This window comes from Triplophysa rosa, linkage group LG4 (assembly GCF_024868665.1).
Source record: "Triplophysa rosa linkage group LG4, Trosa_1v2, whole genome shotgun sequence".
NCBI classification, from domain to species: Eukaryota; Metazoa; Chordata; class Actinopteri; order Cypriniformes; family Nemacheilidae; genus Triplophysa; species Triplophysa rosa.
Window position 1 is genome coordinate 9,161,108 of NC_079893.1, and position 121,896 is coordinate 9,283,003.

At 40.5% G+C, this 121,896-nt stretch overlaps 4 protein-coding genes across 17 annotated transcripts; 3 read left to right on the forward strand and 1 right to left on the reverse strand.

Annotated features, from left to right (window-relative positions):
* The first annotated feature begins 4,478 nt into the window (after positions 1-4,478).
* On the forward strand, positions 4,479-92,655 carry fat1a (FAT atypical cadherin 1a). Of its 11 annotated transcripts, XR_008962885.1 has the most exons (31): positions 5,550-5,701; positions 7,426-10,709; positions 29,503-29,817; positions 43,889-43,950; positions 51,297-51,623; positions 53,269-53,479; positions 53,830-53,898; positions 54,779-54,918; positions 68,376-68,651; positions 68,795-69,005; positions 69,634-73,704; positions 75,402-75,598; positions 76,017-76,170; positions 77,832-78,065; positions 79,021-79,410; positions 80,093-80,307; positions 80,639-80,776; positions 80,869-81,012; positions 81,166-81,363; positions 82,183-83,005; positions 83,146-83,277; positions 83,554-83,711; positions 84,196-84,652; positions 84,743-84,896; positions 85,898-86,008; positions 86,154-86,797; positions 86,933-87,070; positions 88,176-88,236; positions 89,796-89,855; positions 90,296-90,331; positions 91,041-91,060. XR_008962885.1 is itself a non-coding variant. In XM_057332848.1 (30 exons), the coding sequence occupies exons 2-30, from the start codon at positions 7,451-7,453 to the stop codon at positions 91,715-91,717; spliced, it is 14,001 nt and encodes a 4,666-aa protein (XP_057188831.1). In that variant the 5' UTR covers positions 4,479-4,727; positions 7,426-7,450; the 3' UTR covers positions 91,718-92,655. The 11 variants fall into 11 exon arrangements, 8 of the variants coding, with proteins under 8 accessions (XP_057188831.1, XP_057188837.1, XP_057188836.1 ...); XM_057332848.1 differs by lacking the exons at positions 5,550-5,701; positions 88,176-88,236 and adding an exon at positions 4,479-4,727 and having other exon boundaries at positions 91,041-92,655; XR_008962887.1 differs by lacking the exon at positions 89,796-89,855 and having other exon boundaries at positions 91,041-91,107.
* Positions 92,656-93,713: 1,058 nt separating this feature from the next.
* On the forward strand, positions 93,714-97,481 carry casp3a (caspase 3, apoptosis-related cysteine peptidase a). Of its 2 annotated transcripts, none has more exons than XM_057331423.1 (7): positions 93,714-93,825; positions 94,486-94,716; positions 95,081-95,223; positions 95,450-95,578; positions 95,730-95,905; positions 95,983-96,097; positions 96,265-97,481. In XM_057331423.1, exons 3-7 carry the CDS (start codon positions 95,115-95,117, stop codon positions 96,492-96,494), a joined length of 759 nt encoding a protein of 252 aa, XP_057187406.1. In that variant the 5' UTR covers positions 93,714-93,825; positions 94,486-94,716; positions 95,081-95,114; the 3' UTR covers positions 96,495-97,481. The 2 variants fall into 2 exon arrangements, with proteins under 2 accessions (XP_057187406.1, XP_057187405.1); XM_057331422.1 differs by having other exon boundaries at positions 94,486-94,675.
* Positions 97,482-97,847: 366 nt separating this feature from the next.
* Positions 97,848-115,958, reverse strand: acsl1a (acyl-CoA synthetase long chain family member 1a). 3 transcript variants are annotated; one of them, XM_057331420.1, is made up of 21 exons: positions 115,853-115,958; positions 108,603-108,840; positions 105,857-105,971; positions 105,629-105,693; positions 105,431-105,532; positions 105,190-105,289; positions 104,427-104,602; positions 104,302-104,334; positions 104,133-104,184; positions 103,910-103,983; positions 103,098-103,175; positions 101,302-101,436; positions 101,066-101,200; positions 100,519-100,614; positions 100,358-100,430; positions 100,165-100,253; positions 99,725-99,841; positions 99,411-99,554; positions 99,179-99,280; positions 98,909-98,980; positions 97,848-98,804 (listed from the first exon to the last, which is right to left on the reverse strand). In XM_057331420.1, the coding sequence occupies exons 2-21, from the start codon at positions 108,795-108,797 to the stop codon at positions 98,664-98,666; spliced, it is 2,094 nt and encodes a 697-aa protein (XP_057187403.1). In that variant the 5' UTR covers positions 108,798-108,840; positions 115,853-115,958; the 3' UTR covers positions 97,848-98,663. The 3 variants fall into 3 exon arrangements, with proteins under 3 accessions (XP_057187403.1, XP_057187404.1, XP_057187402.1); XM_057331421.1 differs by lacking the exon at positions 115,853-115,958 and adding an exon at positions 111,519-111,606; XM_057331419.1 differs by lacking the exons at positions 103,098-103,175; positions 115,853-115,958 and adding exons at positions 103,228-103,305; positions 109,432-109,451.
* A 4,012-nt stretch (positions 115,959-119,970) lies between these two features.
* helt (helt bHLH transcription factor) lies at positions 119,971-121,541 on the forward strand. Its single transcript, XM_057332755.1, has 4 exons — positions 119,971-120,071; positions 120,675-120,779; positions 120,915-121,011; positions 121,094-121,541. The coding sequence occupies exons 1-4, from the start codon at positions 120,042-120,044 to the stop codon at positions 121,537-121,539; spliced, it is 678 nt and encodes a 225-aa protein (XP_057188738.1). The 5' UTR covers positions 119,971-120,041; the 3' UTR covers positions 121,540-121,541.
* The last annotated feature ends 355 nt before the right edge of the window (positions 121,542-121,896 follow it).

A 121,896-nucleotide genomic window follows, 5' to 3' on the forward strand; every position in this document is an offset into this window, starting at 1 on the left:
ATTAGAAACATGTAGCCCAGGGCATTCTGTAAACCTGATAAATCTCATAGAACATATGATCTTCTTACAAAGGGGAAGGTGCAAACTTGTGTTTTTATTGTGTGTGTGTGTGTGTGTGGTGCGTCGTGCGTGCGTGGTGTGTTGTGTGTGTGTGTGTGTGGTAGTGTGTGGTGTGCGGTGTGTGTCTGTGTGGTGTGTGTGTGCGTGTGGTGTGGGTGTGTTGTCGGTGTGGCGTGCGTGCGTATGTAGGTGTGTGTGTGCACCTGGACAATTTTCTGGACAAAATGTATTGGGAAAAAGTGCACTCTTAAAAAATATATTAATACAAATGAGGAAATATAAAGTACACAAATATACCAATTTTCATATATGCTTCGAATATGCCTTGTACAGTACAAACTTTTCTTGTTATGATTTGTTTATAAAATTGTTGCTATATCATTTAGGCTCATACATTACCCAAAGAGCCAACACATCACCTCCAGAGCACAATACTGAAATGAAACGCAAATGGTACAACAGTAATTTGCAATATTTATGCCACAGTGCATGCTGGGAATCGAATATCCCATGTGCATGTACACAAAAAGTATTTCGAGCACAAATTGATTTTTTTTTATAAAAATTCAGCTGTGACAATATGTTTAAAATGGCTGTTTTAGCTTATTTTAATGAATTAAAGGGATAGTTCACCCAAAAATTTAAATTCTGTCATCATTTACTTAACTTTGTGTTGTTAGAAATCTGCATAAATTTCTTTGTTCTGATGAACGCAGAGAAAGATATTTGGAAGAATGCTTATAACCAAACAGTTCTTTGACCCCATTGACTATAGTAGGAAAAAAACTTTTTTTGTTCTGTTGAACACAAAAGAAGATATTTTGAAGAATGTAGGACAGCAAACAGTTCTGGGGCACTTTTGACTACCACTGTCATTTTTCCTACAATTGTAGTCATTCGGGTCCAAATATCTTTCTCTGTGTTCAACCAAACAAATACATTTATACAGGTTTGGAACAACTAGATAGCGAGTAATTCATGACAGAATTCATTTTTGGGTGAACTATCCCTAAGACCACCAAGCAGCAGTTTTTTGCGAAAGTAGCTTACATTGCTCCGGGTCTTATAAATCAGCACATTTTTATTATAAAAACAATAACCGTAGCTCAAATTTACTACAACGACTTTGAGAAACACCTTGAATGATTACCATGTGTTTTATACATGTGGTGTTCGTATAGAAATGCTTTGGTGAAACTCGACTCAGATGGGTATGCACAAAAATCCAGAAGGGTCACAACGACCAAACGATCAATCATCAGGTCAATCCCACAAAGGTCTCAGACTGGGCTCAGACTGTTTTTCTCTGATGCTGATCCATTTCCTGTTTGCAATAAAGGCTTCGAGATCCTTTCATGAAAGGAACACATGGGAAAATCGCCTGTTGGAGAATGCATCAGAGAAAACAACAGCTACAATTCCAGATAATTCACAGCATAGCTGAGGCAGAACGACACCGGTGGTTTACAAAGAATCTCCACATGGTTTTAATGTGAGTGTGCGGAAGTGCCTCAAGACTGTACTAATCCAAGCATACCGATACATGTAGAAAATGTGCTTTTTGTGTGTAAACCAACACAATTTCCATGAGATTATGACTAAGGGGCAGTGATGGGGAATTGAGAAACTCAAGTCTGTCAAAATAAGACTGTGACTCAGACACCCTTCAGAGAATTTTCTCTTCAAATATTCACATCTCTAAATGTTAATGTATAATACTGTAGATGATTTTTTTGGTTAGCATCTTTGCATGAATTTGATGCCGCCACATTTCGCTCTGGTGTAAGATTGTGTTTTTTATTTTCAGTAATCCATTTTAAACTGTATAATAATTGCAATATGACAAGTTGATGCTATGTAAAATTTAATTGCAGATCATTGTGACCGTAGGCTATGTTTATACACAGTTGCCTGGAAAATATATGACATAGATTTTTGTACAACAAACCAGGCTTTTGAGATCCTATTTGTCATTCGTGATGTAAATGTCAGCAATAACAATATCTCTAAAACTAGCAATGGAATATATAATGTGGCATAATTCCAGTCATAATTACAATGTGTCAGCAAATGAGAGAAATAAGAACCATGCAATGAAAATCATTTTATGATGAAATTCCTGACTTGATTTTGCTCTTAGATGAAGTTTATGTTACAGGGTTGACATCAGTCTTGGACAGAACAAGACTCTCTCAAGATGTTTTGAATCAAGTAACAAAGATTAGAGTAACAAGCTCTGTTTGTCTGTCGCTTAACTGCTAGGATCATCCTTGTTTTATAAACCTAATCGCAAACTTTGGTCATCTGGGATCTGACCGACAATACAATGCTGGATTAGACATTCGCTTACTGTACATTCAAGGACAGTGTTTTCTGTACCTCTTTAACATTTGTGTGTTGCTATTTTATATGTGTAGTCTTTTTCAACAAGGCGCTTGTGCCCAATACGACCCCCAACTACACAGAAGAAAATTATGTTCTGGACCAGAAAAATTGGCTCCAGTGGAGTCTTACACCTGAACCTGGAGGCACTAACATGAGTGGCTGGAGGAAGAAATAACGTTATAGCCGTGTCAATTTCCACAACAACTCAGTCTGGCTAGATGTAATACAACTGTTGTCCTTATTGTAATTAACACTTTCAGGTGATAGACACTGCGCTTCTATTTTTGTTGAATTTTATTAGTTATACAGTATATTTAAATAACTTGGCAGACACTGAATTAAAGGACTTTGGATGTTAAATTGTTTCTGGATGTTCTAAAAACTTGCAGTTACCAAAGCCGAGCAGTCTTACACTACTTTTCTTATTTTTTTTCTCATTTTCTCTTTTCTAGTCAGGGGAAATGCTGCTCATGTGTGATGACCTGCAAACTGTTGATCAAACAGCTGTACATAAAACAAGTTAAACAAGCATACCATAAATATACACTCAAAAAGAAAATGGTGGGTTATTTTTAACCCAGCGTTGGACAAACCAAGCTTTAATTTGACCCAACAATGGGTTAAAACAACCCAGTATTTTGGGTTGAAAAAACTCAGCATAGGTTAATTTATAACCTAACGTTTGGGTTCATTCCTTTTTGACACAACAATGGGTTAAAAATAACCCAGAAGAATATCCTGAGTGTAGATATAGCAATAATAATTTGTTTAAAAACATACTAAAGAAAAGGGAGGAAAAGTACTGTACTGACAACGGCTATGTAGCTGCATGGTACATAACAAAAATATTATGTTTTAGTACTGTATATAAAAGCTAACTGTCTATTAAGAACATAACATTTTTTAAATGATTATGTACAGTTTGATGGCAATACGGCAAATAAAAATTTACTGCAAATCATCATCATCATAAAAGAAGATAACATGTTAATTTTGAGTATGCAATTATTGGCATGTATTAGCGGGGTGTTTCTCCTCTCTGATAAGTGGTAATTATGCCAAGACTTTCAGCTTGAAGGATTTATGGAGATAATCTAACTGAGAGAGGAAAAAAGTGTGTTGTTATAGCCAAGTTCCTCGCAAACTGCCACATTTTCTAAAGATTACACGACCACGGTCATGCCTCTTATTTTCTATTTGTTATTTGTTTTATGTGTTCATGTTTTTGTTAAGGACATGCTTGTTCATTACCATATGATCTGCAAAGTTTGCCACTATCTTTTATACACTATGCACGTATTACCACTCAATGAGGGTAACTGTTCTTGTCTTTGATATTTTTATGGGTCATACTAAATTTTCAGGAGAGCAACGGTAATCTATGCCTGCAGACGTGCTGCTCTCTGTTAAGCCAGCACTCCTCAAACTCCAGACTAGCATTGGAATGTTTTGGCTCTGGCAGGATCAAAAGCACCGGCCGGCTCCCTCACGTCACATGACCGGAATCCAATTAAACCTTTATGGGGGGATCAGAGTGAACCAGTGCGTCTTTGTGAGTGTTCAGAGAGTTGCGGTGGTAGTGGCAGGGGTGACTGAATGACCTGCCTCTCGGTAAACTGACAAGAGAAGAGGAAGGCACACAAGCACACACACAAGGGACAAAGGTTTTGAGTCTAAACTCTATGAACATCAGGTGGTCTTATTGAAGCAGTATGCCACAGTCCAAGGCATCTTAAGCAAACTTTCACAACTACTAAACTAAATAAATGTTTTATATAATAGGCAGGATGTTCTATTTTATTGATTCTAATGTGATGGATCGACACAGACAGCTGGGATCTTGAGTTACAAAGTTCCATTACGCTGATAATTCAATAAACGTTCAATGTCAGTGCGAAACGTCGAAGTGTGCGATAGAGGTGAGCCGAGATCAATGAATCAAATGATCAACTCCCCCGAGAGAGCGAGCAGTGACGTCACAACGGCGGATAGCCAGCCAGGCATCCCGGAGGATCCGCGCACCTCCTCCACAGCCTGAGCGCACGAGCTTCGAGCGAGTACTGTGTGTGGATAGTCTCTGCGCGCGTGGCCGCACGGAATGCAGCTCACGAGGATCTCACATCTGTAAAGAAATGTAGGAGTTACCGCAACGCGAGCCGGATTTATTAGCCGTTTTTATTGAATCTTCATGCTAAGATATGCTCACATACTCTTTTTGCCAAAGCGTCCTGGAGATCATTTAGACGCAACTTTGGAGCGGCGGCTTTCGCCCGCTGAATCTGGTGAGCTACTTTTACATTACCTTTCCAACTTTGACAAATGTAACCAATAGGTTTTAATACAAAATGTAACAAAGTAACAGTCAAAACACGTCCTATTATAACCATAAATACTGCGTTTAGTTCAACCACGACTCGCATCATTTTGTAACTTAAACAACAGTAAATATCATAGTGGTCATTATTGGTGTTATTTGTATATATTTTGTCTGTAGTAATAATAATGAATGGTCATTCAGATGCAACGGGTACACGCAACTCGATGTAAGGTTTATAAAGTGAGTTGCACAGATACAGAGCGCACAGCCTCGTGCATCGCTCACGCACAGCAGTGAGACAGCGCCATCATTCGCGAGCAACAGCGTGCATGTGAGGCGCTCAAGATCTGCGCTTTTTAGTTTTTCGTAAAGGGTTTTCTTTCTAAAACTCCCCAGTTTCCACGTGTTGTTGCATATGACAAGTTTTGTTACTTAAATAAACCTCAACATCGTAGGTAATAGGTAAGGTACCTTTACCTCTGTGCTTTTATAGCGTCTAAGAATCCAAATGCTTGACTGCGATGATCAGGATGTGATTTCTCCAGTCTGTTCCAAAAACGCATGATGCAGCATATTTCTCATCAAAGACAGAAGATTGGCACATAAAATGAAACATCAAAGACTCCGTCTGTCCCACAGCGAGGGTCGAGCGACGGCTGTTTCATCTTCATGCCAATAGGAAGTAGATCCGTGCGCAGCGCAGGGAACGCGGAGCGATACGGAAGTGATTTTTGTTATGTGTGTGAGAGAGATCTGGAGAGTTGTGTGAGTTGGAGTGAGCGGAGCGATACTGAAGTGATTTTTGTTATGTGTGTGAGAGAGATCTGGAGAGTTGTGTGAGTTGGAGTGAGCGGCTGAGACTGTCGGTACCATGCAGATATTCGGAACTTATAAACTTCATGAAAAGCCACCAAATAAAGGACGTTAGTGTTGTAACAGGTAAATATGATTGAAGAATGCTTACAATTTCTCGAGGTATTTTTGATAATTATTGCATAGTGCTCTAGTTTTGTGCTTTTGTCTGAAATGCCTAAAAGTTTCGCTCGGGTCTCTTCGCCAACTTGACGTTGGCTCTCCTTAGTCGAAATAGAGCTGTTTTGTTTACTGTATATAGACACGAAGCAGTTAGGATACACTGTGTGTGTAGTTGCGTTTGAATTATTTAAGAGTCCAGAGTGGTCAGCTAATTGTTTTCAAACGGAACTTCATACATCTGGCTGGCTCATAAATGCACCAGTGTGGCGACGTGAAATGAATAGGGACTGGGGGATGGGGATGCACTTTAACAACAGAGCAGAAGCTCTTTTGTTTCTTTACATTTCTTGCGTTTCAAAAGCTAATTTGACGCATTTTGAAGATAGGGTCTTGAGTTATGTAATACACCTGCGTAATATTATTTAGTCCGCCGACAATAAAGGTCTTCGTGTTGCTGATAAACTTCAGTCAGATTTCTTTCATTTTTTGAGCTGAATTTAACTGTAACGGTTATGAGGCTTTGTACACCCGCGGGCACGAATAGTTGCGAGGACACGTTAGAAAAGCTTTGCGATTATTTTTATTCGCGGAGTGTGAAGTCATCTGTCCGCTATAGATTTCTGTTCACATAAGATACATTATGTGTAAATTTTAGATACTGCTGCATAGCTATGCTTTCATCGGATCGGGTTTGATTTAAACATGCTGGCCGAATTTATATTATCTTTCAGCAAATCGCTTTATGCGAACACATGATAGATACGGACGCTGAAAGTTTTCCACAGATTTGTTTAATATGGTTAGACATGCAAATGTTATTTTAACAGAGTTGATCAGAAATAAGACTAAACAATCGTACTGTACTTTTACTGCTAACTTTTGTTTTCAAATTCTTTAACAATAATAACGAATAATTGTGCGTGTTTAATATTATACAAATTATGACTATACTGTTAAAAAGCTGATCTTGTGTCAATGGTGATGGTTCTGTTCTGAGATACTGTGCAGATCAATGTTGTGGGCATGATCTGTAAAACAAAACTAGTAGGCTAGTTTTTAAATTGAAGTATTACATCTATAATAATAACATTTGCATTTAACAGTTTTTCAGATGCATTAACAAAATGTTTGTATTATATTTTGTGTTTTTATTGACATAACGTTGAATACATCTTTCTACACGATGTGCTGTTTATAGTTAAGTAAGATATAACGAAAGAGCATTTTGAGAATAATATAATTTATTCAGGGAATTTATAACAGTGGAATGTGGCTGTGTATATAATCCAGAGGCACTTCCATCCTCACAACCATTCATCATTTGGCCTATTTGCTGTCATGGTGTCTATGGTGAAAGGGGAAATATAGACAAAAAGGCAGAGCCTGCTGCATTGGACAGAGATGCCCTAATCATCTGGTCATGGTGTCATGATGTGCCATAAACAAATTAATTAAAACAATTAAAATAAATTAATGTGTCAGTTGCTTATGTATTCTTTGTAAACTACATTTGCTGCAACCCATTATTAACCTATTAACAATAAGGAAATAGTTGTTTAGCTTTATTTTTTAAGATCACTCTCGTAAATGTTAAAAATAAATGAATTGATCAGAAAATGCAGGCAACTTTTTGTGTCTATGTAAAGGAGCTGTATTATCACTTAACTTTATTTCTCTGTTCCCCACAGTTTCAGTGAAGAGTGCTCTGCAAACATGCAGAACCACGTGACTTCACTGCTGGTGGCTCTGCTGCTCCTGTGCAGCTGCACCAGGAACCAAAGCCTCGACACCGCTCCCATCCCCCAGTTTACCCAGTCTGTTTACAACGCTACCATTTATGAGAACTCTGCTGCTAAGACCTATGTGGAAAATCTTGTGAAAATGGGAATCTACATCACAGACCCCACTTGGGAGATACGGTACAAAATTGTGTCAGGAGACAACGAGAACCTGTTCAAAGCTGAAGAGTACCTGTTGGGAGACTTTAGCTTTTTGCGAATAAGGACCAAAGGAGGTAGCAGTGCCATTCTTAATCGGGAGGTTAAAGACCACTACATTCTCACAGTCAAAGCCATGGAAAAGAACTCAAACGCTGAGGCTCGGACAAGAGTCAGGATTCAGGTACTTGACACAAATGACCTTAGGCCACTGTTCTCCCCAACCTCTTACAGTATATCATTACCTGAAAACACAGCTATTCGCGCAAGTGTAGCCAAGGTAATGGCAACGGATGCAGACATTGGTACAAACGGAGAGTACTACTACAGCTTTAGAGAGTGGACAGACATGTTTTCGGTCCACCCCACAAGTGGTGTGGTTACACTCACTGGGAAGCTGGACTTCTCTGAGACAAAGCAGTATGAATTAGAGATTTTAGCTGTGGATCGTGGCATGAAGCTTTATGGCAGTAGTGGGTTTAGCAGCATGGCTAAGTTAACGGTACGGGTAGAGCAGGCCAACGAGCACGCACCGGCCATCACTGCTGTAACACTAGCACCATCAGACACTGACAAAGACCCTACTTATGCTATTGTCACTGTTGAAGACAACGACCAAGGAGCTAATGGTGAGATAGCGTCCCTCAGCGTTGTCGCGGGTGACCCTCTTCAGCAATTTAAAGCCATGAGAACGAGTCCAGGCAGCAAGGAATACAAAATCAAAGCGGTCAAGCAAGTAGACTGGGATAGTCAGCCCTTTGGATACAACTTAACATTGCAAGCCAAAGACAAAGGAAGCCCTCCCCAGTTTTCATCAGCGAAGGTCATCCATGTCACATCCCCACACTTTAAAGTAGGGCCTCCTAAATTCACCGAAGCTGTATACAGAGTCAACGTGAGCGAATTTGCTCCGCTGCACACACCTGTTGTAATGGTAACAGCTGTGCCAAAGTATCCTCAACTTAAGTATGCATTTAAACACAAATTGGCTAAAAATCATTTTGCCATTAATGCTGATTCAGGCTTGATTACAACAGCTGGGCCCCTTCATGCGGACTCCGTGGCCAGATACGAATTAGAAGTTGTGACCAGTGACAGAAAGGCAGCCGCTAAAGTCATCATTGATGTGATTGATGTGAACAACAATGCCCCAGAATTTAAACAAACGTCTCACAGATCCAGCGTTGATGAAAATATGCCAATAGGTACTAGCGTGCTAACAGTGAAAGCCACTGATCTAGACAGTGGGGAGAACGGATATGTCACGTACAGCATTGCCAATGCGAATTCCCAGCCGTTTGTGATAGACTACTTCTCCGGCATCGTCAGTACTTCAGAGGTTTTGGATTATGAACTGATGCCAAGAATTTATACCTTGAAAGTTCGGGCATCCGACTGGGGTACTCCTTTTCGCCGGGAAGTTGAAACTGAGGTTACAGTCACACTTAACAACCTAAATGACAACAAGCCGCTTTTTGAGAATGTGGACTGTGATGTAACGGTGCCAAGAGACCATGGCGTTAGCGAACAGATCACAACCGTATCTGCTATCGATGCAGATGAGTTGCAGCTGGTGCGGTACACAATAAAAGCTGGCAATGAATTTAATGTTTTCGATCTGAATCCAAACTCAGGCGTACTGTCTTTGAAGCAGCCTTTGAGTGAAGGTGAGGCATCAAAAGTGTCCCTTCACAGCTTGCAGATAATAGCCAGTGATGGAGAACACGAAACCCAACCCATGTTTTTAAACGTTACGGTTGTCACAGCACGTAAACCGGTCCAAGTAAAATGTGTCGACACTGGAGTCGCCAGCATGTTGGCTGAAAAGCTCCTTCAGGGTAGCAAGCTCCACAGTCAAACTGAACCCGAAGACAACTTCCAAGACATTCACTCGGTGAACCGTTTTGCTCCCCAGTTTGCCGACACTTTTCCCAGTGTGATTGAGGTCAAGGAAGACTTGCCGGTTGGAGCCAGGATTGTCCATCTTAGCGCCTCAGATTCTGACAGCGGTTTTAACGGGAAACTGGTTTACGTTATATCTGGGGGCGATGATGGTAGTCGATTTGTTATTGACATGGACAGTGGGTGGCTCAAAGTGTTTGCTCCCCTTGATAGAGAAACAACTGACCACTATACATTGAACATCACTGCATATGACCTTGGGATACCTCAGAAGTCCTCTTCACGCTTACTGGATGTAAAGATTTTGGATGCTAATGACAACAGCCCACGGTTTTTACAAGATGCGTATTCAGTGGAAATAAGCGAGAGCACGGCTGTTGGCACAGAGATCATTCAGGTTGAAGCAAAAGATAAAGATCTCGGGGATAATGGTGTGGTTAGGTACTCCATATTAGCAGACACTGATCAATTTGCTATTGATGCGGAGACCGGTGTTGTTACGGTGAAGAAACCTTTAGATCGTGAGGTACAACCCAGTTTTGTGCTGAAGATAGCAGCTCGTGATCAGGCCGCTGCTGAGCCGCAGCTTATTTCAACTGTGTTACTTAAATTCACACTGGAGGATGTAAATGACAACCCTCCGAAATTCATTCCCCCAAACTATCAAGTTAAAGTACGTGAGGATCTACCCATCGGTACGGTCATCTTGTGGCTGGAGGCTCACGACCCAGATGTTGGACCTTCTAGCCAGGTCCGATACAGCCTCGTAGACAACGGGGATGGGAAATTCGAAGTGGACAAATTAAGCGGTGCTGTACGAATTGTGCAGAGTTTGGATTACGAGAAAAAGCAGGTGTACAGTCTCACCGCACGAGCAAAGGACAAAGGGAAACCGATATCTTTGTCTTCAAGCTGCCATATTGAAGTGCAAGTTGTGGATGTGAATGAGAATCTCTACAGACCATTGTTCCCATCATTCGTGGATAAGGGATTTATTAAAGAAGATGTGCCCGTTGGAACATCGGTGATGAAAATCATGGCTCAGGATGAGGATAAAGGTAGAGATGGAGAAATCCGCTATTCCATTCGGGATGGGTCCGGTCTGGGGATCTTCACTATCGACGAAGAAACTGGTAAGTTATTTTCCTTTTTCTTTTATCTGGTAAGGGCAGGGGCGTGTGCGGGGGATGTTTTGTCGGGTCATGAATTATTCAACTAACAAATCTCCCGTGCATGAAAATGGCCAGTGATAGGGGTGCAAAAGTGCTGCAAGGGGTGCTTGCTGTATCAGTGGCATTTTTGCGTACAGAAGGGGGATTTTATTTTGTGTGGCATCAGTTGGATACTTGCGCAGGTTGGTGGTAGCAGTTGGATGGCTTTGAGAGAGCTAATGAAGAACATCCTGATTCTTTTCATTTTTCTGCCGGAGGAGAGAAAATTGATGGCAGGAACAGATGGAGCAGCTGTCTCTTAGACCTGCTATAGACATTCCAAACTAGTTGCCGTGGTATTAAGAGGATTGCCCGCCCCCCACCCCCAATTTCCATGCACACATATTTTTCCACTCGATTTTCACTGTCTATTTTTCTGTTTAAATAAGAAAATCAAACACTGACTATTTATCATTTTATAGATTATTTTCCTATGTAGGCCATTAGATACTTAACACATATTAATGCGTTCTTCAAACCGTTAAGAGTTAGAGCGCATTGCTTTTTGAACCAAAACATTTCTGTGGCAAAAGTCAACATCTGGCCCCATTATCTTTATACAAAGAATGTATTAATATCTCACTCAGCTGCCCGTTCAGAGCACCTGTGCCTAGAGTTAAAATAAGCAGTCTGGAATTCCAACGGTCTTTTCACACAAACCGGTATAGGCCACCCAGTAAAGCAAATGACTAATATACACATATATTGCAGCACTGAATTTGAATCTGAAGTTGTGTTTTTCTCAGATTTATGTATTTTATGCTGAGCTGAATGGTTAACGTACAGTTAGGCAGGTGAAAGCGCATACATAAAATATGTTTTTCTGCATACATGCAATTAAAGTCTGCTAAAAAGGATCCCTGAAATTAAATCGAGAAAGAAACGGTATTACTAGTTTGATTGTAAAATTTCCAGCCAAATATATCAAATGAAGTAAATTAGCAATGTCTCCAATTGATTACTTTTGGGAAATCTAGCTTTCTTTGGTTGTAAATGTAGGATGACAGGATGTACTGGCATAGGGTTGTCCCGCAAAAAGACCATCTGTCAGCCATTGTGACAGCCCAGTTTTATACTTACAGCGGAGTACAGAGTTTATTTTAATGCTTGTAAGTTGATTTTGAAAAAGATATCGTATATAAACTGTTAAAAAGTTTTAAAAAGGGAAGTTATCAAGACTTTTGAACTTCTTTGTTACTTGGTGCAGAATACATGCTTCATGTATTCATGTTAGTTTTAATGTAATTTATATTATTTACCACAACTTACTTTTACTCGCTAGTGGTAATAAGTAGTGTCTATGACAGTCCTCAAACTTACATGTATTGCTCAACATAAGAGATGCAGGTCACCAGGACTCTTATGACCTGCTCCCTGGCTTTCTGACCCTCAAATTGATCTATCTACACTGTTAGTCATGCCATTGTCTTTTTCTGAGTCCCATTGTTAAGGATCATAGGCAGGACTGGTAGTCCTGGTAGCAGGACAGGCTAATATGCCTGAGGTAAGAGCAGCTCTCCTGGGAATGGAAAGATTAGAACAGGGTCTGATCTGGAGGGCTGGGTAGGAGGTGTAGAGGTTGAAGGTCACTACATGTGGGTTGAAGATCACATTTCATGTAGGAATCAATCTTAAATCCAAGGCTGAATCTATGAGTAGTAGAGTCATTTTCTGTTGTGCACTAAATGTTTTTTTTTTTTTTTTTAAAGAGGGGGTCACCACTGCCAAAGGCTATGGGGACACCTTTAGTCATGTTTTACAAGAATGACTGAGGCACATATGGACTAATCTGGCTAACTGTGTGTTGGACTATGTTTTCCATGTGTTTGTGTTTACCCGTTTTATTCTCTCATTGGAGACCCTTAGGGGTCGGGGTTGTGGAATGTGCAATTAAATTCTCTCCCTTCTTCATACCCACTCTTATGTTGTATGACTGAATCCTACATGTTTGACTCCAGTAGTTTTGCCCTGTAGGAATGTGAAGCTTTTGTGATGCATGTCATGTCCTCCCATAGATGTATTTTTAGTTGAGTGAAGCCAAAGCTGCCCTCTAAACCCTCAGTTTTGAGAAACAATGTTGATTTGACATGTTTTGGGTTTCACTTTGTCAGTAATAGTTTCATTCATTCTCTTACCATTCAGTTAGATTAGTTTTGCTTTAAACCTAAATTGGGTTTGTCATTTTTATGGCCTGCCGTTCTGCTTTGCTTTAGTAACCAATAGCTAGCGGGATGTGTGTGTAGAGTTGAACCTTTAGCAGCAATGTTTACATCCGTAGCTCTCACAAACATGGCAAGAGCTTGGAGCTATGTTGAGCCCTGGTGAGATGTTAGTGTTTAAAGCAGGCTAATTCTATGACTGGTGTGTGTATGTTTGTTTGAAGACAACACACACACACACACACACACACACACACACACACACACACACACACACACACACACACACACACACACACACACGCACGGCTTTGGTTGACTATCCCCGTGGGGACAGTCCATAGGCGTAATGTTTTTATACTGTAGAAACTGTATATTCTATCCCCTATCCCTATCCCTAAACCTAAAGATCATAGAACACTTTTTGCATTTTTAGATTTGTAAAAAATATTGTTCTGTACAATTTATTAGCTTTTTTGCCCCTGGGGACCTCAATTTTGGTCCCCACGGTGACACGAGTCCCCATGTGTTGGTGTGTATTCAGGTTTAGGTCCCCACCGGGATATACAAACATGAACACACACACACACAAGCACACACAAGCACAGACGCACAAGGCATTGAGGTATGCTGCTAAACTGATTGATGTCATCAGAGCTACGCAAAGAATCTTATGCCTTTATTTAATAAGTCTCCGATGGTAAAAATGGAACGAGTGGAAAGCAAAACTTAGACTACAGGTCAAATATGAAGCTAACAGCATTTTATATTTATAAAATGAAAAGCTAAATACAAAGTGTGAGAAATAGATGCTGGCCAAAGTTGTAAGGTTACTTATTTTGATTTAGATGCAGTTTCTAAATAACTAATTAGAAGTGATTTAGTAACATTTGTTTGTAATATGAAAAAATCCAATGAGGCTAATGACATTAACTTTTCATTTTAGTCCTAACACCTCCTCCTCTTTGTCCTCCTCCTGTCAGAGCAAGAATCATGTGTACAAGGCACTTTACTCTGTCTTCTGAGAATAGTACATTTCTGTACTACTATATTCCATTTGCCCTGTAATAAAGTCAGCTTTGATTTCTTGACCAATGGAATACACAGAGGTGGGTAGAGTAGCCAAAATCTTTACTCAAGTAAAAGTACAAGTAACTAGAGAAATTGTTACTCAAGTAAAAGTAAAAGTCACTAGTTTAAAAATTACTTGAGTAAAAGTAAAAAAGTATGCAATGAAAAAACTACTCAAGTAGCTAGTTACTTAGTTACTTTGTATCTGATTATATAGGCCTACTACATAAAATTAATATTAACGCCAATATTTTAATATTACATTTTAATCAATATTTTTAATTATCATAATTAATTTTTTTTATTTTAATTATCACAAAATCATAAGCAGATATCTTTGCAATATACTAGAGAGACTAAAGAATAGACAAACACAGAAGAGACAAACATTTCTGTAAATTTCATCTAGTCCTGATGTCAATGTAGTTTACACAACTTATTTAGAATAATAGACCGTGTCGAACTAAAGCATTAACTAAACTCAGAGCATTTCCTAAGATGATCTAGAACATCTGCAGTGCTCTCTTAAATGAAATACACATTTTTGAACAAAGCTCATGTTTTCTCGTGTTGTGTCACGTGTGTGTTGTGAAACGCTCTTACTTGTAAACAAACAGTAAACAGTGAGCCACACGCTCATCAACAAGTTTTCTTCCTTCTGTTCTTCAAATGTATATTTCTGCAAGCCCACGTCTCTGTGTCTGACAGGAAACGCGCATGTTGCTGTGTCTGACGAACAGGTCGCGCGGGTGCGCGCATATGGCGGGCATTTATCATTGCTGGCAAACAATATGACACATTTGCAGTTTTGATTGTATAGATATAGATTAATATCCACTTCATCCAACGCTCTTTGTGTTCTGCATGTTATTAAGTTTCGCGCTACGAGGAGTGAGTAATCCTGCTTCAGATGATTCGGATCGTGCTGCGAACTGAACAAATCATTTGAACTGATTCATTAGCCTATTCAAGTGGCTTTGCCCATTGTTCAATTAATGCTTTCAAAAGAATCGACTCAAAAGAATCGATCACTTGGGAATGCCCGTAAGAAGAGACGACGACCTTGAAATAAACAACGCGTTTTAAAAAGCATATTTTAAATGAAGGAACGAAGGAACGTCACGCAATGTAAGTTATGTAACGAAGTAAAAGTACAGATTTTCCATTAGAAATTTACTCAAGTAAGAGTAAAAGTACACACTTTTAATTTTACTTAAAAAGTACATATTTTCCAAAATGTTACTCAAGTAAATGTAACAAAGTAAATGTAGCGCGTTACTACCCACCTCTGGGAATACACGAGATGTGATAAAGCAATTTGCTCCTCTTGTAAAAGCTTGGAGTGTTCACTTAAAATTTGAAAAGTTTATTAAAGGTGAAACTAAGTTTGAGCTTAAGTCAGGGTTTTTCCTTGCTCAAAATAAGGCGGAGGTGGTGCCATCCTGATCTTGTACCTACGCGCATGTGTAGGCCTACCGTCCCTTTAAGTGGTTTAACCAAACACTTAACAAACAACATATAAACATTCAAAAAATTGGATTAAAAAGACTATTATTAAGTTATAAAAAACATAAAATATATCCAACCAACAGAAAAGTTATTTAAAATGAAATATAAGCTTTTTTTCATTTCAACTAACTTTTGAGCCCGCAATAGCCAGCTGAATTCTCCAGTTTTACTATATGAGCAAAGCTCATTCACATCCTGCGTTCTCTTGTGGTTCACTGAGCTTTAAATGATTCACTGTTTTCTTATATTCGCTAGTGACTGAATAGTTTCAACTGTTCAAACAAATTGGTTCAAATGAGTAATTCAATTGCGATTACAATGTGCGTTCATACTGGCGAACTCGCTGTGTACAGTATAACGCCGATTCAATGAGCCAACTGCACAGCTTAAAACATTACAATGATGTACAGCAGGTTAATTTAAGGAACCTTTTCAAGAAATTGAACATACTTGGATGCAGAAGAAACAATATTCACCTGAACAGCCGTGAAACACAGCTAATATAGCTCCTAATAGCTCTTGTACTAAGACTAACAACAGCGCCTCCATTGTGGCATAATGCCGCAACTGCAGTTAAAATCACAGTCTGTTGAGTGCACGCTGTTTTTTTATTTAAGACACCCGACATAATTTTGGCCAGAGACTGAGGCAGCACGAAATTTGACTGAGGTGGCCGCCTCCAATTTTTCTATGCAGGAAATTTAGTGCTCGACAATTTTAGGACTGGCATACGTTTGATAATTGTGATGTGTAGTGTCAGTATGTACTGTAAAGATTAGGGGTGTGCACGAATGTTCGAAAATTCGATCCGCAATAACTATTCGAATATTTAAATGCTATTCGAATTTTCATATTTTTCAAAAGAATAAAACTGCGTCACCACAAGGTTAAGTTACCACTACAGAAGACCTTAAAGTTGTCACGTATTATTTAACACTTCTTCACTTCATCTGTAATGATTTTATAATATACAGAAAATATAAAAAATCATTTGTATGTGTTCCTAAATCTTGTTCACTCAGATTGCAATCTTGTTTAAAAAATTTAAGTTTACACACCGGATGCCCGGATCGCATTTTATGCTCGGCTCACATCACCATATTAAAATGTTTAAAAACTGGTGAGCCACAGAATTCGTTAACATTACTTACATTAGGTATAAAAACACCAACGTAATATTAAATGATTAACAATAATTAATTTATTACCATAACTTGTTCGGAGCGGTTGTTCTTAGTAAATTCATATTTTTTCGTTAAAAATATATTAAGTAATGCTAATTTCAACAACTTGAAACATGAAAATTTACATTTCACTGCAATTAATGTTAATAAATTTGGCCTTAACATAAGACTGGCACCTTTTTCCATACCTAATAGCCTGAATTTTCCTTCTAGAAGTTCAAACAGGGTCATCTCCTTCAAGTGACAGACTGTAAATAAATTTGCACGGATGCTTTTTTTTGTTTGTTTTAAAACGCGCTGTGATTCCTTACCTTAGTTGAAATAAATAGGCATACCTTATTTATTGATGCAAATGCAATGCAAAACTAAACAAGACAGACACTGACCGTGAAAGACAAAGAAAACAATATTTATTTACTGGGCTGATCAGCAGGAAATATCTTCCTTGTATGACGGTCACTTATAAGGGAAACAAGCTCTATGGCTCCGTCTTTGTTGCGGGGTCCGTTTACTTAATTTATTATCAACATTTTAAACAATAAAGCCAGTTAGAGAAGAGCAGCGCGTTTTCTCTGCTGTCGGCTTGTTAACCGTCGGCTTGTTGAACAGACTTTCAACAGAGTAAAATAGACCTATATGCTTGTTTTTCTTATCAAGAACATGTAAAATAAAATAAACAAGATAACCATATATCACAGACTGTCAATATACGTTGGGTTTTGTTTTGTCTGTTTTCTTTTTGTATTATACCGTTCCGCGCAGGTTTAAATGCAGTTTTTATGTATTTTTCTATTTTTTCTTTTTTTCAACATTAAAAAACCAATATACAGGATATAATATTAATGCGTTATGAATATTTAATGATAATTATAAGCTTGGTGTGAAATTGTGACTAAATAAAAACGTAACAAATTACGTCATTATTAACTTAATTTAAATAAACGAATATTCGTTTTTTATGAGCTCAAATATTCGAATATGGAATTATTGAAAAATGTCGTCCCTAGTAAAGATTATTCAGTACATTACATGATATATTAATTGAATTGCTTTAAAAACTACAGCTCATAATTCAACAAATGTGTAGAATGTGTAGATTTGAAATGTAAAATCCAGATGTGTAGAACTTCTAAATGTGCATGCACATGAATAAATAAAAAGATTTATACAAGGCTTTAGAGTATTAATGCAATACTGTGAAATACTAATTGCATTTTCTCAAAAATATCATGTTTATGGGTTGAGCATTTGTTTGTCTGCTCCACATTTTAGCCTTCTTTACTTATTTTGGAACTCCTGTCAACATCACCCTATAAATTTGTGTAATTTGCATCAACATTGCAATTGAATTTTCCGCGAGTGTGTGCACACGATGACTAATTCACGTTTCAGTACAACCACATATATAGCAATTTGTAATTTCTCATAAACAGTGGTTCCAAGTTTTGTGGCCATAAAATAGTTATGCGTCCCAAAGCATCTTTCAATTATGGGAAAACCAGAAAGTTGGATTAAGTGGTCAAGAAATACTGATTCTACGGCCCCTTAAGCTTTCATCAAAATACAGAAGTATCTGCTCGAGCCAGACACTGTTAGGTTAGCGGGTGCCCCATAGCACTGAGCGCGCAACCATGTCTGATCCCTCTCCCTGACATCCACAGCTCAAAAATATCTTGTTTGTTTCACGAGCCAGCGTAAAAGGCAAGCTGCCTTTTAGCGCTATTCCCTGTTTGATGAGTATAGAATGCAGACTGACTTGTGATATAAGAACACTTTTGGGAAAACATTTACAACTTCTGGTTGGGATGTTTCACAGATAGATTACTCATCGGGTGAGGCCAAAAATATCTTTCCTTCATTCAAGCCTATGCTCTAAAAGCATTTAATTTATGTACTTAGTCCTTCAGTTCTGTTAACATCTTTCACTCATTTAAGCCAGTGTACTCTGCCAGGCCATGTTAGAATTTGGTTGAAGGCTCACAACCGCTCTGTCATTTCAATGTGTTACATAAAGCATTTTGGGCAATTTTATGGTACCCAATGTAGCATTCCGGAAAATGAAAACGCTCTGTCCGCTCAGTAGCAGCTGACACAATGAATGAAATGTACTTTTTGTGAAAAGCTATCCGAGGACCTCTCTTTTGGAAATGAATTAGTTTGATGTACAAAGTGTCTAGAAGTAGAGTGTGCATGTACTGTTCTCTGTGAACTCTAAATGTATCCCCCGTATGCCCTTCCTGTGGAGAGAGAGGTTGGTTGATTCTTTCTGATGCCAGATAACAGAGGAATGTGCTGGCGGCTTTGTCTTCTCATGTTTGGCTACCTCTCGGTTGGCCCGGGAGAAGGGAAAGGGAGTCATTAGAAAGAAAACGGGCAAGGAAAGAGTTTCATATCGAGGTGAGGTGCCAGACGGATTTCGCAGTGGCCTTCTCTTTTTCTCTCGTACATTTTTCACCATGTGTCAAAATATTGAGCCTCTCCGTTGCCCATCTTGCCGTCTCTCGCTATTGGTGCTGTTAGTTTGGTTCTCTCAAGAGTGTGACCGCTTATTTTCCAATATTTTTGCAGAGGGTGCATGACTGACTGACTGACTCGGTGTAGTCTTTGCTTGAGTCTTGTTGCTGGGGAAACAGGGTTTTGGAATGCAGAGGGATCAGGAGTTGATTGTAGGGTGCTAAATGAAAAGCACACTTTCAAGTCCCATTTTTGGGAACTCGTGCTGATGTTAATGCTTGTTGTTTTAGTTTTGCCTAAATAGAAATCAGCGAGGTTGAGGAAAAGACCAACTATGACTAAACAAATCAGAAACTGAATGTTTCTGCTTTTAGAAATGCACACTGAAACAAATGACTTGCGAATTAACTCCAACATGTGGCTCAGTATTTCACATTTCATCAGATTTCGTGTGCCACGAACCACCTTCCAGCAATGCCAGTTCGCATTACAGTAGCCAAAATCACCATGCTCACTGTTCCCCTGTGATGTCACACACTGTTATAACAGAATTGAAGGCAAATGACAGCAGATGTAAACACGGGGCTGGTGAAAGCGGAGCGCGAAAGCATAGATGCTAACCACCGACGCGAGACAAACAGCGTGATGCATCTGCTCTCAAACTGTATCTGACTGTGCGTCAAAGTTAACTGGCATTTTAGCATAGCACATCTTGGGACTGAATGTCACACCCACGCGCCTTTTCCACTCAGAGGTTAGGGATGAGAAATGAAAATGGATGCTTTTTATTTCACTGTTGGTCTCCTGCGTTGGGCAGATAATCACGAGCTTGCAACGAAGACAAAATAAATCATTGCATCTTGGAGATCTGCAGTGTTATCATTAGAAACCTGCACCTGCACCTAGTTGGAACGTATACCTTATAGACTAGTCTGTTTGATTTGATAGCTTTTTTGGCAACACAAACTACCGTAGTAGTTTGCCAACAATTGCCAACAAATCATTGCATCACGGAACGTTAGGAAATTCTTTCGCTATGATACTATAATGTTGTTATTTGTTTTGGACTATCGGTGTGCAACGTTTTCTGTAAGTATAAATTCACATTTGTAATAGTATATAAAGTTGTAATTAGGAGCCTAGTTAAGAGTCAAACATCTGGGGTTTGAACCAAATGACTTCTATTTTTTTTTACTGCCTCGCCAGCCTCCTCCCTGCCACATTTAAACGCCTTTGATCCTCGCCACATAGAAACACTCCAAGGAGCGTGAGTTTATAAATAGAAAAGTGAGAGGAAAAAAGAAGTGAGGCTTTCAAAATGTCAAGGCGCCACTCCATATGAAACACACTTCATAGCCTTATCAACCTTCCCAAAAGAGGAGAGAAAAGCTCTCTGGCATGAACCGGGACGCTAATGCTCCATCCCGGTGATAATGCCAGCACCGACAATGTCATTGGGCAGCTATTTCATGCTTCAGAAAAATGTTGTTCTATCGACGGCAGGCGGCCCTTATCAGGAGGGGCTCGTGATCCGAGTCAATTCGGGGGAAAAGAATGACCTCAAATACTAAATGTGATATTTAAGCAAACAGACCCGCTGACCGCCAGACTACAAGGCCTCTGCGATAACATGAGGTGTTTGGAAGAGTAAGGTCTGTTTGGACAAGTGAAAATAGAAGCTCTCATCTGGAATTAATAGGGTAAAGCAGGCAGGAAAAAACTGCTTCCCGTCAGCTGTGTTCCAATTGTATGACTCCCTTTCATTCATTGATCAATTTTCTCATGCGCCTCACAAATACAGACTTCCAAATTGTCTGTTTTAGGCTCCGTGATCTAAGGCAGCATGTTATGTCAAATTTGCTCACTTGATTCATTTGTTAAAAGTTCTTTCCTCAAGCTTTCCTGTTGGAGCATGGACGTGCTTTATATCTTAATGGTTGTGTTTAGGGCTGTCACGATTATGAAATTTGGCTGACGATTAATTGTCTAATAAATCATTGCGATTATGACGATTAATTGTCTGTTTTAGAGCTTTGACTTTTAATTATCATACCTTTTTTATTCAGCTTTGAAACGACCATATTGTTCTGAATACAAGACTATGTTCTTTTTCTTGGAAATACATCGGAAAAAATTGGGTCATCATACTTAAGGTTTAGCCTTTTACCTGTCAATAATACAACCGCCAAATACTTGTAAATTAAGTAAATTGATCAGGGGTGAATTGAAGCCACCATTAAAATGCTATCAGTCATAGAAAAGCTTCTAGTCTGTTTTTTTCTCACTTGCAAGACTACAATAAAAGTTTACTTCTATGTTAATGAGATTTTGGTAGACTGGTTTTCACACTGAAATAATATTAAATTGTACTGCAGGTTATTTTTATGGTATATGCATTAGTTTTTTTTTTTTAAGTGATTGTGTTGTGGTGGTACATTTTACAAGTATTACCATGCTTTAGTTACAATATATACAATAAAATATGCAATATGCAGATGCAGTACAGCTCCCCCTAGTGTCTTCTATAGAGATGTGCAATAATTGCGATGATCTGAAACCATCGCGATGAGCTCAAACAATAGCGATGAGACGATTATTTAATAATCGTGACAGCCCTAGTTGTGTTTTATAAAACGCATTTCCGCTTAGTATTTGCTTTTAGGATGAGATTAGAGGGATATGTCATGCGAGACAGTGTGCCTATATTAAGTCGGTCAAATCATTCTGTTCCTCTTGAGTATGGTTTTTCCCTCCAGCCAAATGGTACTTGAAGTTTCTTTAGCGCTAGTTGCTTTGTTTGCCCGGACGATATAGTGAAAACGCAATGATGCGTAACACGGAAATAGAGCGTTGACTCAAGAGGCTCTGCAAACCCGTAATCTCTTGTCCAGGATGCCCAGTAGATAAGATGGCTTTTGTGTATCGCAGTGTTTGTTAAAGTCATCAAGCAATCGTTGTTTAATTGCTTCCTTGATTCAGTGGCAGAAGTTGTTTCACCAGGTTTTTGCTTGGAATTGACTCAAGAAAACAACTTTTACCAAAACGTACAATTAGAGCTTTACTGAAGTTATTAAATTCATACAGTACTCTCATACAAACAGTCAGCGTTTGCTTTCTGAAGTCCAGTACAATATCCCCATTTAAACAAATAATATACATGTTTTTTTCAAAGTAATAAAAGGTTCGTTTGAAGTTGCAACCCCCAAACGGGTTCGAGGATTCCTCAAGGCTTGTGCTGTACCATCTATGCACTCCTGCATCACTAAAGCGAAAGTGAAGTGGGGTAGATCCCTTTATAGCCCCTCTAAAAAAACTCTGGGAACTGAGAGCATGATATGATTGAAGTCGGGAAGGGGGGGCCGTGGGAGCTTTGCCGAGGGTTCCCTTCTTATACTCTTGCTTCTGACATAGGAATCTAAAGTATACCTCCTGCTTTTCTGAGAGTCTTGAGGAAGAGAAAAAAATTGCTGAGAAAGTTTATGTAAGCATGTGCACAGGAAGCCTAAGAAGGCTAAAGAATGCAGGAGCACGGTGAGCAGAATTAGCAAAGTCTTTACAAAGCGAATAGGCCAAACCAGGGGAATGCACATTCTAAACTGTCCTAACTCATCCTTCCATTTCTCCCACCTCCGGTACATATGTGAAGTCTTGTAGAGTCACTCGCTGAAGGTCAAAGAATTGCTCAGAGTTAGTCAAGCTTCGCTTTGATGATACGTGCAGAAGTTCTGTGGTTGTCGAGTGAGCTTACAGGGGCTAAAGTTGCGTGGTTCATTACACATCCTCCGCCAGAATATTGACAGTTTCTGAAGGCAACTCGTCTCTTTATGAAAATGAGCGCCGGGGCTAAACAGGATTTTACATTTCATAATCCTCTTTTTGACAACCTCCATAATCTTTCTTGGCTTTCTAATTTGGCAGTTTCCAGCTTTTTGCAGTCTCAAATTGACGCTGTGCCATGCGTTTGTATGTGTAAATAGGAGAGAGAGTGAAAAGAAGGTTTATTTGCATATATTACATTTGTCTCTTGTTCTGTAAGTAAGTATGCGCCGTAGTGCTTAGAGTGGTCAGGACTTTTCTTTCATATTTTTACTGAAATAGACCGTTATTAAGGAGGCAGTGAATGATAGAAAGTAGATGGGGTGGGATTGGGAAATGATCCGAGCCAAGAACTCGGTCGCCACTGCACAATATGTTGGAGCACATGCCCTACCCACCAGGCCATGACTCTGACAAGATCCTCTTTCTGACCCTCATTATGGCCAAGCCGAGAAACAGAAGAGGAAAGGGAGAATGGAGACTAGGCTATTCCCCAATCCACTTAACATTCTCGTCATTATAGTCCTTGATAGTCTTTGCCAGGACAAGCTTTAAAGGAATAGCTATACAGAAATAAAAAATCAGCTGTCATTTACTTACCTTTCATGTCTTCCATAACTTTTTTCTTTCTTCCGTTGAACAAAAAAGAGGTATTCATAGCAGAATGTTCATGGTGGTTTTTGCTTTACAATTAAAGTGAATGATGGCCGCTTTTTAAAGGGATAGTTTACCCAAAAATAGAAATCCTGTCATCATTTATTCATCCTCATGTCATTCAAAACCATATATGATCCTTTCTTCTGTGGAAGATATTTTGAGAAATGTCTCAGTGGTTTTGTGACAATACAATTGAAGTCAAAGGGGACCAGTGTTGTTCGGTTACCAGCATTCCTCAAATTGTCTTTTTTGTTTTATATAAGGTTTTATGTTTTTTGTCCCTTTGAGATCTTGACAACCCCTGGCCCCCATCTACTTTCATTGTATGAATGAAAACAAAAACAAAAATTCTGTCATCATTTATTCACCATCTTGTCATTTCAAATCTGAATGACTTTCTTCCGCAGAACACAAAAGAAGATATTTTGAAGAAAGTTGGTAACCAACAGCACTGGTCCCCATTTACTTCTAATATATGGACACAAAACCAATGCAAGTGAAGTGAATGGGGTCCAGTTAACAACATTCTTCAAAATATCTTCTTTTGTGTTCTTCAGAACACAAACAAGTACTGCTAACAAGTAGCCTTTCCATGCCATTCGTACCATTGATTTTAATTAATATTCCTGATTAAAACATGATTCATTATGAAATGCTCTTAACATGCAGATTTTTAATCCTTTTAATATCATTAATGCTAAATGTAGATACAAGACGTTATGGTTTATAATCTGTCACAAACAGTAAACTGACTGACAAGTAAAAACATTTTTGTTTACTTAAGCGTTACAGTAAAAGTGTCCATTTATTAACCTGCTCTTGGTGTCTGCAGGTCTTTATATGCGACGCATCTTTGGCGGTAGAAGCAGCGCTCACAGAGCGGAAAGGGTTCAAATGAAGCACGTTTGGCACTAAATAAAGATATTAGTTTAAAAATGCCAATATTTTTATCTAAATTTCAGGTGGTTGACGCAACATAAGTTCCCACACAAGCTCTCTGTCCGCTGGTGGGTACGTGTTTACAATGTTGATGTGCTCGCACGCATCTCTAGGTGCAAGAGCATGGGCGGAACTCGTTACGGAGAGCAGAGGGGAACTGTAAAGGCGCGACCATGTAGAAACAGAGATGACATGCCTATGCCGCCATGTAAATAAGATAAATAACATAATGCTATTTAGCTTGTTTAATACAAGAACAAGGTATAGACATGTTATATAGGAAAGGTAACCTTAAATGACTTCTCTTGTGATCTGGCGCTATTAGTGTTGGGCGATATTCTCTATAGTCAGTATTGTCTATATAACTATTGCTACAAGTCAATATCATTCACCCAAATGCGTCATTGATGCCCGCGTGCGCTGTTATTACTTGATTGCCAAACGGGAACAACTCATGCGCTGGTTTTAAACCCTCACACGCATAGCAATTCCTGCGAGGTAAAGCCCGAGCCGCGCACATCACAAGCTCTCTTGCATGAAGAAATGCGCAATGCGCGTTTGTAATATTGATTTGCAACATATATCGGCAAACAGCCAACTATCGTATAGATAGTGTATCGACGTCTGAGGATCGTCGATACACAATATTATCTTCAAACGGAACAACCCTAGGGAGGGGCGGGGCGCCCCCCTAAAGCAATGGTAGGGGAAACACTGCAGGTTTTTGAAATGAAAAGTGAGAGTAAATGTGGGTAAATGGTAACAGAGTTTTTAATTTTGGTTGAACTATCACTTTAAGATTAGAAGCAAGTATTGATTAAGTTATTTTATGGTTGTTTATTATGTTGACCTGCATTTCAACAATCACACACAGATACATGCAAGGTCAGCCATGTTGAGTCAGTGCGAGCCGTTCTCATTGTTAGGGGAGGCGGTCAGATAGCTGTGAAAGGTCTCGCTTTATGGTAAAAAAACAACAGACAAAGCAGAGAGAAAGAAAGACCTGCTGACTGTATTTCTGTTATCATATTCTGTAGCCTTAAGGCAGGTTTCACAACTTCCTGAACCACGGTTTATTCGAAGGTGTGGCACAATACCTTTGAAACACCTCAGTGTAATGAGTGAATCACAGCAATAACAGATGGTTTGCAATTGTTTTTTTTATTTCCTAAACATTGCTGTGACTCAGTTGTAGATAAAGGAATAAAACAGTGAGAGAGATTTTTCCAAAGTTCTTTGAACGAGCTTTCTGTGCAATTTATTTGTTGAAGATTATACGAACAATTAGGTCAGAGATTTAGCTCTGTAGAATTCCTGAAGCTTCTTGTCTTGAATGAACAAAACCTCTTCTCAGTGAGGGTTGGCTGTTAGTGCAAAGGGCTTGTGTTAGCGAATCAAAATCCCGTTGAGAATGTTTATTGTTAGGTAAATGTTCCTGCATGTGAATGTGGTTCTAATCCACTCAACAGGGGGTTTAGAACGAATTGCTTATGAGCAGGTCAGTTGGTAAATTTATGATGTTGGGTTAAAGATCTTTTTACACAACGCATAGTTTTGGCATGAAAACAAGCATGGCATGATGGTTAAACTAAACAACGGACTTTAGTTCTGTGAAAAGTGTACATTTTTTAAGAATTAGAAACATTTTAAATTCAGCTCATTGTGTAATAATATATGCGTACATTTTTGGTGAATATTCAGTGCAAATGTTACAGTTAACAGTGTCTGTGTTTGTGTGAATTAGCTCTGAGCCTTTTGGCACCTTCAAATAAAGTAAACCTGTCGTGGGCCAGCAGTTTATGCGTTCATGTGGTTGGTGCGAGTTTGAATCTTGCTCGCAACTTTATCTGTTCCCCACTTTAGTCCTCACCATTGTCATCGCTATATTGTTTTTATATTTTAAGGGATACAACGGACAAAAAAACCCGCAAGAAATATGAAGCCTTCTGTGTCTTGCTATGCCCATGAAGTGTTTGTTGGCATGTTGATGAAGTCATCACCCTGGTGATTGCCTTAGGAGGTTGGCAGAGCTCATTAAAGCTCTTTTGACTTTGACGGGGAGCTTTCTTTTGTTCCTATCCCCCAGTCATCCAAATGCGCACTCAAGTTTGAAGACCCCGTACATGGCGGACAGAACGTATATCATACACCGTGTCTACACCGGACGCGACAATAGAACGCATTAGAACCCATTATAATAAAAAAATTTGTCCACCCTGGATTCGGCGCAGACACAGTATTAGCCTTTCTCTTTCTCCTACCATCTCACCTTCTTCTCTCCTCCACGTCTGTCTTGAAGCTTCTCTGACTCCGGTTGACACATTCTCACACTCTGCTAGCCTCTATCACACAGACTCGTTTGTCTTAGTCATTCTGCTTTCTTAGCCCTCTCCTCCCTCACATCATAACGTTTGTTCATCCTGGGCCACAATCTTCATGCTCAGCATCCAACCATGCGTTGTTCTTCTCTTACTCTGTGATGTTTGAAAAAGCATTTTTTAATTGTTCATGGGAACTGATGTTAATATGCAGAACTTTATTTTGTAAAGTGTTAGAATTAAAAAAAGATAAAAATGGCATTTAAATTATTATAATTATTATTTTTTAGAGATGCACCAGTATATCGGCCAATAATCGGTATTGGTCGATAAAAGCACATTTTCACACTATCGACTATCGGCACTATCACCAAATTAATGTTAAAAATGAGCCTAATAGTCATTTTATGAATTATTAACATTAAGAAATATTAATTTAATCTTGAGAATCGGTATTGGCATCGGCAGGTATCACTCTGAATAATCGCAATCAGTCTCAGTAGAGACATTTAGCACCAGTGCATCTCTAGTATCTATAGACCGATTAGTGCAACCCAACAGAATGACTTGGACTCATGATCTAAGTGTTAGAGATTTAACTCGGAAGTATTACCCTTAGGCATGTAACTCATACTGCGTGTAACCACCGTATTCTCGTCGTTTTGTTGGCAAGTTTTGCATGGGCACCAATGCTGAACATTGAAAGTTTGCAGTAGTCAGCCATTTTGTGTTCTTTTAACAACGTTTACTTCATTTCTCATGCACATTTCTTAATCACCCTGTTGAAAAAACCAGCATATGCTGGGTTAGGTATGTTTTGATACGGGTTTGACCAGCTTAAACCAGCTATGGACCAGCACATGACCAGCTTAAACCAGCACAAACCAGCATCAAAACATACCAAACCAGACTATATGCTGTTTTTTTCAACAGGGCAGGCATCTACAGTGTCGAGTATATAACAACCCTGATGTATGGGCCGACCTACACCTCGATAGCCACAGGCAAGATGAAGTGAGCTATCCGTTTCTTTCTACCCACCTCCTATATTAGAGCCTTAAGCTAGCCAGCTAACGTCAGGTGTTCTGGATCAATGATGAATGGAAAAACAGGGCAAAGAAAGTAAAAAACACCTTGAGCCTGTGAAAAGGAGCTGTTTTCCCTTGTCTATTTTAAAGGTGTACAGCTCTTCTTTCTCATTTTAACCCCCTCGAGATTGCGTCAAAAGTTTGCTGAAGCCAGTTAACAAAACAACGAGCCCGTAGGACACTTGAACTGGAGCTGTGCACTGTGGAAAAGATCATTCTGAAACAAACATGATATTGTTCTCGCTCCCTTACGTCCTCGTGTGACGTGAAACACGATGCGCGTTCTCATATACAGCCGTTATCTGCTTGTACTTTGTAACTGAACAAAAAAGTGCTGAGTTGGCCTACATGAGGTTTAAGAATCAGTGAATGAGACCATATGAGTTTGAAACCTGAACAAGACCAGGTCTTAGGATTTCCTCGCCAGCTGGATGTAATCTCAAAGTTTTACGGCTCAAGTTTAATGAGCTCGAGTTTTCAATGACAGGGTCACTGTAAACTTTGGTCAGGGAGTGTCTCTTTACCTCTCTCTCACCATTCATGCACGCCCACCGAGGCCCGCTTCAGAAACGATGAGATCACCCGGATACAGATAACCTTACGACAGGGTTTTTTCAGACAAGCCGAACCTTTATTACCCTCAGATGGCCCTGCTCTTTATTTGGCAAGACGATACAATAAAGTCTAATGAATCATTGTGCTACATAAATTATGCCACACCTTCATACACCAGTGCGCATGCAGATGTATAGATCAAAGTCCCAACACTCCTTTGCATTCCTGTTGTCTCGCTTTCTTCCCTTCATCTCTACTGAACATCATATGTGACAGATTTGGTTGCTCTTTGTAGGCAGAGCTGATGTTTGCGCTTCGGCGGCCTCCACCTCCACTTCCACCCCCCTCTCATTCTTTTATGGCCGTGAAACAGAGAGTTTTGCCCGTCTGAATAGGCGGATTGTTGACACAGCTGAATGCAATGCAGCACACATGGCCCGTGCTCCAAACGGCTGTAATGTTTTTAGATTGCAAGGTGGAGAGCGGAACAGGTGACTTACGCTCAGAGCAAGCTGAGTTTAATAAAGGCATTTTACACTAAGAGGTTCAGAAGACGATCTATAAGAGGTATTAAGTTCCCTTCAAACCTCTCAGAGCCACTTATCTGCTTCTTAAGCTTCCATTATCATAGGCATAGAATGACGGACATTGGATGTTAAGGATGTAAAATGTTAGAGATGCTATTTACAGGTTTGCTTACAGCGTCACACCTAGAGAAATAAATAGGACGTCTAAACAATACGTGTAAAATGATGTACAGTCATATTGCTGGCCTAGAAAAAAAAGAGTTATTTCTTACCTCTTGTTGACACTTTGTTATATCACATGACCTGACAAACATTTATCTCTTTTTTCAATTTCAATTGGAATTATGGGTGGGAAATGTGAGTCGTATTATCCCAAAAAGATGATGTATATTCTGTACAGTATGTTGATGCATCCAATGTATCTTTTGTTCTCCTCAGGTGTGATTCGGACACAAGAGTTGCTGGATCACGAGACCGCACCGCACTACTGGCTGACAGTCTACGCCACTGACCGCGGCGTGGTCCCGCTCTCTTCCTTCGTTGAGGTGTACATCGAGGTCCAGGATGTCAACGACAACGCTCCTCAGACTTCCGAACCCGTCTATTACCCATCCGTCATGGAGAACTCGCCCAAAGATGTCTCCATCATCGAGATCGAAGCGTTCGACCCGGACACCAGGTCCAGCGAAAAGCTCTCCTACAAGATCACCAGCGGGAACCCTCAGGGCTTCTTCAGCATCAACCCTAAGACAGGTGAGCACGTCCAAACTCTCTATTTTCATCTTACGGATCTGTGTAAAGATGCCTGGAAGGGAGACAGGAGTGGAAGCAGAGAGAGACATTCGCTCAGAACAGTGATCGATAGGTTTTTTTGAATGACAGATTCAAAAAATGTAAATTCAGTCTTGTATAAGACTGCTGCTGCTGTATAAGACAAATAGAATAAACTTCAGAAAGTCAACTGACTGAACAAACATGCATATGCAATATTAGAACAAACCTCAGTTTTTAATACTGCATTTACACAAGATTACTTACATTAAGGTAACTGTATATTAAAATAATAAATGCAACAGATAAATTTTTCTTTAGTTTAAATGTGGATTTTTAAACCTAATAAAGTTATCCATCCAAGACATACACATTGCTAGTCATGCAGTTAGTATGATAGGCCTAAATAAAATAGGTACTGTAAACCCCATCCTGTCCTCCCATTTATTTTACTCCATTACAGTTATAAAAGCATTAAATGGTTAATAAGGACACTTGACTGGATTAGCATTGGCGCTAACAAATTAACACGCAAACAGGGACGTTTGTTTTAACGTAACCTTTAACTTAACATATGCTACAACATTCATAATGCAAACGCGAACAGAATTTGAAACTTACCGCTTGAACTTGTTAACTTAAATCCGGATGCTTCCTCGTTTCACCACAAAACTCTGTTCGTTTTCTTCGTGATATGACTTTAATCTGAAGTATTTCTGTGCACATCTCTTGTGGATCGGAGCCGCGCTTATCCGCTCATCACGTCTTATTGCGTCTATGAAAAGTTTCCGACTGACAACCTGTCAGACAGAGCATCAGTACCCGGTTGACCCGGTACGTCGGTACTACCGGGTCTTGTGAAAATTAGGTACCGACAACTTTTTTATTTTTAGGTACCGACTTGGACCCGAAGTACCGGTACTTTTGACAACACTATACCAGAGTGAATTTTGCTTTCGTTCAGGTGCAATGTTTTTCAGAGAATGGCAAAGATTGGGCTCTGGGAGCGAAATTGAATTGTTTGTGAATATTTTGTACTTTCACATGGTAATTTATTTCAGACTTTGTGTGAGTATTTCTCTAATCTTTAGCATAGTCTAGTATTTGTCCTTTTACAGAATATGATGTGCGCGATGGCACTTAAAGAATGGGACTTTAGAATTATGCTGCAGTCATACTAGACTTTTCGTTCCATTGACTTCCATTTATACGCATGCGAATGCGTCAGACCGGAAACGCGAGCCCGTCTAAAGATATTTCTCATTTCACTGCATAGCAAAGTTCAGGTTTGGTGAACTCTGACCTGTGAATGCGTGACACCAATAGAAGATCAAAACATCACAACGTGACTTAGAAGATCAAAACATCACAACGGGACTTCTCCGTACAGATATTTAAAAGATGGAGGAATCGCTCTCGCCCATTTTTGCTGCACCGTCCGAAAATGTTTTGCATGCTCAATGTCTAGTGTGGCCACGGGATTACACAACCGGTCAAAAGTTTAGGATCACTTGACAAAAATGTTTCTCATGATCTTAAAAATCTTTTAAACTATAGGTGTGTGTTTCAATGTTTAAACTTACTTTTGTTGAGAAAATTATATTTGTATCTTTTATTAGAAAATCATTTTTTTATTAAAAAATATTTTTGAAATTGACCAAATGTTGAATAAAAAGCAGCCAATAAGTGTCCAGCATAGATGGAAATTCCTTGAATACTGTTTCCCAGGTTGAGACATCAAGGATCTGGATGATAAAATGTTGAGTGTAATGGTTTTGCATTTTGAATTCTAGGCACGGTGACAACTTTGAAGATGCTTAAAGTTCATTTATTTGGGATGCTTTTAGTCACGTAATTCCCATAGTTACAATTGTGTTATTTTATGGTTTTTAGGGGTTTACTTTTATTCTAAAATGTGGAAAAAATAAATAATGAGTAAGTGATGCTAAACTTTTGACCCGTAGTGTCACCAAATCACGATGAATGCTGCGCTTGCATGTTAACAAACAACATTTCTGTTAATTATTTCTTTCACTCACACGCTACTCTGTGATTCATTTACCAAAGAAATAGCTGCTTTGTAGAGCATAATATGTCCCAGAACTCACATGACACTCATAACGTAAAAGCATTTTGTCCATCAGAGTAGATATCCATTTGGAGAATGGAGATACGTATGCTGTGTTTGAATGGTCTTCTGAGATTCGTGCTGAGGTCTCAGACCTGTATTTTTATGTAAATCTGCCAAAGCATAAGGTTCATTACAATACGCAGTGAATAAGCCTATGCCTCATGTCAGTACTACTGCTTGTTCTTGTTTTCTCACTCCGTCTCACTCACCCACTGTCACCCTGCTCTATTTCTCTCTCTTCATGGATCACTGTGTACGCATATGGGGTTTGCTAAATGGACCCACACTGAATATTTTATACTGCATTGGTTCCCCCCTTGTTCTTCACTCCCCCGTAGAGCAGAACACAGTTTTTCTGCATACCGAAGAAGAACAGGCATAAAAAACGGCAGATCGAGAGGTGGGCAGCTGTGGGGAAGTATGAAATGATTCACGTCGGAAGTTTAGGGCTTTTTTGAAACATGTTAGGTCAGATAACCTTGCGCCTGAGATATTGTTGTCTGAACTTGTTTTAGTGCGTTGAACACATTTTCAAAGAGATTTAGCTAGTGTCTGTACATTCCATCATGAGAATTGTATTGCCTTGGGAGATATTAAAATAGACAAATGTCAGTTGTTGACAAAAGAATAGCATATCCCATATAATTTGGATTGGAAGAATTGAATGAAAAATGTCTGCATTTATTTTTATTAAAGAGAAGGTATCTTGGCAAATCTGAGCACAATGCCTGAGATTTCTTAAAAAAATTCCAGAGGACGCACGTGTGATATTACCACTCTCTTTTTTTCCAGAAGAAAAAACAGACCGAATGGAGACGTTCGCCTATGTCTCATTCTTCTCGAGCACGTTGCTGTCTGCAAGGAACAACAAAGATATAAAAAATATCTCATTATTGATTTACCGTTGGGTACACTCCGCTCAAATTCTCAAGATTTTAATGGATGTAATAAGGACACGCTATGTGAAAGTCCTACTCAGGCTTTGTTACACTTGAAAGGAACTGGTCTGAGAAACTCGCCCCGAAGTTCCATTTCAGATGAAGGTCTCGGCCAGTCTGTGAAAGGTGGTGGCCAGCCTCTCTCACAGCATTTTACAGACTTGTGTGGTCTTTTTCCCCCGTGCAGTCACATACACAAACGTGAAGGTTATTTTTGCTAGCGGTGGCCAGTGAGACTTTTCAGACCAAATAAGGGTTTGTCCTCCAGCAGTCTGTGTTCTCTCACTAACTGTTCCACACTTGGATCTGTTCCAGGGAAAGAACGAAAGACAAAAAAGAGAGGAAAATTGAGGCAGTCTGACTCTGCTTAGTCGTTGAACATTAACCGTTCTGCGATGGTTGTGTGTGTTATTATGCCGTGTTTGTATGTGTAACCATGAGAAACAGATAAGAAGTCATTGCAACACTTGTAGTTTTAAGTTCCGAGGTTTAACATTCATAGTAATCGACGGTTCAAGAGACGTTCGTATTTTGTCATCTTTAAGTTGCCTATCAGATCTCCAGAGGCGTAACCGATATCGCTGTAATGTGGATGGCACATAGGGCGGGGAAAGCACCCAAACACTTTTTTACTCAGACATAACAACTGAGAATAATCAGGAATGGATCCAGCTCGCTAGATAACATACAGCCGCGTAGCGTATACAAGTCTGCCAAATTAATTCAGTATCTGCAAGACATTTGCTCCACTCAGACCTATTTACGTCGTGTACCTCATCCACTTCGATTTGCAACATTTACTTAAACAGTGTTTCTAAAAATAAAGATGGGTGGTTATTGTCGATCAGTGGAATGATTCAGATTCAGCCTCAAGGTTGATTGGTTTGGACCACATTGATTTTCATTTAGAGCAGGTTTACACAGGCTTATCATGGACGATGAATGACAAAGATGATGCGCTCACTCTCTGCTTTTAAAGAAAATAAAGGTGCCACCTCATAAAAAAGATGATAAAAGATTTGACATTTTACGAAAGATTTTAGGACTACAGTTTTTTTATTAACCTCAAAAAAAGAAGGCGAGTGAGTCTTTATCTTTTACAAGAGGTTAATATAGCCTGTTTCTGGGTTAAAGGTATTTAGGAAAGCTGCTGCAGAGATTTATTGAGAGCGAGGGCATGTTTGAGAGAGAGAGGTGTTGGGTGTGTACCTGCATATCAAAGCCTGTTAAACTTTCATCACAAGACACCTCAGAAGTCTAAGAAGCAGGGCTGAGGAAAGAACCGAATCTCTACACATGGGTAAAAGCAGCCATTTTGTGTGCAAGACAGTTTCGTAGCCCTTGGTATTGTTAGATTCAAAGGAAGCCGTCATTCACGATTTTCCTCACAGCTGCTTTATGTGATATGGCTCAAAGCCATAAAGCAATTAACTCATACCACTCACCCTTAAGTCGCAAAAACACCACGGCTACCTGTTTCTGTAGGCGCCCGGCCAACAAGTGTACCACAGAGTCCCATTCGTCTCCAATCAAATATCGAGTTTAATTGTAATCATCGCTGACCTCTATATTAGTATTTTGTTTCTTTTCCAAAACGTCACGCCTGGTGATAAAGCAGTTAAATATACAGCAGGCTAAACCTCGTAATTACATGCCTGGAAACAGCGAAGCGCTGCGTTGGCGCGTCTACAAAGCTGCTTCGGAAAAAATAGGACCTGTGGGAAGAATCCGAATAAACTTGTTTGTTGGTTCGTTGGTGGCTCTGGGACGCACACATCTGCAGCGTCTGAGTTTGATTATTTGTTTGTCGGCGGACATTTTTGTGCGCTCGATCACAAAACCTCCTCGGACGATATTGACTGGTGGATTTAGTTGTGAGCGTGTGTGTGTGTGTGTAAGGGCTTGGATGAAAGGTGTTGTTTGTCTTTTGGCAATAGTGATCAGGTTGTTATGCCGCTTTTGAGTTTCATTGAAGGGGACATGTCATGAAAACAGGATTTTCCTTGATCTTTTGAAATAAGAGTTCATTGTATTCACATTGCAAAGCTACTTGCCCAGTCTTTCCAGGCCATTCATAGAAAGCAAGCGGCAAATGTGGCTCGTTCAGAAGAAGGTAGGGATGTATGAATGACCGTGTGAACTTTATGCAGAGGTTGTACTAGAGATTATTTACAGTGGTGGCCGAAAGTGATGTTGAGTGGGGCATATTTCTCATATTTACGCGTTTCTGAATACCACATGGAAACAAATAGCTGAACCGAAGCGCCAAAATTGCATGGATTATATTGCCATTTGCATTCCTGACAGTCGAAGAGTTAGCTTGGTCCGCTAGCTACCCTTAAGTTTGCATCTCTTAATCTAACAAATAAAATACAGTAATCGGCTAATCGTAGTTATGTACAAAGTCGAAGATGAAACGCAACACAATCGTATCTTTCCACAGAGTGCTGCTTTTAAATGTCTATTAAGCTATATAAGCTATCCCACTACTTGCTATCCAGAAAAAAAAAAATGAATTAGCACTATTGTTGTACTGACACTGACAGGTAATTATTTATAACGAACTGATGTGTCAGTAAAAATGACCATTTAAATATTAAGCCATGAATATTATGTTACATATCGTCGCTGTCGGGCGGAAACCTCCTATGTCCAAATTTGGTCAATTTCATATTTTTTCACAGATCGATGCTATTGGTCAGTCCCCATGTGGGTCTGTTATTTTTACAAATTATTAACCAATCTAAAGTGTTGAAAATAGCTTGAGAGCAAATCTCTTAACTCCATTGGACACTTCAACAGTCTGAGAAGTCTCGTAACTCCACCTCTTCTTCACTCCGCAGGAGCTTCTCGGCATTACGTCTCCTGATTGAAAGTTTTTTAGACAATAACGAGTGAAAATAGTTAGGTTGGATACATTTGAGTAGGTCTGTTTTGTTAAAAATCGATAGCTGTAATGCTTCGGTGCAGAAGGAAGCCCGTGAGCCACGAAGGTAAGTCTGCGAGCAGATTCGGCGAATTTCCGCCTATTAGACAACCTAGTCAGCTCATCGTTTTTTGTATTATATCACTTATAGTTCTTAAACCTTTAAAATAGAGTTTAGGAAGATGTATGTAACCACAGTCGTTAGCTTTGCTTAACGATTGAAGCCTTTTCTCTTGTCAAGAGGCTCAACGCGACCGCCGACTTTATTTGCGTGCAGATTAATTTCCGCCTATGTTAGACAGCCTGTTTAACGTTTTATTTTGGTATTGCATCACTCATAGCTCTAACGTTTAAAATAGAGTTTAGTAAGATGTATGTAACCACAATCATTAGCTTTCATTAGCTCTTAAAGCCTCGTCTCTTGTCAAAAGGCTCAACGCGACCGCAGACTTTGATGAACACTGCTGGCAGCAGCGACGTCTGTGTCCGTACCATTCTTATCAATGACAGCGTAATCTCGTATCTCCCTGCTCCCAAGTCATAAACCTTGTATCTCCGATTAAACATGGTTTTGGGGAAATGTTGTGTTAATGTTGGTACACAACAGTATATGATAGCAATATAAGGTATAATACCAACTTTAACGATACAATGTTTAATAACTCAAAAAATATGCAGTTTTTTTAATTTCCTGAAAAATAATGATTTTGGAGATACGAGGATTCCGCCCGACAGCGACGATATGTATTTAACTATGTATGTTAAATACACTATTGTACAGCAAATAAAGTGGGCATCTTCATCACCGTGATACTACCGTCTACCGTAATAAAACTTCATCAATTACCGCCACATAAAACTGTACTACCGGCACAAGCCTATTTCCAATGAAGGGGAAAAGAATGCTTCCCCCATGCCGACTCCGCCCCAGGCCCCACTCCCAGCTATGACACGACACTGACCAAGTCTATATGTACTACACAGCCCCTGTTGAGCGTAGCTCTCGTTGAAACCTGTGCCACAGCTAGACTCAGAATGTTACAGGGAGAGAAATGTGATTCCGTGTAGAGCCGCATTCATTGTCATTGTGAGTACAGATTTGTTCAGCGAGTGTGGCTGAGGATAATGAGCCCATGCTGCAGGTGAACGGATTGTTCCTTTGTGTCAGGTCATGCAAAAGAGTCTCTTCCAACTGACCTCAATCTTTTCCTTACAGGGCAGTTAAAGTGATGAAGAGAGAGCATGGTTGTGTTCTTGCATAAATAACTGTGTGTGTGTGTGTATAACAGTACACCAGTGTGTGTTCCCGCATAAATGTGAATGCATTTGTTACGTACTGCGTATGCTTTGCTTGTGCGTATTTTTTACTCTGCTTCTCGTTTGCACCTTCTTTTTTTCACTCCCCCTGTATCTTCGTGGTCTATCCCAGAGGCCTTTGCTCTGCGCGAGCTGTGTGGGCAGACCGCTAGCCTCTCCATCTACTCCTTTGCCCTCGTGAAACGCACCCTCTGAATGACTACACCATGCATTTTTGCTCGACCGTGTGTAAAAAAGATCTTTCCTCGCTCTACCTGTCAGTGTAGAGAAATTAACCCACCTGCCAGAAAGCCGCTTTCAGACTGGTTTTTCGAAAGCACCCTGCTGAGTCGGACTTTGAGTGGTGCGATAAAGAAAAAAAGCCTCTGCCAGTGAGCTTGTGTATATGCACACTTGAACGGTAAGACTGGTTTAATATATAGAGCAGACACAGACGTGCAGAAAGTGAGAAAGAGAGAAGACAAGGGAGATCAAATGTCAGTATTCTTTACAACCTACATTGGCGTTTTGTATTTAAAGGAATAGTTCACCCAAACATGCCACCGTTGACTACCATAGTAAGAAAAAATGATGTATACATTTCTTTGTTCTGTTTAACACAAAAGAAGATATTTTGAAGAATGTAGGAAAGAAAACAGTTTTGGGCTTGACCACCATTGTAATTTTTCCTACTATGCTAGTCAATGGTGGCCAAGAACTGTTTGGTTACAAGCATTATTTTTCTGTGTTTATCGGAACAAAGAAATTTATACAGATTTGGAACAACTCTTTTTTTTTTGTGAACTGTCCCTTTAAGTGAGATTAAAAGATGCATTCAGGCTCTCATGTACAAAAGCATAAAAGTAGCTTTTTGCTTTTGTCAGTAGCTATAGAATCTAGAAAATGTATTTGCTGTAATTATAATTCCTATGATGCATTTTGCATCGTTTTTTATTCAAAAGCATCTTGTCTGTCTGACAAAGACAGCATTGAGCTGTTTTTCCATTGCATATTTGCGGCAAAGAGTGCAGTCTGTAAGTCTGTGAAACACCTCTCACAAAAACATGACACATCGTGTTTGTTCCTCATTTTTATAAGGCATAATGCAGTACCCCTTGTGTCGCCACATGAAGTTTCTAAACATCTGCCAGTCAAGATGATTTGATTTACTCACATCACTAAAAAACAACAAACTGTATTGTTCTTGCAGATTACACAATGCATGTGTTTCTAGTAAAGTTAGCAGCCACATGCTTCAGTTTTACCCACCAAAGCCCTTTTTAACGCATTTGGCGTTCACACAGTGTTCATTTTGCACCTCGGGTATGCAGATAGTCTCCGTGGTGTGTATGGGAATGATTCCTCTCGCTGGCGGGCAAATGCGAAAGAATTGTGCTAGGCACAATGCAGGCAGCTCTTGTTCTGTAGGACAAACCACACACGCACACACACAATCACGTTCTCAAAATCTCAAATCTCCGGTGTAATACCTGATATCTGCATTAGCTCTCTCTTTGTCCCTTTCCCACTGTAGTTTTTAGCTTGCGGTGCCGATAATATCAGGAACACAGGCTGCTGGGATAGAAATCAACTCAGATAATTAGAAGTCTACAAGCCACCTCTGCGCCTTTGAGCTCCGCTCGGCTTGTTTAATTGGAGTGAAAGGAGGATATCACGGCGAGACCTGCTTTCCTCTCCTCTTTCCTCCTTGCCACTTTCATAGCATTTTTCAGCGTTTTGATAGCAGGAAAACGGGGGGTTTGGCAACAATGCTAGGCACCCTTTTCAAAGGGTTCGACCTTGAAAAGAAATGGATACAGCATCTAACAACTTCCTGTCGTTTCCTGCCTTTTAGAATCCCACAGTTGGCACGAGTCGCAAAAGGTTATTAAGGATGTAAAAGTAAAACGAGGCGCCGAGGTAAAAAAAACACGACTTGCACCCCCCCTCCATGTCATTCCTGTGGATAAAGTTGCAGGGTTTTAGAGGCTCGTGAAGCGTAGCCACCAGCACACCTGTCCTGCTTGTTTACTTCTAACTTACGGATTTCACACGCCGGAAATCTTCGCTGATATTCAATCCGTCAGCAGAAGTCCACAAAAGAAAATGACCTCTGATCTCAGATTGTACTATGTGCAGCGTTCACAGAAGCTCTCTGTAGGGTATTTTATTGTTTGTCTGTGTAATATATGCAATGTAATCCACCACAGCGAAAGAAGCTTTTTTAATATATATTCCCTTAAAGGGGAAGTGTACCCATTTTTTAATGCTAACTTAGTTTTTCTAATCCAGTTTGATGTGCGAAGCCATTCTAAGGCTCTCAAAGAATGTGTTGCTATTTTAAATCAAACAGCAGGTTTGTTTAAGCAGACATGTCTTCTGGTTCAACAAATGCTTCATGTTCACGAGGGGAATATCTGTGTGTCAAAACAAAAACCATGGTTTTGCATTTATTACTTTCGCTTGGTGGCGTGGAAACACGTTTCACTTTTAAAAGACAGGGCGAGTGCTTTTATGGCTCTTGCGATCTCAAAAACAAAATTGAACGTACAGTCGTGACCTTGCATGCACATGCTCGTACACAGGCAGGAATGCAGCGATTTATCGCTGTAAATCCAGGTCGTCCTCATGGATGAGTGAGCCATGAGCCCTGGAATACTCTAATCAGAAAGAATGTTTTGAAAGAGACATTATCTGGCAGGGATTTGTCTCTTTATTCTTGTTCACCGTCTCTTTCTCTCTCTGTTCCTCACCCACACACTAAATGGAGTTAGTAAACCGAATAAAGCGGAGGTCTAAAAGCTCCCTGTTCGTAATCTCAGTCACTCTCTGATAGGAATTTCCTTCCATCAGCTGCGCCTTGGTTGCTAAATGCGGCGACTGAGCCGAAACCGCTGGACAGGGCTGATGGGATTTATACAGATGATGTCAGCTTTATCCACCAATGAGTGTAAGAGGTCCTAGTGAAAAAATGCCTGGAGATTTTGGCATTTAACTTTGTCCCTAAAAATGGCTTGCATACTTCTTTCTCTGGAATACGCACAGTGAGTTAAATCAAATTCACAAAGTTATTCATTGTGATTATGAGTAGAAATATAATCGAAATGGTAATTCAGCCTTTAAAGTTAGTCTTTTTAGATATAATGTTTGTATTAGGAGCGTTTACTCGTGCAGTAAACAAACAAGGCATTTAAAGGGACACCCAAAAATAAAAATTCTTTCCTTCAAATTGTTCTAAATCTGTATTCATTTATTTGTTCTAATGAACGCAGAGAAATATATTTGGAAGAATGCTTGTAACCAAACAGTTCTTGGCCACCATTGACTACCCTAGTAGGAAAAATTACAATGGTAGTCAAAAGTGCCCCAAAACTGTTTACTTTCCTACAGACTTTTTTTGTTCTACAGAAGAAAGAAATGTATAAAGCAAATTTTCCTACTATGGTAGTCAATGGTGGCCAAGAACTGTTTGGTTACAAGCATTCTTCCAAATATCTCTCTGTGTTCATCAGAACAAAGAAATTCATACAGATTTAGAACAACTTGAGGGTGAGTAAATGAAGACAGAAATTTTGGGTCAACTGTTCCTTTAAATAGTTGAAAGTTGCTTAGTCGCGGTACCCATTTGTCATGATAGCTTCACTATCTGTATTCCCATTGGTAGTTGCTGTTTTTACGTTTCTGTGAGAATTTGCATAACGTTAGCAAAAAATTTATTACTTAGTTAGTTTTTTTGTCTTGTTTTGCAGTACAAATATCTGAAAATTTGCTTGAGAAACAAAGTGAACGAAGATATCAAGGCTCGTGTTCTGAAAAAGTTGGGTTTGTTTTTAAAACCTGCAAAAATAAGCTTACCTCTTAATGACGTGCTTAATTCAAGTTGATTTTTCATACCCCATTGGAAGATATTATTTTCTTGTTTTAAGCATAAACTTGTTCATTTTTGTTTTTTTATTTCAGGAATTCAAGAGTCGTAGGGTCTTAACATCTTAGGTCACTTTTCTTTTTAAATAAATGTATCTTAATTTAATAATTTTTTAATATCTGTACTGCAAAACAAGACAAAAATACCAAGAAAGAAATTTATTTTTGCACCGCTCATGTCGTCTCAAATTACCCCCTGTCATCAAAATATACGACTTCCTCTCGCTTTACCACTGCAAACCTGTTTAAAGCCTCTTAACTATTTTACACACTAGTCGTAAAAAATATATTTTAGCATTTGAGTTTTTTTAGTTATTTTGTGCATGTTTGTGTCTGTCTGTGTGCGTATCTCAGATGGGTGTTTGATAAGCTCCATTGAATGTTCCGCAGAAGGTTAATGGCGTAAGGCTAATGTGAGGCTTCTTGGAAGAGACAACCCCAGCAAAGACCTGATCTTTTCCTCTCTCTCTCTTAGCTCTGAAATGGCTTCCATTCACAACACACACACAGTACGTGTGAGTGTGTTAGAATGGGGAGGAGGGTAAGGGTGCATTCGGGAACGCTGCCCGGCTCTACCCACTATAGTGCGCGTCTTTGTATGCATGCTCATTTGTCTATGTAGCCGTGGCACAGGCTGTTTTGTGCTTGTTAGTGGGCCGCGAGAGCTTTTCGCATATACATTTATCTGTGACTGAGAGCAGTCCAAGCGCGTTCAACGTGTTGGAGATCTTTAATGAGGAATGTGGCACCTCGGCCTCACATACGAGGTGTTGCATTCCTGCCTGTTAAATGATACCGCTTCTAAAGTCCATCAATGGTCTTCCGTCTGAGCGGGGGAAAGTTCAAGAGAGGCTGAAAGAGAAAATAGCCCTTCTTTTTTCGACAGAGCAGAAGTGTTTTTTACCAAAGAACTCCATTGCTCTTTTTTTGCCTCTTTTCTTCTCATTTTATCTCTTTCTTTTCTCCAGAGGGAGCTTGGGCAGTGTGGTGGCACTGTCATCATATGAGAGATTTCACAATGTGTTTACTGTAGGAGTTACAGTGGTTAGCATGGAGGATTTTAGCCGAGGGTCACCAGCGCCAACTCTAAATACCTCAGAATACAGAGTCACGGATCAAATAATGAAATCTTTGGGCAGAATTCATTTGCTTTCTCAGAAACAATGAGGGTAAACATCATCTGAGGGCTCTATTACTAATGAAATGAGGAGGCTGCAAACAGAGCGTGATTCATATCCAGCTGCCAACCTTCAACCCAACGCTGAGTATCCATCATAAATTCTGTCTGTCTGTCTCTCTCTATCTACTCTGAGTTTCTTGTTTTTCCTCTTTCCCAAAATGGCAGAACTATAATTTTCTCTGGCCACAATGTAGGAGACCGCTGCTTCTGGGCAGGGAAAAATGGATTGTGGGTATGAACCATAGGCGTCTTTTCTGCAGCTTGTTCTTGTGTGTCTGTTCAACAGCCGTACACCTCTGCCCTGAAATGAAATATACACACGCGCTCTTGTGGAACAATAGCCAGGTGAAGAATGGGTTCATATCTTGGTTTTTGTACAAATACACTGGTATTTGTTGCATCGCTACCACTGCAGACGTCATTCCACCACACCCTGCCTCGCATCCCTTATTCTTATTATACGCGCGATAAACTGATAAAATTGTATTTAGCCAAAGTCACTTCCTGAGAGACGGTTAAGAATAGGCATCTTCCACTATTATTACTTTGGATTGTCTAGCACTGAACATAAAAAAGACCAGTTTTTCATTTGAATGATTAAATGTTAATGATAAATGTATAAATATGCTAAAAGAGCATACATTTGAATGTCTACCCTCACGTACGCTTTATTTCAGTTGTCATGCGCGATTGAAAGGAAGAGGCGGTTAGTGGTCCAACACAGATTTGAACAGGAGCGAGAGGCGTGTTGTGGCCAAGCTATTTCTGCCTCCTGCATGTGTGCCATTGATGGCTTCTGGTTTCGGAAATCCTTTTTTCGGCGCTAATCAGACGCGGTGCGGTCGGCAGGCGGCTCTCGTGTGGCCGGAGCTGGCAACGTCCGCCACGCTCTCTGCCACGTCTAATGTACCATTATAGTGACGGAGAAACACAAGTATGCTTATTATCTGCAATCGAGATACTCGGCACAGAAAGTGTACTCGTTTACATTGTTGTTCGATGGTTTTCTACCGTCTTATTCCCGTTTTTTAGCGTTCAATGCTTGAATTCAGTTTCAATTGGATTTCCGTTAACCACAGATCCTATTTTTAATGTAATGTAAAGCCTTTGAGAGAAATCTTCTAACGCTCACACACAAATACACATTCACACATATAGTAAACAGAGTGATGGTTTCCACTGAAAGCTTTCAGTGGAGTTGAAGTTGTTTGCAGTGATTGTTGTGTGGATGGTTAAGCATGAGGTTTGTGCTTTCAGGCGGTGTGAGTGTGTGTGTGTTTTATGCACAAGTATTTATTCAGCTTTGAAAGAGTCAAGAGACAATAGGAAGGCCTGTTTCTGCTGTTCTGTGTTGCTGAATATGTGGTATTTATTTAGCGCTTATGCTTGTGGGTATAGTTAACTATGCTTTGTCCCCAGAAGTTGGCTAAATCTTTCAAAAAACCCTTTGGGAAGTAAAAATGATTAATAAGTAAAGAAAACAAGGTTTATTTTAAGAATGCAAGTCTGTTGTTTGTCTGTTGTTATTATTATTAGCTTTAAATAAATGTACCCTTTGGATGACTAGATACTGTAAATGTGTTTCTGTTTCAGTATGTGAATTCGATTTTACTTTGATATTAGGATTTGATTTTTAAGTTGTGCTTTTTTATTTACAGGTCTGGTCACCACCACATCTCGAAAGCTGGACCGAGAACAACAGGATGAACATATTTTGGAGGTAAAACGACAGAATGCTTTGACCAGTCACACTCATTTAATGCTCACGCACACTTCCTAATGACAGCCAATAATAAAAACACAAACTCTATCAACAAGATTTTAAAATGCAGCCATGAACAACCTCAGGAAGGATATAAAGTCAGCAATGTGAAAGAGAGAATGCAAAGATTCAGGCCTATACCATCATATATTCATTTTTTAGCTGATCCTTAAAAACATGAGTATTGTGCTGTTTAAACATGGAAATTAATTTGTTTTTATATTTTTCAACCACATTCTTGCCCTATAGACATCAAAGTGCATAAATCGAAATTTAACTTGTGGAGCATGACACTAGCAATCCCAAGGTCATGGCTTTGATGACGCACACACAAAAGTTTGAATGCATTGTAAATCATTTTGGATAAATACATCAAAATTAGTATGCAATAAACTTTCAACCTTGACTATTACTAGGGAATTTCCTAAGTCTTAAAAGGGAGAAAAGACTTTTATCAACTCACTAAAAGCCACAAGTTTGAGTTTGCCACCAAACTTAACTGCAGGCATGAGGGGGGATTTAGATATCCGGTGTGTGTGCATGTGTGGAGGGTAGGTATGTAGGCGTGAGTGTATGGGGGGATGGTTTGCCTTTGTTCTCACTCAGTGTACCGTCTCGGGATTAGGCAGGCCAGAACAGGAAGCGTCACCTTGCCCTGCCAAAGTTTATACTTGCGGATTTTAATTGAGCTGCAAGCCTGTCTCGCTCTCTCTCTCAATAACTCTTTTCTGCCCACCCCTATACTTCTGCCTCCCAAAAACCGCAGATTGCTGATATCGCTGCAAGTTATGTGCCCGAGACTTGAGAGACCGACGCTCCTTTAATTATCATTATGGATTGTGCAATTCATGGCCCGTGGCACGTTGTTTAATTTGGCAAATTTGCGCCAACCCCTTCCAGCGCTTTCATGCCATTTCTGCAAAATGGAGCAAATGACAGGAGGGATGCGGACAGGAAATAAAAGCGGGGAGGTTGATACACCCCGAAGCATACGCTCACCCAGTGTCCGTCCTCCCGTCTCCTCTGCACGCCTCTGTGATGTGAGGAGCTCCACTTGACTTCAAAGCGTAGCTCGCTGACCGACAGACTGTAGGCTTGTAATTACCTAATGCCAACAATTCAGCTAAATATTAGTAGTGCCAAGATCCCCTCAAGGTTAAATCTGTTCTTCTGGTTTTTAATTAAAGAAGTTTCTCTTGAACTCTCGGAATTGGAGTTTGGTGGTGCGTGTAGATTTATTTATTTAGGTTGGATGCAGTTTATCTTAAACGTTAAAGAGCTGTAAGGAATGATTTCGCAACTGACATTGCCTACTTAACTTTTATATTGCACTTTTAAATAGAAAAGCAAAATTGCATACATTTGTGGCCGGGCCTGATTTTGAAATTCATTATAATTAGCACACATGGGTCTCTATGGGTTTAATAAAAAGAAATATAAACACACAATTAAGGGCATATTTATAAACAGAGGAACGAAATGCATCTGTAGAGAACTGTCTGGAGACTACTAGTCGTGGGTTGGCAGAAAAAGCTGGTGTTAATTAAACCCTGTATAATTAGACTGGTTTAGGGTCATGACCTCCAGACACAAATCAGATGTATTATTTTTGCGGCGTTCACAGGACGTGTGGTTGAATTTAAAAACAGCAGAATGTGGAGTTCTCACAATACACTGGTATTGACAATAACGTGATATTTGATGTTATTATTGATATTGTGATCTACTACACATATTGTTGGTGTCCTTCCGAAACCGTTGACGTCCAAATTCGCTGTATTTTAGGAAATGGAAAAAACACTTAAGGATTAAGTTGAAAGTTGCCAAGCACTTTAATACTTTTTATGGGTTAGATATTTGCTAAACCCAGTGACAAACATAAAGGGTGACAAAAAATAAAAAGTCACAAAATATGGAGATACAAGGTTTCAGAAGGACAGCAGCGATATAATATCATAGATAATCCAGCATCAGTATCTGGTTGACATTCCAACATAGTAGGTGGTGATATTACACCGGTTTAAAATCTCCCCCCAAAAAACACAAAATACAAGTTTTTTTAATTAAATTGCAACACCAATATCTTTTGACCACTATAATAGTGTCATGAAAATCTGATTTTGTGACAGTCCTAGTCTCAGAACATACTTTTTAATGTGACGCCGCGTTTTAAAAATGCAACGTTAATGGAACAAAATGCAGTGCAGACGCCCGTCTGACACATGCGTACGTAGACTGAAAGCACATGGTGTGTGAATACACCCTCAGGGATACATGTACACTTTGCGTAGCTCTTGATAATTGATTTGAATGGAAGCTGAATGGAAGAAATAGGGCTAAATAAGTACAATCTTTTTGGCCCAGACACCAACAGATTAATGAAGGGAACAGTGTTCACAGCTGATGATTTTAGATCATTTTCTTCAAATGATAACTGAAGCACTTAATTTGTACTGAAGGGGCACTTTGATGGCTGCAACTGTGGAGCTTTAAAGTGACCCTCAGAAAGGGTTAATTGAGGGACTGTCAGCGTGCTAGAACCCTCTTCTGAGAGGTTATGACACTAATTTCGTCCTCTTAAAGCTTTGCTATTAAAGATTAAAAAGTTAAAAAAGGCTCAAGCTTACTAACTGACTTGGACAACTAGGACACATCCACACGAAGCCAGACCTTTCCCTATCCAATCTTTTTTTACCTTAACACAGCGTCGTTCTTAAGAAATATCTGCGTACACACGAAACCGCTAACCCACTCAAAACGATGTAGTGTACATGCCAAAACAGTATGTGGCGCAGTAATTCTGCCACAGGGATGCACTAAAAACGGAGAAGAAGATTTGGAGCACGCGCAGAAACTTTGCGCGCTGGGGTGATGACAATCGTTTTAGAAAATATACGGATCGGCTGTACATACGAAAACGCAAGGTTGGCGTTTTCAGATTGTTCCCCCCGGGACCCGGTTTAAAAAATAGCGGTTTCAGGCTCCCAAAATGCCTGATCTGTGTGGACGAAGCACTGATACGATACAAAAATTTACATATACAGCTAAATGCGTCTCCGTGTGGATGGCCTCCTAGTCTTATGGATGAAAGAAGGCAAAAATAGTTAGTAGCGAGTAGATGGTAGTACATTATCTTTTATACCGTACTGTCTATACACCTTCAGGGACTGTAATGATTGCGTGTTTAATGAAATTACCCCTCAGCTTTAGACTGGCGCAGGGAAAAGTAAATAAACAAATGACTGTAACTCCAGTTGCTTTTCACATGCATTCTTCTAGATCCCGTTTCTCTTGTGCTTTCCTGGCTCCGGTGGCCCACTGCGGTAGTCATGACAACCACAGCAATTTAGTTTTTAGCTGCTGTTTAGTCAGGGGTCCAGCAACAGGAAGTTCTTTATTGACACGTCCCCCCAGGGGTCTCGTGTCACCAAGCCTCCCGCCCGGGAGTCTGGATGTCCCAGGGGCTGTTCTCTCCTGCTGCGTACAACGCCCCAGGAGACTGTGGAATGAGCTGGTGGTCAGGGGTCCCATTAGGTTAGTTGGGGCAGTGGATGCCTGGGGGAGGGTAGAGGCAGTTTTATGGGGGCAGGGTGAGGTCGTTTATGTGTGTGTGTTAAAGTTTGCAGTTTGCAGGAAGAGATCTGGGACATGTTGAGGCATGCACTGCACGTCAGAGCATCAAAGTCCTAACGGTCTTTGAACTTTAGAAAGCAAACAGCAAAATATTACCAGGATTCACTTAAGTTGATTTGCAGAGTGAAGTTTGTGCATGGGAATACACCTTGAGCATCTGAGAATGTGAATGTTGCTTTGACTGTTTGCCAGGCATGTTTATGCAGATACTACAGTTCCTCCTAGAATTCCTCTTACTGTGCGTTCAGACCGCCACCGTCGAGAGCGTCAAAGTGGCCGAAAGTCATTCATTTTCAATGTGAGCCGGCAGCGAGCAGTGGCGCGGCATGTCTTGGCCGTTGACGGCGTCAAGGAGAAATCAGGTCAACTTTATGGTAATGAGCTATGACGCGGTTCGGCGGCGACCAATCGGAACGTGGAAGTCCACCGCTTGAGAGGATTCCAGAGAACGCAGCCCTGTAAACTTTGGTCTGCGTCAGAGCGTCCACGAATCTTTCTACAGCGTTGTTGGCAGGGCGGCCAGAACGATTTTTGACGCTCTCGACGGCAGCGGTCTGAACGCGGCATTAGAGTGTTGACTTACTCTTCCTGTAGCTCAATTGGTAGAGCATTTGGTCAGCAGCACAGAGATCTTGGGTTTGAATCCCAAGGAACACCTTAAATCCACTGTAAGTTTCTTGGGATAAAAACGCCTGCCATGTTCAAGGTTGGGGGTTTAAACTAAAACCCTTACCTTAGAGAACATACTTCGGTACATAACCAAGATTTAGCCAATTTCATGCAAATGTCTTCCTTGAGATGAAAAAAGCACTGATAGGTCAAATGTCAACATTTAGAGGTTTAAATAGCTGTGTGAAGTCTCTCTTAAAGTTTTCAAAGCATAGTTTTCCAATCTCAGGTAACTCAGTCCATATTCCTCATAAATGGGCACATGAAAATAAAAAATATTTTGTGTTCTATAAAGAGCCATCCCTTTTTCATTTGTTGTGTATTATTGCTTCTGGTTTGCACATTTTAATTCACAGAAATCCTACAAGTATGGTGTCTCACGAAAACGTGCATCCAATTTTTGTCAGATCCATAACCCATGAATTTTTCTCTCTTTTAAAATAGATAACTTGTGCATAGACAGACAATTTTCTGATGTCTTGACTCTATCATCAGGATTCAAATAAAAACGATGATTGGTATATTGGTAATAAATGCATTCTCTAAGAATTTATGTTTCAAGTTTTGACTGAAAATGTCACATCCGTAACACTGGAATTTCCCATTTGCAAGTATATCCTGAGCACAAGAATGCGAATTCCTCAAATTGTTCAGGCATGTTTACTTGATTTTTCTTTAGATAATGAAAAAAATGTACTTATGTAATTGATGTTGAACTGGAAATTTTCCCCTCTGAATTCCCTCCTGACAGTTCTGCCAGGAAGCGCTTAAAAAAAGCAATGCATCGCAAGCATACATTACAAACAAACAGTCAGCTCAGGAGAATCGCTTGTTGGAGCTGACCAAGTCCCTCTTATTTAATTAAATCTGTTTGGCCGGAGCGCTTGGACAGCTTTAAAAACAAATACACATAATGGATTTACTAACTGTTAACACCAAACGCTATGTGTGCGTAACTACTGGAAAGTTTTTACAGAGTGTTGAACAGATGCTTTTAAATGACTGCGCCGGCCTGTTATCCGTCTGCTCCCACTGTAAGCTGCAGTAATTTCACATCGAGCGGTGCGCGAGTCTGCCGAGTTCATTAGCAGGAAAGAGTGTGTATGTCTGCGTCTCCCCGTGTGTTTGCATTCATCAGCGTATGCACCAGCGTACCATTAAGCCGCCTCAAATGGGCATTTTTCGAGATTAACTGAAGATATCCAGCGGAAATTAATGAGCTGGTTAACGGGTACCAGCTGAGATTGGACACGGCGTTCTGAGCTTGAGTATATGCTCAACAAACCACCAGCGTCTGCTTAATGCCCACGTCTTCCCTCGTTTGGAACAGCTCTCATCCCTATTACCGTTCACGGTGTTGACAAAAGTGCTTCGCTGTTAGAACCGGCGCGGATCTGCAAACTTTTCATCTCCATTTGTCACCGGAATGCTCTCTGAAGGCAATTTAACTAAATCAGTCCGCCCCGTTTGTTAGATTAATGCTCAAGACATTCATTTGTTCTTCAAACGAGATGGTCTGTCTTGAAGAACAATGAAATTCATGTTAGTTTGTTAGACGGTTTTAAAGTTAATTTGGTAGTTCTTGACAACATTTTCATTGACCCAAGAAAAATTATGATGTGTCAAAAGCAAATTTTTTTTTAAAGGGATAGTTCACCCAAAAATAAAGATTCTGTCATCATTTACTCACCCTCTTGTTTTTTTTTGGTTCAATGAAAATGTTGTCAAGGCACCTAAAAATCAGAACGGTGAACAGAAGTTGCGATCGTTTTTACTCCCGTATTCTGACGCATTTCCGAGTGAAACGGAGTTTGGAATGAGAAAAATAGTGGGCGTGGCTTTCGTTTTTCTCTGCGATTTGATTGGATGTATAAAAATAACCATTATACATTTTGAAATGGAACTGGGAGCAGACTGAGAGTTGAAGGGGAGGAGTTAACAGATGCTCCGCCCAAGCAGTCTAACCTACGCCATTTGAGATGGATAGTCACTAGGGGGCGGAAGTGCATTTTAACTGAAGATTATGAGGGCACATGAATTTAAAAAAGAGAACGACCCACATTGGTAAGCCATTTACAATAAACGCAGCAATATATATACTGTAATATTTCATGGAAAAAAACAGGAATTGTAATTTTTTATTTTACTGGGACTTTAATGTTTCTTAAAGCTACAACAAAAAACTTTAACAATAGTGCGCAATGTGTTGTGTTAAGTATTAGGATGTTAAGAAGTAGGATGTTGTGTTAAGTAAAAAAAAGAAAGCTCACGAGGTTGTCTGGGTAGCGTAGCCGTGATACATGCCGACGGTGCTCTTCATCAAATTATATAAAAAAGAAATTATCTATGAAAAATGTCACAGAGAAACGCATAACAACCAGTTTTCACCCATAAAAGCCTCTTCTCGCCCTCCGTACATCTCTGAAAAGATTGCTTGACAGCTAAGCGCATGGGGAATTACTTCAATTTTGTCAGCCAATTGACTTAGATAGGAACACTTGCCCCAGTGTTCAGAGCAGGAGATTTTTCTTTACCTCTGAACGGCGATTGATTGAAGCGCTCTCTATAATGAAGGTTTTCAATCACTTGTGTCAGATATTCGTGAGTTTGTACTTTTATTGTCCTTTGCACCTCACTCGGTTCCGCTCGTTTTGTGACTCTAATTGAAAATGTTCATTATGACACGAGTTCTCCCAGGTTTCGCGGTTATTCGACATGAAAGGAAACGAGAACTGAGCGAAGGAAGCTTTCCGCCCCCTCAATTACAGGCTTTTTTTCGCCTCCCGTCTGAAACTTTCTTTCCAAACAGATCAAACTCTGAAGCTGTCGGAGGATATCTGTGTGATGGATGGAAATGTCATCAACAGAACTTTTTTATGTGAAAAAGAGACTATGAAAGTAGACGGAATTAGTCATAATAATTGATTCAGGGTTTGTTAGAATTTTAACCATCTGTTCTTTTTCCCTCTCCCTCGGTTTCTGGCTACGTCCGTTCTTCACAGATCACGGTGTCTGATCAAGGCGTTCCTAACAAGTCCACTACGGCTCGAGTCATCGTCAAAGTCTTGGATGAAAATGACAACAAGCCGGAGTTCATGGAGAAAGTCTACAAGATTAAACTCTCTAAGCGAGAAAAAACTGAGGAGCGTACGCTGAAGAGAGATCCTGTGTACCGCGTCATCGCCTCGGATCGAGATGAAGGACCGAACGCCGAGATCTCCTACAGCATCGAGGACGGAGATGAAGAGGGCAAGTTTTTCATCGAACCCAAAACTGGCTTGGTTTCTGCGAAGATGCCGTCCAATCCTGAAGTGTATGATATCCTAACGGTAAGGACGTGTTCGTTTATTTACATAATACACTTTCATCCAAATTTCTTTATTCGAATCATTTTCACATTTCTGCCTTAAAGGGGTCATATGGCGCGAATACGTATTTTTCTGTGTCTTTGGTGTGTTATCAGTTGCCCATGCATGTATTAGACACGTAAAATTGCAAAAATGAAAGTGTCGGAACAAAAGATGCATTCTATCGAAAAGCGAATGCGAACCCAGACCTGCCCAAAACGCCTCGTGTAACCACACCCCCACAAATTTACGTTAGTTCGTGGTATGATTTGACTAAGACTGCCCAAATGTATACTCAAGAAAGGTGGGCGTACCTGTCAGTACAATTGCTTTGGAACATGATGTTCCAAAAATGGTAAGTGACGTTACATTTCCATCACGCGCTTGCAGTATTCGACCAATCACTGCGCACTGGTTAACTGACCAATCATAGCACACCTCGCTTTTCAGAGCGATGAGCTTTGTAAAAAATCGCCGCGTTTCAGAGAGGCGGGGCAAAGAGGAGATACAAACATGCACGGTATGTGGAAAATACATAAAAAAGAGTTTTTGAATGTGTATACACATTGCATTACATCTAAAACAAACTATAATATTCGTTATAGCCGTGTCATATGACCCCTTTAATAAAACATGATTTTTATTACAAATATATTCGCTTTCTAGCTTCACTTGCAATGAAAACAGGGCTTGAGTGTAGATTTGGTTTAGAATTGCAAACCTAAGCTTGCAGACCTGACAGACTCTACAATCCTGCTGGAAGTCCATCTGATTGTTAAGTTTTACAAGTGAACTTTCTGCCTACCCATGTGGCCCGAGACATTCCTGCCAGACCCCCCTTTGTGTCATTACCTGGCATCTGTCACGTTGTAAACGTCACAGTGACAGGTGTTTTGACACCGCGCTGACTTTCCCGTGTTTAGTGGTGTTCAGCAAGTTCTATTCTACTTTGGAAAGGACATCTGATAGGAAAGATCTCAGTAGATCTTTTAAAGGTGCAGTGTGTAATTTTGACACCACCGGCAGTGCCAGCACAATCGCAAAAATAAGGTGTCCTTTCATACGGATTCCTTATAAGTGTGCATTATTTTCATTTTTGTTTTCTCAAAAAAAAATTTAGCCTCTGTGGTAGGACTTTAAAACGATTAGTCGTGATTAATTGCATCCAGAATAAAAGTTTGTGTTTAAATAATATATGTCTGTGTACTATGCATATTAATTTTGTATTTATAAACACATACTAATACACATACATGTGTACATATTTAGGAAATATTTACATGTATTTATTTTAATTTACCAGTTATTTAATTTATATATAATTGTTTATTCATTTTTATATTTTATATTTTCTTAAATATAAACGTTTATGTTTTTATAAATACAAAATTGATATATACCATACACAGACATATGTTATGTAAACACAAACTTTTTTTGGATGTAAATAATCGTGAAAAAAAACAATATTTTTACAATTTTGTGCTGTCGCAGTAATGGCCTAAAAATGAATCCCTTTACTTTTAATAAAGCTTTGGTAATGCTTCTTTCCTGCAGATAATAATTACAGTAGAAATGCATTTGTATTTTAATGTTTTTTCTATTTAACAAATACTGTATGCACCAGATTAAAGCAGTGGATAATGGCCGACCCCAGAAATCAGCCACCTGCCGTCTACACATCGAATGGATCCCCAAGCCGGAGCCGAGCGCTGCCCCTCTGGCATTCGATGAGCCGTTTTACTCTTTCTCTGTCATGGAGAGCGACCCTGTGACACACATGGTCGGGTTCATCACCATGGAGACCGTGGAAACTCCAGTCTGGTTCGAGATAACAGGTACGGTGCTCTTTATAGAGATATTGGTTCACTGCGTGAATTATTTTATAGTCTTGAAGTGCCTAAGCTTGTATCCTAACAACGAAAATGTGATTACATCTGCTAACTAGTCTCTGTAGAGGATGTATCTGTGCATGGTATAACTTCCTTTGCGTTTATCTTCTCAATAGAACTGTCATAATACGACTTAACAATTTGCATCCTGTTCCTGTCCCTTTATCTTTTAACCAATCACTGACGGCTTTTACTTTCTCTCTCTTTTTCTACTTGCTTTCTCTCTTTTTTGGAATGTGTCTGCTTCTCTCTTCCCCACTTATTTGTCTCCTTGCTGCTCTTTTTGGCTTTGGAAGAGGACGTAGCGTCTAAAGATCTGTTTTACATCGTTCAGATGGCTTGCGACCTGAACTGCACTGCAGAAGGTATCTGCTGCAGATCTCCTAATACTTCTGCAAGTGGCCATTACGAGATCTGTCAAGTGCTTTTGTGCAAGATGCCCTTTGTCTTGCACCTTTGTGGTGTTGTGACCATTCCTTTATAACATTGGCCGCACTACATTATCCCAAATCATTGATTTTCTTTCACTAAGCGCTTATGAGCTGGCAATGAAAGAGTTACATCACGATTGGTTTATTGAATCAAAGAGATTTGACTGTACATCCTTGAAAATTTGCCAGCATTTGCACTTAGTGTTTTTTGGAAACTTGTGAAGTACTTTCATGTATGGTGATTTTATTGCTGTTATATGTTGGTCATACAGTGTTTTTCCTCATTGAAAACTCATTGAACTTTTTTTTAAGTGGTTGGCCGATATGGGCTTTATTACTGGCTATAGTGCTGAGATACATATTTGAATGTAAAATGAAATGTAATAGATTTGAAAGACTTTTACATTTATTTTTCTACAGAATCTACAAAATGGAAAAACAGCCAATAATCTCAAAATCTTGAATATATATATCAGTTGTTGGAAGTGTTAACTTTACCATGTGTCACTTCCAAAATCTACCGAAAGCTTTATCTCAGTCTACCACTTTGACGTAATATTTTTCACATTTACATGTTTTGCTGTTTAATGATGTAATCCAGTAACATTTGAGAATACAGAATGTATGTTAGTCAGCCATTATCGTGGCAAACACCAAGTGTGAATCTTTCGCCTCTAAACAACAAATGTGTCACTTTACGCCACCTGTGCCATTCTCTCTCTCTCTCTCTGCCTGTCCTCAACTGCCTAACTTGTGATGATGGCTGTCTAATTTCCTGTCCATTTTGGTCCTGGTGAAAACCTCCTCTCAACAGGTGGTAATTCTGACAGTCGATTTGAGGTGGGGAAGGCAAGCGGGACGGTGATCGTGGCCCGAGCGCTGGACGCAGAGCAGAAATCCCATTACAACTTGACGGTGGACGCAACAGATGGCACCAGATCTGTCAGCACGCAGGTAATTGAATTGCTAATGAAGTGTTTATGGAAGCGAAGCATTGTGCGCTCACCGTAGAGTCCTGGGCTCCTTTTTTGCGATCGTTGTGAGTGGCAGGAAAAGCTCAAAGATGTTTTTTGGGCTTGCTTGTGTCTTTACATGTATGATGTATGCTGCTGTACATCTCAAGCATTGCTGGGTTTCTTGTCTGTACTGACACTAATGTGTATGTTGATAATATTATATAAAACACAAAATACATTTTTTTTAAACACAGCTGAGGTTTTAGCCAAATATCTTCTATATAAACTTCTAAATGAGTGTTTATGAGGACTTGAACGCTTCAAACAAAGGCCGTCCGGATGACTACACATGATTCGAAGCGACTGTTTTAATTTTAATTGCTGTTGGGTTAAAAACACTGAACCATTATTTAAATACTAATAAAACAGGTCAGACTCGAGGGACAAACAAAAAGATGTGTCTTTGTTGTGACAGACATTCAGATCATGCAGATATTTGAAGGGCCTGGTCATAAACTCTTCCAGGATTCATGGCTCTGATTCGATTTGCAGATATTCTTTAATGCGGTATGAAAGTTCCACAGAGGTTCTTCAAATACCTCACGTCACAACATACTGGCAGACATTCCTTGGCCTTGGGTATGGAGAGTTTTTGGCCGGGGTTCCTGGAATCTTCCATTGTCTCATTCCTGGAACGTGCGAGGAGGATGAAGCCGTCTGGCCTTCTGCTCTTTCATTTCGCTCTCTTGACAGTCTTGTTCTCTCTCTCTTTAATTGAATTACGGATTTATTTGTTTGTGCATTTACCGCACCCTTTTACACATGTATTGTGAATTTGATTCTTTTTAAGCAAATCCATTTACTTTGACCTTTGTGTTTTTCACACCTCATCATTTACGTTGCTTGTAAACTGGTCACGCAGTTTAAACGTGAGTAAATCTTTGCATATGCTCCTAAAGAGGTCACTGAAGAGTGGAGCTGTCTGGTTAAGGGCCATGATTGTGCCCTCACTTGCTAAAACAGAGCCTGCATTGTGACCGAGTGCAGAAAACCCTCAAGCCCCCTCCCGGGATATGTTTAGCCAACACTGTCAGAACTCTCTTGTGATCAAGCAAACCGTTGCGGTCAGCGTTACCGCCACGCATATACGTGTACATTCTTGCATGCAAAAATAACTGCCACGAACACGCCCCCTAAACTCGAGCCCCCCAATCCATCTTTCTCCCTCTTTCTTTTTGAATACATTTGCAAACACAAAGGCGGTGACATAACTCCGGGTCCCCGCACTTCAGCGCTTCAAAGCGTCTCTCGATCTCCCCTGCTTAATCTGAAACCATTGTTGAGCCCCTCAGACCTTTCAGCTCGAATCGGTTACAGTCTCCACATTCCACAAAGCAGTGTCCAGACGGCGCAGCGTTTTGCTTCGGGTCCTTGCACGTATTTTCCTGGGCTTTGGCTCCTTTGTGTTGGGTTTATCAGGTTCTGTATTTATTAGCCTCTGGAGGTTTTGATGGGAAACACTAAAGCTGGCTCTAGGTCAGTGGTTGGATTGCTAAAGTGGACCTTCTCTTTTTATTCCTGATATAAAAATCAACACAAACTGTGTGAATTTTACATAAATATCTAAACATTTCTGGGTAATGTTTCTTCCCAAATGTATTTTATATATTTTATTTGTACTGTAAGGAGAGTAACAAGAATTTTGGGAAATTGACTAATTGTCATGGATAGGGCTGTCACGATTATTAAATAATCGTCTCATCGCGATTGTTTGACCTCATCGCGATGATTTCGGATCATCGCAATTATCGCACATCTCTATAGAAGACACTAGGGGGAGCTGTAGTGCATCTGCATATTGCATATTTTAGTGTATATATTGTTACTAAAGCATGGTAATACTTGTAAAATGTACCACCACAACACAATCACTTAAAAAAAAAACTAAAACATATACAAATTACCTGTGGTACAATTTAATATTATTTAAGCAAATCTCAGTGTGAAAACCAGTCTACCAAAATTTCATTAACACACAAGTAAAATTTTACTGTAGTCTTGCAAGTGAGAAAAAAACAGACTAGAAGCTTTTCTATGACTGATAGTATTTTAATGGTGGCTTCAATTCCTCCTGATCAATTTACTTAATTTACAAGTATTTGGCGGTTGTATTATTGACAGGTAAAAACCTAAACCTTAAATATATGATGACCCAATTTTTTCCGATGTATTTCCAAGAAAAAAACATAGTCTTGTATTCAGAACAATATGGTCGTTTCAATCGCAGAATCAAAAATGTACGAGAATTAAATGTCAAAGCTCAAAAACAGACAATTAATCGTCATAATCGCCAAAGCCCCCAAAACAGACAATTAATCGACATAATCGCAATGATTTATTAGACAATTAATCGTCAATCAAATTTCATAATCGTGACAGCCCTAGTCATGGAAGTTTAACAAATCTAAAACTTAACAAAACCTTTTTCCCTAAAATTAGATTCCCTTTCTGTCGGTCTCTCGACGTTGTGTCGAACCGACAGAATGGGGTTTGTCTTGAGAACCTATCATCTTCTGAGTATTTAGAAAAGGCCAATGAAAATTGGCCAATGAAATTTGCATGCCGGGCTCCTCCCCGGATGTCCGGGTATAAGAGGGAAGCCGGCGTGCTCATTCATTCACCTTTTGTTCTTCAGAGCCTACGCATCTGATGAGCTTCTCTACAATCTTTGGTGATCATTTTTCTGCTGGAATCTACGACGTGGACAGCGGACGGTCCCTTCCTGCAGTGACTCTCCCCTGGGCGTCTCGGCAGTTCCGGAGGTGTTCGAGCAAATTTCCTTTCTAAAAGAGCAAATTTCTCCAGCGTGGCATGTCCCGCTGTTCTCATGGGTGCAACACACTCATCGAAGAGGGGGACGGACACGATGCCTGCTTCCAGTACGCTGGGGCAGACGTTGTGGATACGTCCTGCCCGCACTGCAGGCGGTGAAGATTCAGACGTTGCGTCACGGGTGGCTGTGTTCCCACGGGACTCAGCCACCACCTCGTTTGCTCCCCGTTCCGTGGCGGCAGGACTACGGCCCTGCCGTCCACTACGGCAAGCAGCGAGGGTGATATGAGGATTACTGTGAGCGATAATCTGCCAGCCACTGGCTCATGGACCGTTCACACCTCGTCTCGCTCGTCTGACCGTTCCCCAGGAGACGGTCCACCGTCTTATTCCTCAATCACGTATTCGGACACGATGCGTGATGGTGAGATGTCTCTTGCAGCATCGGGGGGTGACATACTGCCATCCGACTCCGACGATTCCTCGGGCTCCCTCCCTCGGGGGGGTCGAGCCCAGAAAGAAGCGGACGTCGAAGTGTCAGCCATGCTTTCCCGGGCCACCGTGAGTGTTGGGTTGCAGTGCCCGCACTGCCTCTCCCGGCACTCGCGGCTGGCTACATGGTGCCTCGGGTTTGAGCGCGGCTCCAAGCCGCGCCCGCCCCCAGTGCCGTGTTTACCGGAAGTGCATGAGGAACTTAGTAAGACCTGGAACGCCCCCTTTCCGGCACGTTTCACGTCGAACAAAGTTCGGTCACCCTCTCTTCCCTCGAGGTTGAGACAGCTGGAGGATACGTCGTTCTCCCCCAGGTGGAGTATGCCGCCACGGTACACTCGTGCCCGTAGGCGGCGGCCACCTGGGGGGGCTCGACCTAGACTCCCGTCCAAAGCATGTGGTGTCTCGGCATCTCTGGTGTCGAGAGCTTACATTGCGGTGGACCAAGCTGCCTCCTCTCTCCACGCTATGGCTCCTGCCAGGCCAGGGCGTTGAGAGAGCTCCACGAGTGTAAGACCGACCCAGCACTTATGCAGGAACTCCGCGCCGCCACCGACCTCGCTCTACGGGCGACCAAGGTGACCACGCGGGCCCTGGGTCGGACGATGTCCACACTTGTGGTCCATGAGAAACTCCTCTGGCCGATCCTTACGCAGATGAGTAACGCTGAGAAGGTCCGCTTTCTCGACGCACCCGTCTCGCAAGGGGGGGCTGGTTAGTGTTACTGTTGAGCCGCAGCGGTCCCGCTCACCCCCCGCCCGTCGGAGGGCGCGAGACCCGCACGCGGCCTTCCCCGGAGGGTTCTCGACAGTAAAGAAGCAGTCCTCCGTGCTGCGACTCGGCCGCCTCGGCCGTTGAGTCCCGTGCATTGTCTGCTTCCCAGCAGCCCTGGTCCTCTTCGACGCCCTCCAGCTCTGGGCCCCCCACTCAGGCGCCCCCCCCCTGGAGGAGACAGCGAAGAGGAGACCATCGCCCCATCAGCAGCCGCAACGATGCGGCCCTCATGGGAAGACCTCAGGGGGATCGAGGCTACCATTGGGCCCGACCCCAGCCACATCGCTGGGAAGTCGGATAGGGACGGATCCTGCCCCGTCTCTCCATTTGCTGGCCCCCTCCACTTACTCTCAAAAGAGAATTTCCTCTCTCTCTGGGTTATCACAGCCGCTCCCACCCTCTGCACAACGGTGAACGGCAAACTCGACGTTGCGTCATGGCGAAGCGCAATGTCGAGTATAAACACCAGCCCTCAGCACTCTCAGTCAGACAGTGCGTTGAGCTGCGCAGTCGCCAGGCAGGAAAAACAGCAGAGCCGATCTCCTCCCCGGGGGACCTCCCCCGGCAAGGAATCCGTACTGCTAGCCATCGAACCACCCCCCGGGGGAACGATGAATAAGATCGTACCTTTAGTCCCCGTCTCATTTCTGGGAGCCTGTCCGGCTTCCCAGGCTGTCAGGCTGGCTAGGGAAGACGATCCGTCTCGGCTACGCAATCCAGTCGCCTCACGCCCGCCAAGTTTCAGGGCATCCGATATACCTCAGTCAGAGGCTAGGATGTTCCCGTACTTCGGGCCGAGGTCGCCACCCTTCTGGTGAAGGGAGTGATCGAGCCCGTCTCACCAGCCGAGATGTTCAACGGGTTTTACAGCCTGTACTTCATTGTCCCCAAGAAAGTCGGGGGGTTGCGCCCTATCTTGGGTCTGTGTGTTCTGAACAGGCACCTACACAATAGCTGCCTTTCAGGTTGATCACGCAGAAGCGCATCCTGACGTCCGTCAGGTGTCAGGACTGGTTCATGGCAATCGACCTGAAGGACGCGTACTTCATTTCTCCTTCCTCCCTCGACATCGGCCGTTCCTACGGTTCGCGTTCGAGGGACGGGCATATCAGTACAGGGTCCTCCCCTTCGGTCTGTCCCTGTCTCCACGAGTCTTTACGAAGGTCGTGGAAGCCGCCCTCCTTCCCCTTAGGGAAGGAGGTGAGCGGGTACTAAACTATCTCGACGACTGGCTCAGCTGGCGCACTATCGAGATCTGTTGTGTACACACAGGGACCTGGTGCTCCGGCACCTAGATCGGTGGGGCTACAGGTCAACTGAGAAGAGCAAGCTCTCCCCGAGAGCATCCTCTTTCTCAGTATGGAACTCGACTCTGTCCTCATGAGCGGCCCTGCTCACCCCCCGCGGGGGGCGCGTGACCCGCGGCGAGGAAGCCCGCGCCCACGTGGCCTCCCAGAGGCAGTGCGACAACAGAGCATGCCCGATCAGTGTTGAACTGCCTGAGGCTCTCAGACAGTCAGCGGTCCCCCTGAAACATTTCAGAGGCTCCTGGGATACATGGCATCCTCGGCGGGGGTGGTCTCCCTCGGGTCGATGCACATACGACCGCTCCAACACTGGCTACAGAGTCAAGTTCCTTGGAGAGCGTTGCACACTGGCAGCAGGCGTATGGTCACACACTTTTCTGCCGACACACCCTAACCCCCTGAGATCTCCTGAGACGAGGAGATCCTGAGTGACCCACCCCCGGTCTGGTTGGGACGTCACTCAGGCTAGGGCTTCGGCCACTGGGTGGCTATACGCCCATAGGTGGCGCCTCTTCTCGTCCTTGTGCTCTTCGGCGAGAAGACCCGGGGAGTTGCTCGGTCGGGTACGAGCTGTCCCTTCCTCAAAAGAGACTGGGGAGTAACCTCTCCCCCTCCACACTGGGAATGTATGTAGCCGCTACGGCCGCTCATCATGACCCAAGTGCTGGGTAGCCTCTGGGACAGCACGACCTGGTCATTAGGTTCCCAAGGGGCGTGAGAGGGTGACCACCTTATCCGCGCTCCGTACCCTCTTGCGACCTAGGTGCCGGGCCTCAAGAGACCCCGCCCCCTTCGAGCCTCTCGGGTTGCCACTCTTTCTCAGTCCTGATAAAGACGGCTTTCCCGATGGCGCTCACCTCCAAGAGGGTAAGGGATCGGCAAGCACCCTCCGTGTCCACAGATTGCCTAGAACTCGGGGCCGGGATTCTCACGTTACATTGAGACCCCGCCCGGCTACGTGCTCAAAGCTCCCACCACTCTTCCGAGAGACCAGGTGGTGAACCTGCAGGCGCTCCCCACTGGGGAGGAAGACCCAACGCCATCTGTGTTGTGTCCAGTACGCGCACTGCGCCTCTACTTGGACCGCACGCAGAGCAGAAGCTCTGAGCAGCTCTTTGTCTGTTTCGGAGGTCAGCAGAAGGGAGGGCTGTCTCCAAACAGAGGCTGGTGCACTGGATCGTGGATGCCCTCGTTAGGGCATACCGATCTCAATTCGCCCCTGCCCGTTGGGAGTGAGGCACACCCCTCATGGGCACTGGCTCAGGGCGCCTCTCTGGCAGACATCTGCAGAGCTGCGGGTTGGGCTATGCCCAACAACTCCGTGAGGTTCTAATACCTACGCGCGGAACCGGTGTCAGCCCGCATCCTGGCAAGGTGTGGGACCGGCAGCCGGTAGGGCGTACGCCTGCGGAAGCCCTTCCCCCTCCGGGGGGGGCAGTGGCGATCCCGCCTCACTTCTTTCCCCTCGGGTAAAGAACAGGCATTCCATCCATCACTAAGCACCCTTCCAGGGGACAGGCTGGGCAGAGCAGCCCTGCCCCTTTAGGCCGGGGAACAGTTGAGTTATCTCCCACATAGCTCTAACCGGACCTAGTGCTCCAGACGTGGTAACCCCCCCTCCGTGGGCTGTTCCGTCTGATGTATCCTCATGAATGGTTCCCACCTTGGCAACCCATGACCTCCCCAGGTGGACTCCCACCTTGCGGTTAACTCCTGCAGTCCGCACATTCCTCCCATGAGTTCTCCCCTGATGGTGAGACCATGTGGTGTCTCCACTAATTCCTCCCTACGGTAGGTAGTGGCCTCTGCAGCGTTTTTCCCCCAGGGGGAATTATGCTTACCCAGTGGCCCGTACGGTGCCGGGCGGCTTCTCGCCATTTAGAGAATCAGGCCTCCGCCCGTGACGGCCGGCGTTAGGGGGCTTCCCAACTTTTTGTGGAAAGCTCTGGGTCCCCCTTCCTCTCCACTGGAAGGTCATAATTTCGCGCTAGCGTGTTCGTCTGACTCGCCCAGGCCAGTCAACGTCGCTCCGCAGAGATTGTGACGCGGCTCAGTGCTGTGGCGTTTTCCATAGGAACCCCATTCTGTCGGTTCGACACAACGTCGAGAGACCGACAGAAAGGGAACGTCTTGGTTACGGATGTAACCTCGGTTCCCTGATGGAGGGAACGAGACGTTGTGTCCCTCATGCCACAACACTGGCCGCCCACCCCAGCGGTCGGGGGAGGATGCTTTAGGCTCCTCAGACCAAAGGTGAATGAATGAGCACGCCGGCTTCCCTCTTATACCCGGACATCCGGGGAGGCATGCAAATTTCATTCGCCAATTTTCATTGGCCTTTTCTAAATACTCAGAAGATGATAGGTTCTCAAGACAAACCCTATTCTGTCGGTTCGACACAACGTCTCGTTCCCTCCATCAGGGAACCGAGGTTACATCCGTAACCAAGACGTTTTGCTGTTAAATATGACCCAGATGTGTTATTCAGAAATATTCCCAGTTACAATGTTTGTAAGGTTTATTAATATAAGTTATAAAATAAGAAATGTATTAGGCATCTGCAGCATGATCAACCAATTAACCATTTTTATAGCATTTAAATTTAAATGTTATTTTTTTTAAATATTAATATAATTTGTTATCTTATAATATTCTGTTTTTCATTCATTAATGTTTGTCTAATACATTAACTTGAAATATGACTATTAGAGATCAGCGTTTCCCATACAATGCATTTACTTGGGCGGTCCACCCAGGTATATTAATGGCCGCCCAAGTATATTTGGCGCCACATTTTGTCATTTTTTATCCATCTGTGATAATGACTGTATATGTGATCGATTAACTAGTGGATAAACAGCGCTTCCACGTCTTCTGTCTTTCCTGACTTGTTTGGTGTGAGTAACACATCCTCGCATGCACTCTCTTCCGATCAGCTCCATGTGTGTGCGAGCCCTCGGACTCTCGTCCACGCGTGTAGCTAGCTTTATGTAGTGTATTTAACTGTCACTTGCATTTAAAATCAAAGAAGCATTCATAATACACATCGTCGAGAAAGGGCAAACAGCATATAGCCGCTCTACAATATAGATGTACTGTATTGTGATTTTGTCAGATGATGTTGTGTTTATAAATCAGGATTTTAGCAGCAGTTAAATTGACTGCTGGCGGCATTCAGTTGTAAAATACAGTGTAATGTGACAGATCAGAGAGTAGAATAAAAACAGTTATCAATGGCTAACATTAACACAACGCAAACATGACATGCTGACGTCACAAATATGCTAATTAGTTTGATAAAAGCAAAATGAAAGTAATGGAGATTCACCGATATATCAACCAATAATCAGTATCAGTTGATAAAAGCAATATGAAAATAATAGAGTTAGGGATGTAACAATATTATCGATATTGTGTTATCGCAATAGCAAAATCAGTCACATGACTGTATGAAACGATAGGTCTTTCGTACCTAACATAGAGAATGTTAGAAAAAAGAATAGATGTTACCTTTGGCAAGGTCCATCTGGTGCAATTATTTTATTTTAGGTCATTTGACACATCTCATACTATAACTCATACCTCTAAGCAACAGTTATGATTAGAGGATAAAGAAAAGAGGATGCTTATGGTTGTTTCCAAGTCATCATTTGTCATTTAAAATACAGCAATAAATACCGCACTGTGGACTTTATACTGAGGTATTATAACACAGTGAGATTTTTATATTCAGTATCGGTTGACAAAAGCAAAATGAAAATAATAGAAATTCACCGATATATTGACCAATAATCTGTATCGGTTGATAAAAGAAATATGAAAATAATAGAGATTCACCGATATATTGACCAATAATCGGTATCGGTTGATAAAAGCAATATGAAAATAACAGAGATTCACAGATATATCGACCAATAATCGGTATCGGTTGATAAAAGCAATATGAAAATAATAGAGATTCACCGATATATCGACCAATAATCAGTATCGGTTGATAAAAGCAATTTTTACACTATTGGCTACCGGCAGTGTAAAAAATTAATAGCCGATGATCAGATAAATATTATTTTAATCTTTAGAATCGGGATCAGCAGTTATCACTCTGAATAATCTCCTCTCGGTTTCGGTGGAGCAATTTTGTATCGGTGCATATCTAGAAAATAATATTTGTAAATATGTAAATTAAACGAGGTTTGCTATTAAGGAAGTGTGTTGTATTGTCCTTTTTATTATTGGATTAACTAATGTTAATGAAGATTTCACAATCAGGGCTTTCTATTTGCCATGGCCTGGTACCTAAGTTTACTGTAACTGTACTAGACTGTGTACCGTAGTTTGTTTTTCCTTTGCAGACATCCTCATCCACATCAGACCACCCTGACAGGAGTTTTCAGCTCGCTGGTTAATTAGCGATGACAAAACCCAGTTTATACCCATCAACACTTTCAAATACCTCTGCAAACTCTAAGGCAGGTGCTGGAGAGGAAACTAGTCGAAAGGAACAAATAAGGCAAATATTTGCCCTTAAAACATTACAGAGGCGATATTAAGCGCACGTCTACAGGCTTTCATCTCAGCGTGAAAAGCAAGAGAAAGACGGATTGGTAATGCTTTTGATTTAAACCTTTTGAAACCCATTCCATTTTTTATTGACCAACTAATGAGTTTGGCTATGAGAAACACTTGTTTTGGAAACTTTGCATCTATGTACGTAAAGGGTGCGAAATCTAATTTCAGCATGCAACTAGAGGAGCTGGTTATATCCGCAGCTATGTGCCAGTTGTCTTTGAAGAAAAACAGAATCCTAAAAAGATTACAGTTGATAAATGGGGCATTTTAGTTATTTTGCGAGCTGTATTTATGTGATGTCGTTTACTTGCACAAACCACCAAACACGTGTTTTTAATCACGAATCCGCTCGCAGGCTCGGCTTTTTTCCTTTGAATGTCTGTTGACCCTCTCCTCAAGCGACTAGCTCTCTCCTCCTCGCAGAGCCATATATCTTTGTTGAAATCAAAGTCATGTGTATTCCACATGGGCTTGCCAGACCTTCTGCATGCTCAGTTTTCATTGTTTCTGCCGTTTATCTCAACACTTCTTTTTTCGTTCACCCCGATCTTTAGAAAAGCGCCACATTTCAGACAGGCAATGAGGGATTATGATTATTTTGGAAGGGAAGAGAAGAATGCAGAGCAGGAAGAAAGCGTACGCTTTGTGTAATCCTATTTTAGGCCCTCTGCGAAAATGTGTGGCTACTCTGTGCGTTTGCGAGCGTGCCAAAGTCATTTACCCCAAGACATGTCACATATGAGGACATTTGGATCGCATAAGGCTTGGATAAATGCTACCCTCTTCTGTTTGTGATTAGTTTTTTGGAAAAAGTGACTTTTTACTTAAAAGAAAGAGACAATAGTTAAACCAAAAATACAGCATTGTATGAGAAATTGGGCGAGATCGGGGTGTGAGATGCCAGTGTGTGGGAGGAAAGGCCTTTCTGTGTACCTATTAGGTTTTAGAAGAATGAGTTCGTAGAAGGGATTTCTCTTCAATAGTGGGCTGCTAGCTTGTGAAAAAGACCACCTTAGGGATCATTTAACATGGGCGTGTGTGTATGTATGTATATACATATGAATATATCAGAATCTCTTCCCTATTCACATAGTGTTACATTCCTTCTCTCTTTCTCTCGTTCCGTATGCATCTTATTTCATAATGTACTTCGCTCTCATCTTTCTCCTTTTCTGTCTTTCACACAGCATCCCTCTTCATCTGTCATTCACACTGTGTGATCTTTTCCTTTAATCATTCCATCACTCAGCACTTCCTCTCCAATCCCTCCATCTGTCCTCTCTCCACGCGTGTGTTAGATATTAGATCTTCTGGGTTTGTTGCTGTAATCGTGCTGACAACTAGCCTGCTTTTAAAGCATTTTAGGTGCAGGATTTAAACAAATACAAGACACAAGCTTTGTCTGTTTACACACCGCTTTCAGTTAGCTCTGCTGGCATGATTGAAAAAAGGGTCTCTACGGTAAGGTGTGCGAAGGAATGACAAGAGGCAAAGATTTTTCTTCTCCGACCTTTGGCTTCCGATAAAACCGAACGTGCTTTTCAGGGACAGAGGACGTGCTGATGCTGTCAGGGCGAGAGTGAGCATTGCCCACACTCGCACCCACACGGTCTGATCTTGAGCTGAGACAGCAAGTGCCAGCTAACAGCTAGGTCTTTTTTTGGCTGCATCCATCAAGCGTGGTTGGTAAATATATTTTCTACAGTGTGATAACATATTTGAAAGAAGTGATGAAAGAGCCGAAGCCATTAGTAAAGCTGTACTTTAAGTACATGCGTACTGGAAAATTGACATTTTGATTAAAAATGAAATTTCTCTCATAATTTACTCATACTCAACCCATCCTAGATGTGTACTCCATCCTGTCTGATCTATGTGTTGCCATGGAGACATGACATATCGATCGCTAAACAATCTTAAAATGTGGGTGTAATAAACGTATGGTTTCGCTTCAGACATATATTAACCCACTTTTGGAACATACATTTGGATTACTTTAGTGATGGATGGATGTGCTTTTTGGAGCTTTGCCATGATTACTTCTATATAAGAAAATAACATGCCTGTATTTTAATATTCAATTATTCGTGTTGAAACTGATAAAATAAGTCATATGCATCTGGGATGGTTAATAAATTAGAAGAGAATTGTCATATTTAGGTGAACTGTTTCTTTAAGGTTATATGTAAATCTGCTCGTTTCTTAGATGTTCATTCACATAAATGATGCATGCAAGCAATGCTTACCGTATGGTGCGCTCATTTTTGTCTCGCATAATTTCATTTTCACGTCCCACCAGTCTGTGTCTAGAGAGACAAATGTAAGTCGAATTCTATTGGAAGATACCTGGTTTGAATCAATTGAACCACTGTGCTGTGTTTTATGTAAAACACTGCCCCCTAATGGTTTGCATACTGATTTGTCTCTTGAATCGCTCTAATTTTCTTTACCCCATTGTTCTCTAGTCTTATAAAAGTATGTCTGATTGAATGAACACTGCTCATGTACCCACACACACACCCTCAAATTTATTCAATGAAGTTACAGTTGTATTGAGTATGGTGCTCCCTAACAAATCACTTAATAATCCTCACCTGTAAACCAAATAGATGGATGGTGGACCGTTTGAGTGGAAAAAAATAAAGATGTGCCTCTTGGTTTTTATGTTTCAGAATCATGGCTCAAATGATCTGTTTACTGCTCACAATTGTACGCATAAAGATTCACCGTGTGTTGTGTTTACGTGAATTATACTGATGTGTATGTACAAGTATGCATTGAGAATTCCTTATGCTTATGTCAAAACACTCACAAGTATGCAATGAAATAGGCTTGGCTTTTCCCTGCATGACTTACAAGACTTTTAAAACTGTTAATGAAACACATCCCGTACGATCTGGATACAATCACTCTCTGTTTACCTAAGGAAATGTCAACATGTAATGTTATCGCAACCTTCTTATCACCATTTGTATGTGGGCAGGTTTGCTAACATCGATTGCTGAATCGATGTGATTAATAGCCAGGCATTTAAAATATTTGCCGTGGTTATTGATATTGATCCGGTCAATATCAGAGTAGCCATGACAGGAGTTCTAATCATTTGAGGCGTGAGACTGTAAACATCAATGTGTAAAACATGTTGTCTCATGTTATCTAGTTGAAAAGTTATTTGTACATTTAAAAAAAATCCTATATAGTCAAGTGAGGTCATGTCCACTAAATATTGCTGTCTTTGTGTTGCGTGTGTGCTTTGAGTTGCTGAGCCATGGTAAATGTGCATACGAGTTTTTTTTATCTTTAATCGAGACACGTTGACCACTCAGTTGGTCATTCTTTTTCTATTCGCCTGTCTGGTTTTTGTAAGCCAAATATAAACGGTTCTTCATAGAATTTCAGTGATGTGTCAATGATCATTGTATTATATGCTAAAATGTACATACTCATGGTTACGATTATTTAATTATGTACATTTTTACAGGTTCTTATTAAAGTGATAGACACCAACAACCATCGTCCCCAGTTCTCCAAGCCCAAGTATGAAGTGAATGTCCCTGAAGACACCCCACCTGATACAGAGGTGCTACAGATTACAGCAACAGATCAGGATGAGAAGAACAAGCTTACTTTCACCCTCCTCAGCAGCACTGACCCGTTTAGTCTACGCAAGTTCCGACTTGATCCTGGAACCGGGGTGCTGTACACGGCAGAGAGACTAGACCATGAGACCATGCATCAACATACACTAACTGTCATGGTGAGCTCTACTTAGTTTACAAAATCTATATATTGTCTAATTGATTTCCCTGACTGATCCAAACAATGCTGGCAAAATTGGATCAAACTTGTATGTTTGAAATGGGTTTTTTTTGTGAACCCCTCCCTCTGCCACATTTAAAGGTTCGTGATCAAGACATTCCTGTCAAGCGGAACCTGGTGCGTGTGATTGTTAACGTACAGGACACCAACGATAATGTGCCGTGGTTCTCCGGCTCACCGTATGTGGGTCGTGTGTTCGAGTCTGCTGCCATCGGCTCTGCCGTGCTTCAGGTCACCGCTCTTGACAAAGACAAAGGCCAGAATGCTGAGATTGTCTACAGCATTGAGTCAGGTAATTCATCCGATTGATCTAATTGCTTCTTGACCGGTTGGTTCAGTCAACTTAATTTTGTACACTGCACATAATACCAAAATGCAATATATGAATTAAACATTGGACATTAAAGAAAATACAAGTACAATCAGACTGTAAGTTTGAAAGCTGATCTTGTTCTCATCATGGTTATAGTAAGAACGCCTCAGTACTGCTGATGCCCATACGGGGACACGTAGAGTTCGAAGTGTGGGACACAATGAATGTGGCAGCCAAGGGTCCTGCAGCCTACCAAACTGTGGGAGAGCTGTGAAAGCAAAGCATAGCACAAATATGATGTCAAGTGGCCTTTTGAGAAATATGTGAGATTACAAAATCTCATTGAAATGTATGATGTGTGTGAGACAGCAAACATTGTTCACATTCACTGAATGACTGCTTTGCTCGGCTATTTCCAAACTCAAATATACAAATAAAAGGACAGCTATCAGTTTGAATTCTCAACAAAGGCATCCATCATTTTTATTCAATCTTCAATGTTTATTGTTTGACACAAAGTGTTTGTTAATAAGAACAGTTTCGACAATGAAAATCAATATGTTTTTGGCAAGTTGTGTGATGCATCTTTATCGTTTTTCTTTCATAGGAAATGTTGCCAATTCATTCGCCATTGATCCTATCCTGGGCACCATCACCGTGGCAAAGGAGCTGGACCGTAGCAACAAGAACCAATTCGAGCTAACTGTGAAAGCAACTGACAAAGGCATACCGGCGCTTAGTGCTACTGCTGCTGTAGACATAGCTGTCACTATTTCAGACAACGCCATCCCTAAATTCACAGAGAAAGAGTTTTCTGCGGAGGTCAGCGAAACCGCATTGCCTGGAACTTTTGTGAGTCTGGTTTCCGCAACCAGTCAATCATCTGTGTTCTATCAGATTAAAGACGGAAATGTGAACGGAGCATTTGATATCAACCCCAATTCCGGAGTGGTTGTGACTCATTCGGTTTTGGATTACGAGACGATTCCATCATACAAATTAACCATTCAGGGAACCAACATGGCTGGTCTGGCTAGCAATGCTACTTTGCTAATTCACTTGAAGGATGAAAATGATAACGCACCTACATTTATTCAAGACGAGTTTATCGGAATGATCAGCGAGTCTTCTCCGGTCAACAGCGTAGTCCTTACCAAAGACAACACACCACTTGTGATCCGTGCTTTGGACAGTGATTGTGATGCTAACTCTAGGCTGGTCTATCAGATTGTTGAGCCATTTGCTCATAATTACTTTGCCATTGATTCAAGCACTGGTGCAATCAGAACTATAAGTGAACTGGATTATGAGCACAGATCAGTGTTTCACTTTTCCGTTCAAGTCCACGATATGGGCGTACCCCGTCATTTTTCAGAGAACCCTGCCAATGTGACTATCGAGATCATTGACGTCAATGATTGCCCACCTCAGTTTAGTCAAGACCTGCTTGAAACCACAGTCTTACTGCCGACTTACAAAGGAGTGGAGCTGATCAAAGTCAACGCCACGGATGCCGACTCTGGTGCAAATTCTCGTCTTTTTTACTCTATTGTAGAAGGCAATATAGGAGACAAGTTTAAAATGGACCCAGTCACAGGGGTTATCACTATTCAAAATGTCACTCAGCTTAGAAGCAGGTACGAGCTCAGAGTAAGAGTGTCTGATGGCAGGTTTTCGAAAACAGCTTTAGTCAAAATAAATGTCAGAGAGAATAAGGAGAGCAATCTCAGGTTCACCCAAGAATCATACAAAGCATCCGTGCCAGAAAATAGCGTAGAGCAGAAGACTTTAGCTGTAATCGCTGCGGTGGGAAACCAAGTCAATGAACCTCTCTTTTACACCATTCTGAACCCCGATAAAAGATTCAAGATCAGCCGAACATCCGGAGTACTATCCTCCACAGGTGTACCATTTGATCGGGAAGAGCAAGGCACGTTTGATATCGTAGTGGAGGTGACCAGAGAAGACAAGTTATCTGACATGGCTCATGTTCTCGTCACGGTAACAATTGCGGATGTTAATGATAACCCACCTGTGTTTGTCAATCTACCCTATCAAGCACTGGTTCAAGTTGACACCGAGGTGGGTCACGTTATTACGCAAGTGACTGCAACCGATGGAGATATTGACAGAAACGCTGAGATAACTTACCACCCTCAGGAGCTAAATGAGTATGTTCAGATCAGCACCGATGGAGAAATCTCTCTTAGAAAGAAACTTGAAAAGGATCAAGTTGATACTGAATTTGTAATCACCATTCTGGCCAGGGATGGAGGTGACCCAGCACTTTCTTCTAGAGTTGATGTTCCAATATTGGTTGTGAACAAAGCAATTCCTGTTTTTGAGAAAGCGTTCTACAGTCTGGAGATCCCAGAGAATATACAGTTACTAACACCGATCGTACACATTCAGGCAAATGACTCTGAAGGGCCCAGAATAGTGTACACTATTACCGAAGGGGACCCTTTGAATCAGTTCTCTATCAATTTTAATACCGGCGTCATTCAGGTTGTAAAGTCTTTGGATTTTGAGAAACACCCAGCTTATAAACTTAGCGTAAGGGCTACAGATTCGCTAACTGGCGCCAAAGCTGAAGTCTTTGTTGACATAATCCTGGAAGACATCAATGACAACCCACCCGTGTTCCACACCGAATCGTACAACGCAAGTCTTTCAGAGGCATTGGTGATTGGAACGTCTGTATTACAAGTGTCAGCTACAGATGACGACAGCGGTAACAAAAAAATCCTCTTTTACCAGTTTGTAGAAGATAAAGACAAGTCGTCTGACTACTTTAGCATTGACCGGGACACAGGCACGATCTGGACAGCCCGCATGCTCGACCATGAAGAGAAATCCTCGCACAAGCTGACAGTTCGAGCAGTGGACGGTGGAGTGCCTGCGCTTTCCAGCGAAGTAACAGTGTTAATCGATGTAACAGACCTCAATGACAATGCTCCAGCTTTCTCACAAAATCTCTACGAAGCCACAGTTAGTGAAGTGGCACCCCGAGGTCACTTCGTCACCCAGGTTCAAGCTTCAGATGCCGACAGCTCTGACAGTGGTCGGCTTGAGTTCTCAATCATATCAGGCAATGAAGAGCAAAACTTTGCAGTAGATCCAAAGTCTGGTGTCATAGTCATATCTAACCACCGAAAACCCCACATGGAGTCTCTCTACAACCTCAATGTGTCCGTGTCGGATGGTGTTTTCAGAAGCTCAGCTATCGTTAAAGTTAATGTCATGAGTGCCAATTTCCACAATCCTACCTTCAACCAGGTGGATTATGTGGTCGAGCTCCTGGAAAACTCACCAGTTGGGACGATGGTGGTGGAAGCTCAAGCCACCGATGAGGACTCGGGCACATACGGAAGACTCACCTACCACATAGTCAATGACATTGCAAAAGACAAGTTTTCAATCTCTGAAAAGGGAGAGATCTTTACACTTGAGAGTCTCGATCGAGAGAACGCATTAGAGAAAGTGATTCCAATTTCATTAATCGCAAAGGACGGGGGTGGCAAAGTTGGGTTCTGCACCGTAAATGTGATTTTAACTGATGTCAATGATAACGCCCCACAATTCCGAGCTGTCGATTACACAGTGAACGTGGCTTCTGACGTGCCAAGAGGAACAACCATCGTTAAGATTGCAGCGTCCGACATGGATGAAGGTAGTAACGCAGACATCACCTATTCTATTGAAGCAGATGCCGATAACGTTGAGGAGAATTTTGAAATCCACCAGTTCAGCGGCATCATTGTTACCAAGGAAAGCCTCATCGGATTAGAAAACCAGCTTTACACATTTCTTGTCCGAGCAAAGGATGGTGGCAACCCCACCAAGTCCTCTGTTGTTCCAGTCTATGTCAGGATACTCGCTCCGGAAGCCCCAGTGCCAAAGTTCATCGAGTCTCACTACAGATTTGCCATTGATGAGGATCTTCCTCTTGGTTCTGAAATAGACGTCATTCAAGTCGAGAGTGATCAGTCCGTCTTTTACAGTCTGGTGAAAGGGAACACTCCCGAGAGCAACCAGGATGAGGTATTCATGGTTGACCCTGACTCAGGATCTCTGAAGCTGGAAAAGAAACTGGACCACGAGAGCACTAAATGGTATCAGCTAACCCTGCAAGCTCAAAGCGAATACGAAGGCAATAAAATCGTCTCGTCCGTAGACATTAGCATTCAAGTCAAGGATGTCAATGATAACCAGCCACTCTTTGAGTCAAACCCCTATGAAGCTTTTGTAGTGGAGAATCTCCCAGGTGGCACGTCGGTAATGCAAGTCAAGGCCACAGATTTGGATTTGGGCACTAATGGCCAATTGGTCTACAATCTGGATACTAACCAAGAGTCAGTGGACATAGTGGAATTGTTTGCTATCAATAGTGAAACCGGATGGATTACCACTTTAAAGGAACTTGACCGCGAAAAGAGGAACAAGTACACCGTTTCAGTCTTAGCCACGGACCGTGGAGACAAGACACAACTGACGGCCACCGCCAAGGTGGATGTCACAGTGGTAGACATGAATGACAACCCACCACGTTTCACAGCAGAGATCTATAAGGGAACAGTAAGCGAAGATGACCCACCTGGCGGGGTCATCGCCATTCTTAGCACTACTGACTTGGACATGGAGGACAATAACAAACAGATCAACTACTTCATCACGGGTACGCATGTTTCTTTGTTGTAGTATTCCATAAATCAAACAAATCAATTGAAAATTAGGAGAAACGGTTAGACAGTGAATATTTATAACAAAATCACCAATGCGTCAAGACATTTAAAACCAACGCAGAATTAAATATCCTACCATGTGAAATTAAATATCCCATGATGCATAATCCAATTGTCACATTTTAAAGACATTCTGTGAAAATAAAACTTGGATCACAAAAAGATTATAAATAGGAAACTAAATAATTTCCCAATAACGCCTTTGAAACGAACCAGGAATGTTTCACCTCTGGTGCTAATTAATTTGCGCGAGTGTCTGCGCCAAGCAGGAGATGAACACTTCCTGGCACGCAGAACTCTCATTACATCCACTCATCTTCGCCTGATCGTCGAGTGATGACAGAAATTGGCATAACAAGTCACACTGCCGCATATTTACATAGACGCTTTGCTTTGCTTTAATTTTGTAGAGTCCAAGCAAACATGAAGTTTGCCGAGTGCTCAGTGCACAGATGTGTCTGATATTTAACAATGCCCTGTGAACTTTACGCAAATGTAATTGAGTCATTACTAGAGGTGTGATGATACAGGATTAGATACAAAACACAAGATGTGGGTTCACAATGGGGTGGGAATGATATCAGATTTTCACTACACCAAAGGAATTCATGATGGCGACATTATTGCGATATCTATTGATATATTTTAAAAATAATTAAACAATAGTGTTGGTCAAATTCATCTTTCATTTTGTTTATTTTCTTTTTTATCCTTTTATAGCAAATTAATTAGACTGAAAATATGAGTGTAGTGAGGCAGAGAGAGAGCGTTTTGGCAAAAGTTTAAACAAATGGTGAATTATTTACGATATTGTCATATATATCGATTATCATGGTATTTAAAAGGATAGTTTACCCAAAAATGAAAATTCTGTGATGAATAACTCACCCTCAAGTTGTTCCAAACCTGTATAAATTTATCTGTTCAAAAGAAAATATTTTGGAGACTTATTTCAATTATAGTCAATGATGCCCCAGAAATGTCAGTTGCTAACATTCTTCCAAATATCTTTGCGTTCAACAGAACAAAGAAATGTATACAGGTTTAGAACAACTTAAGCTTGAGTAATTCATGACAGAATTTTCATTTTTGGGTGAACTATCCCTTTAATATCGCGGTTATTGTCAATACTGGTATATTGTGACACCCCTAGTTCCCAAAAATAGTTTGAACAAAAATAAAATGATAAAATTGAAATTTCAATAACATATTATAACAATACTAGGGGTTTAATTAAACCCTCTTTATGTTACAAATTTTGAACGGTTTTCTCTCTGGAAAATAAAACTACATTTTAACACTGTAAAATGAAGAAAGCTAAACCTTAAGAGAGAACCTTGTAAACCAAGTAGTTCACTTGTTGACAGATCAACCAATAGGATTAAACCGATTTTGTAAAAAAAAACACCATAGCTCTACAATACATATCATTGACAAAATGTTAATGCTCTCTCATTTGGAAGCCTCTTTGAATAAAAGTGTCTACTAAATATATATATATATTTTTGGGGGGGTATATTGTGCCATGTGTTGCTGCCCATGTGTGATTATAGAAATCTACACAAATGTATAGTCATTTTCTGTATGTTCATTAGTTTGATTGACGTTCTTAACATTTTGCTCTCTGAAGGCGGAGACCCCTTGGGGCAGTTTGTCATTGAGCACACTCAAGGCGAGTGGAAGGTCTCCGTGCGGAAACTTCTGGACAGGGAGGAGAGGGACAATTACTTGCTGAACATCACTGCCACCGACGGGACCTTCACAGCCAAGGCTGTGGTGGAAGTCAAGGTCTTGGACGCCAACGACAACAGCCCAATTTGCGAGAAGGTATGAATGTTTTGTGTGTGTGTGTGTAAGGAAGTGCATTGCAGCAAAATGTCATGTAGTCCAACTCTGTCAGTTAAGGGGAGGGTGCTGCCTACCCGCTGTGCATGCTAAATGGGACGAGACTTAGAGAGAAAAAGAGAATGTCAGGAGGGATTTGAAAAGGTCCTTATGTGAAATGCAGCATTTAAGAAACAAAGAGGGTGATTTTGCACACTGAGAGGTTTTGTGAATCCCAATATGCTTCTATTACGTATTGTGCTCCTTTTTTTTTTTTAAATGTTAATTTAATAGAACTCCCGCTGGGAAAATCTCGTTTTCAATCCATCTTTTTCACCACCAATCTTACGTTTTTTCTTCTTATTGTCCCATTTATCTTAATGTCACTTCCTCCCTTCGTATGTCTACCCCATCTTTGCAGTCGCTTTATATGGAGACCGTCCCCGAGGACTCCCCCGCTGGTAGGCTGATCCTGCAGGTCTCCGCCACAGATGCCGACATCCGTTCCAACGCACAGATTTCCTACGAGCTACACGGGCCCGGATCAGAGCACTTCAGCATCGACTCTGAGACAGGTACTTATTCATTTAAGTATGTGTATGTCTGTCACTAGCCCCGATGAGCCTTTTGTCAAACAAAGGTGTATATATATAATTGCGTTTGCCCCTGTTATGCCGATTGCATTACTTTTTGGAGTTGTATTGTTTGCCATCATCCTCCCATCGGTCCACAGCAGGGCTAATATGTATTCCAAACATCGTCGAGACAGGAGTCAATATTATTTTTGCTTTCAGCGATGGCTATTTTCAAGGCATTGCAATGCACCGAATCTGTTGGAAATAAACCCACAATCTTCTCTATCTTAAACCATTGTTTACAGCCAGACAACAATATGCCACATGCATTCGCACAGAAAAGCTATTTTCTGTTTGCTTGCGCCTGCAGTCAAACGCACATTACTTTTAAAACTGTAATGATGATATTTAATTACTCTTATAATTCAGAGGGATGGGGTAAACCCTCCGGTGTTCATTACTGCGTTTTACAGTCAACTAAGCGGGTTCCACTGAATTATTATTCTGTTCTCCTCGGCGGTTGGCGCGCTCCAAAGTACGTACACAGAAAATATTTTACCAAAACATTTCTGCTGGTTAGTCGTTCCACTTCAGCTATTAAAGCGAATCAGCACGACTCCCTCAGCTGTGTCGGTTAGAGCCGGAAGGAGAGTAGAAATCAAGAGCGGGTTTGTGACAGCGTCACACTGCCATCACACAAAAGCTATTGTAAAGGCGTAACTCACTGGCTCTTTGATAACTCGAAGTGTCAAGGCAGGGGACGCTGGCTCGAAACTGAAAAAGTGCTACTGTTCTTGTGTGTGGGTTTAGCGAACACGGAGGATTTTTTTTTTCCATCGTGGAAAAGAAGGGGAGCATTATTGCAAGTTAGCAATGCCAAGAGTGACGTCGAGCGAGCTAGCCAAACCTCTGAAAGCTGGCGGCTGCTTTTCCAACTGTGACTTTTTCTCTCTCTCTTTTCTCAATTCACGCTCAGAGCAACCCACATGCAGACTGCACTCTATCCTCGCTTGTTATTTCTTTATTTCCCACCATCCCCCTTTTTCTATTTAATCTTTTCTGTGCGAGAATGATTCGAGGGAGCTCTCCGTGAGCGTTTTGTCACCCCATATTGATTCCTTCAAAAGATGCTCTTCAGCTCGAGGGACGCCACACCGAACAGCTGGCACGGAGTCACCTATTGGACACAAAAGAGCCGTTTCAATTCAGTGACCACTAAAGGATAAAAAGAACACACGCTCGTGCATGCTGATATTATTAGTGTTTCGTCATGAAAGATACGACCGTCTCCCTCAGTCGCTGATAAAATAAACCGCTTTCCTTTGAGAGCATCCTTTGAGTGTTGACAGATGAGATAGTTTAGAATGGAATTGGATTGTGTCTTATTCATTAGTGCGGTGCCAGCTGATGTTCAAAGTGATCGATGGGGAGCGAATTTTGAGTTTCGTAGCAAGCGACAGCTCTAATAAACAAATATACCTTTGCAGACGTGAAGAATGAGAGAGCAATAAACTGTTTGCGAGTGTTATGTAGTCGCATGGTAGGTGAATAATGACGGCAGATGTATTAGAAGTGGAAAAACGCAGTGAATTCATTGATTTCAATGCCAATAATGTGTCATAAGAGAATACTTAGGGGTTGTCCATTTTTTGTTTCACCAGGTGAATTGAAAACACTGCTCCCATTGGATCGAGAGGAAGAGGAAGTGCACAAGATGAAGGTGCGCGCTCTGGATGGAGGGGGGCGGTTTTGTGAAGCAGATGTTGAAATCACAGTCGAGGATGTCAATGACAACGCTCCGCTGTTCACCTCTGACCCGTACACCTTAACCGTGTTTGAGAATACGGAGATAAACACACCCGTGGCCCGCCTGTACGCCTCTGACCTCGACACAGGTTGGTTCTCCAGAATCTAGATATTAGAGAGTGGGAAAGGCAAGCTTGTAGACTTTCCTACATTTTCATCATCGGCACAAAGAACATCACCACAACACTCAAAAGAATACAAGAATGTGTTCACTGAGCAGTGGGCTTATGTTATATCAGACTGTCATGAACACCAGTAATTCGGTTTGACGTCTGCGGTGTAGAATAGAAGAGTTTGTGTTAACTGACTATAATGAGTGACTGTTTCTTGATGGATAGGATTGTAGAAGCACACAAATAAGGCTTACTCAGAAATGCATTAGAGGGATTAGCATGCTCTCTCTCTGTCTTGTTTGCGCGTGTAGTTTTTCCCAATATAAAAGTAGCACCGATGCACACATACTTTTTAATATACAGCTTAGGACGAGAGGTTTGACCACGGACTGTTTTGTTGGGTGAATTTAGAAGTCATCATAGCTGAGGAGACGAGATTGAGATGCACTTACACATTATAGCTCTTAGAGGTTTAGTCATTGTTTTGAATCTGTATTGATGTGTTGGGATTGTTTGTGTATTGATTTCTCTTTCATAATAAGAAATATGCCAGCCAAAAATTGGTTTGTATATTCTTTATCCATTTTGCACAATATTAAAGGAATATTATGTTTGAATAAAAGTTAAAGGGCTAGTTTACCCAATTCTTTCATCATTTACGTACCCTTGTGTCATTCCAAATCTTTATGACCTTTTTTCTGCCGAACACAAAAGAAGATATTTTGAAGAATGTTGGTAACAGAATTGCCCCTCATTCTCATTTCTCAGAATATCTTATTTTGTGTTCTACACTCATATACATGTTTTAATGACTTGAGGGTGAATAAATCATGACAGAATTTTGGTTAAATATATATTTTTGGGAGGATATTGTTGATCAGCACTATACAACTCATACCTTGTTTTAAGCCCTCTGTGTGTGTTTCTTCAGGTTCTAACGCCGAGATCTTCTACTCCCTGCTGGACTCGGCTGATGGTGTATTCTCCATCGAGGAAGAGACGGGCATTGTGCACCTGAGTCGCCCCCTTGACCGTGAGCTCCAGTCGCTCTACACCCTCCGAGCCCGAGCCACCGACCGCGGCTCCCCACGCCGCCTCTCCTCCCTCTCTACCGTCAGCATTTCTATCCTGGACATAAATGACAACCCTCCCGTCTTTGAGCGTCGTGAGTACACGGCCACCGTCGCTGAAGATGTGTCTGTGGGCACTCAGCTGTTGCGGGTTCACGCCACCAGCCGAGATACAGAAGCAGGTGCAGAGATTACATACGCCATCATCAATGGAAACGAGAGGGGAGCGTTCCGCGTGGACCCACATACAGGTGAGCAGCAATGACCTAGATGCTAGACAGGGTTTTTAAATGTTTAAAATTGTAGAAGATCTAGGAATAAACAAAAATAGAGGGTTTGTTTTATTACACTTTTTTCCACTGCTGGTGGCACTTTGTTTTTCTGCATTTTTTTGGTTACCACGTGTGATGTTCTGGTTTTACACCAATATAAAGCTTTCTTAAAGAGGTGATGTTAAGCAGCATGTTAAAAGGTTTCTCTTTTATATATAATACATTAGAAAAAAATGAAATGTGTTAAACTTTTCTTTTAGAGCAGTTTCTTACAAAGTTTGAATTTTGTCAAACTTTTATAGAACAAAATAACACAAAACCACCTATTTTTTCCATGATCTTTCTTTCTTTCTTTTTTTTTTTTTTTACAAATTTGGGACATTTAGATCATTGATAAAATGTGCTTTCACTGTGCATATTTGCAGGTCACAATTAAACTAGTATGCAGTCAAATGACAATTTCGCTGCTAAAAATGTCCCCTCATTTGCATAAATAAGAGGAGAAACTAATACAAACACATCTTGTGTGACAGCTTGTTAAGTTATTTTTTGTATAATATAATAATTGTTGAATATTAAAACAAAAATGTGTTTATTTGTTAATGAGTAGCGGTATTTTAAGAGTTGTAATGTACCTGGACATGATCAATTCTCTTTGCAGGTGGTATCTTCGTGATCGAACCTTTGGACTACGAAACAGCTCATGAGTTTTATCTAACGGTCGAGGCTACGGATGGAGGCACGCCATCACTCAGTGACATGGCTACGGTAAACATTAACTTGACCGACGTGAACGACAACAGCCCCGTCTTCAACCAAGACATGTACTCAGCTGTGATCAGCGAAGACGCAGAGCTTGGAAAGACCGTTCTTACCGTGAGTTTGTCTTTTTTATAGTGTAGGACCTTAAATCGGGAACACAGACACACAAAACAGTCCAATGTCAAGCCACAGATCAGTGACTAACGCAGATCCACTCTCTCTTCTCTTTGGTCATTTATTAGAGATGTTCATGTCTTATCACGCTGAAATGTGAAACTGAAGCTTTGAAACCCAGCTCTCTTTTGCCTGCATGCCTTCTGATTTCCCTCGAGGGTCTCAGCCAATAGTTACCGAATGGAGGCAAGAATGGACAAAAAGAGAGGGTGTTGCATACCGGTGGCAATCTTTATCTTAACCAGGTGCATGTGTGTGTTTGTGTGTGAAGGTCATGGCTGATGATGCAGATGGTCCTTCCAGTAATCAGGTGCGCTTCTCCATCATTGACGGCAATCAAGGCAGCCCGTTCACCATCGACCCGGTCAGAGGAGAGGTCAAGGTGGCCCGGCAGCTCGACAGAGAGAAGGTACAAAACACTTGTGTGTATCAGCACCAGGTGCACAGTCCGGCTTCATTTAGATCTAAATCTATTTGACATTTTGTTTTTGTGTTTTTTAGACTTCAGGCTACACGTTAACTGTGTTGACCTCTGACAACGGAAGCCCGGCTCGATCCAGCAACGCTACGGTTAACATAGACGTGTCGGACATAAACGATAACCCGCCTGTCTTCTCCCAGGCCAACTACAGCATCATTATACAGGTGCGAATGCTCGATAATCTCACAGAAATGTTTGTGTAAATGAGTTTGCTACCTGTCTGTGTCATGTCAGAGCTGCCTTTAAGGTGGAAATTTGTGAATGTGGTTCTGAATTGTAATGTATTAAACACATTTGTGTCTTTGTGTGCCGTGTAGGAGAACCAGCCAGTGGGCACCGGCATCCTCAAACTGACTGTGTCCGACCGTGACGCCTCCCACAACGGACCTCCTTTCACGTTCTCCATCGTGAGCGGAAACGAGGGCGGCGCCTTCGACATTACTCCTCAGGGCGCGCTGGTTTCCGCAGCAACGCTGAGCCGACAGGCTCAGGAGCTCTACCTTCTGCAGGTTCAGGTGAGACCTCAATCTCCGTTTCTCTCGGCAGCCGCGGGGGTCGTGTTCGGCTTTCAGTCTGAAGGGAGGGATGAGCAATAGTTAAGGTGAAGCAGTGCTTGTTCAGTATTCCCCACACAGGTCAGGCATGGCCTATAGAGAGTGATGAAAGAGCAGACGGGAAAAGCTGCAGGCGGAGTGGAACTACTGTAATAAATTATAACGGCGGTTCATTCCCGCTTACATCCTCTTCGGGAACCTATTGGACTTCTTTGGTTGCTATAGTGTGATGTTGATAGGGATGTTTTCAGTTGGGCTCTAGATGTGACGCAAGCTAAATTCAAACTTGCATTGCCTGCATAAGCGCCAACATGGATTGTGTTAGAACATGTGGGTTATTCACATGACTCGCATTTCTGTTTGTGTTTATATGTATCATACATGGGATTAGCAAAAAATGAGATGTGCTCTATGACTCACTTATGTAAACCGTTCGGTTTGCACAAGAGCAAATCAAAGCCCGAGGGCTCCCTCTACTGATTGTGACAAGCACTCGTTGCCAGTTCCTCCATATGAAAGCTGTTAGGGCCTTAATACTATTTTACACTTCAAACCGCTGACAAAACTCACAGTTTTGTGTCTTGAAATTAGACATCTTTCTGCTTTCCCTAAGGCGGGCATCAGTATTACTTTTTGTCGTATTTATGGTTAGTGACCTGAACTAACCCTAAACCTAATCACACACAAACACCATCAACAGGTTCATTAGATGTTTTTAAAAAGTTTGCTGTCTTTTGATTTTTGTTCTTCTCAATCCTGACCCCCTATTTTTTGACTCAGGTAACAGATAGTGGTCGACCGCCGCTATTCTCCACTGCGTTCGTGAGCGTCCGATTGATCGAAGAGAGCATCTACCCTCCATCTATTCTTCCTCTGGACATCTTCATCACCACGGCGACAGACGAATATTCCGGTGGGGTTCTGGGTAAAATCCACGCCACGGACCAGGATGTCTACGACACTCTAACCTACAGCCTCGCCCCCGATAGTTCCTCCACCTCCCAAAACTCTGGCCTCTTCTCCGTCTCCCCTGCCGATGGAAAACTTGTGGCCCGCGGGAATCTGGACGCCGGTCAGTACGCCCTTAACATTACAGTGACAGATGGTCGCTTTACCGCAGCTGCCCGTGTCAACATTCACGTACGGCAAGCGACAGCACAAGCCCTCGATAACTCCATCGCTGTACGTTTCGCTGCAATCGCACCCGAGGAGTTTATCGGAGATTACTGGCGTAACTTTTTGAGGGCCTTGCGGAATATCGCCGGAGTGAGACGAGGAGACGTGCAGCTGGTCAGCTTACAACCTGCTGCCGATGCCTCTGGTGACCTGGAGGTGCTTCTAACGCTGGAGAGGTCAGGAAGTCCATTCCAGCCACAGGAAGTGGTATACAGGAAACTCAACGCATCAGTTGGAGTAATCGAAGAGATGACCGGAGTCCGTATCGTGCGGGTTGTGAAGAAACTCTGTGCCGGATTGGACTGTCCTCTTAGTTTCTGCCAAGAGGCGGTGTCCTTGGAGACGGGAGCAGTGTCGGCCTATAGCACAGCAAGGATTAGTTTCGTTACGCCACGTTACATACGCGCAGCCAAGTGTCTTTGTGAAGGTACACAGATGCATGCATCCACAGGATTGCTATTAATGTGTTTCACCACCAGTACAGAACGGCGTTAACCCTTTGTGTGTGTGTGTGTGTGTGTGTGTGTGTGTGTGTGTGTGTGTGTGTGTGTGTGTGTGTGATTGTAGGAGCTGAGTGTCCTGTCTTGAACAAGTTGTGTGAGGGAAGCCCCTGTCCTCAAGGCATGGAGTGTGTAGAAGATCCCCCACACACCAAGTTTAGCTGCGTCTGTCCAGACGGAAAACAAGAGGAGTGCTCAGGTACAGTCATAGATTTCTGTCCTTCTCCTTTAAAATGTCAGACAATGTGTTGTATTAATTCTGTGGCTTTTGAGAAAGATGAGATGATGTCATTGTCATGTTTATATACAGAATTGTGATTGGCCTTCTTTCTGCTTTTAACCACTGAAATGCTCAAATTGATTATTTTATATTATATATTATTCTAAATGCGCATTGTAAATACACTGTTGAATGTAGGGATTGATGATGAAATGAAGGTCACATAAAGGTCATTTTATTCCTTTACTGTTTTAGAGCGACAGTCATTGACGTTCAGCGGAAACGGTTATGCACGGTACAGGCTGATGGAAAATGAGAACAAGGAAGAAATGAAACTGTCACTTAGATTGAGAACATTCTCCACACACGCTACTGTTATGTACGCCAAAGGCACAGACTACAGCGTACTGGAGGTGAGACTGTACTCAAACCGCCTTCAAAGGGAAACAGAGAGTTGGAAAATAAGAAATGGGAGAACGTTCTTACATATAAATGACAGGAAGAGCAAAGGATTGTGGGATTTACACACAAGCAGCTTCAACTTCCCAATGCCACAATTTATAATAATAAATAGTTTTGTACTGTTTGTCAAAATTCTGCCAACTTAAATGACTTTTTGTGGATTTTTGTTCATTTTATGGGTACATTTTCAGATCAAAAATACCTAAAAGTAACATTTCTGGATGTAAGGGAAATAAATAAAAATAAAGGGAGAGAATACATATTCATTGCATAAGCTTATTACTAGAGTTAAACCTGAAAAAGTCAATATGCAGTAGTTTGACCTTTTGGGAAAATGTAACATTTTGAGTTTTAAGAAACAAAATAGTGACTAAAATGCATTTAACTAGTGAAAATTTAATTCTCGTTAACGCTGACCCTGTTTGTTGCTTTCAGATTGTGAACGGCCGTCTGCAGTACAAGTTCGACTGTGGCAGTGGCCCCGGTGTGGTGTCCGTCCACAGTACCCAGGTCAGTGACGGACAATGGCACACTGTGTATCTTGAGGTAGACGGCAACTACGCCAGACTGGTCCTGGATGAGGTCCACGCCGCGTCAGGCACGGCTCCCGGCACTCTCCGCACACTCAACCTGGATTCCAGCATTTTCTTTGGGGGCCACGCACGGCCAGCCGCTGGCTCGGGGAGGATGGTGGTGAACGGGCTGCGCGGCTGCCTGGAGGGAATCGTGTTGAACGGGAGGGAGCTGCCGCTGTCTTGGGTTCGTGGAGCTCACTCGGTGCTGGAGGAGCTGGTGGATGCCGCTCCTGGGTGCAGCTTATCTGCTCCGGTCCAGGGATGCTCCAGTAACCCCTGCACTAATGGGGGAACATGTTCGTCGCTGCCTAATGGAGGTAAGCAGGGTGCTGTTTTGGATTCGAGTCAGTGCAGTTGTAAAATGGAGGTGGTCTGGCTAATACACTGCGCTCTGTGATGTTTTGTAGGGTACTTCTGTAAGTGCACAGCTGCATTTATGGGCACCCACTGTGAAGTCACTATCAGTCCCTGTGCTTCTAATCCCTGCCTGTATGGAGGCACATGTGTCCCAAGGGGAGGAGACTTCTACTGCCAGTGTAGAGGACAGTATTCTGGTCAACGGTGAGAACATATACACATGCAGAAACCGACACAAACATTTTTGGGTGAACTATCCTTTTAAAGGAATAGTTCACCTTAAGAAAAGCTGTTATTACTTACACGCCCTCTTGTCAGTTCAAGCCTGTGTGACTCTTTCTTCTGTAGAACACAAAAGTGATATTTTGAAAAATGTTGGAAAAAGAAAACCGTTGGTCCCTATTGACTTGCATTGGTTTTGTGTCCATACAATAGAAGTCAATGGTGACCAACGGGTTTTGGTTACCAACATTTTTCAAAATATCTTCTTTTGTGTTTTGCAGAAGAAAGAAAATCACACAGGTTTAAAATGACAACGGGGGAGTAATGATGACAGAATTTTTGTTTTGAAGGTGAACTATTCCTTTAGGTGTCATATATACGATTCGGGCCAATGGTACAATGTCGGCATACACTTTTATATTCATTATTCTTAATTATGATGATAATCTTACAGCAGATATGTCTGAAAGTTTTTATTCTCATACTTTTACTTTTTTAATCTGTTTAAACACTCGGGGGTTGGTAATACATTCATTAAAATAAAATTTTCCTCTTGAGCCCTTTGGGCTGAATCCTGTTCTTCTCTGTTTGCCTAGTCATATTTAAAGTTTGATATTTCATTAAATTAGATATTTCTCAATTGAATGACATTTTGTATACTCCAGATACCTAACCAAATGAAACGAAAGCTCTGTCAATATTTTCCCCAATTAAACTGGATTTATATGCACAGTTTGATTCAGCCTTAAGAAAATACTACACGTATCCATGCGGCTTTCTCAGTAATTCCTATTTAATTAGAAATTGAATCGGAAACTGCGAGAGGTGATGTGATTGGAGATCAGATTCGAGACAGAATTGTTCTTCTATTTGCCAAATTTCCACTGTGTTTATAAACCACCCAATCACGGTACTAAGTGAGTCTAAAGTTGTGCGTGAAAGGTTTCTGACTGACATGTTGGCTCTTTTTAATCTTCTCTCAGGTGTCAGCTGGGTCCGTACTGCACAGATAACCCATGCAAGAACAGCGGCAAGTGCATCGATAGCTTGGATGGCCCCGTGTGCGAGTGTGAGCCGGGTTTCCAAGGAGACAGGTACGTCCTTCCGTCCATGTAATGAACCTGTGAGACTCAATCAAATAAGTCAACACTGATTCTAATGCATGTAATTGAAGTACTTCTCAAGATAAGTCTCCTGAGAAGTAAGTCTCCTGACATCTATGTTTGTGTCTTTGAACAGGTGCCTCAGTGATGTAGATGAGTGCCTGAAGAACCCTTGCTCTAACGGTGGTCACTGTCAGAACACGTACGGCTCCTTCAGGTGTAACTGCTCGGCGGGCTACAGCGGCACCCATTGCGAACTCCGCTCGGAAATCCGCAACGAGTTCGTCTCCACTTCCTGGAACATTGGCTTGGAGGAAGTTATCGGAATCGGCGTCTTCGTCGCCAGCATCTTTCTTCTCGTCCTCCTCTTCATCTTGATCCGCAAGCGCATGTGCCGGCGCTCAAAATCCAAACCGGACGATGACGACAAGCTCGGCCTAGGCGTGGCGCCGCATGCCTTCCTCCACCGGCCTTACTTTGATGCCAATCTCAACAAGAACATCTACTCCGACATACCTCCGCAGGTCCCCGTGCGGCCCATTTCCTACACTCCCAGCATTCCCAGCGACTCCCGCAACAATCTGGACCGGAATTCCTTTGAGGGCTCCGCCATACCAGAACATCCGGAATTCAGCACGTTTAACCCCGACTCGGTGCACGGTCATAGGAAGACGGTGGCCGTCTGCAGTGTGGCACCTAACTTGCCTCCTCCACCACCCTCCAATTCGGTTTCTGATAGCGACTCCATACAGAAGCCCAGCTGGGATTATGACTACGATGGTACGTGCATATCTGCTATGCAAACGTGTCACACATGTGAACTTGTGACACATTTAGTGGGAGTGAGGGTTACAATGGGATTGTGTTACAGGTTCATTGTGTGAGTAAATGTCTTCCTGTTCTCTCCCCTTACAGCTAAAGTGGTGGACCTGGACTCGTGTCTGAGTAAGAAACCGGTGGAGGACAGTGCGTGTCACCCTTACAACACCAGAGGCAGCATGTCTGAGGTCCAGTCTCTCAGCTCCTTCCAGTCCGAGTCCTGTGACGACAACGGTATGTATAAACAGAAATAACCTGTGCGTTTGCTTTGACTTTTTATATCTTACTGATGATTGATGGAACTGGCCATTAAAAATTTAATATTTTTGGATGTGTTTATAGGCATGGTTAGTAATTACAAGAATATATAGAGATATATATATAGAGAATACATCAGTCAAATTTATTTGTAGACTTTTTAGAAGGCTGTTCAGAATGGAAAACTAGCATACTGATTTTTGCATGTTGTACGTTGCCTAAAAATGATAAACAACAAATATTGTCTTGTTGTCATCTCGGAAATAAAAAAGATTGGCCTTTTTATTTATTTTATTAAAAAACCAAGGTTCATTGGCAATGGAAAGTAAACCGCAACATTATAGTTATAGGTTTGTTTTCAGTTTTATTGTAGTTTTAGTAATAATTAGAATTAGGTTTTATTTATTTAATTTTTATTTATTAAATTTATTTATTATTTTTTTCATATTAATTTTAGTTTATTTTTAGCTATTTTGTTAGGTTTTTTTTTTCATTTTAGTATTTATTTGCTTATTTTGTATTTCTATACAAGTCCAATTTATTCTTATTTAATGTTTAGTTTTTATTTATTATCGGTTAATAATTTTTGTCAGCTTGTGGCTAAGGCAACATTTTCAAAGAATATTGTTTATGATTTTTCAAAAATAATACTTTAAATTTTATTTGATTTTAATTAACAGAAATGCTTTAATCGTTTTAGTAAACTATAATAACCACAATGCATTGTGGAATACAAAATCCTTACAATGTATCCTTCTTTTACGTCCATGCAAATGTACTCAGTCATCTGAGAATATCGCACGTACTGCGCAGAGTACAGAAATAGCACTTGTAGGATGCTAGTTTGCCATTGTGAACACAGCCTGAGTCTCTCCTATGCTCTGTTACTGTGTGTGACCTAAGTAGTGTGTAATTCTTAATTGGCCCCTATAGTATGATTTCATTGTGTATTTTCATACTGAACATCTGCTAACCCTGTCTTTCTCTCTTTACCTGCTGTAACCAAGTGTAAAGAATGCTGTTTTTGGGTCATGTGTTATGTCGTTTCTCTCTCTTTCTTATCGCTGCACTGGGGCTTCAGCTCCCATTTGGATCAAATCTCACCACAGACATCGAGCAAGGTTTTAAATAGAGGCCTGCTCGTAAGTGAACGCTCACCTACTGTGGAAGGAAGCGATCGCTGAAGGCCCTGTGAAATTCTCAATGCATAAAATGAAGAGCGCTTTTTCTATTCTCTAAGCCCCAGCACCTTTTTTATCTTCTGTTGCTTTCGGGGCGAATGCTTTTAAGTTTAGGCAACATCTGAGGATGACCTGTGTAGTATTTCTATTATCTATATTGAATTCATGTTTTGGATCTGTTCTCTTCTTTTTCTTGTTTCTTTTATTGAAGCCAGTGATGGTTGAAGACATCAGCTCAGGGTGTAAAAGCAGGGTATGAAAAGTACATTTGATGGGTCCCCACACACATTTCTGTTGGTCACAACTGACACTGATTACTGTCTAAAGCTTCTTTCACATGACTCATGTCAACATGGACTCTATTGAGCGAAGCATCAGGTTACACCATCGCCGCCGGCTCTGGACAAGTGTTGTAACAATCCAACATTGCCATTGACCATACATTGAGATTCCGAAAATAATCATGATAATACATATGTAAGATATTGTATGTGACATCATAAATGCTAAAATAATAAAATAAGCACTTTGCTATGAAGCATTTTTGAGACGATTTTGACATTCTTTACAGCCCTGACACGAGTCATGTGAAAAGCACTTAAGTCATCTAACCTTTGACTTTTGACCCTCATTTGTCCTTTTCAGATCCCTCACCTGACAACTGCCCCACTGAAAACCTGATATACTAAAGCATTAAATTAAAACATGATCCGTATATCCCTACCAGCATTTATCAACAACCCTGCTTCTTTTTCTTTTTTACTGTTTTCGATTTGGGGCTCGAGAGAGAGTCTTTGCTCTCTTTTATCTTTGAGAATTCTCCCGGTCCTTCCTTCCATCTCTCTGTTCATGTGTGTAATCATGAGATAACGTACGTCAGCGTCACTCCCACAGTCCTTCACCAGAGCTTAACCCAGACCAACCAATCCAGACCCCTGTGCCATTCACCCATCCCTCAAATCACACCGTGTTTACACCCAGTGTTAAGATCTGTCCTAAGCGGCATGAAATGCAAGCTGCCACTCGAGACAGATCGCTGTCCTATAGCTGATAGAACGTGGCGCTAACAACACCAAGGTATGGGTTCTATTCCCATTGCTCGTAAGGGGAATGAACAGTGAAAAACGCATCTGGCTAATGAGTAAATGTACATTTGGTAGTGACATGCCACACATTTATCAAGAGGGTCTATGATGTAATGCATGCATACAAACAAAGATAATAGATACAACACTTGACACTTAAGGTACAATAAAAGTCCAAATGTTTCTTAAAAATATGCTTACATTTTAATCTTATAATCTTAAAACTAACTGTTGTTTAACGTCAGTTCAGAATCTTTAACATCGGTTTTGTCAGATGTCAGTTTTGTGCTGGAATGCAGTGTATCACCGTAAGACTGCTATCGTCTTTCTGTTGTTTCCTTTCTCTCTTACTATCTTAACGTCCAGTGTCTCTTTCTGTCATGTTCTGTTCTGAAAAATTAATGTCAGATTTCTCTTATCTGCCCTTCCTACAAGCCTCCCTAGTGACCGTAATCCACCTTGTCAGCTCTGTTGTTGACTCGGTGGAGAATGAAGGTATTCTTTTACTGCTTCCTTAGTTGAGTCTTGGCTCTCTGGTATTGGTGTCTTAGGGGTGATTATTGAGGTCTTAAAAATGCCATTTTTCTCACCAGTAAAAGAAAAGCATTTCTTTGACATGCCACATTTCAGGCATACGCCTTGTTAACCAATCACGTGCCTCATTTGATTCCATTGGCATATCATTGTTTGGCTAATTTGAGATGCTAAATTAAAATCCTGTCATATTAGATGAATACATTTCTCTGTACTTTAGACATTTTTCAGTCTGCCCGCCTTTTCCTTATAAAATGTTTGCTTGCGAGCAAATGGCATGAAGACCATCTCCACAAACGCACATGTTTCTCTCTTGTTTCCACCTCCTACTACAGTGTTTTCTAGTATTTTGACATTTTCTCATTCTCTTTTCTCTCCGATTTTGTTCGCCTTTTCTTAAGAGTCATTCTCGGCTCACGAACACAAGAACCCAAGAGGTGATGTTTTTATTTCGCTCGGTTTGCCTGAAGCCTTTCGATTTTGTTTGGTTCACACCCCTTCAATATAACAAAACGCTGCATGCCCACAGTTCTGTGACAATAAATGTGTACCTCTTTAAATTGACTTGCTCATTTTAAAGCTTATTTCGGTGGCATTGAACCCATGAAAGAGGCCACGCTGTTTTTGTCACAAGACTAATAGTGTTTTATTGATTTTTGCCTTTGTGTTCCCAATTAAACCTGCAGCATCGCCACAAAAATCCACTCAAACGTCTTCAATCGAAACTCACTTTGAAAAGATCCATAATCAAATTTGTGGTCAGGTGGATCTTTGAGAGTATATTAATTGCAGATGTCAGATTCTGTGAAAGTTGTTGTTATTTATACAAACATGCTCACATTTATTGTGGTATGTACATTTGTGGTGTGTGTATGTGTGTGCATCAGTAATATTGACGTTGCATGCGGTTGGTTTTTAATGATTGCTAACTCGGCTGGTATTAACAGTGTGGTTTATGAGGAGGTTGAAGTCAATTCAGTTGTTATTTAAAGTACATGAAAACATTTTCATTGGACAAGAATCATGAGATTCAATCTGTAAGGCTGAATTGACCCCAGTCCTCCTCTTGTGATTGTGTGTGTAACTAAAATCTAATCGCAGATTTTGTTTCGCTCGTATCATTAACTCTTTTCTTTTGTCCAACAGGCTATCATTGGGACACATCTGACTGGATGCCGAGCATTCAACTTCCTGGAATCCAGGAGTTCCCTCAGTATGAGGTAGGGGAGTCCCCGCCCACCCTTTACACCGACCCCGCCTTGCTGGACACAGACTACTACCCCGGCGGATATGACATCGAAAGCGACTTCCCTCCTCCACCCGATGACTTTCCCGCCCACGACGACCTGCCCCCTCCTCCGCCCGTGCCGGAGTACGGAGAACGCTATGACACATTGCAGTCCACCACGCGGGCACCCAACAGCACCCCCTCCAGTCCCGGAGGGTCCGGAATTCGCCAGCGCCCACCCCTACCCCAGCTCTACAGCCTCACCCAGTTCCTACCCCAACACCATTATTCCTCAGATGCAGAACCACAGACCAACCCTTCCAGCACCATCACTTCCTCCACCACTGGAGGCTACCGGCGCGGAGGCTACCCTCTGAGCTACGGCAGCGATTTCAATCCTCCGGCCGCAGACAACATGTCCCTGTCGCTGTACACGTCGACGGCGTCCTGCTCGGACATGTCTGCCTGCTGCGAGGAGTCAGAGGTAATGATGAGCGACTTCGACAGCGGCGGAGAGGAGGAGGGAACTCCGTTGCAGAGGCTGGTGATACCTCCACTGGACTCGCATCACCCACAGCAGCATACTGAAGTCTGACACTGGATCCAACGCAGCAAAATATCAAAAGTGCCTAAATGAAACCCTGCTACAAGAGACTGTGCATTACTACCGTAATAGCAAAACTTGTACGGTACACGAACGTAGTCTTACAGTTAACGTAAATGCCAAACGCACGCCGTACCAGTCTTTCTGTCACCGGAGAGGGTTCTCGCACAAGTTCTCTCCGGTAGCTCTTGCGGGCTGTTGTTATTATTAAACATAGTATTGAAGAGAACGCAAGAATTGGCTGTGCCATTAGAAAAAAAAACAATCCTCGTGCACAAGATGTCTGACAGTACCATGCTGAGATGTACAATTTACACAAAATCATAACTGTATTGTCGTTGAGAGAAAACGCATCATTTCAAGGTGATATCTGAATTTGAATAGCTAAAACCATGCAAAGTGATTTTTATACAAATCCTCATTCATTTGTAATGTAAATTTCAATGTACAGTTTTGATTTCAAGGTTTTACTAGGTTTTTGTAGATATTTTTTGCTTTTATTTTCCAAAAAAGACAACAGGAAAAGTAGTATACCGACTCAAATGATGTGTCATTGTCCGCCTTACTGTATGTTCATCAATAAGCAAAGACGTTAAGAGAATTTTAAAAAAGAGAAGGAAAAAAGGATATGAATCGTGCATTCATCTCTGAAAGGATCCCATGATGGCTGTCTGCATATTCTTGTAATGTGTTGGTTTTCTTTTGTTTATTTGTTGTTTGTAAATTGTGACTTTGGAACATCTTTATTTTTTCCACCATGAAAATGGGACCCAATATATTTATAGTGCGAGATGATTCACAGACATGTGACTTTTTCAGGGGTCTGTGTGTGTGTGAGCAATGCTACGGTCTTGTTTTATGATTTTTATTAAATACTGCCACTAGCTTAACTGCTTTACTACTGGCAATAAATTATTCTCTAAAATGGGTGTTTGTCTCATGCATTTATTTATAATTTACCTAAACAGAAAAGTTCATCCTTAATGCCTCATAAATGCAAAGTATTTCATATTAATTCAGCTGTCTTGTGTACACTGTTAACACGTACAGTATTGTCATGTTGTGACTGTATTTTTTAGCTCCCTCTAGTGGATGGAAAAAGGCACTCAAACAGATTTGCAGTACACAAATAAGTTTTGCATTAGGTAGGTGCCGAAAAGCAGGGTTACGATCTTAGCTACAGTGAATTGAACCGGTATCTATTGTATTTCGTTTCTAAGTATGTAAACCAAGGAGGTCTATAATACCTTGAAATTATGACATCAGTGGCAGTTGCCCAGATGATGCGGTCTGATGCGGAGTGTTAAAGGGATAGTACCCATTCACTATTGTATAGATACAAACCCACTCCACATCAATGGGTATCATACTGCCGTTGCTCAGTTACTGAACATTCTTCAAAATATCTTAGTTTGTGTTCTGCAGAAGAAGAAAGGCATACAGTGTTGAAATGACCAGAGGGTAAGTAAATGATGACAGAATTTTCATCGTGAGGTGAACTATTCGGATGCAGCCTATTAACACCCAATGAGATACCTGAAATATCTAAGCAAAAGTCAAATATTCGTCTGCATTTCAAAACACGTAATCGTTGCTAAAACACTCGTAATGATGAGGACAAGGAAGAGATCGAGGGAGAGGACACGGAGAACACTGAATAAAACAAAGTTGTCATTTTATCTTAAGAGAATGAAGAGTAAAATATTAGTAATATACTATATTGAACTTAGTATTACTTATTAATATTATAATATAGTATTCAGTAGTTGACTATAGTAAATTAAACTGCACTTAGTACTATCGTATTTAAAAATACTACAGTATCTAGAAATTTTACAGTTTACTATGGTAAATAAAATAATACACTATAGCGTGTTTAATGTTTGTAAATGCTTTAACTAAACTCCTCTTTTCTTGAGATTTAGAAAACTATATAAAAGTGTCCAGCAGAGGACGCTATTGTAGCGCAATGTCATCTGCGCAGGATCGTCTACAAACCTCCCATAGAGACGAGACGTGTACTTCCTGGATGCTCAGTTATCGCTTTGTCTTTGGAGTCTTATACATTACAAGCTCTCCGTAACGGGGCGTTTTCTCGGGTAAGAATATACTGCATTTTCCCAGCAGTTCTTTTTTAGCTACTTGCCATTATGTTGTGTTATATATTTGTATCTGTTTAAGCACCCAAAGCAAACAAAGAAACGCCAAGCATACGCATGTATGTTTTAAACCTTATAGAGTTAATAGAGCAACACGCCGCTTTTTCAGTAGAGTTCATGGATTCACTTGAGCACTAGAATAGACACACAGACATTTCTGTTTTCTGAAATGTCTTTCTTCATTGTTCTTTCTGTCAGTACTGTGTATGCATTATAGGACACGCGGAACTTGACCCCGGTTGTGTTTTAATAACTTAGTATGCTGCCTAGTGCCTACTATGACGACCTTGTAGGGTGCAATATGCGCTTTCCACACGAAACTGCAGTTTAGGTAACGTTTGGAAGCTAGTACCTTGGCTTTGAGTCACACTCAGTGTGTTAATTATCTATAGGTTTTAAAAGGTGAAAGCTGTAACGTTACGTGTTTTATATTTTGTAAACTGTTAAACAAAGACTTTCCCAAATCTTTAAGTAGCTTACTATACTTTCTATCTAAAACTTCACGACATGTTACACTTTACATTCATTTTACGTATCGTTTTTGCGTAGCCGTTTAAGGCAGACGGTGTCGTCACTGCTCGTGTTTTTTCTCTCGCGCAGCTTCTCATTGGCTGACTGCTAAAGCAAGAATCATCCGCGTGCATCTTCTGTGACTCGACGTAACGTGTGATACCGCTTCATCACATTTCTTCTTCTGGGGTTAAAACCTTTGAACTTCATTCAGAAGTGCCCAAAAGCGCTCGAAGATGAACGGAGACTGCGTTGACGCGCGGCGCGAGGACACAACAGAGTAAGATAATCTTGACGACTGTTGCTATGCAGCTTTCAGGAGTGAGTGACAGCCCAGACACAGTGTTCTCTATGTTTTGCTTTCTTTCTTTGTTGTCCATGTCTATAATAGTATTAAATGATAAAAGGATTTAAGCTCTTGAGCTATCTCTTTAACCTATTGAGAATAAATGCAGATTTGTTTAGTCTGACTTAATGTAATACATTTGAAGAATTTGGTTCCAAAATGAGATAACATAAATGAAAAATCATGTTTTTATTGTGTTAGTTAGCTGTATTTTTTGAGTTATTATGGCTGCAGTTTGATTGGAATGCACAATAAAAAAACATGATTTTAAAAAGAAATAAAAAATGAGTTATCTCATTTTGGAACCAAATTCTTAATTTGTTCATGCGTGCCACCCAGTGCTGGTAATGATGGGCCGTCAGGACAGCAGTCCATGCAGGTGGATGCACAGCCTCACTTACACCCCTTCAGATACAGCCTGGTCTACCCCAACATAGGGTATTGTGTCATCATCAACAACAAGAACTTTGACCCAAAGACAGGTAACACTTGCTTTTTATTTGTTTGTTGTTGTTTTATTTTTTTTCCTTTTGACATTGTTAGTCTTTTGATAAGCTGCAACAACCAAACCTATTTTTTGAAAGTTGTCATGCACACCAAAATGATTGTTAAACATTCACATCTTTGTTCTCTAAAAAATGAACAATATTAAATGAATATTTTTTAGAATACAGTGATTATACAGTACCTGCACTTTACGTTCTGCAGGCATGAACCAACGCAATGGCACTGATGTAGATGCCGGAAACATGATGAACGTGTTTCGAAAGCTTGGATACACTGTAAAAGTTTACAATGACCAGAGAGCTCAGCAGATTGTGCAAGTTTTAACCGCAGGTATGGACTGAATGTGCTTTTATAAAAGATGTTGTCATCCTTAAATGTTGCATTGCATGGGTGCACTCATCTCTTTTCATTTTGTTGAACATACTACTCGCACTATTTATAAAGTGTAACCAGTCAGTGTTATTTGCTACTTCTTTTACAGTCGCCAAGGAAAACCACAGCCGCTGTGCTTCATTTGTGTGTGTGCTGTTGAGTCATGGAGATGAGGGTGAGTTTTTTGGCACCGATGGTCCCGTGAAACTCAAGTCTCTAACCAGCCTTTTCAGAGGGGACCGCTGCCCAACACTAGTGGGGAAGCCCAAACTTTTCTTCATACAGGTATATATGTACAGAAGTGTGAGGCTCTTCTAGGTCGATGTTCACTGTTAATTATTACTGTGGTTTTGTGTATATAGGCGTGTAGAGGCACAGATCTGGATCCTGGTGTAGAGACGGACAGTAGGCCAGATGAACCAGATGTGAGGATCCCTGTTGAGGCCGACTTCCTGTATGCCTATTCTACAGCACCAGGTGCAGATACACAAAAACAGGACACAATGACGTACAAAACAAATCACAAAGGCTACATATGCACTCTTTATAATGTTCTTCAGTGCACACACAGGGAAAGACTTAGTAAGTAAGGTTTTTAAGAGTAAGTGAATTTTTCTTCTTAACAAATGTTTCTCTTCTGTCAGGTTATTACTCTTGGAGAAACACTATGACTGGCTCGTGGTTCATTCAGTCTCTCTGTGAAATGATGTCAAAATATGGCAGAGAACTGGAGCTCATGCAGATCATGACTAGGGTCAACCATAAGGTGGCACTTGACTTTGAGTCGACCTCCAACACGCCAGGCTTTGATGCCAAGAAACAAATCCCCTGCATTGTCTCAATGCTCACCAAAGAGATGTACTTCACTGCTTGAGGATTATAAACTGGGTGCTAAAAGGGAAGAGCATTTTTGTGGTGTGGGATATAGATTTAGGAGGTACAGTATAGGGATGATACGATTAAACACTTCTGAACACTCCTCAAAGAAGCACTGGCTTAGAAACATTTGTAGAACATGCTCAGTTTGGGATTACAACTGTCTCAGGGCTGTAATGTCGTGTTTACTATTAATTATAGTCGCAGTTTCTGCTTTCGTATGTGAAATATAGGTGCTAATCTTTTGTTTGTTATAGTGGTGTGATCATACAATTCACTTGCCTCTCATTTTCTAGTGACAAAGATACCATCGAATGAGGCTTGTTGGGATTTATAGAATTACACAAATCAGGGACTTTGATAACATTTCTTACGATACAGCAGTAGTTAGTGTTGAAATAGAACTCAATCACAGGGCATTCTTTACACAGAGGACAGTTCACAGGTCCTCATTTAAAAGAAACCAGTGTGCCTATTTTAATGTGAATAAAAACAATCAAAATTACTCGCAGGTGCCTCTATATTGAGCCATTTTATAAACGTTCTGTAATGTTACGCACAGCTGTCTGCCAAGACACAACATAAAAGGCTTCAGCTTTCATTTTCAGAAAATTCCACCGAATATGTGTAGTGCTGTGAATTACTAGACACATTATGAATTTGAACTTATACAGACATAAATGCACTTACAGTCATTGGCCCATAGATTTCTCTTACACAATTATTTTATAAACTGAGTAACATGTTTCTTATTTGTGGTAAGTGCAGCATCCATTACCGCAATAGGAAGGAACTTTAACTAGTCCCTTTAAGAGTGTGAATGTTAACATCAAGCTGAGAGAAACTGGTCATGCATGCGCTTAACTGATTGTTGTGCAATGAACTGAATTTATGCTGTCATGTGCATGTTTGTTATACATAAATACATTCGTTTGTGTATGTACAAACTAGACCTTTCCTATATACAATAATAAACTTCTGCAGTGCACCATCTGATTGTCATTCATTTAAACAGCTTCTATAGAACTGAAAGCCAAAGAGACTAGCAATACAGCAATTATAAAACCAAAGAAGAGGCAGAAAAAAATTCACGTTATACATACATTAATGTACTTGTGCTTCTATTAGCTGTTTGAACTGTAAGGGAATGTTTTGTGTAATGAAAGGATGCTAATATTAGAGTTATTATAAAAATATTCATTTACAAATATTTAAACTTACATGTCACCCTTTTAATAAGGATGTGACCGAGATTATCATAGAGCACATCCTTATTTACTTTGATGCAGGTCCAAATGCAGTCACACATATTTAAAATGGCACAAAACCTGAACAAATACTAGAAACAACCAAAAGTCAAGCCTTTATTTTAATTTCTTAAACACCCACATGCTACAAAGAACCTTTTTCACAGTTTACGTTACAACCTAGAATACAATAAAGAATTTAAAAACATAAACAGATGACTTATGAACACGCTTTACTCTCTAGGACAATGGCACAGCTGTACCAAGATTTCAAAGTGCTATCTGATTGTACCGTCATAAATTACAGAAAAAATACATAATGTTATTTCTGTCAAAATCAGTTTGGGGAATCCCATGCAAAGGGACCCGTGGTGTATTTAGAGAGAAATAGCTCGTTCTGAGGTAATAAAAACATTACCGTAGGGCATGTTTGAATCAGTCCAGTTTTAAAAACATGGATTCAGTAATAATACCTTTACATTTCAAATTGGTTAAAACATCTGCAAATTATTTTTCAATCTTGTAAGCACTTTGCTATAAAAGGTAACTCGGTGTGTCATTTTGTTTTACATAACCATAGTAGACTAAAAACAGACTTTAGGGTGTGTTCTGGATATGGTTATTAAACACAAGGCATTCACTGGCCTAAGGCATTGGGTTTGTCATCATTTTGTGAATTCTCAGCCCAGATAAACTGAAGGGTTCATGAAATGTCCGGCACATTTTATAAGACACCTTTGGCGCCCCCAAGTGGTGAAAATCACATTTGTACTTGACAACTTTAACTTCATGGAGTCCAAGAGTACATCAACAGTGTTTATAATGAACAACGCTGTCCCCATACGCCAACAAGCGTGCAAGTTCAGGAGTGTTCCAGGTGTGTCTCTTGCTTTCAGTGTCGACGGAGTAATCTCTTTCATTTACATTTTGATTTTGGCGTAGAGCTGGTCGATCTGATCCCTGAAGTGTCTCCTCAGCTCAGCTCTCTTGGCTTTCAGTGTTGGTGTGAGAAGTCCATTCTGAACAGAAAACATCTCTGGGTGCAGAGTAATGTCTCTCACCTACACACGCAAATTACAACGAAGGCACAAAAAAATCATTAATCAATACATAATACACCAGGTACATTTGCATTGTATGAGTTGTGTTTGTTAGAATATTTCACCTGTTCAAAAGATTTTAGTCCAGCTTCTTTCCCAAGTCGAACGATATCTTCTAGAATGGCATTTTTTAATTCCTGTTTGAAAGCACCAAGACAGGTTCATCAGGAATAGGACATGTTCAATGTCATAAAGTCTATGTGATTTATGCAGTAAAAAATGTCAATATGATCACCTAGAGTCATCTTATACTTTTCCTCAACAAGTCGAGAAATGTTTGGTGGTCTTTGCTAATAAAAGCCAATATTATGAAAAAACAATTCAAATGTTGTTACCTTGTTCTTGCACATTTCTGTATAGGAGCCCTCAATTCCTCTTTTCTTTGCCCATCCTGGCAGGAAGTCTGGATCAGGTACCACAATACCCACTAGACACGCCTGCAGAAACACAGCATGGGTTCACACACTTCATATGAATGTACATGTTCTATCCTGGTACCCACCACCCTGATGCATGGGTAGGTCTTCCCTATCAACATAGGGTCACTTTCATCAGTTTCCTTCTCACCTGTAGACTGTCTCCATGTATAAATATCTGTGCCACAGGATCACTGCGGGTGTAGATGTTCTCAATCTTTTCTGGAGCGATGTATTCACCCTGAGCAAGTTTAAAGATATGCTTCTTCCTGTCGACAATCTTTAGAGTCCCATTCTGGAACAACATAAATGCACTCGTTTCAAATTCAGTCAATTTGCTGGATCAAATACGAGATTCTTGTAAACCACAGAATAGATTAAATTAGGAATGAATTTGCAGATTTTTTTTTTAAAGGGGTAAATAAAGTCAAGACGTAACGAAGAGTAAGGAAGCAGAGGGCTTACTGGAAGCCATTTTCCAATGTCTCCAGTGTGCAGCCAACCATCTTTATTTATGACCTCTGCTGTTCTCTCTGGGTCATTCAGGTAACCCTGAAACACATTTGGTCCTTTCACACACACCTGTGGAGAGCACACACAGCAATAAACCAAGATTTACATTGCCATGCTAAAAATATGCAAATGATAGAAAGTACAATACATTATTTCCCTTTTAACGGGAATGTTCCTGGTTTAATACAAATTACATTTTTTTTAAAGATTTCGTTTAAATTACCACAGAAAACCATTTTGACTTTTCGACCCAAAATGAACTAAAAATATAATATAAATATATATATAAAAAATTAAACCATAAAGCAACACAATGGAAATAATCAGGGCTAGCAACATTATTATCTGAATATTCCTTTGAGACTGAATTTAGGATTGAAGTCATGACACACCTCTCCCTCTCCATTTACTGCAAAATATTTCATTTCAGCCACATCCACAAGCTTTACGAAGTTACAGGGCAGCGGCGCCCCCACGTGACCTAAACACAGAGACCACAAGAATCTGAATATGAATGTGACTATATCATCTATAATGTCAGTATATATTAAACAAGATATATCTGCTGTTCAGACTGTGTCTTACCTGCTGTCCAGTCTCCAGGAAGTGACATAGTGCAGCCGGCAGTACACTCTGTCTGCCCGTAACCTTCATAAAACTACAACACAAAGATGCCAAAATAATGAACCTGTGACTTTAAGAACAACAGGGGGAATCGTGATGTTGGGAGAAGTGTGTGTGTGTACCTGACAGCCCAGTGCTGCTCGCAGGAAGGTGAGAACAGTGGGAGATACTGGAGCAGCTCCTGTGACCATCAACCTCACACGCCCACCAAGACTGGCCTGTAGGGGGAGTGCATTTGTGTCACATATAAATGCTGAATACTAGAATGATGCGTTTGTTTTTGAGCAAACCGTCAGGGAACAGACTCTTTATGGTATGTACAATAAATACTCTATTGAGGAAAGCCAAGTTGTAATAACTAAAGTTCCCTTTTAGATGTGTGTGCATGTGGCCACAGACTTCTGATGTTGCTCCTACAGAGACCAAAATAAAAATGTATGCAGGAGTGAGACGTATAAATGTGTGAAAAAATGCTAGAAGTTGACTCTAGTTAAATGAACTCTTTTCCCGGTTGAGCCATTGGTTACATTTCAAAACCTCACCACTAGATGCCGCTAAACCCTTTTGAAACATTGCTCCTTTAACAGTCTGAAGGCTTTGAACAATAAAAATTGTTTCGAAATGTAGAAGGAACATGAATCAAAAACACATTTTCTCTTTTCCGATTACCTGCACTTTACTAAAGATGAGCTTGTCCCACATGCTGTCCTTCCTCACAACTCCACTCCTCAACTCTGCCTCTTTCCTGCTGGTGGCAAAATCCAGCATCCATCTTTTGAGCGGAGTATTAGCCTGTCCAAAGATCTACACAAAAACACATATGGACACATATCCAGCTCATCAACCATTGTGGAGTACATTGAGCATCAGATATAAATGCAGTGGAATACAAGTGATAAATGTACCTTATCAAACATACGGTTGAGTAGTCTGGGTACTACAGGAAACACAGTGGGTTTAAGAGCCTTCAAATCATCCATGAGCAGACGAATATCACCCTGAAAATATCCTATCTTGGCCCCATGGACCAGAAGCACACCCTACACAACAGACCAATGAAGAATTGTAATTACACTGTGCATTATATTGCTCAACACATTAGTTCAAAGTCAACCAAAGCTATTCTTTTAAAGGAATGTTATTGGTTCAATGCTATGGACAGCATCTGTGACATCCTGTTGATTATCACAGACAATTATTGTCACAAAACTGTATTCACAGTAATGCACTTACAGTACAATGAAAGTCTATAGGGCAATGTGTTCCAAAAGGTTTAAATCAGAAATATGAAATTCTTATATTCACTCATTGAATATATCAAATTATTATTGAATTGCAGTTTTAGGTTACAAAGTTGTCTAAATTGTACCTAGTGGTGGGTCTATTGTTCTCGCCTTATACATCTCCACTGGAAGTACTGTACTGTAGATGCATATTGCATTTTGTTAAAGGTCAAGTGTGTCATATTTAGGAGGAGGACAGAAATGCAATATAATATGTGATGCGATCTGGGAAAACCCAACACATGGTGAAATTGTACATATTTCAGATTTTAAAACCATAAGCTGGGTTCCAGCCTTTTCCAAAACCGTTTTTATTTTGTTCATACCTTGTATGCAACAAAAGTTATGGTTATCCGAAGTCGGCTGACCGCTATGATTTTCAGAAACGTAATTTTGAGAAAAACAGGTTTAAAGTTGGTGATGAAAAGCACAACAGTCAAGTATCACAAGTAAAAGTAATACTCTATTAACAATTTAATACAAAAAATTCCCTAGTGTTCAAAATATAAAACACACCGTATAAAAACCATTAAAATAAAGTGAAAATAAATATGCAAACCTTCCATGCCGTAGTTTACACAACACAAACGGGAAATGTGCATTGATACACCTTCATTCCACACATTATTTGGTTACTTTGATATGTGAACTGGCTTTGTAGCGTTAAGAGAGGGAAAGCTGTGGAACTTCACCTCCGCCGGCATGTACTAAACATCAGCTTGCCACTATAAATCGCTATTTTTCAGAAATAGATGTTTTCAGATAAGACAGACGAGATGTTATAAAATAATAATTCAACGAAAACCCAATTTTGATCCAAAATTGACTTTCAACCTATTATTTGATATTCCTGAAAACATCCCAGTGCGACATCCGACGGGTTTTCCCAGATTGCATCACATATACATGTGTTCAGAGGTGTAAAAAGACCATACATAATGCAGCGTTATGTTTTTAGTACCTTAGAATGAGCTATTTCTATCTACATTCACCAGGTTCACTATGTCTAAACAGACAAACTGCTCTACAAAATGCGTTTCGTAAATACGTTATCTCCTTCGGCAAAGAAGCGAAAACATGACAACATCCTTGTCCTGTGTCAGCAACCGTAGTGCTTTGAAAGGGAGGGGTGGAGTGAGTCGTTGGTTGCAATTCGCAATCTCACCGCTAGATGCCGCTAAAATCTTCACATTGATCCTTTTAGATTTAAATTTAGCTAAATTTAGGGCAGAGTAAAAAATTATAATCAATATTTTATCAATAAAACAGTATTGGCCCAAGAACAATCCTTTAAATCATCTTAATTTTATGCACACCCCAAATTGTGTGAGAAATGGTTATATATCAATAGTAAACAAATTTTACTAAAGATAAAAAGTCTCATGATGCATGTGTCATGATCCTTGTCTAATACATACCTCAACAACTCTCTCAAACATGTGTGCTAGTGGTAGATAAGAAATGTGAATATCTGTCTGGTTAAGCATGCAATGTACCTGTAAAATACACACACAAACACACACACGTACAGTGTGAAACAACGTGTACCTCCACTACTCTCTCAAACATATGTGCTAGCGGTAAGAAGGAGATGAGAACATCGCGAGGACTAGGCTTCAGCAACCCCTAACCACACAGACACAGGAAATACAACAGGAAACAGACGATTAAAACAGCAAAGTAACAGACAGAGAAAGAGAGAGCAAAAGAGAGAGATTAAGTTGCACTTGACCATCAAGTAAGAAAACACTTAAACACAAAGTGAGCCACAGCATGAGAAAGTTGCCTTCAGAAATGAATGTCTCTTATTAAATCTGACATCTCACAGATATTTGTGAACATTTTGTCATCTTCATGTTGTTCCATAGTCAGTGATGTCAACAAAAATCTGCATATGTGACGTGAGGACCAAATATGTTTTATTTTGTTGACGTCAAACCTAGCGTTATATGTCTTAATGCACAATATCAGAATGACTGTGAACACAAATGAGATTTGAATGCAATGACAAAGATTAAAATTTCAGATTGTTTCTCACACAGCAGTTGAAACCCAAAAGCTGCAGTCCCATTTAACTCTGATTTTGTGAAAAAGACAAAATGAATCCTTTTTTTAGTTCGACGAAGTAAGAAAATAATACACGTTCGGAACAACACGAGGGTGAGTAAACAATGACAATATGTACAATATATTTTGGGTAAGCAAAGAAATAAAAAAACTCTTGGTCTACCTCTGTCACTTTAATGAAAGCTGAACAGTTTGAAACAATGTTTCCATGTGTGATCATTGCTCCCTTTGGATTTCCTAGCAGACAAGAATTTATTATCAATATTTATTCTATGTGGGTAGTATAAATATTGCCATAATCTGACAGGAAATAATGAGGTAACATCTGAGAGAGAGATGTACTGTGATACATTATGTATTGGGTAAACATAGATGTGAACACTTACCTGTAGTTCCACTGGTAAAGCAAATAAGAGCAAGATCTTCTGGTTTAGGAGGCTAGAAGTAAAAAAAAACTCAGCATAGCATCCATGACTCATAGTAAACAGACATTGAATCAAACAAATCATTATTCCACACAGTCAATGAATCAATACAGCGCTCAGTTTCACTCACAATGGGTGTCTTGTGGTTGGCTTTGCCAATAGCCTGCAAAAATAATGAGTTCATTTAATGCAATACCAGTACAAGACTACCAGGGATCAGTTTACCAGTGTGTTTAGTGTGCGTGTCTTTAATACCTCCAGCTCCTTCATCCTCAGGATTTCAATGCCGATCTGTTGTGCCTGAGCAGTCAGCTCGCTGTCAAAGTCCTCCATGATCGCTATAGTTTTGATGCTGTGTTGACGTCCAGACACACAGCCCAGGATGAGACGGGCCTTATCAGCCATGTCACAGATCACCGTAGAGATGACGGCTATAAAAACACACCACGAATTTCTAACAATTTCATCATGCCAACACAACCTACTGTGTAAAATGTTAAAATTATATAATTAAACTTGAAACATATTTTCATTTGCAAGGGAAAACCAGTATTAAAACACAAATAGGAAAAAAGTACATGCGTAACATTTAAGGATTGTGATGAATGTTTTCCCTTTAAATTCCAATCACATATGGCAAAAAACAAATTTCAAGAAAAGACAAAAAGTTGCATTTCATGACTTAATGAAACAACCTTAAAAATGCAAAATGGACTATAAAAATAGAACAACAAATATTTATCTTCCAAAACATTTAAATAATACATTTTTTTAAAAATGTATTCATATCATTTGTTTAGAAAAAAGTATGAAGAAATTGTACGTTTTATTATATTATTTCAAATGTATGAATAAATGATATCAGGTAGGCTATTATGCGTATACTTGCATATCATCAGACTTGACTATGTGACATGAACAAAACACAAAAAATGCTTTAATTTTTTTCAGTGTCTATGTGGTTCATCACCAGCTGAAATGTCATGTGACAGCCTTGCATCTTACAGGTTTCCCTCACCTCTGTCGATGATGTAGCTGATGGCCTCTGTGCCCAAAGTGTCATACAGAGGAACTGCCACCAGAGAGTATGTGTAACACGCTAGTTCTGAAATCGTCCACTTCACAAACACACATAGTATGTTATGCAAATGTGGAATACAAAAATAAGATAAATAATTAAAACATAAAAATTGAATCAGGCTTATATTGGAACAATACTTTACATTTTGAAACGTTTTCATGTTGATGTTATAATTTACCTCTGGTCTGTTCTGTGCAAAGATGCCAATGTATTTGTCTCCGGATTTACTGTGACCTCTGTGGAGCAATGCTGAGCCTGTAAACTCAGCCCTGTCTGCTACCTACAAAACATACATCAAACAAATACATAACTCACACAAATACACAGCACATCATAAACAAGACTAGACAGTCTAAACAGATTAAAGCAGTCTTACTTCTTTATAAGAGAGCCATTTATATGGCTGGTTTGATTTGCGTGATCCTAGGCAAGGACCATTATCTATAAAAAAGGAAAATAACAGTGCTTTAAACTTTTAAAGTAATAAAACTACATGTACTTAACATATATGTACTATTACAAAATAAGAAGATCAAACACAGAAGTACAAATACAGAAGATCACCAGCACAGAATTTTCATGTCTGCTTTAAGTGAGTACTTACTAGACACTCTCAATCCTCGTGTGAAAAACTCGTACATCGTCCGAGCGTCATTATAGTAATATGCCATGAACGTGTCACTGTCCAGCAGAATGGACCGTCGAGCATATTCTCCACCCTAAAATATAAAAAACAATAATCTTTGGTGATAAGAATTAGCTGGGCAAGCATAGAATAATACTCTTTTTACAGTATTATTTGCTGAAATTATTGACCTAAATTTGATCTGCATTTGTATTCGATTAAAAACTATGGCTGCGTGATTAATCGCCAGGGCTGGGAAGGTTACTTTTAAAATGTATTTCACTACAGATTACAAGATACACGCTTTAAAAAGTAATTCGTAATGTATTTCGTTAGATTACACAAGTTCTGTAACTTCATCTAAATACTTTAGAATACTTTGGAATACTGATAAGGTACGTAACGCAAAGGGATCACCAAACAGAGGACCTGGTTTTCCTCTGCATTTTATTTTAAACAACATTAGTTTTCCACAATATATCTTAAAGCAAAAAAGCACACAAATCAGATTTGTGAGTAAGAAACTCGCAATTGTGAGAAAAAGTCAGAACTGTGAGATAAAAGAACTAAAACAAATTACTTAAACAAGGGACTCGCAAAACATGAAACCAGCCGTTGATCATTCAGGTAACCACAGACATTAAAGATGTCAATTTTTTATGTGGCAACTTGTATAAATCGGCTCAAATTGTGTAATGGAGTATATGAAAACTTCTATTGCGTGAAAGATCTTATTCAGAACAGTACTAAATAAAATTAACATGCAATTTCTATGAACCCAGATCCCTCTTATTTTGTTAAAATTATTCCAATTTTGCATATTCTGCGAGGGGCATGAAAATGAGCAGAACTGTAGTTTGGGATGGTATTGCAGAATGTCAGAGTCAGAGAATCACCGATTGCTGTTTACAGTCATTGCCCGTTACAGTTAATATAAAAATATATTATGAAATAATTATAAAATATTATTATGAAATAAATGCCATTGAAATTCCAAGTAATCACTTTGGTAATCTAAAATACTTTTTTTCGGATGTAACTGTAATTTGATTACCACCATTTAAAAAGTAACTGTAATGAAATACAGTTACTCAAATTTTGTATTTTAAATACGTAACTAAGTTCCATGTATTTCGTCACTCCCAAGCCCCGTTAATCGCTTATTCATATTTTAATCGTGATAACAATAGCAAGCACAAAACATCATCATGATTTGGTCCAGAAACTGTTCAGTTTTGGAGCGGATTGTATGAATGCTGTCATACTTCGAAATACGACATCTTAGAAGTCTATTAATTGGCTGTGAAGTGTAATAAACATGCTGAAGTGAAATGAAAACCAAAATCTAAACTGAAGGAATAATCATGATTAAATTTTATACAGAGTCTTTGGCCAGTGACTGTAATAGGGTGTAAAAGTCTCAATCACCAACATCAGCTATGGATGCTTCATTCCAAAGGAATTTACAGCGGGTCATTCAGTATGACTTTATGACTGTTTCCATGTGTTTCCATAGCAAACATCTGGTGTTTCTGTTAGACACATCTCTAGAGGCAGAGATGGACAGACTGTAACTGTGAGCAAGACTAAACACCTTATAATCTCAGCTGTCTGCATGAAAGAGGCTGTAATTATTTACAGTAAGTCGTCTGTCACGGCAGCCTGTGCACACTTGTACTTACAGTATGGAAGATTTTTTTTATTTATGGCAAATATAATTGATCCTTTTATTGACGTAGACATTTACTTGAAAGCATTTGTGAAATTCCTCCATATACGTTGGTTATACATGTGCACACATGTTCAGCGCATAGTCGCATACAGTAAGTACAGAATGGCAGGTTGGAAGCAGAAAAGAAGGAATGCTGTTAAAGGTTGACTATTCTAGGAAAAGCAGTTGATGGGATGTCCCCATGCTTTCAACACATATACCTACACACAACCACAAAACCTTTGTTCCACAGACAGCAAGCAGACGGGATCATTATCTAAACCACAATACACAGTACATTCGTTTTAAATTAAATGTACAGATGAGGACAAAGACAAGACAACTAAAGATATAGTGTTCATGCATGCAGGATTATAGCTCATTTGGTGTCTTGCAGTGAGAGAAACCACTTCACATTCTGGGTGAACCAGGAGGAAGCCACAGTCTGTGCTGCTGAACCACACTGAAGTGCAAGAGGAAGTTTGCAAGTAATCACTGAAACTCCTATCTGACACTATCGCTTTTATGCATTTAGGCTTGATCGAATAACTGGATCTGACATTTTAAACACTGCATACTTATTTAATACAACTTTATATGAACCCTTCCAGGTTTTAGACAACAATGTAAATTACAATTACGACTGAATTTCGACTGAAAAAGTGGTTATTGTAATGCAAGCTTTAACGCTCTCAGAGATATCTGTGCCATTACCGATTGTAGAACAGCATCATTTAACACAAATACTGGTGTCATATATTCTGACATCTCAAACCCTAAAACATCACAACAACAGACTAATGTTGTTAATAATTCTGTGTGCGGCTCATATGACCGTTTTATGTGTAAGTGGACTGTTCTCGCTCAGAATAAGCTACAACATGGACCAGATATCATTTCGACAGTCAGAGGTCCGACTAAGCCAAAGGCCTGGCTAAATCTCGCTCTTATCTTTTCATCAAGCGATATTTCACTCCTGCTCTTTGAACTTTTAGGAAGTATTTCCACACCTACCGAGACCTCCACCGACTGCAAACTGAGGTCGCATGGTGGCATGAGGGCTTTGGGACGAGTGGCCAGCCAGTAGGTGGTGATGGCAGCGAAGGCGCCCATGCCCATGAGCGTGTTGGTGGGTAAACTGCGCACATACTGCCTCAAGTCATCCAGCTCTGGTATTCTCAAGTGGCGGATCAGATCCTGGGCCTGCATCGCTCCGCCCCGGTGGGAAGCACTTAATGCAACGAACTGACGTCTGTAATGAAAACGCAGAAGAAAGATTTTCGATGGAAAGCGTTACATTTATGGGGGGAAAAAAATAGATATTTAGGCAATTATTGATTTTGCTTGATTTTCCATTTACTTCTGCCATGCCCTCCAGTTCCTTCTGTCTTTACTTTATTTTTATATTTATTTTGACAAAATATACAAAAAAGAAAAAATCAAATTGCGACTGACCAAATGTCAGATTCCATAATGTATCACATTGCACACATAGGCACACCTTTTACTTAAAAAACCTGAATCAGCGACTGGCAAATGCTTTTAAATTGTAATATTGCTATAAAAATTGTATCTTTATTTGTATGCCAGTACCCTGTTATAACATAAATTGCACTGATTACATAAACGCGTCGAGATGATGCATAAACAAACTCACTTAAATTTAAGATTGCTTCCACTCTCTAACTGTCTTGCAACCTGGCAACCCATTTTGCCAAATTTGAAATAAACCAGCCAATTTAGTAAAATCAAAAATAAACATTTCCGGAAAGGTTAAGCACTCCTGTTAATATGACACAGAAAAACAGGTTTGATTTAAAGCGCTCTTTCATACCTTATTTACCTCATTTAAAGATGATCTTATCTTTCATCCCTCTGTCTAGTTCACAATAGCTCCGCACGCACAAAGAATCGTGCTTTCTGTGCCTATAATAAATTCAGTAAATATTTCATGTGCATCAGTCCATAGCCTCCAGCTGTGGTATCTCTCCTTGTGTGTAGGGTTGGGTATCTTTGCATTTTATCGATTCCGATTTCGATTCTGCTTATGGATTCTGCTTCTTATTGATTCCCAGTTTAGATTCCACAGTTGAAGTAAAACTTTTAGATATCAACCAGGGGTGCGTTTCCCAAAAGCATCGTTAGCCAACTATGGTCGCAAGTTCCGTAGTAGTCCTTAAATGCAATGCATGTTATTTACAGCAAGAATTTGACATGAATGCGATCTGAACGTATTTATTAGTAGACGTCATTACTCCACCACCTGTGTGGCGTCATCAACTAGATTGCTGAACCAACTTGGTTCAAACAATGGATCTCCGACAGAGTTACTATGGCTTCAGGAAACAGCCGTAACTACATCGTTAAACAGAGTTACTACAGTTTCGGGAAATGCACCTCTGTATGGTCATTTAGCCTGCATATTGACTGGTAGGGATGTAACGATTCACCGTGAGCCGGTTGAAAATCGGTTATAATGAGTGACGATTCAAATCGGTTGAGGTGTGAACTGAATCGCAATACATTTTTTGAACAGCAGGGGCCGCTATTTTCACTGCAAATCTAAACGTGGACATGCTGATATTTCTTAAGTGCAAAAAAATCCAAGAAAAGCTCAGACAGTATTAGTTTGTTTATATTAAAGAGACTTTTTCTATTATTAATTTGTTATAAAATTGCAGTTTAGTTTTGTTATTTGAAATAAAACATTATTTTATTATACAAAGAAACGTGAAGCATTTAAGAAATAATGCAAGGGAAGTTGTTCATTTCTAATTTGTTTCAACTCATTTTGTAAAAATAAATCGTGAATAAATCGCATCGTGAGATCAGAATCGTGACTCGCATCGCATCGTGAGCTGAGTGAATCGTTACATCCCTATTGACTGGTTTCGTTTAAGTATACACATAGCAACCTTGTTTTGTCTGATTTATTACAATTTGTATTACCATAGCTTAACTACATCATGGTTAAACTGTAGTTATTGTAATGAAACTACGGTCAATTTGTGGTTCCTGTGCTTTATCACAGAAAATATGCACACGAGAATTGATAAGAGGAATTGAAATTTTAGTTTCAAGTATCCGATTCCTATTCCTATCGATTCCGATCCGATTCCTAGCCTTTCGATTCCGGTTCTCAATCGATTCCGGTTTTCGATACCCAAACATGTGTGTGTGGACTCGTTACAGAATTCTTCATTTAGCGGAGACCTCAGACACGTTCACTAAAGCTGAAACCTTCATTTAAAAGCTGATGGCTTTCCGGACCAATAAGCCATGTGCCAAATACAGCTGATAATATTTCTGAAGACACTCTCCAGCTATACCGAGGGTGAAAATGAGTGATAATGCCTGTGAACAGCACTGTTAATGTCCAGTTGATAATATGATGGGTACCTCAGGGGTCTGTGTGATGTCTGTCTGCTTAAAAGCTGTTTTACACTCTGACTTCTCAACCCTATCTATAAATACTGCACTATTGTTTCGCATCGTGCTCATCATCTAACGGTAAGCGATGCATGCTAATAGAGACAAGAGTTCAGATTAAACCTATTTGTCTAATGATGAATTGTTTGACTATATATATATATATATATATATATATATATACATTATGTAAACAGTTTTGAGATATTTAGTACATTAATACATGACAGTGTAATTTACAGCATAATTTATTTCACAAAACCCCAATAAACCAATTTAACAAAAGCTTGATAACAGATAACGTAACAGACACGCATTGTCCCAACTTTTTCATCTGACCCTACACTCCACAGCTCCTCTGCCCTTGAACTGTTAACAAAGACACACACAAGCTCATGCAAGTGAACAGATCGTGCCGAGCCTAAACCACACTACTAAAAGAAACCCTTCTGCATTTCCAACGTAAAACAAAAACTGACAGACACCAACATCAATACTTACTGTGTACCTCTGCAGAGAAATAATGCGTCTTAGTATGTGTTTTTCCCACGTATCTACTGTATGGTTCAGCAGTTAAAGTGACCTGTAATGCAGCGCTAAAGGAAACTATTGGCTATGAATAGTATAATGACCCTCACAGGCAGCAATACAACCACGTGAATCTCTCTCTGTCACTCTATCAATCTCTCTATACAATTTCATGTTCTAAATTTCCTGACATTCTTATTTCTTTCTAGTCTCTGAATCTGTCATGTCAGACTGAATATTTTTTACCTCTTTTTATGCCATGTGTTTGTAGTGTAAGTGTTTTTTTAAAGGCATCAAAACACAGAGATAAAGGAATCCCACAGCAGAACACACACATGCCACCTGCTTTTATCTTAGAAACGCAAGCACGTTTGTGTGTGTGTGTACGATAGTAGTGCAGCATAAATCTTGTCATGATCAAATACAATACAGTCATTCTTAAAGATAAAGAGAAACAATAATGTCATTCCATTTGTGACCGGACGTTACACATTAACATGGCTGAATCTCACAGAACCTGTCAAGAACATGCCTGTCTTATTTTAAATATATATTATATATATATATATATTCATATCCTATATCTGGTTACTACAAAATTTAAGTCCACATAGTCTTTAGAGCCACAGCCCTTCACAATGAACAGAGATCCGAATCTGTCTACATTCACTTCTAGAGAATTATAATTTAAGAGTTTTTTATTATTATTATTATTTAATGCAAATCTTACTTTATCCTTTTGATTTTCAAGTTAAAGGGATAGTTCACCCAAAAATGAAAATTCTGTCATCATTTACTCACCCCCATGTTGTTTCAAATCTGCATACATTTCTTTGTTCTGATGAACACAAAAGAAGATATTTAGAATAACGGAGGAAACCAAACCATTCTGGGGCACCACTGACTACCATAGTAGTTTTGTTTCCTACTATGGAAGTGGTGCCCCAGAACTGTTAAGCTACAAACATTCTTCCAAATATCTTCTTTTGTGTTCAGTGGAACAATAAAATGTCCAGGTTTGAAACAACTTAAGGCTGAGTAAATGATGACAGAATTTTCGTTTTTGGGTGAACTGTCCCTTTAAATCTGGTCTTTTGGCGTTTTTATGAATGCACACGCAACCATTTCAACCCTCGTTCTCACACTACACAGTATGTAATGTAAGGTTTTTATGGTGTTGTAACAGGGATTTTGTAAGCATAAAGCAGATAAAATTCATAACGATGTGTCTGTACGGCCACCTGAGATGCTTATGAGCAGACGTAAATGTGCATGTAAATGTGTGTTTCAGCAGGTGTGTGTGTATGTGTTTGGAACGCAGATGGGACATGTCACGCTGGTCATATGACGGGCCTGACAGCGTTTGCCCTCCGAGTGAAACCCAACCTCTCTCCATACTTGGACTGTAAAAAGCACAAACCAATGACAGAGCTACACTTACAATCACCCCCACAGAGGGTAAGACAGAGACAGACACAGACACAAAGAGAGACAGAATGTAACTTGTTTATCAATAGTTGCGCTTTCTCACATGTCTCGCAAGAGACAAACACACCTCACTGAATGTTTCCCGGTTAAACCACGTGTATATCTAACCTCTGTGAAAGTGGTGAAGAGCTTGCTAAAAACTTGCAGATGCCAACACTTACTAAGCTACATTCAACACTATTTATAACTCCACATACTTTTTATATTATTTTTGAAAAAAGCAAGCTGCGAATCTTTAAAACAAGGATTAGTGTATTTATTATCAGCTAGCAACTGAAAATATGGTGTCTTGGAGGTGTATAAAGACCTTACATAATGAAGCGTTATGTTTTTATTATCTTAGAAGGAGCTATTTCTATCTACATACACCGGTCCGCGGGTCCCCTTGCATGGAATTCGCCATGTTGTTTCTACAGTAGCCCAAAACGGACAAGCTGCTCTACAGAGTGCTTTTCGTAAATACGTTTCTTTCTTCCGCAGAACACAAAAGATGATATTTTGAAAAATGTTGGTATAACCAAACAATGGTACCCAATCATTTCTACTGTATGGATACTAAACCGATGCAAGTCAATGGGTACATTGTTCAATACCAGCATTCTTCAAAATAGGGTTATTTGACTAAAGATTGTAATTATAAAATGTTGTCTTAAATATCCTCTATACAGAGAGCTGTGGAACTATTCATGGGCCGCATGAGACCGAGCTAGAACTGGCTGATCTATACATAGACTCAACTACTGACAAGTGCATCACATCAATAATCAGAGAAAGTCAATGGGCTGTACTTGGTCATCATAGTAAGACAACTGATACAATGATATAGCACAAATAAATTATACTACACACTTCATTTACTAAATTATAATGCCTATAGTTACTGATAAAGCGGACAAAGAATTCAGGTGCATGTTTATTTAAAGCAGCTGATTTGTTTTTTAATGATAATGTTTTGTATGATAGAATTCCTACATTTTTGTATACAATTGTATCCAGTTACTTTTATCTTTCATAAAACCCCCCAAAAGACACTCCAGGCTAGATTGTGTCCATAATGGGCCATATTTGAACACTCCTATAGAAGCTAAACCACACCTTAAAGCGAATACAATACAATACTAGCAACCTTCTGTAAAAGGCCATAGGGTGATTTTGGTCTGAAAAAACAGATATTCATTTCAGATTCGAAATCTGAAACAGGCTAAACGATGAGCTTCTTTTGTCTGTTATTAGGTCAAATATTTTCACACAAAAAGAGCTGTTTAGCCAGTGGTCTTGAAATGGTTGTTTGAAGAACAGGTGTTGTTTTTGGGTGAGGCTACCACCATCCTCTGGATTGTTCGCCAGTCCCTTACAGCAACCTTATAAAACTAAGATTTATATTCAAGGTTATAGACTTTCACCATGCTATAGACTTTCCTCATAGAGAGGGTTAACATGAGCGGATGCATATCAAACCACCTCCCTGATGAGAAAAAGGAAACCGCATAACCTCAGACCACCAAAATTCCAAACATTCCGACCTCCAGAGCGTGTCTGCTGCTGCTACTCCGCATTTCTGGGCATGTTTACAAAACTCAGTACATCTGCTGTTCAAAATCTTAAAATGTCAGCCCACAACACTACACACAAGAACCCTCTGTTCTGCACATAAAAGAGGAATATGAAAGCGAATTAAAATGTCATGATAAGGAGAATGGAGACGACATGTGGAGACAAGCTGTGAGAATATTCTCTTACAATCAGAATACTAAAGAATTTAATAAAAACTGATTTAACGTCCTTTGCCAGAATGTTTTTTATTGAACAGGTATGTCACCCTTCCGATTTTTTTTACACATATTAGCTTCTTTGAGGAACTTATACAATGCAAGTTCATCTTTTTTCAGCTGCATCAACTAAATGAGGCCAAATCATCTGTGCTAAGAGGTCTGCTTGTCATAATCAACCTGTTGCATAATCTTGCTCTATTGGATGCTTTTAAGGTCAGCATAGGCTACTAGTTGTACAGCACATTCATATACATTATACACAATTCTTCTTAGAATGTCCTTTACAAATTTGCTAAAACCACACTGTTTAAGTTACCCCAGAGTTAAATGACATGTTTAGTGCCATGTGATTTGTGATGGGGATCAAGTCGGAGGTTAAACGACAAGGAGTGATGGCATACATGCTGCTGACAAGAGCTGCATTGTCTCCCCATACGATTCCGTTCTGTATTGGCTAATTAACTAACAATAGAGTAAACGGTGCGCTCATCGCGCGTCTCCAAACGCGGTCCATCTCCGCCCCTCGCTTTGTTTCCACTCTTTACAGTTATTCCAGCGTAACTTCATATTACATCGATGCTGCATCGATACTACATACAAACTTCAACTACCCACTCATAAACTGTACAACTTTAAAGCACCGTAAATCGCTTTGGATAAAATCGGCGTCTGCCAGATGCATAATGTAAACTTCAGCCAACCCAACCCCACTAGCACGCGTAGGTGAATGAAGAAAAAGAGTGACGAGACCAAACGTAACGTTTAGGAGCGTGTTTTACCGAGCGACTGTCTCTGATCTTTCCGCACAAGACGCAAAGATATGGACGCGCGCTTTCTCTCTCACACCAACGCGCTCGCTGCATTACGCATTCCTCCGCTTTGTGACAACGAGATCAATGCATTAAATGTTACTGTTAAATCGAGCATGCATGAGCCTAAAATAAATCCATATAATCATTTGCACTGAACGCGTTTTGTGTGAACATTTGAGAAGTTTGAATATTTAAATAACGATGTCAGTCAAGATTAGAGCAGAAGCGCACAAACCTGAATGAATGGTGCAAATGTTGCGTCCAAACTGATGTTATTTTGAGACGGATATGGCGCTCCGAGTAGTCTTTAGATAGGAAACCGGCTGTTTAACCAATCAGATTTAGCTTCACATGTTTGGGCGCGCATGAATCGAAAGAATGTTTTGCATTGGTCAATATTTAGTCACTTCTAGCACTCACGAACCATTTGTAATAAGACAACAACCTCAGGGGTTACAATTAATTAATAAATGATAATCCAAACAAATATTAGCGATAATGTTAACGAAGATTAGGCTAATATAAAATCAGACGATATTATTTTACAATGTTTATAGTTTGTACAAAAGCCCATAAGACAGACCTTCGTGGTACAAAAACAATTTAAACATATCATTGGTTCAGTATTTTTATGTGCATATTTTTTTTCAATTTTAATTTCTTTTTAGAGTGCATAGAAATGAATTTGTACCCTACATATGACTTTACTACACAAGTAAACAACCCTGCTAAACTATATGGCTCCCTCTAGTGAGCAAAATAATGCAATGATATGGATTTGTGAATTTTATGAATTTGTCTGAGACGCATTTATGTGGAAAAATAACAAGAAGCACTATTAGTTTCACCAGTATAATCCATTCAGTGAACAATACTTTTTAATAAGATTTTGCAGGAATTTTTTTTAACATTTACGTATTATTGATGATCTATTGTGATGCATGAACAATGCTAAATGTCTCGTGTGAAGTGATGCAGAGGAGACTCACGGTGGCGCGCGAAGCTAAAGGATTGTGTGTGTCTCTGGCCCCAGGTCACCACGGGTCACCGCCTCTTGCATGACAACACGTTGTCCGGAGGATCAACATTTTTTCCCATCAACGTAGGATTTTCACATCTCACGAACGTGCAACGCACTCAATACTGTTTAGTATTCAGATAAGGTTTACTTACATAGCCTATGGATTGCAGCTATATAGCCTAAAGTACATCGCATAAAAGTACCAGTAGCTGGTCGTATACGTTTTATATTTAAAATATAAAAATTTACTTTTGTAACCAGTTGTAACATCAATTAATAGTGAAAAATTAAAATACATTTGTAATTATTTTTGAAGACCTCTAAAGCTGATTTGAAAGTTTTTAGAAGGTTTTTTTTCTCGCCACATGATGGCGCTTTAGAATAAGTAATGAACTCTGACATCGTGGTGGATGATTTGTTTTAACAATTAGTTGTCTAAGATGTTCTGAAAAGGTAAAAAAAGTGTACATACAAACTATTTCTATTCAAATTAAATCATTAAATTGAAAAAAGTGATGTTTTGTCTATATATAAATCTTAAAAAATAGGCATATAGAAATAAAGGAAACAGGGAGGACAGTCAGTAGCACAGGGCAGTGGTTGCTAAGACTTATAAAACCACACTTAAAAAGCTTTGCCTTAGCAACCCCTCACACAAGCGAAAGCATTCCCTTCTGTCCGCAGGCTGGTTAGTCCCTCTGTAAAAAAGTGTTGGTTGGTTGGGATATAAGGCGAACTGTACTGCTGTAATCACTGTGACATGCATGACTGCGCTACTAATTCTCTTTCACATGGTTAGATCCTTACAGACAACATTCAGCTTTCAGGTAGCCTCCCTTTAAGACTCTGATCCCTATACAGAACCATGTTTGGACAGCCTTAAATACATCTTTTGCATCGCAATGAAACATTGATACGACAATTAGAAACTTTATGACAATTATGACATTTATAAGCAAAACATTTTACATAGACTTATGACAGACTATGGGTTTACAAAGGTCAGTAGTTTCATAATTTCAAAATGTTTGTATGTTTTAATGTTTTTATTAACATACTGTACGGTAATGATTTCAGAGGGCTTTACAGTTTCTTTAGATTTTAAATAGCACCTGCCTGTCATAAAAATCTGTATCTTGAACATTTAAACAAGAACTGTTCATATAAACCAAAACGCATGCAAGCGCTAAAATACAAAACTTCACAAATATTAATTTACATTGCTTTTAAATTATAAATAAATATATGACTACGCATCTACAGAACTGTATTAAAAGGTGACGTTTTTTCTTTATTTTTGCACTCTTGGAGACGCTAAACAAGAAACATGAGACACTTATTAGGTTTATGTCCAGTAGCCTAATATTTTACGCAATAGCCTATTTGTAAATATATTTTTTTGTCGAGGCATTTAAAGTCAGGTGTAAAAGACTTTAAAACGTAATTGTACTTGTCGTAATATTTATAAATTTTTCTCTTAATAGAATGTCAATATAGAATGAAAAAACACATGCATGATAAACTTGTTGCTTTGGTTTGGTTTTTGTTTCCAGCTTTTTCACCTTTTGTTTTCTTTAGGTGTTTTTTCCTTATAATATTTTTTGTAGTGTTTTGTATTGTTCAATAAATATAATTAAATTACTGTCATCGTATACATTTCTGCTGACGTATTGATTTTAATCAATTCACAACACGTTTTAAAAATAAGATTAAAAATAGTGAGGTTACAAAACTTCAATCTCTGAAACAAATTCGAAACATTTGTCGTGTCGGCTCCAAAGAGTGTTTGCATAAACTTTTTTGTTGTATATTCAACGATAAAAGTAATAGGATTTTATGCTTTAGTCTACATCGCTGGTGCTTTTCTTTTGCGCTCTGTATCCATTGCTTTGGCTATCCAATAAACTTGGATTCTCTAAAAGAAAAAAAATCTCCACGTCTTTGATTTTTCCCTCCACGATGCACACGATTTCGAACTTTAAACTATGGCCAACCTTCCGGATTAAAACGTTCCCAGTGAAAAGAAGCAGATGAGCCAGTCGTTTTGGCGCATGAAGTTTGAGACTGCTAGTCTGGGTGAACACAATAAACCTGTTGTTAACCTTGCTGTGAAAATATGTTTGATAAAAACAGCCAATTGTTGTATGAAATGTATTCAAGTATAAAATAATGCCCTTTGTTGGGCACAAACATGAGCAATGTGGGGGTACAAAAGTCCCCTGTGGCATGAATTGCGCTTTGGCGTCGCCACTTGGCGCGTTACCCAGACCCCTCTATACGCGATTGTTTCTTTCTTTCTAATGACATTTACCGGATCAAAACATGCTGTTAATTCGATCAGAAAGCTTCACCCTTCACAACAATACCAGAATGATTTCTCTCAAAGTTTGTTAAGTTGACCGAAATTAGGCAAATGAATAGGGGTCTCCAGGCGCAGGTGACGGACAATAATGCGCGTCAGCACCAGCTGCATTCTTCTTTATTTCTCCTTTTCTTTTCTTTCACTGCATTATTATAATTTAGGCCAATGAAACTATTCATTCCGCTCAATAGACATTTTCTTATAGGATAATAGGATACAAATTGAGCCCCTCTGAAGGGAATCCAGCGGTGGGTAACCCTCGTGTGCCAAAGACGGCTGGAGTCTGTAACATGGTCGGAGGGGCCGCTCGTGTGCCAGGCCGGGTCCCCACACCTGCCGAGGTCCCTAACAAAACTAGAGAATGTAAACAAAAACCCGACCGTAGCCCATGAAAGATGGACGTGTCACCAAGTCGTGTGAGAAACGCCTCGAACAAACGGGGGACTCCGTCTCCAAAAGGTCTCCCCTGAACTCGGCGGAACAGCCTATTATGTGCTTACTTAATTACTATAATAACAGTAGACAGGCTTTAAACCTGAGACGGGCTTGGGGTGGAAGTTAAGATCGCTTGCTGGGACCCATAAACAGGCGATCGTGTGAGAAACGCGACGTGGAACAGAAAGAGACGCCTTGCTTGAGGGGCTTTGTTTTCATTGCGCGCACTGCGCTCGCGAGGCTCCTGTGGCCATCACAGTTCACATCTCCAACATGGGCTCTTACTATGCAAATAATATTCTACAACTCATCACGTGTCTTTAGATAGGCCACGTGGATTAACAAAGTAGGTCTGCCCCCCGCTAGCCCACAGCTTCAGGTTTTACTATTTCTTTAACTGATCCTAAGTGCACACATTAACCAAAAGCTTGCCTTTAATCCTATGGAATAATTTAAGGCAATGAATGCGCTTGTCATCGGGGCGAGCGCTTTATAAGTCACTGCTTCCAGTGTTGCTCACCTCAGTTCGAAGCTTCTGGAGAGAGGACGACATACGAACTACAGCAACATTTTTTTTAGTTTGATCATTTTCCCTAGTTTTACCAAATGATGGCATCAAAGATGAAAGATCGCAAGGTATGTGGATAGGCACGATAGAGCACTAGAGTACATGCAGACCGTTTTTTTGTGTGTTTTTTAATATTTTGCTTTTAAATACCATTAAAACTCACTGGCATTTTTAAATCTTGAGTATTTTTTCAGAATGGAACTATTTTAATTTACAGTTGTTGTACACGCAAGGCTGCTCGCGCGCCTTTTTTTTAGAAAAATTAATCGCAGAATATAGTTCTTGCTTGATTTTACTGGACCTTACAACAAGCGACGTTTAATATCTAGAGCTTTTAGTAGAAATTACAAGTTAATTAGTTAATTTTAATTAGTAGTTAATTTTCTCAGTTGAGATGTAAAAGTGATTTGCTTCAATGATATACTGACTCGTCTGCCAGTGCGCGTCTAGGGCATCGAGAACACTATTGTGTTATTTACTATAGGGTATTTCAATGACTGATTTGGGTTTTTACACATGTTTAAAAAAATGACCACCAACAAGCCAATGCAATTATTGCTTTTTACAATGGTGACTTGTCCAACCTTATTTAGGAAAGCTATCCAAATCAGAATCATGCGTAACTGTGTATTTGGTAACTTACCATGCTATACTATGTTTCCTTTCCACAGAAAACGCCTGTTTCTCATAAGGTTATTGAGAAAAGAAGGAGAGATCGAATCAACAGATGTCTAAACGAGCTGGGAAAGACAGTTCCCATGGCACTGGCTAAACAGGTGCGCATTTAAAACACGGACCGATTTGCCAGGGTTTAAATGGCCTGTAAAATGTGATTTGCTCATAACTCCTTTTATTGTTGGTAAATATTTTTGATGAATTGTCTGACGAAAAACTGTTTTGTGTTGAAACAGAACTCTGGGAAACTGGAGAAAGCAGAAATCCTGGAGATGACAGTCCAGTATTTACGCGCGCTCCACTCGGCAGATTTCCCGCGCGGGAGAGAAAAAGGTGAATATGAATTAAAACGCAACAATTTAACAGAATAAAAAAATACAAGCATTCGCTCTCACACACCTCTTTGTTTTCGCAGGAGAACTGCTCACAGAGTTTGCGAATTACTTCCACTACGGCTATCACGAGTGCATGAAGAACCTCGTTCACTACCTGACCACAGTAGAGCGCATGGAGACCAAAGACACCAAGTACGCACGGATCCTCGCGTTCCTGCAGTCCAAAGTCGTTACCGAGCCCGTGTTTGGCGCTTTAGGTACCATTTCACCAGACCCAACAGACCTTTTGTGCCAGCTGGAGTACCAGAGTCCGAGCCCGACAGAGTCGGTGTTCCAGCAGAGCCCATCCGGACACTTTTCCTGGCACAGTTCGGCACGCAGCCCCACGCTCGCGTACCCAGCAGTGTCTCAGCACAGTGGATACTTGTCACCGGTTCAAGGACTTGATCATCATTACATGAACCTCATCGGGCACTCGCACCACAACGCCTTTAGCTTACACAATGTACAACACGCTGCTCTGTAAATACAACTGGTTCTGTCTTTATTTATATGTGTACATGTAATATTTGAATATATCGGATTTAATAAATTACATTTGAATATAGATCTTTTTTATGTGTGGTAATCTTTTGAAATCAATCATGTTGGCTTTTTTATTATTTACAGTATAAAAAATAGAAGCTATTTTTAAACAGCTCACAAAATAAACAAGCAAACGTGAAGGAGGAGAGGTTAAAATGTGTCCATGTTTATATTTCACTGCAGAACCACTAAAAGAAAAAGAATGGTTACATTGTGCAATGAAAAAATAGGCATTTAATACATTACTTCTTAAAATATAAATGTAACAACTATGTAGCCTATAGTTTCATTACTATTT

Bases quoted from the DNA above. Each gene is read 5' to 3' on its own strand.
- fat1a (XM_057332848.1), top strand. From the start codon at position 7,451: ATGCAGAACCACGTGACTTCACTGCTGGTGGCTCTGCTGCTCCTGTGC. The intron at 51,624-53,268 runs GTAAGGACGTGT...TGTATGCACCAG, and splicing joins AAGTGTATGATATCCTAACG to ATTAAAGCAGTGGATAATGG. The intron at 87,071-89,795 runs GTATGTATAAAC...CCTTCCTACAAG, and splicing joins CGAGTCCTGTGACGACAACG to CCTCCCTAGTGACCGTAATC.
- casp3a (XM_057331422.1), top strand. From the start codon at position 94,632: ATGAACGGAGACTGCGTTGACGCGCGGCGCGAGGACACAACAGA. The intron at 95,906-95,982 runs GTATATATGTAC...TTGTGTATATAG, and splicing joins CCAAACTTTTCTTCATACAG to GCGTGTAGAGGCACAGATCT. The intron at 96,098-96,264 runs GTGCAGATACAC...CTCTTCTGTCAG, and splicing joins TGCCTATTCTACAGCACCAG to GTTATTACTCTTGGAGAAAC.
- acsl1a (XM_057331419.1), bottom strand. The intron at 104,603-105,189 runs GTGAGGGAAACC...GTGTTTTTATAG, and splicing joins CAGCTACATCATCGACAGAG to CCGTCATCTCTACGGTGATC. The intron at 98,805-98,908 runs GTGAAATATTCT...TTGCGTGTGTAG, and splicing joins GACTAAAATCTTTTGAACAG to GTGAGAGACATTACTCTGCA.
- helt (XM_057332755.1), top strand. From the start codon at position 120,042: ATGATGGCATCAAAGATGAAAGATCGCAAG. The intron at 120,780-120,914 runs GTGCGCATTTAA...GTGTTGAAACAG, and splicing joins CCATGGCACTGGCTAAACAG to AACTCTGGGAAACTGGAGAA. The intron at 121,012-121,093 runs GTGAATATGAAT...TTGTTTTCGCAG, and splicing joins CCCGCGCGGGAGAGAAAAAG to GAGAACTGCTCACAGAGTTT.